At 43.1% G+C, this 144,179-nt stretch overlaps 2 protein-coding genes across 2 annotated transcripts; both read left to right on the top strand.

Moving 5' to 3' along the window:
* Window positions 1–20,641: 20,641 nt before the first annotated feature.
* LOC306697269 (gastrin-releasing peptide receptor-like) lies at window positions 20,642–26,111 on the top strand (the record flags this gene model as incomplete). The annotated part of the gene is made up of 4 exons (XM_079161083.1): window positions 20,642–20,949; window positions 22,804–23,146; window positions 25,399–25,512; window positions 25,968–26,111. The coding sequence occupies 4 exons, from the start codon at window positions 20,642–20,644 to the stop codon at window positions 26,109–26,111; spliced, it is 909 nt and encodes a 302-aa protein (XP_079017209.1).
* Window positions 26,112–60,730: 34,619 nt separating this feature from the next.
* akap13 (A-kinase anchoring protein 13) lies at window positions 60,731–140,444 on the top strand (the record flags this gene model as incomplete). Its single annotated transcript, XM_079186457.1, is given in 38 exon segments — window positions 60,731–60,763; window positions 67,449–67,614; window positions 70,935–71,098; window positions 71,615–71,786; window positions 78,001–78,184; window positions 79,666–79,849; window positions 80,124–82,083; window positions 83,412–83,497; window positions 92,742–92,796; window positions 99,949–100,094; window positions 102,830–103,185; window positions 104,810–104,857; window positions 107,438–107,615; window positions 108,079–108,181; window positions 111,466–111,508; window positions 111,776–111,887; window positions 114,732–114,891; window positions 117,043–117,110; window positions 117,230–117,296; window positions 117,835–117,982; window positions 118,225–118,337; window positions 118,784–118,930; window positions 119,428–119,684; window positions 120,489–120,614; window positions 121,067–121,184; window positions 125,577–125,825; window positions 125,910–125,986; window positions 127,622–127,803; window positions 128,634–128,817; window positions 128,820–129,033; window positions 130,470–130,616; window positions 131,180–131,253; window positions 132,116–132,154; window positions 133,539–133,589; window positions 133,737–134,018; window positions 135,259–135,438; window positions 136,040–136,337; window positions 137,539–140,444. Coding segments are annotated over 38 exon segments (7,224 nt in total). The 3' UTR covers window positions 137,592–140,444.
* Window positions 140,445–144,179: the final 3,735 nt, after the last annotated feature.

Raw genomic sequence — 144,179 nt, 5'->3', positions numbered from 1 at the left:
CTAGAGGCTCAGCTGAAAACCACTGAATGCTTTTTAAAAATGATCTCATAACCACATAATAAAATTTCTGTTCAATTCATGTCGCTCAAAAAAGATGGCAGTCCGATGAGTCTGTGCTCTGGAAAGGAAGGATTTTTAATCACATCTTACGTGTTATACACTTTCAATTCACAATGTTATTTACAAGCTCTAATTAATTTTTGGATTGATTTCTGAAGTTGTATGTATACAATTATGTGCAGAATCCTGATGAAAAGTAAAGATTATTCTAAAGAGATGTGTGCACAACAAGCGCACATGGTCCTGTGATGAATTTGAATAACAAGCGGTGCACATCTGAGGCGGGAAATCATCTCTGAATGTAAGGAAACTATTAAAGTCAATTGCACACGCTGCACGTTTTTGTGCTTATAATGTTTTGCGGGTCTGTATGATAAATAAAAAAAACTATAACCTTCTTAAAAAAGCAAACATCCAGTGGAGCATTTTCCTTCACACCTTGCACCAGTTCAGTACTATTTAACAAAACTTATTTGCACCACCAATTAAAAATGCCACAAACGTCTTAAAGGAGTTGAATGTATTATTGTAGCTTCTACAGAATATGATGTATAGTTGCTCTTTCAGAGAAGCAAATGGTAGTTACAGCGGTGGAGAAAGCACAGAGCTGATGAAAACTGTTCTATAGCTTCATCAAAGTGATGCCAGAGGTGGTATGAAAAGGCGCTTCAAGGTGATCAGAGTTAAATAAAATTACAAGTAAAAGTGAATATATTGAGCAAAAACACTTTCTGTCTTTCTGATTTATTTACTACTGGAAACATGGCACGGTCTCCATCACCACTGCAGCAGTTGGCGGCTAAGTCTTTTGTGGCTCTGAGCCTTGCCTTCAAAATAAAAGCAAAGTTTTAATGACAACCGTTAGCTACAAGTGGTCAGAGTGCTAGTTCGCTAGCTAGGCTTTTCTGGACCTGCCTGTGTAATATGGAGTCTACAGTTTTCAACACCCACACTAACTCCAGTGGCGGGCCGTGTATTTTATACCTGGGCCTTCAGTGCTACTACAGTTGAACCTCCTCCAAATAACCTCATTATGACGCCACGGCTACGGGTTATTATTTGTTTCGTATAAAAACCGCATATTCACATAAGACTGCAACATTTGACAAGTGAAATAAAATGTTACATGAAGCTCAACACCTACAAATACACTAACTTCAGAGTGCAGATACATGAATAGGTGCACAACGGGATGCTGCGTCATTAATGGACAATTCATAAAGTCAAAATCAACGTAATTAATACAATGACAAGAACAAACTCACAAGAACCAGTCACATATATTTATATGACAACAAAGCATGACAAATCAATCAAGCAAAACTGTGGCGCTAAAACACGCATTCCACCACACACTCAAGAGCACGGGCCATTCAAATATTATTATCAGAGGGAACAATATGAACCATATCATAAAAAAACGACTCAATAGAAAAATCAACACAGTAGCAACGCTACTGCAGATGTAAAAAACAAAAGCAGTTCACTTACCAAAGCTGCTGTTTACGGTTGCCATTGACGCCAGTGAAGACAGTCGAGCCTCCCCAGTTCTACTTCTTGAATATGTTTAAATGCGTTTGAGGGCTGAAAATGTCCGCTCCACAGAGGCAGCAGATATTGGGATTGTCACCGTCAAACATGCTAAAAATGTAATATTATGCAAAAACTTCATACATATCTTTAACTCTTACTCCTACACAGTTCTGCTAGCTAGTTTCACTACAGTCACACTAGCCCACTGACCAATCAAGCCGCACGTTAATGCTGACGTAGTTGTAGGCCAGCTAGAAGCTCTGGCACGTCAAAGAATACGGCCAACATGTCAAACTAAAAGTCTGATTGTTTGAAGACTATGGGAATCAACAATATTGTCCCATTTACTTAAACTGCAAAGGGATTCACTTGTAATTATGAAGGCCTTCGGGCAGATTTTGTTTTACTTAGAGACAGCATCAGGACGAAATCCGATTGGATAAAAGCTCTACTTAAAACAAGCTGCGCAGAAAGCAGCGCAACTGAGGAAGACAATAGCTATGCAATGAGATAAGCTAATGACAAAAATATTTAGAATACATGCAGTGTATTTATGAAAAATAAATAAATTATAAAATAGCTATCATTATGGGATTCTGTCAGTGTCTAGGCCAGCAGAGAAGGCTTTGCAGGCCCACCATGGAGTCTCTCAGCCCAAGCAGAGATACACCTGAAGACATCAGGAGCATTTTCTTTGACTTGGTAAAGCTCCTCCAGAGCCACAGAAGACATGATTGACTATTTTTCACAAGCAGAGTAGAACTTGAATATTTGTGGAGTGTCCCTTTAAAAAGGACTCTCGATACTTGAGCTGGCGGCTTGCAGCTAAAAATACCTTTAATGAAGCAAAATAACCTAAATCACAAGCAATTATTTATGCTTTTGCTATGATGTTGCCAAAAGAAAAAAAGTAAGTGTGCTCTTATATGTGGTATTGTTTTACATTGGTGAATATTCTGTTTGATGCTGTGATTATAACCGTGACATTTTGAGTGTACCTTCAGAGACGTATCTTAAATGTTTGCCGTCCCCAAAAGCACGACTTAGAGACAGAATACAAGTACACATTTACTTGTATACAGGCAGGGTCAAAACCGGGAGGTCAGTCAAACAAATCCAATAAGGGGCAGGCAAAATTCCAAGGTCAAAAAAACAGGTAGGCAGGCAGGCAGGGTCGGAGCAGGCAGTTCAGGAACAATACTTGGATAATGCTGCAGAGCTTGCCTGAGACACACAAGACAATCCGACAGAGAACAAGCGCAAGTGAGTGGACCTAAATAGTGAGTGACTAATGAATGAATGGGCTGCAGGTGAGATGGGCGTGGAAGACCAGGTGAGGGGAATACGTGATGATAGGGTGTGAATGGCAGGACCTGAAATGACAGGAGAGTTAATTAAACAGGCAGGCAGGATGAAAACAATCTAATATGAAGGGGAATTCGTGACAGGTGTGTATTTAGCGGTGACTCGTGTACACAGGGTGAAAAATTAACAGTGAATGTAAATGCATTTGTTAGAAATCCCATTTGTAATTTAGTATTGGTTTACGCAATGTGTCTTTATATTATTTGTAGTCGTGAGTGTTAACACAATTTGCATGCACTTCTCAAGGAAATTAAATTGATTGTCTTTATCTCAAAGATATTGCATCATGCATTTCTCTTTCCAGTGGAATCAATAAAAAATAAATTGTGTGCATTGTATCTCTTTCTCATTATATTGCATATTGCATGAAAGTTTGCGTCTTTGCACTTTGGTTATGTTTAGAGTGGTAATTCTGTTGATTGTGTATACAACACATAGTTTCTGCACCACTGTGTTCACTTGACATGATTATTCTGCACTGTCGCATGCTAGATTTACAGTCGCCATATTACACCACAATGTCCTAATTTGATCTTTCACGGAGGGAGAGGATTGTGGAGAATTAAAAGCATTATTTAGTAGAATTTATAGCACCCCTAGTGGTGAATAAAATTGTCACAATGATGAGAATGTAAATTATGTTAAGAGTCACAATATATTTACTTATGGAATGTAATATAGGTTTACAGGATGTTTACTTATAGAAGATATTATATGTTTGCAATAAGTTTACTTGTAGGAGTCTTTTAACATAATCATTGGAAGTGTTGAACCAAAGTACAGTCACATCGTTATGGGGGTTCTGAGCCATGAGGCAGAGACATCAAAGGGGACACAGAGGTGCTGGACAAATGGCCAAGGAAGGAGGAGGAGAACCGGAGACGACGGAGGGAAGCAGACGGTCATAAAACAGCAGAGAGCACTCCTGGGTAAGACCATGCGGTCCCAGGTCAGAGGTGATGTCAGAGGTGATGTCACAAGGGGGCTAGCCATTGAGATGAGCAGTGGATCGATGAAGGAGGCGTCAGAGCGATTGGAAGCCAATCACTGACCCCAGAAGACGGCCTTTGTGTTTTACGACAGATTCCGGACACTTTACGACCATCAAAGGACATAAAAGGACTGTTTGCGAGGACGTGCGCCGGGCCATGGTAGTTCGCTTTGCAGGATCCGACTTGGTCGGGCCTGTGAGGGGAGTTGCACGTGGTCTCTGCTCTCGAGATGCATACTATCGATAGTGTATTATAGATTGTAATTGTCATCATCAGTTTACAGTCGTCATTGTTTAATTAAATACTGTTTTGAATTTGGACCGGATCGAGTTACTTTATGATGCGCCTGCGCAGAAAGAAGTAAACACAGCAGCGGCCTTGCGCTTCCTCCACCAGTTTCAGCCTCAACAATTTGGCACCCCAGATGGGACCTCTCGACTGGACTCGTGGAAAGCTGGACGGGTCGTGAATCACGGACATTTTCGGAGTGGCCACGAAGAGGGTGTTCGTGGTTGGCGGCCCCAAAAGCTGGACACGTGGAGGAGAGGCTGCAGGAAGCAGGTAAATGACTATAAGTTACAGAGGAGCAGTTGCGGACCGAATGCAAATTGTTTGTGATGTTTAATTAGGTAGTCCAAACAAAGGTTGGATGAGTTGGTAGCTCTGAATTGTGAAATTTGAGCGAGTGTTAATTTGGTAGTCTAAATGAAGTTTGGATGAGTGTAATGTTAATTTGGTAGTTTGAACATGGTTTAGACGAGTGTAATATTGTTAGAGCATTTAGTGAGCTAAGGCGGACTGAGACGCAAACTGACGTATCTTGGGAGAAGGTCACGGCTCTTCTGGTTATTGCATTAGCGTCTTGGGTCTAGTAAACTAAAGGCTCAAATAAACGGGAAGGGTACAAATTGTATACGAGCTTAAGAAGCCGAAACGAACGGTTCGCCAGAGGGCTAGCTATCTGGATGGAGGCTAGCCGCTCGAAAGCGCTATAATAACGCGTTCTAGGGAATTAAAACGACCAGTTCGCTAAAGGATTTTGCACTTTGGATTGAGGCTTAATCGCTTAAAAAGCGCTATAATAACTGAGTTCTAGGGGATTAAGACGAACAGTTCGCCAGAGGGCTAGCTATCTGGACGGAGGCTAGCCGCTCGAAAGCGCAATAATAACTGAGTTCTAGGGAATTAAAACGACCAGTTCGCTAAAGGATTTTGCACTTTGGATTGAGGCTCAATCGCTTAAAAGCGCTATAATGACTGAGTTCAGGGGAATCTAATTTGGGGGTTGGTAATAGGTAATGAATGGGGCGAATTGTGCATTTTGTTTTGTAACAGCTGTATTTTGTGATAAATGTTGTAGTGTTGTTGAAAGTTGTGTTGTAAGAAAGGGTAACGTACGGTGTGAATGAATTGTTTGAAGCCTGGAGCTAAAGGCCTGCTCCGGTGCTTACTATAGATAGTTGGATAAACGAGGAGATTATAAAATAACCGGTGCATGTGGAGAAGTCAAAGCACGGTCTAGCAGAAATATAGTGTGTGAATTCGGCACGTTATTGAGTTCAAACTATGGTGCTTTGTGTAACGTTTTCGCCAGTTAGCTTAGCTTGTTTCGTTAGAAGACGAAGCGAGGTAGCTGCTAGCATTAGCTACAAGCTGTTTCCGGTAACATCCGGTTGAAAAACCATAGAAGAAGAAGAGAACTCTGCACAACTAGCGGTTTGGATGAGTAATTGCATGATGATTACAGAAAACTCCATTACCCAGAAAACCTAGAGATGAAATCTGTTTAGAACTGCAAAATAGTTAACTACAATACGCCACCCAGTAGATTGGTAGATCAATTACAAAAGTAAGTTTTTGATGACAAACTTGTAGCATTCATTGTTTTTGACTCTATAATCTTTTAACTTGCATAGTGACTTCAATTGTTGCTTAGTATCAACACAGCATTTTAGACTACCGTAGATAATTTTACATGTACTTGTTCGATTGGAAATTAGTTTCAATTCAATAATTTAACTTCAGATGGTACGTTTAGCTTTAATCCAATATTTTGACTTTCAGTTTTAATTCAATTTTATTCTACAATTGTTAACTTTGATTCAATATTTTAACTTGCATAGTTGATTTAGACTTTGATTCCAGCAGTTGTAATTTTTTATTTTATATTTTAATTCAGAATTTTAATTTTCATAATTTTTAATTGTAATGAAAAATACTTAATTTTTCACTCAGTCAGGGCTACAGTCGGAATAGAGATTCGAGGGTAGACGGAGTAGAGAGTTTATTGAACGCTCCTAGCCTGCATAATGTTTACATCAACTTCGGCGAGAGGCTCATTTTATAGCCAAGTTTGCCAAGATGACTTAGGAGTACCAAGGGGGGTGCTTAATTAATTTAAAGCCAGAAATCAGATTTCTTTGAGATACTGAAATTTGGAAAATTGACTCTGATAAAAAATTGTTTTGTTCATTTTTGGTTTTGTTTTATTTTATTTTGTTTGTTTTTGAGTCAAATTGGGATTTAAAAGTGCACTGAATTGGGACATAGAATATTTTTGGTAATATTCATAATGATGTTTCGATAATCAAATAATTGGAAGGATGGAGCAAATTGGGGTTCCTTGAAAAGGCAGTTTTTGCCTAAGGAAAATTGTGATCAACTTTGAGTGTGCTTGGAGCAGAGAAAAAGATGAAGCAAATAGAAATATATTGATGTCCAAGAGGGAAAGAAAGAAATGTAAACCGTTAAAGCAGACTGGAAAGCAGAGGTGGAGAGAGACGAATGCAGTGGTGAGACACACACACACACACACACACACACACACACACACACACACACACACACACACACACACACACACACACACACACACACACACACACACACACACACACACAGAGAGAAATCTAAGAATTGGATTGTCATTTTTAAATTTGATCTCAACATTGTAGCCAACTACAGATTAGTGAAGATGTATTCTAACTTTTACTGCTGAACTTTGGGTAGTTTTTGTTTTGTTTGTTTTTTAGTCGAGGTACATGGTCGAGTGAATCCTGATCTGGGATTCCACTTCGCTGCCGTATGCTCCTCACCCACAAACAACATGGACGACACCACTCAACATGCCGAGGATGAAGAAGATGAACGAGACTCATTCAAGATCTACAGTGTCAGCCCTGACCGAAGACTTTCCGCCATCCATGAGCCTGGAAAACATCACACAGGAGAATTGTGTGACATGGACAGAGAAGTTCCATCAGCACAGATGCAAGGATGCTCAGCTGATAAGGTATCAGGCCATGAGAGGAAGCTGAAAGGGGGGGCAGAGACTTTGAGACTTTGACACACCAACTGAAGCCTTTGGGTGCCATAAAAGTGGCAGCTTGAACATCAAAGAAGAGGCTGCTCATCCTCCATGAACAAGGAGTGGGTGAAGGGATCGACAATCAGCAATCAGACTGGGGGGGTGCAGCAGGCAAGCGGAGTGGACCCCTAGTGATGGTGATGCACACAATACAACAAAGAGGGTGAGTTAACTTTAGATTCTTTAGATGACAAACTCGTACATTTAATACACACATTAGAAACTAGACAAACACCACTCATATCAGATGTATTCGAATGAAATTGAAGGATTTGGAAAGTTAAAACAAGTCACGTTAACTATTAAGGTATAGATGTTAGGAATGTCACATGCAGGCTGATTCACTTCACTGCACAGCACATATGTTACGTGAACTAGATGAATGGTTAGAAGAAGTATGACTTAGAGAAGTGGAAAGGTTATGTTATAATGGTTAAAATTAGTGTATTGGACAAAAAGTACTGCTGTGTCTCTGTTTCTCTGTCTCCCACACAATCTGAGTTGTAAAAGGGGAGATTCAACAAGTGTTCTGTTACGAGGCCGAGGAATGCTGTGAACACTGACTTCAGATGCACAAAGGATCTTGATAAACAACAGTAATAAAGATGGAGATGCATAACAGATTTGTTTCTCTTGAACAGGAATTTCTGCAGCTGATGCCTGTAGAATTGTGCCTTAAGTGTGCCTGCAAAAATATTCCTTACGTGTGATATTCAATTATTATAAAATTGTGAATGAATAAGCCTAGACAATTGCCACATGATCGCTTCCATTGTTACGCTAAATTAGTTTACAGCAGAGATAGCGTGGCAAAGGGGGGTATGTAATGTCATTTTGGAATTTTGTCTGTAATTTTTAATTTTGTTGTAAAGATAGATCCACATTTTGTATTTGGTAACGTCATAAAAAATTGCAACCGTTGTAAAAGATACGACCAAAATCCAAGTCTTCTAATTCAGTCATAGGACTTTAGGAGATAGGACATGGAAGGAGATTGAATCTTATACTTTTATTATGGTAACTGTACTATACAGGTTATAATCTTGATGTATCACTAAATTGACACGAGTGAAAAGCAAATTCACCACCGTTGGATGACGATGAAACACCTGGAACTAAGTGGCCTTAGAGGCACAATGTGTTGTCTACTGTTTTTCAGCATGTAAATTGTAACACCTATTCTGCTTACACACATCATGACACCTGTGTAAAGAATGATCCTTTTCCCTACACAGCTTGTACTTATTTTAGAAATGCTACACGAGAACTGTTAGAAATGCTTTTGAATGTATTAGCCTCAAGAATTGTTAATGCAGATGTTCAAGTGGATTCCTGCAGAGATTGATCGACAATTAGTGAAACAGATATCCAGGGCAACCAGTTATGAGTAGATGATGCATTGATGGATACAACTGTTTAATATTCTCACTGTGAACAGTGAGAAAGGGGGGAATTGTGAGGGATTTAAGTTTTAAAGCGCTCCTAGCATTGATATTATATGTTACAGTGTGTTTACATGTAAGAGTTTAGACCAAGAAGTAATCTCATCATCAGAGGTAATTTCATGCTGTAAGAGGAAGGTGTGAGGAGTGTACTGGAAGCGGGGGTTTGGCGAATCAATCAAAGGAACTGGCCCCAAGAATGTAAGGAGGTGTCTGCCAGCGGGGGTTGGAACGAAGCTGGCTGATCTAGAATGGGAGCAAAGGGGGGGGGGGCTTCTTCTCCTCTGGGCTGCTTTTCAACATGCGGCCTACCACAGTTCTGAGAGGTTCTGAACCTAACAGGATCATGCCCAGGTGGTGATGAGTGGGTGTATAATTCAGTATGGATAGCGTTTGTTTAATTGTGGTGTAAGCGCCGTGCCAAATTTCTGTCCTGCATGGTCTCAACCATCTACTCAACATGTCATCTTTATAATCAGGCTAATTCTGTGGAAAGTCTAGAACCTAGTTAAGAATTAGTTATTGTATTTTTAATTCAAGGAATGAAAGAAACTCAAATCAAGACCAATAAAAGCACATTGGCACGTGTGTTTGAGATCCCACTGAAAAAGTCCGACAGGAATCCTTCAGAGAAACGCAAAGTTCACTTCACGATCCTTAAAAACTCCTGCAACTCTGCAAGTATAATCATGGATGTTTGTAATCAATCAAGTAAAGATCCAGACATATAAAACTACTCTGCTTTGAATGATAATTTGCATTTGATTAAAAAGTCTCAAGACCTTCTTTTGCCAAATTGTGCACATAGATCATACCTCACAGTGAAGATCAAACATCCAAGTGAAGGAGAGTGACTTCATAACATCTGTGATTAGTATCAGACAATATCTTTAGTTTCCTCTATCATTTCTGTATTTGAGATATATACCTCTAAGTCATAATTATGACTTTCTATCTCATAATTATGGCTTTCTATCTCATAATAGGAAGGACATTTCCGCCAGTAAATAAGATGAAAACTTATAATAGCATGATAATAAAAATGATCCCCATGTTAAGTCATAATTAACATATAGAAAGTCGAAATTATGAGATAAAAGGTCATAATTATGACATAGAAAGTCATAATCGAAGGTGTTGACCTCGAAGAGTGTAATGTCTCATGCATATTTCATTTTATGTTGTTTGTAATTTTGTAACATTTTAATATTATATAAGTGGAGGCTTCAAATAAGCCCAGTTGGCTTTTTGCCTCTGTTATGTTTGTTTATTTTTAAATTGTATTGTTTGAATCGTGCAAAATAAATAAATAAATAAAATAAAGGGTACTTGAGAAGGGTTTGATTTAATGTGCAAAGCAACAAGTAACTAAAGCTGCCAGACAAACGTCGTGGAGTAAAAAGTACAATATTTCCCTCTGAGATGTAGTGGAGTGGAAGTACAAAGTTGAATGAAATAGAAATACATTACATTACATTACAGTCATTTAGCAGACGCTTTTATCCAACGCTTTTATCTTATCTTACCCAGTGAGCATTTTTCCGTTGAAAAGACGTTCAAAAGACGTCTACGCCCACCGTTGAAAAGACGTTCAGAATTGGTTCAAAAGTGAAAGTTTTTTCGCCGACTATTCATAGACGGTGATTGAACGTTCACGCGTAGACCAGATTTCAACGGGATTTGCAATACTACAATTTTTCGTCCTCTACATTGTGCTAATAATAGTATATCCTCATTTTAGATGCTTACTAAGAAACCACATCCACATTTATCAGTTGAAAGCCAGTATCGCAAATCCCGTTGAAATCTGGTCTAAACCTAAACGTTTAAACAACGACTATATATAGTCGTCTAAAAAACGTTCACTTTTAACCGTGTTTTAAATGCCAAAATGCATACAGTACCCAGTGAGCACTAACCCGGATTTCAACGTTGATATTTGGTTTAAATCGCGGTGAAATCGGGTCTGAACGTCTTAGACCTATTTTCACCCTCATTTCAACCGGCTAAATTACGGTTACAATATCAACGTGTCACAAAACACCAATTTCTTTTAAAATATTGATGGTGTGTTCAGTTGTAGGTTGAAAGAGACGCGATTTTGGTTACTTTAAACTTATTTCTCCAAAATGATATCATGCTGGCCGTTGATATGTGGTCTATACGAAGACGCGATTTCAACGCATTTAATGTTTCATATAAAACGTCATAAATATGGAACTATAGACTCTGTGCTGTCAACAAGAAGCTCCCAGGACATCATCATCTGGTCCGTTAAATACATTACTTTTAAATCAGACAGTTTGCTTACAGCTGTAACGCGCATGCGCAAGTCCTCTACGCCACAGTCTGGAGCTTCGACTGCACCGCCAGAGACGAACAGCAGCAGACACGTTGCGGCTCCAGAGCATCGAGAAACGGGCTACTAAACCCAAGGCTTAACGCTCCACATACTTTGTAAGTACATTGACTATTTTAAACCTTAAATTATAACCATTTCTTTCACTTTATGCTGCCCACACGATACTGGATGGGCTGCTCGTTCTGGCATGCTAGCTTGTAACGTTAGCATGCCAACTTAGCACGTGCTGCTGCGACGATACAAATTAAACGTAAAAAGTAAACTTAAATAGTCTCACAGACTTTAATGTACAGTATGTGTATGTTTGGTGTTACTAATGCATTTGGCTTCGTGGACTGTCGTTACCTATAAAGTACTTTTAAAGCCCATTTCGCATCGGAAATACACTGCAGAACGCGAGAGGGGCTAATTACAGATTGGATGGGGGAGGAAGTAAACAAGGCCTGTTTTGCAACCAATACGGCCAAAACATTGTATGTTGCTGCATGCTAAACAGCAAAAAATGTACAGTATAATACAGTGTAATGCACAATGTTGAGAATGTTACTCTATAAATGTAATAGCTAGTAATATGTATCTTGTTAATAGTGTAATAAGTAAGCTGTATTTACTTTATTAATGACACGTTACTTATTACATGTGAGTACATTTTCATTATTTTTTGTACAACTTTTTTTAACTGGACAATAATGCTGAAAAGTTTTATTCACCATAAATAGGCAGTGTAAACCTCACAACACTGATCAACATTTAATACTATCCAACTTGTATTAAAGTTCTTCAATATAACTTGATTTAAAATTATAAAGGGCTACTATAATGATTGATCTTTTCTACATATATTCTAGCCTAAGCCTTTTAGCAAAAGCCAATTTGGGTGTAACCCCTTTGTAATCACCAACATTTTGATAAGAAACTGTTAGTTAATTGCATGTATTTTTCTCGGTAACTGTAACTGATTCCAATTATATTTATTTGGTAATATGATAATGTAATTCTACCTAACAATGTACTAATTGTAACAATATTTTTATTTACAGGCATCTTCCCTGTCAAACACACACATGGACAACATGGACAACGTAAGTTGTCTACATGAAATGTACTTGAATTTGTCAATTCTCCGCACAAGCTGAATCTAACACAACTACATTTTACATTACAGTAATTAAACGTCTGCTCAAACAATAATGGATCACAATTATTTGAAAGAATGGAGGGTACGAAAAGCCAAAATTGATGCTTTAGCTACTTCCAACACAACTGATGGTGGACAGGAGGGATCTTTTGCACACGTGGAATCCGACACATCTGTTAATGAGGGTTCCAACACGTCTCTACGAGAGGACTTGTCCATGTCTGCACTCGAGGGGTGTTCTACACACTCTGTCTTTCCCACACACAAGGGTTTTGCTGCTTCCGCAGAAGAGGCATCAAGTGACGATGAGGGAGATGGGGCTGATTTTGGATATACAGAGTATCCAGATTCCAGTGACTCTGAACCAGATCTTGTTGTTACAGAATCGGATTCTGAAGATGAAGTTCCAAATCTATTCAAAGACTTGGCAGATTGGGCTACAAACACAAAACAAACACACAGAAATGTAAACGAACTTCTCCATGTTCTCAGGAAACATGGTTCTCACCTTCCCGCAGATGCTCGGACACTACTTTCCACCCCACGTGCAGTTACTTGTGTTGACAAATGCAACGGACAGTATTTATATTATGGTCTAGAGACGGGCATTTTGCAACACTTAACACAGTGTCCAAATTATAGAGGAGACATTGAGTTAGTTTTTAATGTCGATGGTGTTCCTCTTTTCAAGTCATCCAAGTTGCAGTTTTGGCCTATATTGGCAGCATTCCAAAATGCCAAACCATTCCTGGTTGCACTATTTTGTGCTACAGAGAAGCCCACCCCAGTTGAGGACTATTTACAGGACTTGGTCGAGGAAATCAAGGCTCTACAGCAAAATGGTTTAGTTTATCAAGGCACCTTGCATAAGGTTAAAATTAAGGCCTTTGTCTGTGATGCCCCTGCAAGAGCATACTTAAAGTGCATTACTGGGCATAATGGATTACACGGGTGCGAGCGGTGTGTAGCAACTGCCGTTAGTGTCCAGAGAAGGGTCACCTACCCCTCGAAAGATACTTTTGAGTCCAGGTCAGATGTGGCATTTGATCAGGTGCACTATGCAGGCCATCAGAAAAAAGAATCACCTCTCAGCAGTGCAGGAGTCCTGTGTGTTAAGCAATTTGCCTTGGACTACATGCACCTCATTTGTCTTGGTGTCGTGAAAAGACTACTTATCTATCTGTTGCGTGGACCTGAGAATTGCAGGCTGGCACCAATACTCAGGGAGGAAATCTCACAACGCATGATGAGGCTGCAGGGAGCCATGCCAACGGAGTTTGCAAGGCAACCTCGTTCTCTGCGTGAAGTTGATCGCTGGAAGGCAACAGAGTTCCGCCAGTTCCTGTTGTACACAGGGCCTGTAGTTCTCCAGGACATCTTGTTGGACAACTTCTACGAACATTTTCTGTCCTTGACCGTGGGCATGTCAATCCTCCTTGAGTCTGATTCTCAGAAGAGAGAGGCATACCTTGATTATGCTGCCACCCTGCTGAAGCACTTCGTGGACAACAGTGAAGACTTGTATGGACCAACGTTCACTGTTTACAACGTCCACAGTGTGCAGCATTTGCATGAAGATGTAACACACTTCAAGTGTTCACTGAACGAGGTGTCGTCCTTTCCATTTGAGAATCACCTACAGGTACTCAAAAAAATGGTGAGGAACAGTAACAATCCAGTTGCTCAGGTGACGAAAAGACTGGCGGAGATGGAACACTACAAAAGGCCCACACTGCGGAAAAAACAGATTTGTCGCTATGTGTCTGCCAAAACACGTGACTGCTGCTTTCTCCTGAAGGATGACAGCTATGCGTTTGTGTTGGAGAAAAGAGCCGACGGTACTCTTGTTGCTGATGTCATTAGGCAGGATGACACACAAGACCTATTCGAGAGTCCCTGCAAGTCTAAGCTCCTTGACATAGTTTATGTCATTAGCCCCATGGAGAAAGCCAAAAGATGTCTGTTGCAGCACAAAGACTTGCACAGAAAAGCCGTGTGTCTTCCGTACGCAGAAGGGTTTGCGGTCTTTCCCCTTCTCCACGATATGGAATAAGTATACTTAGTGGTAACTATATTATTAGAATTTTATGGGTGCAAATTGACAGCAATATTGTTTCTTTATGAGATGCTTATTAACCATTTCTTTCTTTTCCCAGGAAATGGCTCTAAACCTTGTCGTTGACAAGAGAGTGAGAAGGCGTAGGGTTTTCCACGATTTTGTGCCAAGTGAGTTCATCTTGTGCAGTATCATTCAAATGACTTAGACCTGTGTGTTGTTGGAGTTATAGACCCAGATTATTAATACTATCTGAATGTTTTTGAAAGGCCTCTATACTCTTCTTAATGCCAGCGTATATTTTATAGACGTTTCACCTGTTGAGGACTCCACTACTTCAAAGGGAGCTCTTAAAAGCAAGCAAACAAAGGAAAAACAAAATCCTTCACGTGAGTAGTAAATCACTTAGATAACAGTTGTTATACCATTGTGGTAACCGGCCGTGTGTGTGTGTGTGTGTGTGTGTGTGTGTGTGTGTGTGTGTGTGTGTGTGTGTGTGTGTGTGTGTGTGTGTGTGTGTGTGTGTGTGTGTGTGTGGGTGGGTGGGTGGGTGGGTGGGTGTGGGTGTGTGGGTGTGTGTGGCGACCGTGGCTAATTTTGAGTTCTAGAGTGTAACAAACTGAAAACCGTTTATCCTATACAGAGTCAGGATCTCAGACAACTAAGCCAGTGCCACGGAACAAAATTAGAAGAGTTGCAAACAATACACCACCTACTCCCCCACGTGAGTAATAACATATATTGATGAACGTTTTCTTTCTGTTTTGATATGTTATGATTTAATTTTTGACATGCTCATCTATGTAACACTCTTGACTACCAAAAACTGCAACTCATTTTTTCTTCATAGAGTCCTCTTCTCAGAGATTCAATTTGCCAGTGCCGCCCCAAAAATTTAAAAAAAATAAAAACACTACACCACCCACTCCACCACGTGAGTAATAAGTGACATTGAGAAAAATGTACATCCCTATGGCATAAGTTTATTTGGATTTTTTTTTTTGGAATAATGATGTAGTAGCACTCTTGTGTACAACTAACTGAAGGTGTGATTTCAGATACAGCACACAGTCTTGATCCGTGGTCTGAGGACCTTTTCAACACTCCAAAAAGACGATACACAAAAGCCACCCAACTTTCACCCACTCCTTCACGTGAGTATTAGGACATTGTGGTGGTTCATCATAAGATAAATATATCAAACTTTACAAAAATATTTTCTTGTTTGCAGTCAGAATTGTTCCACATTGTTTGGTCATGCGATTTGTTGTCATTGTCGTTAAAGCTGTCATTGCATCTGTGGACACTACATGGATCCCAGATCAGTGCTCCACCCCTCGGACTCCCAATCCGGTCTCTGCGAGAAAAAGTAGGATCTTAAAAATAAATACTGCTCAAAACTTATTAAAAATGTATAGTTAAAATACACTAATACCAAACTGTTTGTGTCCCCCAAAGCCCTTGGAACCAGTCCCCGAAATGTCATGGCATTTTCAGCGACCCCCAGTCCATTAACAGGTACACATGCTCACTAAGAAAATTATCCATGTTGTGAACTTGTGTTGTGTAGGTAATGTTTCCAAAGTGGGTGGTGGATCAAGGCCTAAACAGAGACCTTTTTGAAATTGGTACTCTGTTGCTACAAACGGTTGTTCATTCTCAGTTCAAGTAAATCACTGGGATTAGGAAGAACTACAGAGTGCTACTCGCAGCTTTTGTAGCTGTGGTGCACAATTTTGATCCAAAAACCTACTTGTTATCGTTGCTTGTGTTGACTTATCAACAGTGAAAATGTAATCCTAAAATATGGGTGCAGATGATGTTAATGACAAGGAATTTATACAGAGTAGATTTCGAGATCTTTTGGCTGACTCCAGATATTCATCCGTAGAGAGGACAAAGGACTGCAGGGAGGATATGGCCCGGCGGGGACCATCCAGTCCCATGAATCCCTCTTATAGCCCGAGAACAGGTAACCTCACCCCACTAAATCAAATAACCAAAACTAAGATCCTTCCTCAGCATTTGCCCAATTTGTACTAAACATGTTATGGGGGCCTTTTGTACTGGGTGATAATTCATTGGCATTGGTTTTATTTCACAGATATGTGGCGTCATAGATTAGATAAACTGTCTATGATTAAAAAGAAAATGAGTCAAAGAAAAGGTTTGTACCCACACAGCCATATATTCAATGAATCTATCATATTACTGGAGTAATACAAATGAGCTCATCCAGCAATGTTTGCATTGAATTTTGACAAAACTGCTTTGTGGTTGTTTTTCTTTATACACAAAGAACACCACCAACAAAGACCAAGCCAGAGTCCAAGAGGAGGTATGTTGGTTAACATATATGGCTACATAAATATTTGGAGTAACATTTCATGATTTAATTTCCATAGGATCTGGTTACATTGATATGTAAACCACTCGTTGAACACAACAGGCAGAAATGTAATCTAGATAAAGTCCCAGTATTGGTACATTCTATACTTTTAAGTTGCCACTAAAACGCATAATTTGGAACCTTTTTTTCCCCTTACATCGTGTCCATGATGTGTGGTTGTTGATAAAGATGGAAGACCCTCACCCAGTCAAATGTGGAAAGGTAAGACTACACAATTGCATCACACATCAAGATGTCACCACTCCTTCAATCCTGTCACTGTCATAATGTTCAGTAAACAGCTATGAAGAAGCATGTTTGCAAAATGTGTTAATGCCCTGCTAAATTCTTTTCATTTTAAATGAAGCTACCAGGACGTCTCATAGAGAGATGTGGCACCGGAGTCACCACTCAACGAAAGGTATGAGAAGACACACAAACATTTCCCATTCTTTTTTTTCTGAAGTTAATAACATTTTTCGTTGACATTCCACACTGTTCATGCTAATGTATCATAATTTTACTCTTGTTAGGTTCTGTACGCACTCACCTAGAGGCCAGCACCATCAGCCCAGAACTGTCAGACCATGGGCACAGAAGTCCGCAGACACAAAGTCCGCAGACACAAACACAAAGGGGTGAGGCTTAACCACTAACAAAGTACTACATTCTGCCCTGTAATAAAGACCTGAAAGTATCTCCTAATTTCTTTGACTTTCAACTTCGTATGACTCAACAAAATACTTGACTGATATGTTCAACACAGTATCATAACGTTCCTTTTCCATCTGTCCATCAATTTCGCCAGGCAACAAGAAAAGTCGGTTTCCGATGTCCACAGCAAGTAAGTAATAGCTTTTAGTCTGAGGGATTTGTCTATAATACCTACATCAATGACCATGCAATGTTTTTTTTTAAAGAATTCCAGAGGGTGGTGCTGGGAAAATTGGTGGACCTCATTGAAGAGGTGAAAAGAATTGGGAGAGGGGTAGAGAACGAAGGACTTGAGAGACAGGTGCCAACGTTAAGAAACGACGAGGAGCTGGCTGAGCTGGAGGGCAAGCTGAAAAATTCTGAGCAGCGGGCATTGTTGGTAAAAAAATAAAAGATTTTTAAAGATAATTTCTTTTTAAGCTTTAAACATTTATGAAAAAACTGAAGTCGGTCTCTAAGAGCACAGAGCAATAGATTGTACGCCTTTATTTTTAAACAGGTTCATCTGCTAGCCAAAGTGGGGGGGAAGAACATCAAGGATGTCACCAATAAAATCATGGACAGGTATGAACGTCATACCAACACGGTAATATCTGACAACTAAAGAAGTGGAAATAAAATGTATATGGCATGGACATTATGGAGCCATTCTAAACAGGTGAGCATTACTGACAGTTGAAACAGCTTAAGTGACACTATGCGTTTTCTTATTCACAGACTCTTCACAAACGGATTAATGGCCACTTTCAATATGAAAGGAGGTGGCCATAAGCAAAAGAGGGCCTTCAGGGAAACTGAAGTTTACGCCGTTGTTAAAGGTAATATATGTTCTAATATGCAAAATACATTTAATGAATGGTTGTACAGTCAAAGTCTCTCATTTCATGATCTACTATATTCAATAATGCTATTCTCCTAATTTTATAGAGGCTGTCATACGGTCCGAGAAAAGTGCCACAGAGTCCGCAGTTGACAGAGCGATGGCAGACCATCTGAAACAGGCTCCTGGGAGGTCCGGTGGGGGTGGCTTTTGAAGCGGAAAAAAACGTTATGTTTACCCCACACTAGTTTTATTTCCATAGTTGTTCAGCTTTAATATGTTATTGTGCTTTTCTTGTTATTTTTATATGGTTCATTAATAGATCCAAATGTTAATATATTATGATTATTTAGCTTTATTTTTGTTATATTATTGTTCCATTTTATTGTGCTTTTATTTAATAAATGTAATTCATGTTATTTTTATATTGTTCCATTTCATTTTGCTTAAAAATACTTCGTGTTATATTGTTCATGCATTGTTTGTTAATAAATCTAAATGCATCAAAAGCATTGTGTTGTCCTTTTAAGTGAAAAATGTTAATGTATTATGAATAAGTATGTAACTTTTAATGTGCTGTGGGTTGTCTAGTTGTCATCCTATACCCAGAAGTAGCCTACTGTATGCATTTTGGCATTTAAAACACGGTTAAAAGTGAACGTTTTTTAGACGACTATATATAGTCGTTGTTTAAACGTTTAGGTTTAGACCAGATTTCAACTGGATTTGCGATACTGGCTTTCAACTGATAAATGTGGATGTGGTTTCTTAGTAAGCATCTAAAATGAGGATATACTATTATTAGCACAATGTAGAGGACGAAAAATTGTAGTATTGCAAATCCCGTTGAAATCTGGTCTACGCGTGAACGTTCAATCACCGTCTATGAATAGTCGGCGAAAAAACTTTCACTTTTGAACCAATTCTGAACGTCTTTTCAACGGTGGGCGTAGACGTCTTTTGAACGTCTTTTCAACGTAAAAATGCTCACTGGGTAGGCTACTTCTGGGTATAGGATGACAACTAGACAACCCACAGCACATTAAAAGTTACATACTTATTCATAATACATTAACATTTTTCACTTAAAAGGACAACGCAATGCTTTTGATGCATTTAGATTTATTAACAAACAATGCATGAACAATATAACACAAAGTATTTTTAAGCAAAATGAAATGGAACAATCTAAAAATAACATGAATTACATTTATTAAATAAAAGCACAATAAAATGGAACAATAATATAACAAAAATAAAGCTAAATAATCATAATATATTAACATTTGGATCTATTAATGAACCATATAAAAATAACAAGAAAAGCACAATAACATATTAAAGCTGAACAACTATGGAAATAAAACTAGTGTGGGGTAAACATAACGTTTTTTTCCGCTTCAAAAGCCACCCCCACCGGACCTCCCAGGAGCCTGTTTGAGATGGTCTGCCATGGCTCTGTCAACTGCTGACTCTGTGGCACTTTGGTCGGACCGTATGACAGCCTCTATAAAATTAGGAGAATAGCATTATTGAATATAGTAGATCATGAAATGAGAGACTTTGACTGTACAACCATTCATTAAATGTATTTTGCATATTAGAACATATATTACCTTTAACAACGGCGTAGACTTCAGTTTCCCTGAAGGCCCTCTTTTTCTTATGACCACCTCCTTTCATATTGAAAGTGGCCATTAATCTGTTTGTGAAGAATCTGTGAATAAGAAAACGCATAGTGTCACTTAAGCTGTTTCAACTGTTCAGTAATGCTCACCTGTTTAGAATGGCTCCATAATGTCCATGCCATATACATTTTATTTCCACTTCTTTAGTTGTTAGATATTACCGTGTTGGTATGACGTTCATACCTGTCCATGATTTTATTTGTGGCATCTTTGATATTCTTCCCCCCCACTTTGGCCAGCAGATGAACCTGTTTAAAAATAAAGGCGTACAATCTATTGCTCTGTGCTCTTAGAAACCGACTTCAGTTTTTTCATAAATGTTTAAAGCTTAAAAAGAAATTATCTTTAAAAAATCTTTTCTTTTTTTACCAACAATGCCCGCTGCTCAGCATTTTGCAGCATACAATTCTTGATTGATAAGCTTGTCTATTATGTGTTTCATGATTGTGTTTTCATACTTTATAAATGATGGATACCCCATTTAAATTAAGTATTTTATAAGTTACAAACCAATTATTAATGAGTTGTAGATAATTAATAAGATAATTTATAAAGTGTAAGTAACTTACACTCAGTTTTCATCTTCTTTTTTTTTATGACGTCAGTGCCCTTCCATAACGTCCATTGAATCGTTAAAGAAAAAAAAGGGAGAGGGCGAGTGAGAGATGTGAGAGCATCTGTCTCCAAAGCCTCACAACTCTCCAAGGTACGAACGATGTGGTTTACCGACTTTGTCATCACATCACTCTACGGCATGATCGGGGTTTATGGGCTTATCGGCAACTTCACGGTCATCAAGACGTTCTGCTCTGACAATTACCTCCGCAATGTGCCCAATATCTTCATGTCCAGTCTCGCGCTCGGGAATGTTTTACTGCTGGTGACCTACGCTCCGGTCGATGTCAGCCGCTACCTGTCAGAGGAGTGGTTGTTTGGGAGAGCGGGCTGTAAAGTCATCCCCTTCATTCAGCTCACCTCGGTCGGGGTGTCTGTGTTCACTCTCACTGCCCTCGCTGCTGACAGGTAGGCTATAGGTTTCTGTTCTAATCATGTTATTGACCTATAATCACTTTAAAATAGCCAGCCTAATTAACCAAACGTCCTATTGTTCCTCTCGTTATGAAGTGAATATGTACAATCTAAATTACCACAATGTAAAGCAACAATGCAACTGTTTATTGATCAGGGTGAGTATTACGCACGAGAGAGCTGTGCGCTTCTGTTCAAGGCTGCTGACAAGTGCGCGCTTGATAGAGGCAATAGATTTCTAATTTCAAAAGTGTGTTGTTATAAAGAAGACTTTTGCCTGTTTAGAGGATATCAATGTGTTTTAAATCATTGGCTGTGAGTGGAAAACTTGAATGGTGTAGTAGAATAATGTTTTAAAATGTGTTCCAGGATGCTTTCATATCACGGTTAGAATACGTGTTTCTGTTCTTCCTCATTATTTCCCATCTTTGACCGCTTGTTAAGTTTTTTTCTCCCGACTAATGTTTCAGGAACCCCTTATTGTCTCACATACAGTCAGACCTGTGTGCTGTTATAAAAGAAGATGAAAAGATGAAAAGAAAAATGTGAAAATGAGAATACTGGTGCGGTGTCCTGTGTATCTAATAACGTTTAATTAAAATTAATTATTTTTGGAGTCTCGAAATTAATTGTAATCCTGGCCACTATGCGCGTCTTTGTTATTTTAAGATTAAGATTATTTCAGCCGCCCTGCTTTCCAACAACACCCGTAGACAACCTGTGGCCTATAAAGTGAAATTAAAAAGTAAAATCGCTATATTTATTTTGTTCACAGTTTTTGTTCCTTTCATCAGAATCATTTTCTTCTGTGATTCAGATTCAGATTTCTTTTATTTTATTTTATTTTTTATTGCAAGACAAGAGACAATACATACACATAATAACAACGACAAGAACAGTGAGATACAAGCCATCATATCATCATATAGTCAGTGTATGGGAGAACGGTGTGTGTGTGTGTGTGTGTGTGTGTGTGTGTGTGTGTGTGTGTGTGTGTGTGTGTGTGTGTGTGTGTGTGTGTGTGTGTGTGTGTTTCTGAGCCTTTTGAGATGTAAGAAAAAAACATAAGAAATACATAAATGAGGGCAAATTACATACATTACTAAATAATAATTGTTAACGTAAACAAAGTCAGGGGCAGTATCGCCCCGTCCACTGGCAGCAAACCACGACCAGGACACCGTCAGGGAGCTCCAGAACAGGACAGTGGATCAGTCATGCCAGGTCAACCGGGTTAAATATTATTGAATTAATTTAGTTATTTTTGTTGTTGTTTTAATTATAATTGGTGTATTGATTGTGTTTTAATTTATTTAGTATGATCATATGTTTTTTTTAAAGACTGATCGGTCGCCCCCAGACCGTTTGAGGAGGGGGCTAGCCCAGTGCGGGTTTGAGCTCTTTTAAAAAAAGGAAACGGCTCCCAGACCCTGGGGGGGGCGGTTCTTTTGTGGGGGCTTATGTATATACATATATATACATATATATATATTATATATTCTCAACATCCAGGGCTGAGGGGTAGGCTACAATGTTCAGCCAGAGAAATGTTAAAAGCTGACATTGTGGTGTTGTGCAGTTCAGTTCTTGGAAACGTGTCTAAAAGCAGGCTGCTCAGGTCAGATCTTAATCAGGTTTTTTAAGGTAATGATATAATTTGAGCACTGGTCTTACACATTATCCTTAAATTGAGTTACCAGACATCATTCAGAAAAAACCTTTGGGTTGACCGGTTGCTAAAAGAATTGTGTCACTGCTCTCATCAGCGTAGTATCAACATGAAGAACACCAACACGTTGTGTTAACACCTTTATCTATCCATCCAACTTATATCTCCACATCCATCAGGTACAAGGCCATCGTGAAGACCCAGGACATCCAAACATCGAGCACTACCACCTGCATTGTCCTGCGGGCGGCACTCATCTGGCTCCTCTCCCTGGTCCTGGCTATCCCCGAGGCCGTCTTCTCTGACCTCCACACCGTCAACGTCACCTCCACTAATAAGAGCTTCGTCACTTGCGCCCATGTGGGGGAACTGCACCCCAAGATCCACTCCATGGCCTCTTTCCTCATTTTCTACCTCATTCCCCTGCTGGTCATATCCGTGTACTACACATTCATCATCAGGAGCCTGATGAGGAGCGCCTCAAACCTGCCTGTGGAGGGGACCTTGCATGCAAGACGAGAGGCCAGTGTTCAAACTACCATCCCTAGTGCCGTAGCTCGATCTTTGATGTACTGAGGTCATGAGTAAAAAGACAAAATACCATTTTAATCTACTGAAACCTAACCATTATGTGTTGATTGTTTTATAAAACTTGGCGTGGAATTCACTACGGTTATATCCCCCAAATACCCAGAAATAATACCAATGGCATAACCTCAGTGACCTTAATGGAAGCTAGAGCCCTGCTCATTACATGTTTGATTTGTTTTAATTAAAGGCGCACTGTGAATTATTAGAAGTGTGAATCTTCATGGCCCCATAATTCAATCCGATCACCATTACTGCACATGAATACTTTTTCATCAATTAATACAAGCACTCAGACAAATCTGAACTCACATTTTATTTACAAAGGGCTTTCAAAAATCTGACTATAACAGTCTTTGACATAAAAAGCTGCATCGTTTCAATACAATCTCTGTGAGGCAGTTCATACACATAACAAAAACATAAATCATTCTGCAGTGCATCACAGTCTGCTGACAGAGCACCGAGTGCCATTTTACACTGCATGAATTAGCCTAGCGGACTTAACTACTGAAATAGTCTACAAACTAACATCAGGGAAAGAACATTTCATTGGGCAACACTACACCTGTGGAATTTTGACGTTGCGCAAAAACTATCCAATCCAAGAGCAGACGTTTCATGAGCACACAGACGCAGCCCACGTGTGAGGAGAAGGGCCGAAGCTGGAGCCTGCAGGAAATCTGTATTCTCTCACATCTGAGTGCAGCACACAGTTTTAGCAGAAACTGCTTAGTCATGCTCTCAAATTGAAAGAACACATTCTTGAATAAAGATAACACAAAATTATAAATATAATGCAGAAGTGACGGTAGGTAACTATGTACATTAACTGAAATACTGTACTTAAGTACACTTTTGAGGTACTTGTACTTTAGTTGAGTATTAAGATTACATTTTTCAGAACAGGCCATATATTTATATGGTATAGATTAAGCAACCCAACAGTACATAAAGTATTTACTAGTAACTTAACCTCCACCAGCTACAACATGAAAATGCAGTTTACACAGTAATACATCAGTAATGATAATAACTGTAGTGGCCATTTGTCGAATAAATCAAAATAAAACAAACAATAATCAAAGGCCACTGATGCACCACCGTGGTTTGTTTCTTCATGCAGGCAGAAGAGAGTTTGAATGTCCAGACAGGATTCCGATTTTTCTTATTTATTTAAGTAAGCCAAACAAAACAAGCAAACAAACAAAAAGAACAAAGAAAACTCCTGTCTTACGCCGTCTCTCCTGTGCTGGTAAAAAACTATAGGCCCACCCCGGTGCATGCTGGTCCTACCTACCTCCTCCTATATAGAGCCACAGGTGCCCACAGTGTTACCCAAAGAACTAAACCAAACTAACTAACCCAAAACTAAGTATATTTAAACAACAAAAGATAATATAACGTAACAAATGACTATTAAAGAGAAAAAGCAATCTTAATATATCACACAAACATTCTAACCTATATAAACAAACATCTACCATAATTAAACAATACTACTTATTAATTAAATAACAAAATATCATCATCAAATATATAGCTCCTACAATAACAATTGATGAAGAAAACGTGTACTTCTTGTACGAATAAAAGAATAAAACCTGTTCAGGCCAAGTTGAACTGAGTTGCATATATGTTTTATTACAGTCCATAAATCAGAGAAGCCTTCAGTACAGAGAGCCCACAAGGGTACAGTCTCCACCAAAAACTTTAATAAAACCTTAATATGTCTCTATTTGTATCCTATACCCTTATATAATATATTATATGAGATATCTGAGTAGACCCGGTGTGTCTCTACCCACCAGATAGAACCAGTCTGTACACATATGATCCAAGGTTCTGCTATTCATGACCTCATATTTAATACTTACATAATCAATATCTCTACTACAATACGTTATTCTTTCTATCACACAAATAATCCAATATACAAAAAACTGACACTGAAAGAGGTAATTCTGCTTCGCACTGAGCCCTTTTACATTTGAGTACATTGAGTACAAAGTACATTTTGCTGGTGATACTTTTGCTTAAGTAGAATTTTGAATGCAGGACTATGTAAAAAGATCTAAACACCTCCTCCACCTATGGCAAAAATACACTTAAATGTTAAAACACTAATGTCTATCATATACCAGCATTGTTCTTTGGTTTTGACGGGTTTGTTCTTCACCCAACAGTTCGAATCAAAAAAGTGCTTCGCCAGGACAGTGCTGCTGTTTGTTGCTCTCTTTGCACTGTGCTGGCTTCCCCGTCACATCATCTACTTATACCGCCCCTATCACTACTCCCAGGTAGGCTGCACAAAACAAACACATGTTTATTCTATGTGTTCATATCCACTCGGTGTGTAACACACAGTTATTATCTGTATCTGTTTATTTCACAAAAATATTTGTATTTGTGTCTTTATTCTGATCTCTGTCTACTGGATCATCGTCTATACCATTTATTTTACTGCCATTTAAGTTTCACATAAGTTTAACTTGTAATATACTATTTTAACCATGTACTAATATGAATGTATCGTATTTTAGCTCCTAAAAATCACAAAGCTACTGACAAAACAGGCCGTACTCGCTCATTTAGACAAATGTTACTGCACAAATTCTGATTCTGGTCCAGAGCACATTCATATCCAACGGATCTATTTGTATTTGGTGACTTCCCTTGTACATGCACACCTCTATGTCTCTTCATCATTCAAACCAATTTTTCCCAACCCTCCCCCCTACTTCTCTACGACCAGGTGGACACTTCCATGGTTGACTTTGTGTGCAGCGTCCTCGCTCATATCCTCGCCTTCACCAACTCCTTCCTCTACCCGTTTGCCCTTTACCTCCTGAGCAGCGACACCTTCCAGGAGCACTTCAATCAGCACCTGTGCTGCTGATGTCATATGATCCTCAGCAGAACCCCACTCTTTTTCACACGCATGTGACATATGTCCGCAACACATCACTCCAGCCCGAGCATGATCAACCTGAAATGGGGTTGCATGTGAGGGATGTGTGTTTCTGTGTTTCTGCTTCTTTGCTTTTGAGTCAGTGATCCATTACCATTTTTACTGTATGTTTTCACAAAACAGTTTGATCATAAGAACCTTGCATGAAGATATGTCGTTGAGTTATTGTACCAAAAGGGATACTCCAGTGTTTGAATATTGCACTTTTAGACAGACAGACATTGTCATTATTATAATAATGGTCGTCAGAGCAGCAGAGCATATGGGTCAAACTTTAAAAATGCTTGATCCTACATATTCCAGCCCTGTCTCCAGAAAGTATATTTAAACGTATACTACAAATTGGATTTACCTATTACACCTTGCTGCCTGTATTATGTTCAAAGGCAACTGTTTTTCCAGTGCAGAAGGTTTGACATCTTTGTACCACACGGCTGTCATAAGGACACCCTTGACTCACACATACACATGTGTAGATTTAGGTAACAAAAGAACTTAAAGGTAGAAAAAGATGGATATTGCTGTTTAAAGTTAATTTCCAGTCATGTTACATGCTTCAAGCCACGGAGGAAGTGTTAAAACAACACCACAATCTTTCTCCTTAACTTACTGCTGTGAGCGTCTGAACATAGCCATAAAAATAATCTAGAGTCATGCTAGTAGCTAGGAGACAGGTTTGACCTTTCCCATAATGCAACGCAACATCATCTATGTGCTATACCCTGTGTACCTGGGAAATTACTATACCTTTCAATACAAACACCTCCTGTTTGTCGCAGGCTGTTATAAACGTTTTGTCTCTCCAGTGGCGGGCCGTATATTTTATACCTGGGCCTTCAGTGCTGTCCTACTACAGTTGGACCACCTCCCAATAACGTCATTATGACGCCACAGCTACAGGTTATTTTATTGTGTAAAAAACGCATATTCACATAACACGACAACATTTGACAAGTGAAACTAGTTGAAATAGCAGTAGTAGTAGTAGCATTAGTAGTAATAGCATTTGTAGTAGTAGTAGTTGTAGTTGTTGTAGTTTTAGCAGTAGTAGTAGTAGTAATAGCATTTGAAGTAGTAGTAGTAGTTGTAGTAGTTTTAGCAGTAGTAGTAATAGCATTTGTAGTAGTAGTAGTTGTAGTAGTTTTAGCAGTAGTAGTAATAGCATTTGTAGTAGTAGTAGTTGTAGTTGTTGTAGTTTTAGCAGTAGTAGTAGTAGTAATAGCATTTGTAGTAGTAGTAGTTGTAGTAGTTTTAGCAGTAGTAGTAATAGCATTTGTAGTAGTAGTAGTTGTAGTTGTTGTAGTTTTAGCAGTAGTAGTAGTAGTAGTAATAGCATTTGAAGTAGTAGTAGTAGTTGTAGTAGTTTTAGCAGTAGTAGTAATAGCATTTGTAGTAGTAGTAGTAGTAGTTACAGTAATAGTGGTAGTAACAGCAGTTGTAGTAGTAGTAGAAGTGGTACTATACATATTATTGGTAGTAAAAGTATTGATAGCATTAGAAGAAGTACAAGTAGTAGTAGTAGTAATATTGGTAGTAGCAGCAGTAGCAGCAGCAGTAGTAGTGTGATGACCCCTCCCTTCCACTTGTGGTCTGTGTCCTGTTTGCTGTCTGTTTGTCTTTCAGGATGTTAATCGGCCACTGATGAGCGACACCTGAGCCTGGTTTGGTCCCAGCTATAAAGGTTCCCCCTCTTCTTTGGCTGGTCTCTTCTTCTTAGCTGCCTCTTCTTGGCTGACACGGCTGCTGCTATGTTTTGATTGTTTGGTTATTTGTAATTTAAATAAATGTCTATTTAATACTTTCAACTCGTCTTGTCTCCCTTATGTTGCAGCCTTTGAGCCAGGTTGTGACAGTAGTCATGGTCGTAGTAATAGCTGTAGTAGTGGTCGTAGTAGTAGTTGAAATAACAGTATTAGTAGAAGTAGTAATAATAGCATTTGTGGAAGTATTAGTAGTAATAGCATTTGTGGTAGTATTAGTAGTAATAGCATTTGTTGTAGTGGTAGTAGAAGTATTAGTAGTAGTAGAAGTATTAGTAGCATTAGAAGTAGTAGTAGAAGTAATAGTTATGACTTACTATCTCATAATTATGAGATACTTACTTTCTCATATAGTATCTCTACCTCACATGCGCCAAAGCAACAGAAGCAAATGGATGAGACAAACCTTAGCAGATCCAAATGGATATCATCATTGAAGACTACTTTAGACGTGGATTCACAAATCGTGAAAATGTAGTCGTTTTGGAGGAATCACATGATATCAAACTCAGCCTCCGGACCCTAGAGAGAAAGCTACAAAAGAATCAACTTTGGTGGAGATGAAATAAGATAGATGAAGCTGAGGTAGCATCCTTCATTCACCAACAGCTACAAACGTCTGACAAACAGCACGGCTACAGATGGATGCACCAGAAATGTGGGAAGGCCGGGATAATTACCGACAGAGAAACTGTGCATCAATTGATGCAACTGATGGACGGGAATGGGGTAGACCTGCGTGCCGTTTAAGACGGCGTATGTATGTCAGCCGTGGGCCAAACTGGCATATAGATGGGTACGACAAATTAAAGCCTTATGGAATATGGCTGCATCAGTGGTTGCATAGATGGGTTCTCGAGAAAATGATATGGCTAGAAGCATACAAAACCAACAATGACCCTCTTATTATCTCAGGTTACTTCATAGATGCTGTGACAGAAAACAATTGATGTCCGCAAAAAATCAGGTTAGATCACGGTACTGAGAATAACCACCTTGCAATAATGCAAACGTTTCTGCACACCAGTGAGGATGAGAATGGTGAAAGCTGAAAGCAGATGGCTATTTTGTTGACAGCTTCATTGACAAATCTCTGATCCAGTTTTGCTTCCAAAATTCCATGCAGGTACAGTATCCTAAAAACCTATTGATCACAGTATCAACACAGATGTAGGGGAGACCGGGGATGATTGCAACACTTTTTATCCGAGCACCTATAAATCGCCGAATTCTTCTGTTCGAGTTCTCAAATTTTGACACAAAGAACCCTTATTTGTCTACTACAAATAGCAATATTTCTGACTTCTCCAAATATGTCACAAAATGAATTAATCACAACAACATTTACAACCTGCCCCACTACCGATGTAAGTTATAAAACACCCTGAGGTGAGTTGTAACAATACAAAGGTTGAATTAAAAAATTGAGATCACACCACAAAATATAGTTTATGGCGCATGTGTCAACACTTCACAATATCTTCCTGTGGTTCGCCAAGAACAAAAACAAATCGCCACTGACTTTTAAGTCACTTTAAGAATGACTGTACTCTTACTGTATACTTTTAAAACATTTGAAGAACTTTCTTCTGGAATGTATGCACTAAATAAAGCACAATGTCATTGTGTTTGTATTTGCATTTTACGGTGGTGTTGATACTTTTAAATTTAGAAGAGAACATCAGCTTTGTATGTAGTGAACAAAAAATATGTGTGTGCATGTGTGTAGTTGTCAATTCAGGGTTAATTAGATTAAAAGAGTGTTACATCCATCCCCGTCCCTGTCAGCCATGTATAGCTAGCTGTAGCAGCATAGTGGTTTGAAATAAGAATGGATGAAAAGTGTCACATTTTACCTTTAGTGATTATTCTCTAATCTTCAACAACTCCAACGTCAACAGTAGTACTAATCAAAATATGGATTTTATGTCCCGTCCAACAAATTACTGTCTTACCTGAAAATCAGTGTTTTGGCTGTAACATCTGCATACTTCTTCACACGTATGACATTTCAGATGCAAGGTCAAGAAAGAAGAAGTCATACATTAAATTGATCACATGCCTCCGAGGTCATCCCTTCTTGGTGAAAGTGGTGCTGTTAAAACCATCCCTTTAATACAATAATCCCTAGTCTCCCCTAACCATGAGAGATAATACGCATGAAACGCCAATTATTATATTCACTCTTTTTCTGTCCATTATATGGGAGGAGCTTGATGAAGTTGTAACTGCCTGGAATGACCATCGCATATACAACAAACAGTCCTCGGGCTCCTAACGGTCGTCCCTCCATAATATATGCGGTTCCCAACCTTTATGGGGCTCAGAATTTCTTGCAGCCAGCTGATCAAATGAAAATAGAAATATGCCGTTGTTTTAAGGACTATCCTTGTGATGAGGACGTCTTTCACTTGTGTGTGGAACTTATGGCAGAGCACAACCTGGCAATTTCTGATGATGTGTATGAAATTACAGACCTTTATCTAAGACTTTGTCAAATGATTACTGATGGAATGGGGAAATGAAGTATGTGCTATGAGAAACAGTGTCAGCTCGGCCTACTGTGTATATATATATATATATGTCCTGAGTTGTTTATTTTTAATGCCATCTGAAATACAGGCACGTGAAAATTAGATTTAAGTTATGTGCTGATGTTTTTGTTGCCCCATGTCTATATAGCCATAAAGCCGCTTCTTACACATACTGTGAAAGTGACACTAAAATCTGCTTTCAGCGGTCACAAGCTCTTGTCCTTACAAATGTATGTTGTTTGCCTAACTACACTTTTTTCAAATAGCTGAGCATCTCAAGCTCCCTGTACTAGTACAAATACATAACACAACTGGCACCCTGGAAAAAATGTAATTGTTTTTTTTCTAATAGGATTAAGCAGGGAAATTGGAGCTCCAGATTTCTTTTTTGTGACAATTTCACAAGCTTAACGTCTTAAGAGTTACAACTGTAATAAAATGTGTAATGTTGCTATGGCGTCAATATAACTATCATTTTCACTGTCTCTATTTGTGTTACAGTTTCAATGTCTATCTGTAGAATATATCACAGAAATGAAATGAAAACAAATATATAATTTATTTTAACTTAACGCTTCCTGTCTCCATTTCAAATGTGTCTGTGGATGAAATCCCTACATTTGTTAACAAAGCTTTTATTGATGGTCATCATCAAAGACAAACTCCACGTTCAAAGATAGGGCTGGCAGCTGTGTGAACAGCACACGCACGTGCGAGCCGCAGCAGTTCAGCGAGGTAGCCAACGCACAGGTAGAGGTATAGGCAGTGTGGCCCAGGCGCAATACTGTGGCGTCTATCAGCACCCTGGACAATACTACGGACAGTGTAGTGCATGCGGACGTGTACGCTGTTCAATTCATACTTTTTCCGGAATTCCGCACAAATGATTAATTGGGCAAAGAGCTCGCGCAGATTATGAAAATAATTGTCTTTCATTTTGAGCGTGCTCATGCACAAGTGGTATTACTCGTAACTTTATTACTCATGTAATTAATATTTTGCTGATGAAGCCATTTTGTAAAACAGATTATATATGTGAAGATGTAGCCTATAAGTGAATCCATGCGTCTCCTGGTGTGGTGAAGGAAAACGGATTAGTTGGTCGGAAGATGAGCGAGACGCAATGCATGAATGACGCACACGGAGGAGAACATTTTTTTTTCAACTTCTTTTCCAAACGTGATTTTGAAATTCTTGCAATGCTGACATGTAAAGAACAAATATCTAGGAAAATTAAGCCAAGGTGGATAATGTAAATTATAATTCATTTCTAGATGTGAGATGTGCCTGTCGGCAGTTCCATTGCACCAGCGAGCATTCTAAATGCACTTCAAGTGTCTCGTGCGCAGGCCGCTGTCCATGGTGCTGAAGGATTTACACCGCAAGCTCTTCCAAAGTTGTATTACCTCACCTGCCCTCTGTCCATGGTTTTGCCGATTGTGTAGACAGACGATGCATTCATAGCATTGGTCAGCGCTGTTCATGAGTGGAAGTGCTCTTGGCAAGCTGATATAGACATCCTATCATCCTATTATGTATTATTAATGAATAGATAGGCCTATAGTTAATTTTTTGGGCTGGTTAGTCACCATTATTGTGGGTGGTCAGCTGTTATAAATCTACATGTTAGTGTTAGTAGCATCCTGGTCTTAAATAGGTGACAACAATGTGAGGCTTTTTATCATTGTTGTACTCGGTCGTTATTTTGCACGGAGCGACGGATCCCCTTCCGCATGCTGTGTATGTCAATTTAACAGATTAAAGTAGACACAGCTTATACATTTCATCAAATCATTCCCGATTATTATTTTTCTTCTGTTGGGTTTGCATCTCCTGTGTGTCATTTGGGGTTTGTATGTGTTTAGTGTAGCTATGTAGGTGTGTGTGCTCGCGCACACAGAAATGACAGCGATGGGGAGCCAAGCAGACACACACCAGCGGCTGATGATTTTGTAACTTTTGATATATTCAACCAGATCAAAACGAAAGACCTGAGAACCAGTGCTGCCTCCTGCTTCTGAATTGTAAATGCCAAGACCACAACATCAACATCATAGGCATAGCAGGCAGCTACATATAGATGCAACTGTCAAAGTTGGCAGCTATACACTGTAACAGTACAGTACATTCTTTTAAAACTTTGACAATAAACAAGTGTACTGTATACACTAATGAGAACATGATGAGGATGCTGCTAGGTGTGGAACTGGATGTCTGACGATTTAGCCAATAGATTCCGAGACAAAATGGTTGTTTTGACTGACTAACCCTGAGAGTTGAACAGATAAGTGATTTTTGCCATTGTGCTCTTTTCATCAAAAATTACTTACATTCTCCCAGAGCAAGAGAACACTGAACAATTGTACTTTGTAATCATTGTAATTTTACTTTTGATACTAGATGTTTACACCACTTACTTTAGGCATGTATTCGGTCAGTCTGCCATATATGTCCTTCACAATGGGATTAAGCCTTAAACTTAAGTGACATTAACTAATGCCAGCCAAAATGTTACTTTTGTAGTGTTAACTTTACATAACAATTGCTTAGCTCAAAAACAAAACAAGAAAAGCTCAAAGCATTGTTTCCATAGACCTTGATACATTAAAGTGCCAACAAAAGTTACTTAAACGTACATATTTGTCCTCCTTGATCTCCACCAGCGTGATGCTATTATGTCCTATGGTGTTGCCCTTAACAAATGATCTAGGTAACAAACAGGACAGTTTGTCTTTAGAGTTATTTTTTTAACATCACAATCTTATGCAAGGTTCTACGAGAGGACGCTTGGTCACTAACATACACGGAAATAACAAGATTTTACATTGAATGTGTGTGAATACCATAAACACACACATACTCCCTGGACTAGATTAGATTATGTCCATTACCCACACATTAGACTCCAACACCGTGTTCATCTCAGAGCTGAAGTCAGGCTAGCTGTCATAATGGACTGACAGCTGCAGCACACAGCCACAAGTATGGGCCATGTATCTGACCCTCTGCAGAACCTGAGCAACAAACACAGATGCTGCGCATCAGCATTCCTCAAATATGTGGTTAGGTACTTCTGAATGTCCTTCTGGTGGACATTCATTGTCTCTGGGAAGGTGAGAGACTTCACCACCTTTCTTACAGTTGGTTGCAGGGTTTCGTATACAGTTGTGAGGTCCTGAAGGCTGTGCCCGGCGGTGCTGAGTATTGTTGCCCATTGTTTTGTTCAATGACGTCGGCAGGCTCTTGGTCAAGCCTTTTGTGGGCATGCTCCTGGAGGATTTCATTAATATTGCTGGCTGTTGGTATCCTTCTGCAGCTTTGGTTATCTAGGATCTCAATTAATTCTTCTTGGTCAACGCTGTTAAAATCTAATCTGATCTCCATGATTCAAACACTGTACGCTCAGACTCAGGCATGTAAATTCTCCACTACAGGGTTCTTCACATATCCAAAGGCATCTTGCTCTAATATGACAGGCGCGATCTTCATAAGGACAATATTTCTCCCTCGCCCAAAATGGCGACGCTTCGTACTGATGTCTTTGATGAACTTTATTTGCCGCATTGTCTCTCTCTCTCTCTGCACCTCAGACACCTCAGACACCGTGAAAACTACAAACAAAACATAAACATTTTTACATAAATTGCGAGCTCTTCCTGGAGTCTCTCAGGCAAATGTCCATTGCCAAACAGGCTAGCACATATTAGCACATTAATAATGACATAAACTACAATCTCAAAAAATGCAACACATGTAAACATAAATGCAGGTCAACAACAATACACACAAATATATGTACAAATGAACACTTTACCGTGTGCACCTCTTGTACCACGTGCAGAATCAGTTTAACCTGGGGTCGTTCACTCCTCTCTGCTTCTGTGCCAGCAAACAACCCACAATGCCACGGTCATATGCCCACGCCAACTCTGGGTGTGGCCCGTCACTTTACGACATTACATAACGAACTACGATACCTTGAGGCACCACAAACGGTACCATATAAACTCAATAAATTTCATTTACACATGTGTGGTGGCGTGGGCCTGGTTGGGCTCACCTGCAGAGGGGACTGAGTGTGGGTAGGGAGTGGTTCAGGGAACGGGGCCGGGGAGAGGACTAATCAGCCTCAGCTGGGGACAATTGGTAATTGTATCTGTCCCCTTTTAAACGAGCAGTAGGGACGGAGGCGGGAGACTGACACACAGGCGGGCCGAGCGACGCTGAGAGCGAGAAGTCTGACAAGGAGGATCGCTCAGAGCTGGGCGCTGGAACCCACGGCGGCAGAGCGCCCGGCCGAGACCAGCGTGAGCGGTGAAATAAATAAAAGAGATTACGATCCGCTTCCTGACTGTGTGGCGTCATTGTGCCTTAAGAACCCCATGGTAACAAGGACATGTTACAACATGTCTCTTTGACAGTTACAGTGGAGCTGTAGCAGCACTGAGAGAAGAAGTGGAGGACTGATTCTTAGAGCTCTCTTGTCTCTCCAAAGATGGAGCCAAACCCGCGCTGTGACTGTGTGGACTGTCAAATAAAACCTAACAAGAGGGAGTTTTGTGTCAGTGTACAATTGTCCAACTGTAAATACATTGTCAACTGTCACCTCTTGATAATTTGAGCTCTAACTCCAAATCTGTTTTTTTCTCCTGTCCTTTGAAACGTCAAATTGTCATGTTCCACTTCCTCGTCTGGCTCTCACTTGCTTGAAAGCCTCTTTTTCATTATCATAATGCATCCATTCTGTTTTTGTCATTGTCCTCAAAGCATATCTTTGCTGAGGTGGTTGTGAGTGCTCCCCTTGGTTTTTGCTGCAGCCTCCTTCATCACAAGGTTCAGGCACTCAAAAAGCTTGAAAGCCTCTTTTTCATTATCATAATGCATCCATTCTGTTTTTGTCATTGTCCTCAGAGCATATCTTTGCTGAGGTGGTTGTGAGTGCTCCCCTTGGTTTTTGCTGCAGCCTCCTTCATCACAAGGTTCAGGCACTCAAAAAGCTTGAAAGACTCTTTTTCATTATCATAATGCATCCATTCTGTTTTTGTCATTTGTAGCGTGAGCGGCTCCTGCCCCGTTTCTAGGCGGGGAAGTCTTCAGCACCTAACACGGTGGTCACTCCGTCGGCTGTCCCACCTTTTACGGCTAACGCCCTAGGCGCTCTCAATGGGATGCAACCCTAACACCCTGTATGTAATAGTTATGTACATCGTCTGTACTTTATTATTGCCTATTGTGAACATTCTCACACTTGGCAGTGTTTATGACTAACACTGCTAAGTCTTCACCCAGGGAACTCACCTTAAGCTCCGTATGGTAGCTTCAGTCGTCACATCTGGATCGCACGGTTAATGGACAGGGGAAGAGGGTTACATTGTTTTAAAGGACCAGAATACTGTGTTTGGTTTCAGACACTTACTAAATGTAAGGCTGTGTTTTTATTTCAGGTCTTCACACAAGATTCACATTCAACAAATTCAATTCAATGAAACAGTTACAGTGGCTAGAATTCTAACATTCCTCTTTTTTCAGCTTTCACTGATCTGAGGTATTCTCCAGTCACTCTCTGGCTATTCTCCCCCTCCTCTCGTCTGTCTGCTCTGCTCTGCTGTTTGTATTCTGCTCTCAGGCTGGAACCTCCTCTATGTTCACGTGTCACTCACACACGAGTCCTCTCTCTAGAGCTGACACAGAGTGTAACTGGTTGTAACTGATTTGATCCTGTTAGAACCAGAAGCACTGTTTAACACTCAAGCGTCTAACTCTAAACAGTTTATATGTTAAATCACATCTATCAAAAAATAAAACAAGTTACATTATGATGGTTATAAAAAGTGTGAACAAGCTATATGTTGTGATGGTTATACTATGAACTCAAAAAAGGTTACAGGTTATAATAGCTATACTTTTATGCTTTCATACATTTCTACGATCTTTCTACACATTGTCCTCAGAGCATATCTTTGCTGAGGTGGTTGTGAGTGCGCCCCTTGGTTTTTGCTGCAGCCTCCTACATCATAAGGTTTTCTTTCGGCCAATTTGTCTTTCAGGCACTCAAAAAGCTTTGATTTTCAAATGTTGTGGCTGTTTTCCTTCTGCTTACAAAATCCCAACACTGCTAGGCGATCACCATATGATGGCAAATAAGTCTTTCAACCTTCATCTGTCATCAGCTGTATGGTGCTGGCATCAATCTAAACATGGACAATGGAATTGTTTAAAAAACAGCAATCCTGATTAGATAACCTAATCATGTTTGATCATATTTAGATATCTACAGTTTGATGAAACAGCAAAACAAGTAAGCTCATGTTTATTTTCAGAAACAATCATTTACGTTTACATGTACGTTTTGTAATAACAGGTATTTCATTAGCTGTCATGTTCACACAATTGCTGTTGTTCCAAAAGCAATAAATAAATAAATACAAATAAAAGTATTATTTCAGTAAATTTCTTACTGAAGCTAACTTCAGAAGGAGTTATTTCATCACTTTGGTTCCACAATGCCTTCATTTAAATGTAATGTATTTTCATTTAACAAAACAAGTATTAGTCACATAACAGTCCAATCTTGTTACAATATTCTTTTAATTTAACATTGCAAACATTATTTTACTTACTCTATTCAAGTGCTCTTATTATTTACCAAAAGACAGCTTTTCATTGTCAACCATTCCATAAGCCTATTGATGGTTTACTTCCTGCTGTTGCAAGTTAAAGGAAATTGTAGTTAAAAAGAAAACATATTCAGTTTTTTATGCTGTGATTGTTTAAATATTTGAATAAATAATTCTGTTGATAAATGTGTGGACTTTGCATTTTACTCAGTTTTTACAAATAGTCAAAGTAAGGACAACGAAGTACTTTGTGTGTATTAGCTACAATTCTATTTGCATCCATCACAGGCTATAACATATACTATCATTTTGACAATTGCAATCAGAAGGCAAGTTTGCATTTTTGTCTTGGAATGAAACAGGAAACAAAAGAAAAGATTTTGTTAATATGAATGTGACAAAGGGCCAGAAAAGTTTTTGATCTCGATCTAGTTCATTGTTTATCAGATGTCTGAGTTCAATATATACAGGTTCACTGTTTCAAACACATCTTCTGTTAATTTCAGATTATACTCTGACATTAGCTCCACACAGATATGGAACACATCTTCATTCCATGGGAAGTCCTTGAACACACACTCTTCAAGGCAGACATGAACCTTCTCCAGGTCCACGTGGTGCAAGCAATCTCTGCCTGTGTACAGTCTCTAGGGACTGCATCCAATATGGAGGGACGTCCATGAGGTGATCGTGAGTTGTGGACTTGAAGGACTCTGTGTTCCAAGTCAATACAACCTCATTAAGTTCTTCCAAGGACGCACATACTATTTAGTCACAAAGAGTATACAGAAAACGTATAGTATTCCTGACCCATGCATTGGCGTAAGGTATTATGACGGGCCCTAGTGCGCACTAATTACTAGTTGTGAAAAATACACACACAACATTGTATGTTCTCCTCAAATGATCAAATAGAGACGTGACATTTTACAATATAAACATACTGTAAGAGCCATTTTGTTATTGTTTTGTACAACCTTCCACCACTTGGGGGTGTAGTGCTGCTGTCAATTAGACCACAGGTTAATATAATCAGGAGGGTCACTTGATTCATGTGTTGTTGAGTAGACAGGAGCAAACAGTTTTTGACAGTGTGATATTTAATGAATGTAAATGTTAAGATGTCTTGAGTCTATGTTGAGGAAATGGATTATGACAGAGAAAGTGGTTGTCCTTTGTTTATGTGAGAAATAAAATGTCTGTTGGAAACTGGACTTCGTTATTTATGGCACACATCTAAACAAGCAATAAGCAACCATGGTGGCCTTTGTTTGTTTTATTCTGGATTTGTCTCCTGGTTGTATGGTGGGATGGCACAATACAGTAATATTAATGCCTGCAAAATGTAATTTGCTGCAGTGCAACATATTTTGCAATACTATTGCACAGCTATCAAAATGTCTCTGAAGAACCTAAAAATGAAAAGAGTCTTTTACATCATTATGTCATGCCATTTATTACAGAATTCTCTGCACAGAACATAGGCAATGACTGTCTTACACATGGTCATTTGTGGCTCTTAAGAATAATATTGGGCAATCACCTGTATGTGTATGTGTCAATTACCTGTATTGTTTAAAGAAAGCAAAACTGGATCAAGGACTTGTCAAAGAAGTCATCATCTCTCAGTTTGTCAAATAGGGCCATCCACAACTGGACACACTCACTTTGCAAGATCAGCCACCATCGCTCAATCCACTGGTTTGCAGTGCTTGGACCAAAGGTTACACACAGTTAAACATAGTTTGGACCACAGCTGTGGGAAACACGCCTTCTCAGTCTGTTTCTTGACCTCAAATCAACACCTTCACCGTCCAATAACTGCAGTAATATTCAAACTGTTTCTCTGTCAGTCACAATTTCATGTAACCAACACTTTTGGTGCATCCATCTGTAACAATGACACTGACCAGATGTTTCCAGTTGCTGTTCAATGAAGGTTGCCACCTCAGCCACATCGGTTTTATTCTTTCTACACCAGAGTTGCTTCTTGCTTAAAATCCTTTCAAGGGTGCGTTCGTACAATCCTACGTGAAACAGCAAGCAATTGAAGTATTTCATGTGTTGTAAAGCCACGTTTAAAGTATTCTTCAATGTACTCACCATCCATTTCTATGTCAAATGTAGGGTAACCTATTCCAAAGGTGACTGTTGTGTTTAAGTATATTACAATTTCTACTTTCTAACTCATAATTATGAATTTCTATCTCAAAATCATAACTTTTGATCTCATAATTATGACTTTATCTCATTTTTTTTTGCTTGCGGAAATGGGCTTCCAAATAATTTCGACTCTCTATCTTTCTTTTTTTTTAGCTGTTGAAAATGGGCTTCCATACATTTGGCCTCCCTCGCGGCTGAAAATGTAGCCTACTTCCTGTAGTCTGAACTCCTCGAAGAAACCCAACGCAAATAGGGCTTATAACGGCCCCTCGTGCAGACTCCTCCCACCGAGTTGTCCTGGGAAACACTAACAACTGTTAGAAAGTGCACTCAAGCCTCCTGTGTCTGGACGGGGAAACTTTGGTGGGAGACCCGCACCGCCGCTCATCCATTTCAACCCACGGTACAAAACTTTTTTAAAAGGATAAGTTGGGCCCAGCTCCAAACACTCCGAGTCCGTCCATCAGGAGGAATATTATGCGTCCGAAAGCCGCTTCTTCTGCTTCTTCTTCTTCTTCTTCTTCTTCTTCTTCTTCTTCTTCTTCTTCTTCTTCTTCTTCTTCTTCTTCTTCTTCTTCACGCTGAGACTCATCTGCTCGAGGTAAGATGACTCATTTACAGAGGAGCCCGTCGTTAACTGTGTGACTGATGTGCATGTGACTCTGGCGTTACTTTGTATCTTTCTTCGGCGAAGTGGTTTAATGGCTGCTGTTTGTTTTTTAACTTGTTGCTTGGTAGCCATGATATCGTCATTCAGAGCCCCGGAGGGGTTCAATGGGGGAACTTCTCACGTTTCTGTGAACTCGACGACAACGAGGACGAACCCGGCTGTCCCACAGAAATGTTAAATGATACTAACGTTACACAAAAGTGGCGAAAGTACAATGTAGGCTACGAAATATTAAAACTACAGCAGTTAAAAGTGAAGTAAGCTAACGTTACTACAAACCCCCCTCGTTAGCACCAAATTCCATTAAGGAATATTGAAGATGTATATAAAAAAGCCCTTAGCCCTAGCATGATGAAATACGATATGAAAAGAAATAGTGTGAATATATGGAAAACGAATTGTAGACCAAATATTCATATTATATTTGGAAAAGTCACACGTGACGTTGAGTCACTCTGTGTGGTGATGAAGTCAAACTGGAAACGTAACTGGGACAAATTAGAGAAATTCGCCTTGCTTTGCATGATTAATCAGTACCAAATGACACAGCTCCAGAATGACATAACATGCCTTTCTATAACTGGACAAATGATAAATACTGACTAAAATGCCCAGCTTTAACTGTCCACATTGTAATGATCACATCTGCAATAAACATTCCATTGAGCACAATAAGATCATCATAAAGTCACAGTGTGACAGCACAGACACGCCTCATCTGGGACTATTTTACTCCTCGAGGAAGGTCAGTTGCACAAGCCCTGTGTTTTACGCTAGTGGGAGAGTCTGCACTCACGTAAAGAAGAAAAAAAACAGTAGCCTACTAATTAATTTACACGCATTAATAAAGCATTCAAAAGGACCGGGCGCGTAAACATGGCCGCCCCTCTGGTCTCCCATGTGGTAACACACCCATTGGGGGAAACACATCTTCACTTCCTGGATGCACTTGGACCTTGTTATCCCACTCCAGCTATAGCGAACTGCTCCAGCAAAGAAAGCCAGTGGAAACTGACGCACAAGTTGGAAACACAAGTTCTTACTGTAAGTCCTAAACAACAAAGATAGCTCAAAATTGACACTAATGTGACAAGTGATTGCTCACTATTACGCTGTCTTAATATTCTGTAATAATGATATTATGTTTTGTCTTAAATTATCCTCAGTTTTGTAAACAAATGGTGAGGAGGTGGTTTTATTACCTCCCACCTCACTAAAATGTGTCTTCACTTTCTGCCCGAGAGCATGTATTACATGGCCGGACACAGTTGTCGGGCCCTCCTCCAGTATTGGCCCTCGTCGTCACCGGTTTTGACCCCTCGGATATTTTGAGCATCTGTTCCTCTTGCTGCCATTGCGGAGGCTCTCTACAGTCAGTGTTGATGTATTATATCTCTCCCTCTGTAGTCAAGCGGGCGGTCAAGTCATCTGCCTTTTTCTTGTGTCTCCATGTGGAGGCTTTCCATGGTGGGACTGGCCTGTAAATGGGAGCGTCTGCCTTTTCAATGTCGGCCAAGTAGTCACAAAATAGTCACTTTGCTCATTTTGTAACTTTTATGCATTAAAGGGAATTTGCTCCAGCTTTACAGTGACACACTGGGAATCAGGAATTACCAGTGCAATATTCTACCGGTAGCTCCGCTGGGGGATTGTTGGCTTATTTTGTGCCTTGCTGATTAGCACGTTGTAGAGGGAAGAGCGTCCAGTGAGTCCTTGGATTTTAACCACCAACCACTCTGTTCATAAACCTTCCTTTTACCACCTTTGACTCAGCTCTTTTACAACCATTCTAATATGTGTGTTTGCGTAATCTGGGTGTGTGTTATGGCATTTATCAAGTGCATGTATGTTTATCAGCTGTTCAAATGAACGAAAGTCTCATCATTGTTAGCTCATGTGTTTTTTTACGGTACAATGATTTAAAGGAACGTGTGGAGGGTTTTCATTTTGAGATGCTAAATATGAAGTTATAGCAAATGCTGCTGTCTTCTTAAAGCAATCCATATAGTCTTAAATGTCTTGAATATCAGGGCCGCCGTGTTGTTTTTAATCAGTGGAAATGTAAGACAGTAATGACGATCTTTATATGCAAAGAAATACAAAAAGAAGAATGTAAACCACATAATGAGATATCGACACATTCCACTGATTGTAAGCATCAGGAAGCAGCAGACGAGGCTACAGTTGAGTTAGCATTTTTCCTCACAAGGCTATCAGCGGAAGACTACACAACGGTCCCTGCTAAACAAAGAAACGTATTAGTTTAGCCTCTTACGTGTCGCTTACAGCAAACTTTTAGGCTCAGTTCTGAGGCTGTCTCCAGTCAGGGGTAAGTATTCAGCTCCAGCACAACAGACGCATGAAAGAGGAGTTGGCCTTCCCATTGAGAGCACTGTAAATTACCAGGAGGATTCTGCCGGCTCCAGGCTGAATCCAGCCAATTTCTCATCCTCACAAACCCCCTAATTTAATGATGATGGAGGATATGCACGGTGTCAGCCTTGTAATTACACCGTATTTACTATAGAATGGAAGCATTAGAAGGAAGTCTTACAGGTACGAGGTGGCGACGCGGGCTGAATTCCCCCGCTGAGATCCACAATGAGGCCTTGACTTGCCATTTTTGTTGTTGTTAAGACTGGGATCCCTGGAATCCTCTCAGCACGCCGAACGGCAGCCGCACTCGTTCCCAAACAGGAGCCACCTCTGCAGCTCGTACACAGTTTGTGCCCCCGGGGTGGACTTATCAGGCAGACTTTGTTGTTAATTGCTACTGTGCCTGTGGTGTTTCTACATCTTTCTAAGAACTAAAAGCATTTGTCAACTTTGCCGGCCAGAAGTTTGTCTCAAAATAAAGTGAAAATGTGCAGCAGGGAAGGCAGGACGGTGGTTTGAGAGACCATCCTGTTACCAATCATACAGCAGTGCATCATGGCACCATTACACATTATTGTTTACATCTGCATTCTGGTTGATCAGATTGGGTCTTGTAAATATGCATAAAGTGTCATCTCATTTAGGTCTGATAATGGCAAAAAAGAAGTCCTCCAGAAGTGGTCAGACTTGCATTAATGACAATGTGTGGATGCTAGAAGTCTCCATGTGGACAGAAATAAACCTTAAGTGTGCCGATCCACCAGGAAGCAAACAAAAAACAAAAGGAAGACACAACAATGCAGTGATGCAAATAGATACTTGCAAAAAAACCAAACCAGATTGTCAGGTTGGATGGAGTCTAAACCAGCTGGTGTATTCACTGTTTGATTCAAAGCTATCTGGAAGAAAGTCTTCTCCTGTGTACACACTGCAGTCAGAGTTCAGTATGCATACAGGGGATGATTCCTACCTGTGAATGGAATCCGTCGTGGGCTGAAGTTTGATCCTTGTTGGAAGACTTACAAACACCTTATTGATGGTAATAAGTGAAGAGATAACAGGAGGACAACCGAATAGAAAAGAAGTCAGTTGTACTGGTGTAAAAGTATTTAGGCACATTAACATTAACAGGTACTCTTCTTAAGTACAGTTGTGAGGAATATTTTAATTTTATGCTACTTTATACTTCTATATACTTTATTACTTCTCCGCTAGATTTCTGAGGTATGTTTTCACTCTGCCAGATTCATACAGCAGCTATCGTTATTAGTTACTTTGCAGATTGAGATCGTACATGCAAGATGTATATTAATTTTATAGAATATGATTCGATGTGACAGATTAAGATACCCACTTTAAAAATAGCTGTTAAAATTAGCTCCACCTGCAACATGAAACTATGAGCACTTTAACCTTTGATCCTTTAAGTATCTCACGCGGCTACGGTATTTAAGGCTGCTACTAATGATCGTTTATGGTAATCAATTAATCTGCATATTTTATCAATTAATTAATCGATTAATAGTCTGTAAAACATTAGAAAACAGTAACAAGTGCTCTGGCGCTATTCCAGAAACAAACAATATTGAACATATCTCAGAGTTTCCCTATAAATAAATGGTTGAGGTTGAGCGGCTGTTTCATGGACACCGTCGTCATCCACAAGACCTCCTCTCTGTGTGTCCTCCTGACTCTCATTTCAGTGGATTATTTTGTCTGTTTGATTGATAAAGAGAGGGTAGAGGACCTCAACACTTTAATGTGCAGAAAACAGAGGCAGGATAGCTGTAGTCCCACCAGTGCCAGGTTGCACCTGACCTGTGGCCTGCAGGCTCCGCCTCTCCCGTCTGACATCAGCGCTTTGATCTGCCTACTGTCTGTGTTAGCACAAAGCCATATTTAGCTCGGTGTAATCAGTCCGGCGAGAGCTCGCATGTCCGCTACTCAGGGATGCCTGCCTAGTATAAACACACCTGCTCTCCCCGGTGGACTTCCAATGACTTTAATGTGCACCTGAAGGAGTCAGCTCGCAGCCTTCATCATCAAACAGGCCGAGGGTAAGGTTTCACTTTAAAAAAAAAAGTTACTCTGTAGTTTGAGGTGACAGTGCAGCAGGCGGTGTGTTGTAGGTGTGTGTGGTCATTTAAACAAAAGCATTATAATAGAGCTAGTGACACATCGATATACTCCCCAGGGCAAAGTTTGACTGTGATTCACCCACAGGGCCTAGAAACGTCTGCCTCGTGATAACGCCTAATGGTTTTGATAACGACATGTGTGACCGCCGTTACATTCAGCTGTGATTGGGCCTCTGCTCATGGGAAATTTTTATATCTGCGCACACAGTTCCTTGTTTGCTAAAACTATGAATTTAGCACTAATTGTATGCTATTAGAAAATACCTGCTGTATTTCTGTAAGGATGGAATATGGAGGCTTCCCTCATATAAAGTTGAAATTATTTCAATAACAAAAATATTGTGTTTTCGTTCAGTTCAACACGAAAGATGTGAGCCTCTGTTTTTTTTGCTTTGTTTGCTTCTCCACCTTAACTTAATTTCTGATCACATGGTGCATTCAAAGGCCGTGATTGGTCGCATGTAACAGGTTTGCTTTGTTTAAAATAAATGGACCTGAATTTAGAAACTGAATGTTGGCCTTTTTAAATATTGTCAAATTTTGTCAAAATGTAAAATGACGAGTAAACCAATCTACACGTGTAGAGTCAGTGGAGTGCCCCTTTAAAAAATACATGAAGCACGGGTCAGTAGTGCTTAAGTAATAAGACAGGATCTTCAATCCAACGTTTTTGCGGTTTAATACAATACCTAAGTTGATGTTCTTGAACAATCAGTGAGAAGTTAGAAGTCCATCCTTTTTATTAGTTTCCTGTTTGAGAAACCGAGCGTTCCTGTGGGCTGAGATGCCGCCTGTTACGTCGACAGGGAACCAGTGAGGGGAAGTGAGCGACTCGGTGTACAATCCAGTTCCCAAAACCACTGCGGCGGTTTTAGTTTCACACTTCTCTGGCTGTTTTCGAACAGTTTCTAAAGAACCAGAGAGTGGGTTGAAATGTGTCATCTGGTTGGAGTGTAGCATGTCGAAAAGACCCTGGAAAGGTCACCAGTGTATCGCAGGGGTAACACACACACACACACACACACACACACACACACACACACACACACACACACACACACACACACACACACATATTTGTGGGCAATTTTGAGTTTGTGATTGACCAAACTTGGAGCTGAGAGTCAAGCACAGAATCTTCTTTCACTGAGAAGAGGCCATTATGAGGCAAAGCTTAGGGGTCGTACATACTTTGTTGACTGGTTTGTTAATTGCAATGATGTAGCAACCGTTACTGCAGTGGGGGTGATGTTAATCTGATCAGGCCTGCTGTGAGACTGAGGTTCGCTTTGCTCGGGATTCTCCAGGCTAAACCTCTTACCTCTCCAACGAGACTAACATCCACTTTCCTTTTCTCTCCCCGTCTTTTTGTGTTTTCTTTGCCCCCATTTCGTTGTCTTTTCAACATCAGTTTGTCTTTCCACGCGCCGCGGTTGAAATGAGTAAGCTCAGTAGGTTGCAATAGGTTGAAATGTCATATTGGTCATTTTGAGAGATTTATGCACCAGCGTCTGCTCCTGTAAATGCGTTGAAATCCACCCAAAAGCTTACTCCAAAGCTCACCCAGCTGTCGGCCGTCAGGATCCTGTGAGAAATTGGATTGCCAAGTGCAGCTGAATTCAAGTGACAGAAATTGCCCTGTTGATTGCGTATTGTGTTGAACATTTACCGAACGTGCAAAGGTGAACAGCATTTTTGTCCTTATGCAGGTTTCAGGTCCTTTTATTGAATTTACCAGCGCAAACATTTCATCAGAAAGCCACAACACCCTTCAGACGTTCCTCTAAACGTTAACATATAGCAGCAGCACTGTTATTTGCTTAAAGTAAAAGTTGGACATTTTGGACAATTGGTTTATTTGCTTTCCTGCCGGGAGTTTGACAAGAAGATTGATATTACTCGCGCGTTTGTATGCTAAGTATGAAGCCACCGCCAACAGCCAGCTAGCTAGCTTTGCATAAAGCCTGAAAGTAGGGGGAAACAGCTAGCCTTGCTAACGCTTTATATCTCGCTACTTTTTAACGTCTTTACAAAACCCTAAAGTTTAAAAACAACATTTCCCTGTTGTGTGTTTGGTAATGTAACAGAGTTTTTCTTGGCTGAGACAACTAACTTCCTGGAGTCTCAGGTTACTTGGTAACTGGTCCTTGCCAGGAAATAGTCAATAGACAAATTGTCATTTACACTTCCAACATTTAAGTGAGCTTTAGAGGTGCTCTGGACAAAGCCAGGCTATCTATTTCCAGTCTTTATGCTAAGCTAAGCAAGCCGGCTGGTAGCTTCAAACATACCGCTCAGACGTGACAAAGGTATGAAAAAAAAATTCCCCAAATGTCCAACTATACCCTTTTAAAAGATGTCTACAGAGCGTCTGATGGCTGTGGAAACTGAGGGAAAAGGGGGGCATCCAACCTGGGAAGGAGGGCCGATCAAGGCCCGGGCCCTGATTACAGGCCGGCCCCTGGTGCGCCTCACAATAAGATAATGCTATCTGGGCCCACAGGTATTTGGTTTCAGTGGGGAGGGTAATAGCTGTACCAAACACTGAGGAGATCTTTCATCCCCCCGGCCTCGTGTTGTCGGCCAGCACTTGTGTGCAGTCCCGCTCACAGAGGCGGCTTTTGTGCGGTGGGGCGAGGTCACGTCACCACGACGGCCTCATATCTGTCCGCGGGGACAATAGCGAGGTTTGATTAAAATCAAACAGCCGTGACTATCTAAATGGCAGTCAACATCGTGCGTCCGAGTTACCGTGGCGTGCTTGTTGAGGAGGTGACGTAGGGCTGACTAATTTAGCGGTGCCCCAGAAGAGCAGGGGCTGATAGTGAACCGTAAAAAAAAAAGAAGAAAAGAAAGAAACACACAAAGGGGTTCAAAACAGAGGCGGACGCACTTTGGTCGCAGTGGTAGGTTAGTACCTAGTGGTTAACCCTGGGGGAGAAGGCATGAGAGGTTAAGCAAACGTCTGAGTTAAACATCAATCCCAACTGAGCCACGCAGAGCCGTAATCCCCCCCTCAGTGTGCTACATTGGAAAAGCTTCGATTCCAAACTATTTACTTTTACTAAAAAAAAAGGTACCAGGTAATTCCTCATTAATTTGAGTGACATGCTCGTCAAGAGTTTTAGAAGCCTTGGTGTTGCGAGTCAGACGTAGCTCATGTTTGCGATGAGACTTTAATCCGGACAGTCCTTCAGCAAATCTATTTTTTTTTAAAAATAGATTTGCTCCTGCACTTCCAGATCTAATTCAAAGTGTACGACATGGATAATACGAGACTAAAGGGAAGTTAAGAGGTGTTAGGAATAAACTCTCCCCAGGCTTAAATCAGCATGGAAGCTCTCCCTGGCACTCTTCATCTGCCATTTGGTGGAGGCTTTTATAGCCAAAGCTCCTTACTGTACCTTTACAGCTAGAGCAAGACACCCAAGCGGGTTCTTGAACCCCTAAACCTGGCAGCACTTGTCGAACCCGCCCAGTGTTGTTGCTCACAATTGAAAAAACAATTCCATGTGGATTTCATGTCTAGACAAAGATACCTTGTAATGTCTATATGCGTGTATCTGTGGAAAAACACACAAAAACAGGCAGAAAAGAGAAAGTATCCAGGCCAGGTTGTCCTGAGACTAGAGGGGGCAATTAGGGGTATTAATGATGAACCGTTAACCAACAATATAAGAACTTTGGCAGTTTAATGCTAATCATTTCAAAATAAATATTAAAAACGCTGAGCTGAACGGCTTTTCCCTTGAAGGAGAATAGCATGTCCACCTTAAAGGTCACAAAAGGTAACGAAAGTTACGAATGTAACTACGGTTCTATGAATCCTGGATGACCGCCAGAGGCAGTGTTTAACACTGGATATCTTCTGTCTCGCGCCTGCGCAGGTCGATTATTTATATCAACAAAGTCACCTGTGACCTCGGATGACCCCCCGTCGTCTATAAGTTCCGGTGTCATCCTGAGTTCAGTCCTACGGAATCTTCTCGCGAGTTCACGGGATTCCGAGTGACCAAGAACTCTGGCGGTCATCCAGGATTCATAGAACCGAAGTTACATTCGTAACTTTTGTTCTATTTCATACTTACTGACTGCCAGAGGCAGTGTTTAACACTGGATGACTTATATCAACAGAGTCATGAGGAATCACCATAACTACCTCGTATAGCTCCGGCAGAGAAATTGGCCAAAGAACCCTCCCCAGTGGGTGAGGGGTGGCAACCTTAAGTCTGTAGTGTTCGGTGAATGTGCTCGGTGATGCCCCTGAGGCCGCAGCACATAGATCCTCCACAGGCACACCTCTCAGTGTTGCCCCTGACATGGAGACACCTTTGGTAGAGTGGCCCTTCACCCCGGATGGCCGAGCACGGTCGCTCGCCTTGTATGTATAGGCAATGGCCTCCACTATCCAGTGGGATAGGCGCTGTTTTTCTTTTAGAAGGAGCACAGCCCTTCTTAGGCTCACCATAACTGACAAAGAGCTGCTCCGACCGCCGTATGCCGGCGGTGGCTTCCACATAAGCTCTGAGGGCCCGCACTGGGCACAGCAGCCTTGACCTCTCCCCTCCTGATGGGAGGGTCAAACTGCGTGAGCTGGATAGGCTGGTTGATATGTGAGCGTGTCAACACCCTTGGGAGAAAACGCTGCATTAGGCCACAAAGTGACACCCAAGCCATCTGAGTTCCACCTCAGACATGATTCTTTCACCGGAGAAAAAACATTTTGGCCGATAGCCATCTCGGCTCCGCCTGTGCCAGGGGTTCAAAAGGAGACAAACATAGGGTATTTAGTACCAAGGGTAGGTCCCATGCAGGGGCCTTCGGGGGACGCAATTGCAGAGCCCCTTAGGAAGAGGAACGCCAGTCTGTGGCTCTCTCCTGTGTCATTGTCGACCTTAGTATGCTGCCCCGAGATAGCGGCCACGTATACTCCAAGGGTAGAGGGAGACCGGCCCTTAACTAGAAGGGACTGTAGAAAACTCAGTACAGCAGGCACGGGGCACTGTACTGGGACCTTGTTCTGAGCCGCACACCAGTCAGAAAACAGCTTCCACCTGTTTTTGTACTGCAGATGGGTAGATCGCGCCCTGGCATTCAGAATAGTCAGTCTGACTGGTTCTATGCAGCCACTCATCTGGTCAGGCCAGACCCATAGTTTAAGGCGGCAGGGATTGGGATACCAAGTCCGACCTTCTAGTTGCGACAGGAGGTCCCTCCTGTCGGGGAAGAACTCTGAGAAGCATTGGCAAGATCAGAGGGTATGGTGGAAAGGCATAAAGAAGATCCTCTGGCCACGTGTGAGCCAGGGCATCTTGATCCAGAGGACTGGTCCTCTCCGTCAGAGAGAACCAGTGGGGGCAGTGGGTCGACATCACGTCTGGATGTAGCCGCCACTCTCCCGGTGGAGGCTTGTGACGGAACAGGAAAACCACAACCTGGTTCTGTTCTCCTGGTGGGTACATTGCCTGAAGGCTGGTCAGGCGAGGGGCCGCCCAAGTCAGAAGGGCACGGTGCACCTTGAGAGGCAGGTATCTGTTGTGACAATCTCCCGGCGGAATGGAACCGAGCCCATGGGGCCACCGTTTGCCAGATATGCACTCTCCCTCCATGGGGATAGAGTGAGTAGGCACTGTTTTGATACTATTATTGCCCTGTCTGTGCCACTTGGCATCCAAGTGAAGGCTGTTCAGCCATCAGCAAACCCAAGGGAACGACAGTCGAGACAGCTGTCAGTTTACCCAATAGGCGGTGAAAAGGATGTAGGGCAACCGTCTGCCCCCCAGAAGAGGTTGTGGGGGATCTGTGAGGGCTCAGGTAGCTCCTCCATGTTAACCTTGAAGCCCCACCAGGCCACGTGAGAGAAGGCGAGCAGTATCCTGAGGTGCCTGAAGCCGGGATGGCGCACAGGTCAGCCAGTCGTCTAAGTACAGCAGTACTTTCACGCCCTGTGATTGCAGGGGAAAAGGACAGCAGTAACACACCTTCTGAACACCCGTGGGAAGAAGGGAGAGTCCGAATGGAAGCACCCTGGACTGAAAGTGGCGGCCTCAAAAGGCGAAACAAAGAAGCTGCCTGTGGTGATGCACCATGGGAACATGGGAATAGGCGTCGACAGACGTGAACCACTCTCCCTTGGGAATCTGCTGCTGGGAGAAAAAAAACGACAGCCGGCCCGGAGACATAGTCTCCTGGCCCCCCTGCCTCTGGAGGTTATGGGGGTGACTGTTAGTCCCCAAGTTCGGAGATTGCCCGGCGGGGACTTAGGTAGGGTTGTATTGGTAGCTGGCCGGCCTCTCAGCGGGACGCTGAGGCCTGTGGCGGCTACTGGGGTAAGCTGGGGGCTGACAAAACGGCCTTGGGGAACCAAGTGGGACCCCTAGGTCTGCGGGGTGCAGGCATGTCCCTGTGAAGACAAGAGAACTGCTGCCTGGTCTGGCTAGCAGTTCGCTGAAGCGCCTGTATAGCAGCTGACCCGAACAGCTCACCAGGTTTGAACCTGGCGCAGAGTCTGGACCAGGGTGGACATCATACGTCCAAGTTCCCTCGACATGAGCGCAATCGCCTGCAATGAAGCCTCACTTAGGCTGGAGGCGAAAGCGTCGAAAGTAGCCTGCTGCAGAGAAGCTGCGAGGGCAAGCATGAGGTGGGAGAGGGAGTTGCCGATACAGTTCACAGTGCTGCTGTGTCATAAGCCCTGGATAGCAGGTCATCCTTGACCCAATGTTGGGATCGAGGGCACCTGGCATCGGGCCTCAGATTCTCCTCAGGGGAAAACTATGAGGGACGCAATAGTCAGCTAAATGGCTGGCATACATGCAAGGCCAAATTTTGCCAGCTCCTGCATGGCCGTCAGGTTCGGCCATCTGATGTAAGGCAGGAGAGAGCCCTGGTGTCTCTCCAGCATGCATGCAACTCCCTTAGATATTCCTCGGAGGGAGGAACAGAAAAGGTGGTGAGGGCGGGAAGGTGCCTGAAGAAGGCACTCGCAGGCGGAAGTTCCGGCTGCTGTGTATTCCACTGCAGGCATGCCAGCGCCATGCAAAATGATCAGGGTAGGTTGAGCTGGATTCAGCTGTCCTGACAGGGGGAGGTAAAACTCAAGCATCAGGTGTTCCATTTCGGCCAGCCTAGCAGACCTTACTGCTCAAGGCATGATGCCGCAGGTCCTGCCTGGGTTCTCCGAGAGGCCCTCCCTCAGATACTTGAGGCTAAGGCAAGAGGTCATGGCCGTCCTCAGGCTGAAGAGGAGCTATACAGGTCCTACAGCCGGGAGAGTTTAACATGGCCGCGATTCTGGGGGAACCGTGCGTTCACACCAAATGCGATGAACGCGATGAACGCGGCGCGATTACATACAAAGTCTATGTACAGACGCGATGGACGCGATGGCGCGGCGCGTTTGGCTTGTTTGGCACGGCGCGTTTGACGCGTCGAAACGCCGAAACGCTCCAAACGCAGAAGTTGAAATATTTGAACTTCTGCGAAAAAATCGCGTGACGCTCCAGCGCGATAGCCAATCAGCGTTGAGTTGCTCTCCCCGTCATCAGTGAAGTCCTGCCGTTGCTAAATCAGAAAATAAATGCTGTAGCCGCCATGTTCACCCAGAGCTCTACGATACCTCATATCAGTAGAGACCGGACCAAACTATGTGTAGACATGTGTATGTGTAAACCATATGGTACAAACAATGAATAGACGCTGCCGTATTTACGTCTCTATGACGTTATCGTGAGTGTTGATGGAGCTGCATACAGCTGTAGTAAACAGCCGACGTGTGGCTCGCTAGACACAGTGAGCTCGATGAAATCCACGGGGCTCCTCCGGACTATGTTATGAACCAGACATGACGCCTTTTAGTTCCCCGTGATATCTGGGACTTCCACAACACGTACTGAGCAGAAATAGAGGTTATTTTTCTACGGTTGATGGCGGACAGTTGAACAGCTTTCAGACCGATAAGCCACGCCCCCTTTTCGGCACGTCCAGCGCGATGGACGCGATGCACGCGAATGAACACAAATAGTCCCCGGCGATGCCGGCGGCGCGATGGACGCGATGAACGCGATTCGCGCCGCGTTCATCGCGTTTGGTGTGAACGCACCTTCAGATACTCGAGGCTAAGGCAAGAGGTCATGGCCGTCCTCAGGCTGAAGAGGAGCTATACAGGTCCTACAGCCGGGAGAGTTTAACATGGCCGCGATTCTGGGGGAACCCATGTCCCACTAGTTGATGCGGAATTCCAAGTTAGTCTGAGCGGGAGCGCTCTGCTGAATGTTGAGAGAACAGGCAGGGGGCAGTGAGAGGGGAGTGATCTCTTCGGACACTCTCTTCACTTGGACAGTCGCTGCAGATATTGGTGACCCACCAGTTAGCTTGAGCGAGAGCACTCTGCCACTGTGGAACAGACCAAAAAACAGTCCTTACAGTGAGAGGGGAGTGAGGACACTCTTCACTCGGACATTCGCTGCAGATATTGGTGTCGCACCAGTTAGCTTGAGCGAGAGCACTCTGCCACTGTGGAAACAGGCCAAAAAAACAGTCCTTACAGTGAGAGGGGAGCGAGGACACTCTCTTCACTAGGACATTTGCTGCAGATATTGGTGACCCACCAGTTAGCCTGAGCGAGAGCACTCTGCCACTGTGGAAACAGACCAAAAAACAGTCCTTACAGTGGGAGGGGAGCGAGGACACTCTCTTCACTACGACATTTGCTGCAGATATTGGTGACCCACCAGTTAGCCTGAGCGAGAGCACTCTGCCACTGTGGAAACAGACCAAAAAACAGTCCTTACAGTGGGAGGGGAGTGAGGACACTCTTCACTAGGACATTGGCTGCAGATATTGGTGTCGCAACAGTTAGCTTGAGCGAGAGCACTCAGCTAACTGTGATAGCCGTAATGTTACAAAATCAATGGACACAATCCCAGTATTAGCTTAGTCTAGTTAGTGTCCCACCAGTTAGCCTGAGTGAGGACACTGCCAACTGCGACGGCCGTAATGCATAAAAAGCATCAATGGACACAGCATCAGTGTTGATTTAGTATAACTAGCATCTCACCAAGTTAGCCTGAGCGAGGACACTCTGCTAACTGTGACAGCCGTAAGGTTACAAAGTCAATGGACACAGTCCCAGTACCAGCTTTATCTAGCTAGCATCTCACCAAGTTAGCCTGAGCGAGGACACTGCTAACTGTGAAATCTGTCAGATGTCAAATGAAATCCCAATGGACACAATGTCAATGTCGATCTAATGGAACTAGTCTCTCACCCAGTTTGCCTGAGCGGAAACACTCTGCTAACTGTGATAGCCATAATGTCACAAAATCAGTGTACACAATGCAAATGCCGATCTAGTAGAACTAGCATCTCATCAAGTTAGCCTGAGCGGAACCACTCGCTAACTGTGATAGCCGTAATGTTACAAAATCAGTGTACACAATGCTAATGCCGATCTAGTCGAACTAGCATCACATCAAGTTAGCCTGAGCGAGGACACTGCTAACAGTGATAGCCGTATCTGTGAAGGGCGGAATGACGGCGTATATTCTACGCTCTCGTCGGTATGCCACTCGATTAGCTAGAGCGGAAGCGCTCTGCCAACCGTGGAAAACGAACAACTGTTATAGAAAACAATGTTAATCGATCTCACCGATTGCTGTCTTCACGACTTCGGTGGCCCTTATCAGACTGGTGATGACCGATGATAGGGGCGTCCACCAGTCCGGGGCTCAATGGTCCGAACGGCGACAAAACGCCACTCCCTCCTAAGAGGGACAGCTTGTCGCAGCCTTTGGAGGGCGAGAACCGCAACTCCGACCGGTGGTCACAAGGCTACAGCGACAAGCTCCAATATGTTTTGATCGTAGACACATCTTTGTTTAAGCTTATGCTACCATGGTAGCCAACCTGCGTAGCGAGAAGATGAAAAAGGACTGAACTCAGGATGACACTGGAACTTATAGACGACGGGGGGTCATCCGAGGTCACAGGTGACTTTGTTGATATAAATAATCGACCTGCGCAGGCGCGAGACAGAAGACATCCAGTGTTAAACACTGCCTCTGGCGGTCAGTAAGGATGAAATAGAACTCCAGGGCTAACCCCCTTCAATTTAATCAGGTGATAAGCCAGACACAAGAACCTGGCCCGGGTCTTGAGGAGTTCTGGCATTTATTCACTGATTTAAAAAATATATGTGCATACCCTACAGCGGCCGATAAATAATGGATTTAACTCGTTTTGGTGCAGCGGTTCTTGCTGTAGCTGGGCGGCTTGTGAGGCTCGGTTCACGGTTAACGATCGGTTCACGAGGGTCCGCTGTCCGTGAGAATTTTTTATTAATTAGCATCCGTTATCTGCATTGACATTCTTCAAGTTAATTAATGGCCAATGGGAGGTTTTTGACCCCAAAAGACTGCAGCATGAAGCTTTGAGGCGATAAAACACTGATATGTGCATCGAGTTCAAACGATCCATGTGACCTCTTTTATTTCAAATAACTGCACTGGATTCTGAGCTACTGGCTTACATTTTTATTTTGGCCGATGTTAAGATTTAAAACTAGGAGTTGGTCTGTAAATCCCCATTATATGCATGGCTCAATGCCAGCTGTTGAGGAAACGCATTATTATTCATTTCATTGTCAAGGCAAGTGCAATAAGTACAATGACACGCATTGTTGGACGTTGCCTTTATGAACTTTATTTCCAAATATTGATTGCATTTTGTTGATTAGATTAGTCTGCCACAGGTACGATAATGACCCTATAAATGACTTAAAGGGCAACACTATGCCGCAAGTGGGCACGTAGATCGTGGTTGCAGGGTGGACTTAGGTTAGCACCTTTTTAAACCACGTGGCTTTTACTTCCCGAAGTGTTTTGCTTTTGAAAACACCCAATAGTCTCCGTGGCAACGGAAGAACCCCGACCTGCACCTAGCACATGCGTTTATTTTAGTGGATTAAAGAGATGTGGCCTTTGGACAAGAGGACTGGGATGTTCACAGAGGACGCCTCTGAGGGAGTGGCGCTGACGAGAAAAAGATTATGTTGACGCCGTCACGGGCCTCTAGCCACCACTGACCTGCCCACTGTTTACCCTTCTTACCGTCAATGCACTGCTCGCTGGCATGTTCTAATGTCGTCTATAGTAGATTCTCTTTGATCTGGAGGATTTAGAAAAAGTTCAAGAAGATTACATGCCTTTACAGGATGACGCTAGAGAAGGGCAGCACATAGTAGAAGTACAGGCATGGCAAAAGAAAACCACCTGATTATTGCATGATTTCTTTTGGATTCCAAGCATGAATGTATCAATGTGTGTGTCTGTTTAAAGCTTTAGTTCACTCGAACAATGGACACTTTGATGTAATTTACATTTTCAAAGCTGAAAATCACCATCTTAAAGGTTCCCCGGGGACGTTTTGACCTATAGTAATGCCATTTACTTTTGAGTATGTCCCTGTTTGTTTAGCTGTTTGTTTTGTGTGTGTGATGCAATACACATGTCATACACTGGTTTGACATTTTACCACCGAAATACATTTGGCAGTAACACACAAAGATATGCAGCAATGTGCTATCAAAGACGGGAAGGAAGAGGACTGCCCAAAAGAGAGACGAAGAGTGCTGACTCTTCGCTCATACGCTGCGGTGGTGGTCTGCCCCGCGGGCATGTGCATTGTATCGGGGGAATCGTCAGCTGTTGATTGGGGAGGGGCGTAGTCCAGATTAATGAGTTGTGAAGCTAATCCTGTTCATCCCCCCTCATTCACGCTGCAGTCACATGGCTATTACGGCTTATTTTGATAGCCGGGGCACCCGTGGAAGCCATAACGAGGGCCATTCACAAGTCTGACTCGGAGCATCAGCGCTCCTATCCCGGCACTGAGGGGCTTTTTGTCTCTTGATTTATTGGTTCATTTGTGACGGCCGCACACTTGAACGCGGCTGCCTCTCTTGTGGCCTTCCTGCCGTAAAAGAAGAGGATTCAGTTTTAACGGCGGTTCAAAGGCAGTTTGGGCCATAATGGAGACTGTTAAGGAGCTGAGCCGAAGGCTGGCTGCCCCCAGTGTTTTAGGTGGAGTTAATGGGTTGTGTAATCTCTATAAGCAGGTGTCGGGTGGCCGTAGGGTGAGCTTAGGGGGATGTCATTTCTCAAGGTTCTTCTGTTACCAGAGAAGGAAAAACAGAGTTTGGTTTGGATACGTGTTCTTTTTGCTGTATTACATGGCCGGCGCGCAGGTTTTTTTACTGACCCATCTCGTTTGAATAAAACAGATTGCAGATAAGAAGAATGTCTGACAGTGGAATTTGGTGCAGACTTTGAGTCAATTATTGTCTGAGGATAATACAAATGCCTTTGGCTTTTCGCAAGACTAAATTTGTAGGATTTTGTGGTTTTAAAAACAGGTTTCCAATGTCTTCTCCAGTTTGACCAACGCACTGTGCATTACCTGACGTGTTTACTGTAACTTCACCTATAAATCCAGCTATTATCCACATGCAGCATCAATACCTTGTTGCAGTAAATTGCCTGGAACGTGTGTCCCTCTGAGAAAATACTTTTTTGTGACACAGAAATCAGTGTCATTTCTGTTCTTTCCAGGAATTGTAGTCAGAAATGACTTCTATTTTAGAAATCCCCCGCCGTGTCCTTTCTGAATGACTGCTGCTGCCCAAAGAGGAACTGTTTGACCAGATTACACCCACCAAACTGTACCACAACCTAGTGCTGGGCGGTATGACCATAAATGTGTATCACGGTATTTTTTAAGATTCTGCCGGTTTCACGGTATATCACGGTATTTTTTTTCCCCTTTGACTGTGTTTTTATATAGGTTTATAGTGGCTTACTCTACTGTCAGAAGTACATAGAATATAAAAAAAACATTTTAATGTCATCGTGTATAAAGGCGTTGCTTTCTATAGGGTTTGCTGGTTTGTTCGTATAATGTTGGGATAGCAGTTTGGCTGAAGTATTTTCGCCCCTGTAAGACGTACCTTGAATCCAGTGTTTTAATCATTGCTCTGAACCCGACTTTCTCGACTGTCTGTAGCGGGACCATGTCCTTGAATAGCTGGATCATTATTGCGTTCTTAATGTCGCTCCACCGCTGGCTTTTCTTGTAATATGCTGCCTCGAGCAAATGCCTCTTCAAGCGATGTGTGACCCTTCGGCTTCACTTTCACTTGCGCTAACGTTACTGGTTGACGGCCTCGAATCCGACGGCCGTAATCGCACTATTGGTATTCCAACACACGTTTTCTGCTGAGGTGCTTGAGTAAGTTGCTTGTGTTACCACCAGCTGCAACAACAGTGGCTCGACAAACTTGCAAAAGGTCGTATTTTTTAAGCCAAAACACTTCCCAACAGCAGACACAGCTCCTCTCTTGGGCACAGCCTCTATCGGTGCATCTCCGGTCTGTCTTTGTTCATCCTGCATCGTTCTTTTCTGTTCTTTAATGTAACGTTACTGTAGCAACGGAGCCTCTCCCAGCTGTTAGCAGACTGTGGTCCTAGCGGGCTAGCGAGCTGTACCCAGCATGCAGTTCGGCGGTGAAATTTTATAAATGTACAATTATTAGTGTTACAAATTGTTTATTTGTCACAAACAGTTGTGTTGTGGTGTTTTTCCCTGTTAAAGAGCGTTAGTTGTGGGTTATTAATTGTTGTTATAAAGTTATAACCATGACTAGGGGTCCCTCTCAATACACTTAAGACAACTAGCTCAGACTGCAGTGCCCGTGTTTGAACCAGTATACCGCCCAGCACTACCACGACCCCAGAAAACTGATTCAAGGCAGCCTGGTGAACGGATATCACACCTGCATTGGGGCATATTTGTTATGTTTTCATTGTATCAAGCGACTCCTCATCTTGTGAAGGAGTCTCTTGTTGCAAAGAACACAAACGAATGACCCTGGCCTATATGCGGCTTTTAGTCTTTCTTTAATTAATTGTTTCAAAGTTGGTGGACATTGAAACAACAAGCTCAGAAGAGCCAAAAGCACGCTAGCTGTGTAGCACAAAACAGCGAAACAAGAGTCAAAAACGTATAACTTAAACTTAAAACTTAAATATTGAAAAAAACACATTAGCCTTAACTAGCATATTAGCTACATTAGCATGGTACAGGCTGCGTTTCTGTGAGTCTCTCTGCCTCCTAGTGGTGAGAAAGTGTAATGTATACACAAATAGTTTTGTGTTTAGATAAAGTATTTAGTGAATTGTCCACTAAGCGTTGGTAGTTCCCCCCAGAACTTAACTAAAAACACAACGGGACCCTTCCAACCATATGTTAGCTTGATTATACAGAGCCAAAGCCTCCTCCTCAGTTGGCAGGGCACATTTGCGACTTTATACCAGCTAACTAGCTTAACTTGACAGCTACACAAAAGGGAAAGTTTCGGATGTATGTGGTAATGTCACTCACAGGCCCCTCCATGAATCCAACGCAAGCAGTGGAGCAATTTACACCCTGTGATGATGCAGCATATTGAGTCAGCTTCCTTTTATGTGGATCTTTTTTTTATTGTGTGATCGATGAAGCTGAAATTGTAAATGTGATCATTTCTAATAGATACGTAAACAAAACAACAACGGTGCGGTGGCAGACTGAGCTGAACGAGGTGACGGGGGAAAACCTTCCCCTGGATCAATAGAAGTTATCAACTCTGTCCTCAGCATTGTGACGCAACACCCCTACTCCCTCGCAAATATGTTCCTTATTGTGCAATAAGATGTCACGTAAAACGAAAATGTCTGCCAACAGTGGAAGCACCCTCGTGTAAGACCTGTGGAGTGGTTAAAAAAAAGAGAGCGCCGACAGATGTCCAAAAATATGCAAATATAAAAGAGCCGGTGAGCCCGTTGGGGACATAATGCCAGAGTCTTATCAGTCGAAGTCATGCATGTGGTGAATAAGCTATTCCCTGGCCCACTGCACTTAAGGCAAGAGGATTAGACTCCAGAGTATTATTAGAGCCGCTGATTATCCCCTTACCTGATGCGCCTAATTCCAGCGCGAAAAAACGTTTTGGATCGGGTGGCGGGGAAAAGTGAATTGGCCTCGCCGCTCCTCAGCGCTTCGTCGAATTCGACTCTTTCTGGGTTTTTATTTTTCTCCTGCTGAACTCATTAGGTCCTGGCCTTTTGTCAGCGCCTCCCCCCGCCGCGGGGTTCCTGTGATTAATGCACTGCCGCTGACCACTGAGGCCGGCAGCAAGGACTCGATTTACTGCCAAGAAACGGCGGACAAAAGAGAATTGTCTCTCCGAATAACTGAGGAGAACGCGGTTCTCTCGAAAAGCCGAACCGGTCCCTCGACCCGTTTGATGAATGCAAGCTGGCCGATGTCTCTTCAAGAGAGGTTACCAAACCATTTGTTCTCAAGTCAATAGCTGTAATATGTTGTTTTTTTGGAATGTAATTACACACCCACTGCTTCTGACCTTGTGCCCAGAATACGGCTTTGAGGCCTGCGTCCCAGACTGGAAGTAGGGAATCAAACATGAACGTGAGCCGGTAAATCCCGCTAACTGATCTTCCCCGGCATGAACCCGTGTAGAGGAGGCAGAGTAGTGTGTTTTAGTCCCCGAAACCTCCTTTTTTAAATTTTGTTTGCTTGCGGAATAACTTACGGGTGATCAGAGGAGGCAGAAGCGCACAAACAGTTTGTCACCATTGCCGCAGCCTGTCTTTGAATAAACAAGCACAAATAGAGACTTGGCAGTTTTGGTTTGATGATGCGTGTGTGTGTGTGTTTGTTTGTTTGTTTGTTCCCACGTGTGATTCAGTGTGTGTCCTTTCAGTACTCATGCACTATTAACTTCCCACAGTGTTGGGAGGACTGCCAGGGTCGAGCTTACCCGTCACCTTGTCCGCAACGACGTTCTGACGCCGCTAGAGCTGATATACATGCAACCCCCCCACCCCCCAAAAAAGACCCCTGAGTGTTGTGTGTTATCGAAGGCAATTTGTTTGCAGGGTTTTTATTCCAGCTAAACACAATACTGGCTCACATATTTCACATTTGGCAGAGCTAGAAGGAGAGAGAGTATTGGACCCAGCGCTTGTTAGGAAGCCAGAAACACGGCTCCAAATAAATGTTGCTCCATGTCTGCTGCTACATGAGCATCTCACACTCATCGGCTTTATTACATTTTTATATGTTAACGTTGTTGACAGCTTGTTGTAATTCCCCAACACGTCACCTTGTTTGTGTGTACAGTATATTAGCAAAGCTGTAACCTGTGATTTCTTCTTGTCTTTACAGTGTCCAGGGACATGAAACTCAACCCACAGCAAGCTCCACTCTATGTAAGTATCTCTGTTCATTATGCACCCAATGCAATTTTCACGGCCGATTACGATTTTTTTTTTAAAGTACTATAATTGACACCAAAGCTCCAGATTAACTTTTTATTGAGTGTAAACAAATTATAAAATTCTAAATGTTATCCTTTTACTTTGTTGTGTGGTTGTTTGCATAAAAACACATGATTCAAATGTTTAGGAAATACATTTATATGTTTTTTATTTAAATATTTATTTTGATTAAAAAAAAGAATTTGGCATTAATAGTTGTAATTCTATTTTATAAGCTGCTAATAGCTAGTGTTAGGCATGTCATAATTCCCTCTTTACTATCGATTATATATTGCTTTCTCACCAAAAACCTTTAAACTTTTCCAAGATTACGTTTGCACACATCATGATAGCGTTATAACCCACCATTGCTCAATACTCATTTTCATTGAGTGGTGCTTGGACGCATCATAATCAGTGCAGCCTCCGTTGACGCAGATCCCTGCGATTACTCTGAGCAGCATGCATGGGAATGAATCATAATAGAAAAAGTGAATAATTTGGTTGTTTTAAATGTTTTAAGGTTTTTCCTCCACGGTTTATTTTGGACTTAGCGAGGTTTATGTCCTCGTCACTCACGCTGAAGAACTTCCGCACCGAAGACGGAAATATGAGACTGACCTGGTTTCGATCGGCAGCCGATAGATCGTTTCATCTCTACTGTTCCCACTAGAACTGTTTTATAAGATATTTCTTTTTGTCTCTGAATGCCTCAACACACCGCCAGTCCGCTCATACAGCTGTTTCCACACAGCTGTTTCCACACAGCTCCACCGGACCTCTTCTCAGGACCGTGTGCTGTAGGTGTGCTCCTCAAGGTCCGTTTACAGCACCTGTCCTGTTGGGGTGGTACGAGTTACGCCTTTATCATCCTTATTAGTGCTTTATTACGGAGGTAGATGACCTTGTGTAATTCCTGGATTAGCTCCGCCAACCCGAGAACAGGTCTAACTAACTGGAATAACTGAAAACAAGGGCCAGATAACTGAGAACACTGCATCAGACTGCATGCAAATCAACTGGCTATTAAATGTATTGGTTGCTGACTGCTGTGTGATGTGTCATCATATTTTACATGTTATCAGTTGAATGAAATAGGAACCACTTGGTGGACTGTTGACATTACAAAAATAGAACAAGATAATGTATTAGGAAGTGACTAAAAACAAGACTGCTGATCTTTTTATCCAAAGCACTTGTTCTTTTTTGGTGGTTCCAGTTCTCTATTTTTCCAACTCTCAAAGTGTCGGTGTGTTGCACCACCCAGTCATGTCATTTTCTTACCCACCAAACTAAAAAGAACAACTACGTCAAAGCTACGCCAGCTTTTGACGCGGCTCAGATGTTGGATTAAATAGCAGTCATCACAGTTTCAATCTTAAGAACAGATCCTTATCCTCTTAAATAAGTACTCCGAAAAGGACAAATTGAGGCCCAGTTTAGCTGGACATGTGCCATCTGTCCAAATCAATAGGTGAGCAGGTAATTACAGCTAAGAGCTTTCCGCCAAAGAGGATGCGTGACCTCTTGATTGCTGGATGTTCTTATTAATTGATAATTTAAATGTTCTGAATATGCAGACTCTCTGCGTGCGAGTGTAAAATAACATGTACTCTGAAGTTTCTTTTGTCCAGGAACCAGGGTCTTTGTCAGGTCTTGACAAAGACGTGAAAGGTCATGCGAAAGTTCTTTTTGTTCTGTTTCTAACCTTTTTTGATTTACCATCTAGCGTTTTGTCAGTCCATCCGTGTTGGAAGCACTTAGCTGGATCTGGGATGAAAGCATGTCTTAGCAGATTGAGTTGTCCTGTCTTGTTACTATAGGTGAGGGTCAACTCATAAACTGAAGTATTAATACCCGCTGCTCCCAACAAGCGGTCAATCTCATGATCCCTCTGACCCTAAATTATGAATAAAGCCCCAAGATGCCTGATTTCCTGTTCAGTTGGACAGAACAAGCTACTTGTTTTATTTCCAGTAATAAACAAGGCCTCAGGCAATTTCTTGTTTTCCTTGTAACACCCAATAATATAATAATGTCCTGAATTTTTTTTAAATCAAATTTGCTCTTAACCTGATCCAAAATGTAACCCAATAATGTAATAACTCGACCAATAATGTCATAAAATGTCCTTACTCAGGCGCGTCATTTTTTATTTCAAAATCATAAACGTAATGCAAATGTTTAATGCTTACTAAAGTACTTTTTTCTTCCCTTCAAGTCATTTGTAATTGCAGAAATTCCATAAGATCAGACGAGGCAAAAGAGACACTTTATCTAATCGGAATCACCAGATGAAAAAGAACATTTAATGGCTGTTGAATCAACTGTCCTGCCTTCATCGCTCGTTGGAGTAGAGTCAGCCATCTCCTGCAGCGTTTAAGTGAAGTGAAACAATAGAGTGTGCACACTAGACAATGCTCCCATGAACATATGTTTAATCACATTCACCACCAGTGATGTTTTGGTGGGTCAAGCTCGATCCACTTGTTGCACAGTGACCAATCAGCATGGGTATGGGTGGGCTCATTTCCCATTGATGAGGATTTTTGTTAAATGCATCTTTGCCTGAACAATTGTCAACAAATGTTAATATCAGTGAGGACATTTACATTATTACAGGTTAGGCTGGGATCAGGTTGGTGCAAATTTCATTACATTTGCAGGAAATATACCATTATAGGGTGCAACAGTCCTTTTCCTTATGATGACTGTTTATAAGTAATTTGTGCATATCGGACATGCACTGATTGCAGTTACATCCGCGGGGCGCTGCGGTTAATCTGTAGATTAGGCGGGTCGGGGTCATACAAATGTAACACCCTGATTAATGGCAAATGGGTTGCCGGTGGGTGAAATAATGCATCATTCATGAGTGAAAATAATAATTACAGTCTCTACAATGTAAACACAGCAGAGAGCAGAGCCCAGCGACCGAGGCGCAAAGTTCGTTTAGCTTTGCTGCTTAAATAGTCCCACAGTAAAAAATCAGTTTACCCGTAGAGTGTGTGTGTGTGTGTGTGTGTGCGTGCGTGCGTGCGTGCGAGCGTGCGAGCGTGCGTGCGTGCGAGCGTGCGTGTAAGCGGGAGACATTTCGCTACCACTGACAGGTGAGGAAGGCTCACAGGAAATGAGATAAGCCAGAGAGGTGTGTGTGTGTGTGTTTGCGTCTCTACAGGCAAGAGTGGCTCACACACATTAACCACCCGGACAACCGTATCTGTGATTTACACCCAGAGCGTTCGGTGGAACCGGGCGGGTGGCCGGACCTCATTAGACATCAGGTCTTCGACACTTATCACCGCCGTTCCCAGTAAGATAGCTCATAGGGGTTAAGTAGTCGCTCTGTAATTGCAGCTCTTTAAGAAACACCATCCAGAGGGACTAATAACGACAGCCCCAGTTTGTAGATAGAAACAACCGCTAGTAAAGAGGTCAAGAGGTGCTCTTGCGACATTGCTTTGACCAAAAAAGAATTGCTTTTAACGAGGAAGGGTTTGGCAAAGTAATGAGTTTTTTTTCGAGAGCAGTGCGAGGAAGTAGAGAGGGTTAAATGATGTGTTGGGCGGCCCGAGGATTAGTTTTCTGTCAGTTACGGAGAGCGAGTCCTACCTGCTGCTCTCATTTACATTCTTGGCGTTTGGACAGTGTGTTTTCCTGAGTGGCTGTTACGAGTAGATGAGCGGGTCGGGTCTCTAAACACAGGACGCGTGGCTGTGGAAGCCGTGGTGCTGATGGAACCTGTGTCCTCGCCGCTACCTGTTGGTCTGTAGCTGCAGTGGAAGGGTGCTGTAGATGTGTGTGTGTAGCTTGACCAGTAAATGCTCTGGACCTGATTTAATGTGCCGTCTCATGAAACTTGCCGACCAGCGAGTAAGATTTCCATAAATTATCTCCTGAATTGTCCAGCAGCAGCAGCCACTTTTTGATAGGTTAACAGGTTGTTTTAAATCACGGCAGCTCTTTACAGAACATCAAATGTGTAGTGATGTCCATCTATATATATATTATTTTTTGAATTGTTATGGTTCCATGCAACGGGACTGACTCAAAGCTAGAAAGGTAGGTCTGTTGCATGAACAGTAATTCATGATGCGATAAAAATCTTCGAGGTGCCATGGGACGTCTTCACAATTAGTTTGAGTGCTGAAGTGGAGCAAAACTCCCAAATTGTGCTGCTCACAGTCAGAAATCCAGCCAGGGGGATGAACATGAATTTAGACTGCATAATTACTTCTTTTAAAAATGAATCATTAAAAGCTTCGGTGAGAATTCATACGGGGGCCTTAAAATCCAAAGCTGCTTTTACCTAGAGAGTTGATGCCAGCATACGGCTGCAGGACTCACATGTGCATCTTTAAGAAGTGTGTGTGTGTGTGTGTGGGGGGGGGGGGGGGGGCGCCTCCAGCTGTTCTTTTGATGTTGCTTAATAGTGGCCTGTTCCCCAGCTGAAGCGCCGTGCTTAGCAGGTCAATACCCCAGCAGGTCACTTTGTTAAGTACCTATTACCAGCAGAGAGCAGCAGTCACACGGTGCGGCTGAGAGGCATCCATTGGTGCACGTCAACCGGCTTTAAAGGTGCTAGTTTGCTTTTTTTCTGATTTTAAAGCCGGACACACGAGAGAATTGTTTTGCATTTTAATTATTGTTATTGTGAGATTTATTGTCAGTAGCTTTACTTTCCGTTTGTGTGTGTTTTTATATTTATTTTGCTGTGTGCAGCTGTGCTTCCTGCAGACACCAGCAGATGTTTCACATCTCTGTTGCTCCACCTCTGACCCCCGCCGACACATTTGCCTCCAAAAGGACTGACAATGATCTTATTCAGCTGATACTAAGACAAATTTTGATGAAATGAGATGCTGCGGCGGTGCCATCAAAAATCTATTTCCCTGCTAATGCGCCAAATGCAGCAGGTTGATTAAAGGGATTCTCCACCAGCGTTGGGGGAAAAAACAATTCTCCCTTTGCTTTTCTTTTGTCCGTATAGCGAGAAAGCTGGACTTCCTTTCGCATCGGAAACGTTTTCATTGACACACGGAGCGCAAACTCACAAATCCACCGAGGTGCCGCTCCGCTCCCTTTTTTCCCGATCTGGGCCGGGGATAAACGATGAGGTTTTAATGGAGAGAGTGTCACGCCTACTGGCTTCTCGCCCATCTACAACTCACTCATGCCAGCGCCCCCCTGCTCTGCTTGTTATAGCCGAGGTTCTCTGCATCCCTACTGCTGCAAGTCAATGTATTTAGTCCCAGCTCTCCAAAGGTCACTGCAGGCGGTTTCTCCTCCTGTGGCCTCTGGCTATTGAACACATTTCCCCCCCCCCCCCTCACATTGCTCAACAGCAGCGGCAGCTTGCCAAACAGAGACTTGCCAATCCCAAGGCTGCTGCTGGTCCCCCCCCCCCCCGTATGGAACAAGGCCCCGGGGCCACCTCTTCACAAGAGAAGGAGGAAGCATGCTTAACTCTCCGTGACACCGTTCTGCTCGCGTTGGACCAGGCTGGTGAAAAGACAAAGATTAAGGTGGGAAGAACTGTCCCATTGTCTCTCCTCTGTGTCAACAAGCTGCAGTCCCCCAGTGGAAAAACCACTCATTCTGAACAATATGCCTATTTTTATTGTTGCTTCTTCTCGTCCTCCTCCTCCTCGGCCCACAGCAATCCAGCCACAACAAGCCAGTTGTCACTTTGGACAGTTGGCTTGTTGTGGCAGACTGCACTTTGGACACATAATGCTATCTAGCAGACACAATATTTAGTAGACACAAAACAGCTGAGATAAGGTGTTGATTTTAACTCGTATTTTTGGACTTGTTTGCAAAGCCCCGCCCCCTTAGTTGCTATACCTGAATCTCTATATGTGGCTCCCTCTCGTGCTCTGGTTTGGGCCTTCGCACCAAACCCGGACCATACGGCTGTGGAAAGTGAACTGCTAGACTCAATAACAGCTGTTGAGTTGCCAGTGAACATATCTCGTCACTCCCAGTGTGAAGTAGAGCTCTGGAAAAGAGCGCTGACCTTGATTTATGTGCCAAGGATGCACAAGGGTGAAAAAGCTGGATGAGTTGATAAACAGCGCTAATACAGAAGCTGTAAATCATGTCGCCTCCTCCATTTGTAAAACAGTTTCATCCTCCTCCTCCTCTGCAGTCTGAAGCCGACAGTGCTCGCTCACCGAGTCGGCAGAAAGTCAAGCTGCTCCTCCTTGTTCCAGCGCCGTCTGCCACCTCCCCGTTTTGTTAATGATGTGATGAGTAGCGCTTTAAATCAATAAATCATTACCATATTAGCTTTTGAGGCATTTGTGTAATTGTTGTAAACAAGTGTGCTGCTGAGAAAACTGGCAGCGTCCACGCAGAGCTTTTACGCCGCAGCCCTGTGAAGATTTGGCATCCAGATATCCGACCTGTAGCTGTGGTGAAAGATTGCGGTTCACATCCGGCATCGGCATTTGTCTCCTATGCATCTAAATCACTTCGATGGGATCATTAGCTTCTTTTACATATAGTTCAACTTATAGTCACAAAAAAATACTGCATAATAGCAAATCAATAGATGAAAAGTTGAAATTGTGAAAAGCCTGCAGACTTACTTAGACTTGTTCCTCTTTTCTCTTCTCCCTCTCCCTCTCTGCAGGGGCAGTGTGTACTCACGGTGCAGCTCGCTGATGAAGAGCTGGCTGCTGTGGAGGAGGAGGAGGAGGAGGGAGTCGACTACTTCCTGCTGTTTGCTGGCAGCACACAGAGGCACCTAACCAGCACCCTAAGGAGCAGTCATGACACCTTGCAGGCGCTGTGTCCCGGTAAGCCGCCCCGCCCCACAATGCCTTGCGGCGTCCCTGTTCCCTCTAATGGACCCGTGTGGGGAGGCAGCTCCACCTACAGTATTTGATACATGTTAACCCTATTGTCTGAGTAAACTGATAGCATAGGACCTTGTTGCAGATACCCTTTAGATTATGTTGGTAAATAACAGCAAATTGAAGGGACGGTTCTGTGAAAGTTGCGTCATGGCCGACTTATTTGTTTCAGGCCACTAACATACAGTCAAAGTCCTCAAAAATAATTGAAATAAAATACAAATATTATCATAATCACCATCAGTGAAAACAGTCAATCTCTGTCTAGTCTCTGCAGCCATCATGTGCTATAGCCAAAAAGAACATAAAGGGGTGCTAAAGCATGCCAAAATGTTTGGTAACGAAGGGGATGGTATTATTCTCCCCTCACATCACACACAGAAAGCATAAGGCAGTCAAGAGTTATTATAGCCGTGGAAGATATTCGAAGTAATGCATGATTAATCATCCACCCCAACTGTCCTCGTTTTTAACTAATGCTGCATGTTGGAGAGGGAGAAATCACCTCATTTGACTTTTTCTAGAGCCTGGCTCATTCATCACTCCTCCTGGAGCACATTCCATTTACTGCACTTGCAGAATTAAACGTATGTAACGAAGCTGTAGTCAGGGATAACTTCCTGTGAGGCGGAGCAACGACAGGGGATCGCGTAAATCAAGGGTCAAAGGTCACTGTACACAGAAAATGGGTAATGGACATGAATGTTGGGAAAGACCTCAAATATGAGCCCAAGGGACAAATATGAAAGATATGGTGGAACTTGTTGTTTTCCTCAAGTGTCTGCGTTCCAGACAGGGAGAAACACGATAAACTGCATTATCCTGTTAAGAGCTCGGCTAAAATTGGACCCATCTGAAGGGGCAGGAGGAGGTGTTACTCTCTACTGAGAGATTAGCGCTGCATCACTGCTCCCTCCATCAGTACACACAGAGCTCCGAAGGACCCGTCCTCTGACCAAGCATTAGGACGGGGGATCGAATTCCCAAGTCGCCTGGGAAAATAGCTGCCGATACACTGAATCGCTGCTTTGGCTTGGATCGAGGTGTCCCTGAGCAAGGCATTTGAACCTTAATGTTCAAGTGGCGCTGCCAAGTGACCAACAATGTTTGTAGCAACGAATAACGTTGACACAGAGTAAACTAGAAAAATGCGCTCAGTAGAGTGCAGATCTCAGCCAGGCTCTGGCTCTGCTCCACAGACTCTCATGCAATCGTTTCAGATTGTCTTCATTTTCAGGCTGATTTTGTGGATTTGGAGCTACTAATGGTGAAATGTTGTGTAATAGTGATACTCGTTACCTGGAGATGTTGGAAGGAGATATTAGTTTCTAAAACATTAGATTTTTAGAGTAGACTAGTGACGAGTCGGCAGTCGAATACGGTATAAAATAGTCAGTAAAATATGTTGCCAATAAAATATGTCCTCTCAAATTGTGAATCACTGCAACCACGAGAGATCATTGAGCATACAGTAAGATAAGAGCACAACAAATAATAAGCTGATTTGTCAAGCGGTATGCGAAATGAGCTGTGGACAGACAGATATAGAGATGCACACGCACAAAAACACACACACATACTGCCGAGCACATGATCTCCTGGCGGAGATAACGAAAGACGGTGCTGTGTTGGATATCTGGGTCTTAAATGGTAGGTCTAGATACTGAGGATGGATCAAGGGGTTAGCTCATGTTAATTTGACTTTAGAGAGAAGAATGACAAGGAGTCCTGCATCCACTGCATATGACTTGGCATTTGTGGAGGAAGTAAATTGATGCAGAAGGCCGTGCTCTGCATAAATTAGAGGCAGGGATGTCAGCGCTGCATGTAAGGCATCAATCAGAGCCTTTATTCCCCGTTAGTTGTGTTTTGACACCCGTATGTGGACTACAGTCTTCTTTGTTCATTCTGTTTGTGATGACAACTGAAAACTCATTTGCATTCATTTTCATTTAACTGATAACATGTTGTGTTGGTCTTGGAGTTTGATTTGTGACTGCTGAATACGTATTAGTGTGGTAAATTGAAACACATTTCATTAGGTAAATAATATTCAGATTTATTGGTATCAATTAGGGTATGAATAGATGATTGAAGTCAGCGGTGCATTAGTACTGCCTCTGCCTGATAAAGCTGGCTGAAATAGATTCATGCAAACAAGTTTGGTCTCTGAACCGAACGGATCATTCATGATAGTTAGCAGAAAATTACTCGCAATCTAGTTTTACTCGCGGATGTGGTTAATGCAGAGTGGGAAAGTTTTCCCACTTTTTTTTTTTTTTTTTTGTAATTAACCATTACATTACATGACAGTCATTTAGCAGATGCTTGTATCCAAAGCGACTTACAATTCAGATTCTATCACAATTCTACACCGTAGGCACAGCCACAGGAGCAATTTTTGGAGTTAAGTGTCTTGCTCAAGGACACATTGACATGCGATTAGGAGCCGGGGATTGAACTGCCGAACCACTGACACAGTCGCCCTCCATCATTTGATACAAGTAGCATTTACAACATATGGCTACTTAACTGTACAATTACACTGAATTTGATGTTGCACACATTTAATATTGTTGTTGCTATACTCTATATGACTTACTGTGTTGTTGCTTTGCCGCTAAAGTCACCTAGCTTGCCGCAACTAGCTAAAGCTGCATTCAAGCCAAAACTTAATGGGGTTTGCTCCAGCCAAGGCCATATTCAGCCATTGTTAGCAACAGTTGATAACGCATTACGTCTTAAGATTGAACAATACTGTGTGTATGTCTGATTTAATGAGACACTTAAGTAAGACAGAAGTGCTAATAAACAGCAAATTGCTACAGCTTTTTTACTGTTGAAGCACTGAGCAGCCATCTTGGATTTGAGGTTGGGGTTAATGGGGCGACTTTGCAAGTTGGAAATCCGACTTCAGGCGGCACTCCAGTTGAGACTCCCGACCGGGAACTTCTAAATTCCGACCTCCCGGTTCAAATGGAACGCAGCATAACATCTGCTAATGCTCATACGACACATGGACAAAGCAAATTGCTGACGTCCAAAACATACCCAACTTTGTAAAAGGCACAATTTTAAACACACAGAGGATTTAGCCAAATACACATGAGACTGTTAATATAGAATTAAACCAATTTATTTTCAAGAATGTTTGAAAAGCTAGAGATTATTCCACTTATTCTCTGTCCTCTGTCACCCCCTCCTCCTCTTTCTCCTGTCTTCTCATCCTGCCCCTCTGCTTCCCTCCTTGTGTTGTCTTGTAGCTCATGACTGTTGCGAGGTGGTGTCGGTCACCTTGTGTTCAGCCAGCCGAGGCGTCCCCGAGTCCCCCGAGGACCTAAAGCCCTGTCTGGGTCGCGTGGCTCCATTGGCCGAGCATCGATTCAGCTTTGTCCAGGATTTGGCTTTTGACATGGCCCAGTTCCTGGTGAGCATTTCCAAGTGAGCAGTAACATAAGCACGCAGACTGAGGCTTGTCACGGAGCGAGAGGAAAGTAGTCTCCATTGGCGACGAGTGATACAGCAATGTGGGCAAAGTGACAGTAAGACAAAAGACTGCCACTTTATTGTTTCTTCCCTGACAGTGCTTGATGTCCCACAGTCCTTGCCATTCAATTAATGAATTCTTTTCAGCGCAATTTATCATCCCATAGAAGAATAATACACAATTTGCTTTGCCAAGGAGGAGGACAAGATAATGCAACTGTCTCGCGCACTCAAAATCTCCTTTTTGTTTAATCTGAATCTGGTTTGTTTTTGTCTGCACAGCTCAGCCCCAAATTGAGCGCAGCACTGATAAATGCACGTGTACGTGTCTTCCTGCATTTAGGCATGTGGATTAATGCTCTTAGGCTGAGCGTCTTAAAGCGAGTGCCGCCAGTGGACAAAGCTTCTTCCTCTGTAAAAAAATCTTGACTCATCTCTGTAATCGCCCTCCACGCAGGTGAGCACGGCGGGCCGGGCCGACGGCCTGGACGGGGCGCTGCTGCTGGATGAGTGTCAGATTCCCCTGCAGGAGTGCGAACGTCTGGACGAGAGCCTGGCGCTGGCCCTCCACCACCTCGCGCTGCCTCCCGGATGGAGCTTACTGGGGAACAAGCTAACCAACAGCACTGGTGAGGCCGAAAGGGTGTGGAACATATTATTTCCTCACAAATAAAACATCAGACAGCGTGTCTCTGCACTGATGCACAAACATGCTGACAAATTATAGCCGTACAGCACATAATGACACACATAGCACCCAGAGATGGGCAAAAATACATCAAAATGTCTTTTGATTCCAAATTCCCCTGAAATAAATGTATTCAAATAAAATACAAATACTGGTGCCAGAAAATGTAACAAAATACAATACATGTATTTTGTATTTAAAATATAGGAAACTTTTTTCTGGATTTTCCTTTTTCTCACAATTTGGTATAGCAGAGCATTCAGGTTTGGGCTATATAATGTACACAAAGCTCTGGTGAACCCCACAAAAAGGAAGAACAGTCACAGAACTAAGCAAAGCTATTAAAAGACAACAACTTGATTGATTATGTATATATATATATTTTTATTAATGGGACTTAACAGCCCATAAACTTTGGCTTTGTATCAACAAGAAAATATTCATCACATATAAATAGCATCACACATTAGGCCTATGTATACTATAAAAGCAAAATATAGAATTAAAACCAGTTGTACACAGGTAAAGAGCCTAAATAAATTACTGTACATCAAGTTCTGCACAGAAAAATGAATACAAATAAAAGGTAATTAGTAAATCAATACAAAAGTGAACAGGTAACAAGTGAGTAGCCTACTTACTTCTCTTTTACTGTACCTTGGCCAGTGGCATGGTAGCCTACTTATTTGGCCACCTTGGCCGACTGTACTATATATATATATAATACTTTCATAATATGCCTTTTAAATAAAATAAATTGGATATTTAATGGTTTTTTTTAACAAATAGACATATACTGTCATAGCCTGGCTAACTGTGAACTATATTATCTGCCAGTAATCGATATGGCATTATGACATTCACATTGAGAAGATACAGCATAGCTTGTAATACAGTGCAAGATTAGATGGTCTCTTGATAAGGTTATCATGAACATACAAGCTCCCAATCTCCCTCTTCCTATAGCTAGCTACTCGACTGATAAGTTAACTTGCTAAACACTGGCTATGCACTAGCTTAGACAGCATGCTAGCGTCATTAGCATGTTAGCATCGATCGCTAGCTTGCTATTATAACCATCACCATGTATATACAATAGGCTATGTAGCCAGACCCAGACATAAGTTATACATCGAGCTAGTTGACATCTGTCACACTCAGATACAATATTTAACTTGACAGACAATCCGTTGAACTTGAAGATCTGAAGACTGAACTCGTGAACTGTTTTTTGATTCGTGGAGAAACTATTTTGAGTATTTTAAATACAAAATTACTCCACTCTAAAGTATTTTGTTACAAATGACGTTAGATTTTTTTATCGGCCCTATCAAATACAAATTACAAAATACTCAAAAGTAACTAATTGAAATACGTATTTCAAATACAAGTAATAGAAATACTGCCCATCTCTGATAGCACCTCTGTTTGTGTGTGTGTGCGTGTGGGTCACATGCAACATATTTCTCAGTGCTGACCAGGTACCAATGAAACACAGATTGATCACTCTGCATTATATTGCTGCATTTTTCAAATCAGTGCTACTTGGCAACATTCAGTTTGCTGTTCTTGTGTGTGTGTGTGTGTCACTGCTAATTATCAGAAGTGCCTCCTGTCTAGCTTCTACCTTTTATAGACTAATCTGGCAGCTGATTTATGTGACGTGCTCTCAAGCAGGTGAACACATTTTACGCTGACGTTGAGGCACCGCTTCTGTCTGACCTCCACAGTGCTGGAAGTGAAAGTGCCATGTGGAGAAGGCTAGCCAACGGAAACCCCGCAGGAATTAGCTGCTAGTTTAGGATTCAAATCCTTAAACTCCACAATTTCCTGCGTTGTAATCTGCAGAAATGCATCATTTGATAGCAAACGTTAGCTAACGTATTACCAAGATAGCAAGAGATGCGGTGGGAGGGGCTCAGCATTGGGCCCTAGTTGGTGCTCTGTTCGCAAGCTGCTTAAAATGCGATGGAAACATGAGGATTTGTTAAATATTTATGAAAGATATATTGATTTAGGGGGCTTAAAGTCTCAGTTTGTTGTTGGAGCAGCTGATAACAGCCCAGCCCAGAAGACAACATCTAGCCGTCTGCTTAGACTGGACTATATTTCTACGAAATTTTTTACATTTTCTTGATTCTCACCTTTTTGTTTAATTGACATTTGATGACCATATGTTCAACATGTAACCAGCCCTATAAAATGTCCAGGACAAATCTCTTGGCAAAGGCCATTTAAGAGGAAATGTTTTACACACATTATAATGTTATAAGCGGGTTTACAAGTGAGGTGCCCCCGCAGTAATGACGGCTTTGGTACTCTTTTTTTATTTTTTGTCTCCACAGTATTTTAATGAGCAATTATTTACTGATTGAGGCGATTGCACTGCAGTAGTCACCTTGTCAGTACTGGGAAATAGATTTTACCTGGATGTGCTGTAACTCCGGTTGTAAAAGTGCAATTATAATTGACGAATATTGTGGTCTTTATGTCCGAGACAGATTTATGAATCAAAACCTAGCTTTAGTTGGAGCAGTAGCCAGAAAGCAAACCTTTCACATAGCGTCTGTGAAGCTGTAACCAGCACATCTTGGTCTTTTTTTTACCTGATAAATGAGTGATACATATTCCCTTGTAATCTTTTATGAAGCACTGCTTGACACTCTAACGGAGGGCAAACACACCTCTCTTCCAAATAGACGGCTGCTGTGTCAATGTGGTGTTAGCTGGCAGCTTATATTAACAGACAGACTGCGGTATTAGTGTGATCAAACGGAGCCGGGCATCTGTGAAACGGCTATGCCGGTGCAAACAAATGTGCGTTTTTATTCAAATTAAAGTGGCAATTTTCTAACAGCCATTGACTCCGACGACTTCAGTCAGTTAACGGAAGCCAGGCGAGCTGATGCGGATGATAAACTCTGCGAGGTAATGGCTCTCTGTGAAGCAACACCAACAAGACTTTTGTTAAGATAATACCTCATGGTTTTAAACTTGGACTTGGATGTTGGATCGAAACCAGCAGAACCAGCAGGATTTCTGACAAAAAAAAGATGGCGACTCAGCAAGTGTGTAGTGGAGATTAAAAGCCTGCACACTCTTAAAAAAAAAAGTTGTATTCATTGTTTGTTTGAGGCCTGAAAAAGAAAAGTCATCAAATCGAATCTTCAGTAATAACCTCCCTGCCGATTCAGTAAGATCTGCTTGTTACTGCTGTGAGAGATGGACACACACACACACACACACACGCTGGTGCACCTTTGCATTGAAGTCAGTTGTATGTTGTTGATGTGGAAGGCGGCTGCCTGCTGCGGTGAGTGATGTGCGCTCTAATGGGCACCGCTTCGCAATGTGTCACCACTTCAATACGAGACGCTCGGCCGCGGTGAACTGCGGGTAGTGGTGAGAGGAGTCTAGCTCTCCATTTATCCGACCTGTCAGGTGATGGATAGCAGCGGACTACAGGTGGAGGTGGTTTATCTCCGCGGTGCTTCACACCATGGACACGCGGAAGTCACTGATCTCTCCGTAGCCAGCCGTTTATTGTCCTCTTGGGGACACAAAAAAAAATCACTTTACCTGGAAAGAACCGTGCTGTTCCATGAAAACGGTGGATAACACCCAGCTACTTTTACGTTCAGTGTCAAATCATCTGTAGCCTGCAGTTTGTCAATCAATACCTTTCCAGTAAACGACTTAGTGATCCGCAGTCTCAACAAATACAAACAGTAGAATCCACTCCACCTATTCATCTTCATTTTTTGCAATATCGAGTGGACTCAGATTTTAAAGGGGCAGTTAAAAAATAATCGATTTTTCCTCTCACCTGTAGTGCTATTTATCAATCCAGATGGTTTTGGTGTGAGTTGCTTAGTTTTGGAGATATCGTCAGAAGAAATCACAGTAGGACTTGAAATATAGAACTGCTTGTCTGTGTCCAACTGAAGAACAACACAAATTGTCCCTGTTGGCTCGAATAAATATCAGTTTTGTTGTGTATAGACTCTGGAGGAAGAAAATCCTCTGTGCAGTGCAGTGACAAATGAAAGATAAAGACTAGAATGCAATCTTTCTCATAACAGAAGAAATCTGGACTCGGCAACGGTACTGTGGATGTTTTATCTCTCTCATTCCTGCTCGTTCTGCTGTTATACATAACCACAGACCAGCTGTGTTCCGTTTGCGGTGTACTGAGTCTGCAATACAAGACATCTGGGCACTGTGGTGGAGATTTTTCACACCATTTTGAGTCTTCCAGTCTCCTACCTTACCAGTTTTAACGAAAGATGGAGGTCTGTGTGTGTGTGTGTCCATGAATATCCATTATTGTCTTTGTGGATGTGATGTAAAGGCAGTGGCGGGCCGTGGATTTTATACCTGGGCCTTCAGTGCTGTTCTACACTTCTAACCACCACACGAGCACGAGCCATTCAAATATTATTAATAAAAACGCCACGATAGACAAATGAACAGTAGAGGTAAACAAACGAACTTCACTTACCAAATGCTGTCTATCCTCCTTTCTTTGTTGACAAAGAGTTTAATCCCAGTACATCAGTTCCAGTAAGAAGTCCTTCTCCATTCATCGTCGGTTGTCCGTCTTCCGCGGCAGTTCGGTCGTCGTCTTCGACCCCGGTTCGGTGGTCTCTTCAGCTGTGGACCGGTGAAGGGCGGGCCGCGGTTGTGGAGCTGTTTCCATGCGAACGTGGTCGTTGAGTTGTAGATCCACTCGAGTCTCTCCAAAAGTACCGACGCTCAGTTAAAATGAAACACATTCCCAGCCATAACATGTGCAACGCTTATCCGACGCTGCAGACAAATCCTTTTCCTGGCTGGTCAGGGCTGCTAGCTGTGGGGTCGTTTCTTACTGTGTCCAGTTTGTTCAGAAATATCCTTCTTGAGAAAAGCGTTCCCAGTAACTCCGCCACTAAATCCGTTTCTCCTCCTTCCGCCATTTCATATTAAAAAAACAAAGCTAGGTAAAATGTCTTTCAAATATTTCCACTTGAACTCTGTCTGCTACAACCAAAGCTCTGCTAGCAAGCATTATGTTTCGTGGGGACATAGTCACGTGCCCGCCCACTGACCAATCACAGCACACTCTGCACACTGCAGCAGAGAGGCATCTGGACTCAGTAATGCTGACGTAACTTGGCCTGCAAACCGCTCTGGTGCGTCCATGAATCTCAAACTAAAGATCTGATTGGTTGAATCAACAATATCGTCCCCATTCAACTTAAACTGCACATGGCAGCACTGGGTGAGTCTGCAGGCCTGGGCCTCTCTTCTACCTAGAGACACAGAGGTGAAATCTGATTGGATAAAAGCTCTACTTAAAACAAGCTGCACTGGAAGCAGAGCAACTGAGGAACACAGTAGCTGTGCAATGAGAAAATAAGATAATGTGAAAAATATTTTTATAAATTATAATAGATTTAAATGTATTTAAGAAAAAATATTAAATTATAAAATAGCTATAACTTTGTGATTCTGTTTAGGCCAGCAGAGAAGGCTTTGCAGGCCCTGACGGCCCACCACTGTGTAAAGGGAAAGGGTCTCAGTGTTTGATGGCATTAATAAGAGTTAAATTGATACATGGGCCCATTAATAGACTTGTATTAAAAATGGGAGCGTGATGAACTTAGTGTTGCTCACCTCTGCCAGCATGAACTGCTTTGATTTAGTCACATGCATAATTATTGTTTTTGGCTGCTGGGATAATTTTATTATCACATATTAGATGCCGCTTCGGAGGCTTTTCCCATACTGACTGCAGTACAAATGCCTTATTACGGAAGCACAAAAGATCAAAGGTCAATTGGCCTGTTGGCTATAATCCACAAATTGCAGTGTCGGCTTCCAAATCTGCGCGTTGATCTACTGTTTGAGACGGAAAGGGACGGGCTCTGGTTTTATCAGTCTGTCAATGTGTAAAAGTCTGTTGTTTGCTGGGTCACCGTGGACCCTGTACTGGTTTAATTAGATGACCACGAGGTGTTGCCAAGCTGCAGCGAGTGCTGGTATGTCAGCGACTGCGCCACAAATTTGCTGCCTGGACTGACGCCCTCTTCTGTTTCCTTCTCTTTTGTTTGCTTGTTTGATTACCTCCGAACTTTTCTATTAATTAATTTCTTGTCCTCCGTCTCTTCCTTCAGACCTGAATCCTCAGGAGACTCTGCTGCACTTCTCAGCGCGTCGAGGTCTCCTTCGGGTGACGCGCTTCTTGCTGCAGCAGGCCGGAGCAGGGGAAGCACTGCGATTGGCCAACAGACAAGGCCACACCCCCTCCGCCGTCGCAGCCCTGCGAGGACACGAACGCCTGCACAAGCTCCTCGCGCAGTAAGCACTCTTTGTTTTATGGCAGTCAAAGGCGAAAGGTAAATAGTGCTTTCCAGTGTCAGCATTCAAAGTCAGTAAAAGTGGAGGAGAACACTGTGATACTAGATCTTAGTCTCCCTGTACAAACAGTCTCATGTTAATATATCACAGGGCAGATGGCGATGTTCCTCCAGGCCCTTTAGACGAACCGTGTTTGTCTGTTGCATCACAGAGAAAAAAAAGTGTCCAAAGAGCATCACCACAACGCCCACTGCAGCCCAGCTTAGCACTCTCAGCTGCAGCCACATAGTTGAGGGCAAAACTGAAAGGTTGTGGGCTGCCAGTATTGTTCCTGGAGAATAGAGAGGGATTGGAAAGTATTTGGCTCGAAATTCTATCGACTAATCGATCAGTTGTTTATTAATCAAGAGATCTGTAAAACTGAAAGAATCGCACAAAAGCAACACTTACAGAAAGAAATCTCACTTGACTAAGACCAAAACAAGGCGGCAGCCCTAGAAACTATTCTGCAACGCAAAAGCATTGATGGTAGCAACTCTCCACAGCATCGCACTCTTTGTAGCTTTCCTTTAATCCACACACACATGGCAGTGTGAGAGGATGTGTTTTGTTTGCAGTTGCCAGGTGTTATCCCCAATCATGCCTTTTTTTTGTGTGACTTGTGAGGTCAAATTCCTCTCATCCCTTTCTAGTGAAACATTAAACTGCTGGGGGAAAAAAACAAACAGCTTCATGGTAAATGGACTGAGACACGGCTTAAAGTGGAAATGGATCCCTTTAAAAAAATAAAAAGTCTTTAAAGCACTCTACTTATCTGCTGCAAAATAGTATTCACTTAAGTCAGAATGAAGACGCCACAAGCTGAAAGACGTCTACCACTTAGCGAGCTCTGCTCATTGTGCCCGGGCGTGCATTGGAGTTGCTTTACAGCGTGCAGTTCCCTCTTTATGTGTTGGTGATTACATTTCCCCTCATGAGAAGTGAAGTCACCGGCAGCCCGGCTGGTGACCTCAGCCGCCAGGGCCTCGCAGCTACAGCAATCCACCCAGGATTACGCAAACAGATCTGCCTGACTGGGAAGTGTCTCCCCTTTACAGCACGTTCTTTATGAACAAAAAAAAACTAAAACACTGCACATACTTTCACCTTTAGACTGTCGGAGCAAATGCAGCAGGGGGAGTGGGGTATGGAGTAGGAGTGGTCTTCACGTCGGGTATTGCGGGGCGTATTTTACTACAGGGAAGGAAAGTAACAGTTTTGTTTGACTGGCCTCAGAGTCTGGAACCTTTTTAACTCGTACCAGTTTCTATAGTTTGATTGATCACCTGCCAGAGTAGACTTAACACAACAACCACGGAGTTTGACCGATGGACTTTCCCGTTCTGGAGAAAAAAAGGCTAGCAGCAATGCCCGTGGAGTATCCAAAGAGAGCGGGGAGGTTGACATCACTCGGGATGATCTAAGTGTTTATTTCGCGGCAGGGCCAAGACGGACAAAAGGACCGAGACTGTCCAGCTGGTGTCCACGGACACCCGGGTCGTCTGCCACCTCCCCGGGCTGAACACGCACACTCTGACGCTGAGCAACCGCCCCGGCCACGACCCCCCGACCCTCCGGAGGAGCGTGGAGCAGCTGCTGCACTTGATACGCCGTCTCCATGCAGAGGTGAGTCACGCCGCGCTGCCCTTCTTAGCGCGCTATCTCTACTGGCGTCGGCTTCATCCAGGAGCTCTGCTGAGCTGCTGAACACTGTCGGATTGTTTGTCTTTTCACTGCCCTCATTTTTTTCTAACCTTCAAGCTTGGTTTGTATAACCGGTGGAACACCTTGTGCAATCACAAAGTTGGCGATTGATAAGAAACTAGAGAGCAGCTCTGTTGGTTGCTCTGAGGGGAAAAGCTAACGTTTATCCTCCTCTTCCTTTTTCTGTATTCCGCAGGGAGTCTCTGCACTGGAGCTGAAGTTTGAGTCCCTGCACACAGCTGCCGAATGTTGTGATGGCGCAGAAACAGAGATAACTTGTCTGGAGCGACTACAGCTGCCCGCCGTGGCGTCAGAGTGCCTGGTGGAGAACTGCTCCGTGGAAAGCCGCAGCGCTGTTGATTGTGGACATGGTGGGACTGGCAAGACAGAGAGGGACTGGAGTTTGTCTGTGAGCGCTCTAGCGTCAGAAGTGCGGCCCAGGGAGCATGGTCTCGGCCCCCCGGCGGACTGGGTGTGTCTCGGCTCAAACACTGGGAGAGATTGCTGCCAGACGGAGCAGCAGGGAAGGGAGCAGCCCGTGGTTTCCACACAGAGTTTGAGTTTGTGTGACAGGAGTGAAGGAGCGCAGAGCGGGGAAGAAGGGGCGAGCCTCACCGTGGGAATCCCACCGCCGGCGAGCAGTGATAAGCGGGCAGAGGAAACTGATAGAGGAGAGGCCGTGATCTGGGAAGGACAAGAGGCCAGGAAGGGAGAGGACAAATCAGAGCAGGAAGCAGAGGACAGCACAGCTCCAAGGAGGGAGGAGGCGACCAACTCGGAGTCAACAGAGGCGTCGGTCATGGGCCAGTCGCCGTCATCAGAGGGCTCAAGGGTATCCGACACCTCCGATTCTGAAATGAAGGAGTGCTCTCAGGAAGGCGGGACTAGTGGGAGACTTAGCCAAGAGCCCTGCGTCGGACTCTCTTTCCAGGAGGAGAAGGCAGAGCGTGAGGGGTTAACAGACCCCGTGTCAAACCCAGAGGGCCTCCACTACCCTCCTCCGATAGACTGCGGTGATGTAATTAGGGAGCCTGAATCCGCTGTTCCACGTCTCCTGATAGAAGGCCTCCACGAGGGGGAACCTCCGCCAGACATAAACAGCCTGGAACAAAACCAGGAAACAGCTGGCAGGGATTACGCCACAGAGCAGCCGGGAGGCTCGGCTCCAAAAACTGGGAACTGCACTGGAACAGCGAGCGGTGAAGAGCTAGATGGTGAAGACGCAGCCGAACCTGGACCCGGATACAGTATCGAAAGCACCTGTTTGCCCATGGAGGAACCTGACACTACAGCTGATAGCTGGACTGCTGGTAACTCCACGGAGGAGCCGTCACCTGGGATGACGCCCGGCTCCGGCGATAGCCCCGCCGATCACGATTCAGGGATGACCCGCGGCCTCTCCAGCGACGACGATGGCAGTTTTCGGTCAGTCGGAAGTTCCACGACAGATATATTCCACAACACTAGTATGGAAGATCAGGACGTGCTTCAAACCACGACAGCAGATCTGTCGTCGACAGGATTCACCTTGGAGGAACCACACGATTCATACCAGAGGGAAGGCGACGAATGCGCACAAATGAGCGTGGACGCGGAGCTCCCCACTGCCGGTGCACCGACAGTGACAGACCGCAGCCAGGCCGGCACTGAGCCTGAGTCACAACTGTCTGTGGGCCTCAACACAATGGAGGCTTTAAATCTTGATGGGACGGTAGAGAAACTCTACCCAGAACTTCCCAAAGGGGATCTGTCGCTAGGTCCGGCGTTGTCAGAGAGCGGGGACGCCGGCGACTCTAAGCTGAACACAGGGACTGAGCATTCGGCGTCAGAGGTCACCAGTAGCGTTTTATCTGAACCCGATCAGTCTGTCGCAGAAGGAAGTGAAGGAGGCCAACAGTCAACAGAGACCTGTGACGAATCTGCAGTGGCCTCAGCTGAAAAGAGTGGAGACGCGCAACCCGAGCAGGATAATTCCGAGATGACAACGGATGAGAGGTCACCCGATGAGGATCGGATCATTGTGTCACCATCGCAAGGTGCCAACACCTTGGAAGGAGAGCCAGCTTCTCCTCGCCCTGAGAACGAGATGACAGAAAACCCAAAGAGTCCCGACGCTGTGGACGGAGCATCGCGAGACCGCACCGCTGCAGTTCAAGGTGAGCGACCACTGATTTATTTCAGTCGCCGTTCAGGTTTACTCTAGTTGCACCCGCTCGCATTCATCACGCGGCCAATATGTTTGTCAAAGTCCTATTCCTAAACAAATACGCTAAATCAAATCCAGTCCTCCTCTGGTGATTAATGGCGATTGCTCTGCGAAGCTAAATGCAATGTAGCTCACCATAATAGAGCTTTTTGTTTGACATCCTGTTGTGATATATTGCTGTTGTGAATGCATGCTTTGCTGAGGCTTTCTGCAGTTTTGCAGCTGATTGTCTTTCTAATGAGGATTTAGCTGAGTAATACTTATACTAATAGTTTTTGTCTCATGCACACAACAGCACACACAGTATGTCAGTAAACACAGTCACATTACCGAGGCATGTGACCGAGTCTCGGACGCACAGCCAGCAGGCCGGCTTCTCTTTTAAAACAAACATACACGAGCCGGCTGATGTGAGTGTGTGGAGCAGGAAGTGAGGCCGGCGAGAGTTTCTCTCCCTTCTCTCAGTGAACTTCCAGCACTCCTCCGTCTGCAATTTTCACTCATCAGGGGTAATTGTGCCGGAGTCCAACAAGGTCCAATAAAGGGAGGTCAAGGGCAAGGTTGTTGCCGTGCGTCACGCAGAGACCGGGGGTGTCATTATGAACGGGGGGATATGTGTACAGCCCGACAGCGGCCTAGCATCAGGTCACAGCATAGGCCATTCCAGGCGAGCTTTCCGCTGTGTCATTGTTTGGGAATAAAGACGTGAATGTTCAATCCGGATTCCAGTGGATGCTTAAAAACACAAGAAAGGAGAGTTGTTGCTGAGGCTTTTCCTCCACTTCCTCTCGCATTCATCAAGTCGTGTTGGCTTACACAAGCCTTCCAAATAGATTCCTTTAATCCGTCACAGGTATTTATACAGTACCATCAATGGGCTATTCGGTTTCTGTTTTTATAATCAAAGAATGATGAATTAATTTACATGGGAATGGTTATCGTCCCCTTTGGCAAAAGTTACTCTCTGGAAATAACAAAACCAACTTTATTTATAGTTATTCCTTTTACAAACACATATTCCCTTCCGCACACCTAAATACAATACCTTAAATAGATAAATACATTAAATAAATAAAATAACAATAATAAATACAAAATGTAAGTGCTAATTACATAATAATAAAAGTTTAAATAGTGCATAAAACCTATAGACAACTCCTCAGTGTATCTGCAGTGAGGATGTCTCACTTCCTTTCACTCTGAACTCTAGCTATTGATTCCTGTGTTTGGAGGCTTCGCCGTTGGACTGATTGCATTGTGTCGTGTGCATTTCTCCAGAGGTGGAAGTCATCATGTCTGCAGAAACAGTAATTGGTGCAGCGGAGGAAGAAAATGGCCCCCCAGAGGACAGAGACGTCTCCATGGTAAGTCTCTACTGTTGTTGTCTGCTATCTTTGCTTTGCCACTTCTGCTTGGACGTAGGTTTGATTAAGATGAGTCATTGTTTGCCGAACTCTTTGAAACACCCTAAGTAACCTTTGGAACTCAGCTCGGTTTGTTCACAACATCTTCGTGCCAAAGTTAATACGTGACCAGGGGTAAAGTGTGTGTGTGTGTGTGTGTGTGTGTGTGTGTGTGTGTGTGTGTGTGTATACTGTGTATACCATTTTTCTATATGTCCATATTTAAAAGAAATAATACAAATAAGATGATAGAGTGATAGTAAATGATCCATAGATCCATCTAGTTAAATTCTTAATATTAACGTGCATGCAGTGAGTATGAGCTTGTTACAGGACAAGTTCATAGTAAGAGTCTGAACACGACTCATTGATAACTGTACCTCTGTAGATTTAAGGCAAAGTCCAACTTGCACTTTTCATCTGCAGAATCAAATGACAAATATGTACGAAAATGAACATCCATACATTCCTCTCTACAGTGTGCTCAGGTCATTGTTGCAGAACAATTGCAACGTTTTTCTGTTTGCCTGAACAGTAACATTAAGCATTACGTTAAAGAATGAACTCTTCTCATAAATATTTGGCAGGAATAGCCAGGAACTGCGTCATATCTCCGAAAGCACGCAAACAATTTTGGGGGGGAGAGGGAAAGGCGGAACTTGCTTACGAGCCGCTCGATGTGCCAGCAAGAGATCAGCTGAGAGTTCAGTAGCGAAGATGTCTGGAACGTTTCCCTGCTGAGTGAAAAATGTGAGACTTACAGCCTGTTTTTTTGGTTCGTGCCATCATTCAACCAGAAATATATCACCTGTTCCAGTGTCCTTAAGCTCAACAGGACCTCCCTACCTCATTCTGCAGGAGCCATGTTATGCAGCTCGCTTAGCGCCTCTGCCCAGCCACTGAGCGCACGGATGCGATGTTCAGTGCACGAGGCTTTACTCCGACATGTTGCTGACTGATGGATTCCTCAGCAGCCATAGACTGGAGTGGCTCTGCTTATTCCTGGGCTGCGGTCTGGGTCAGCGGCTTGTTTTGAATGCCAGATGTTTGACTGCAGGAGGATAGAGACAGCCAGTCTGCAGGACGCGGGGGTCGTCAGCAGAGGGCAATGTAGCCTCAATGGTGTCGTTGGGAGTTTTTTTGTTTTTTTCCCTCTTGAACAGGGAGACAGTTTAACGGCCTGCCATTTGATTCCTGTTGAAATCTCTCTGTCGTTTCTATGATGAGCAGGCAGTTTGGAGTCTGGCTGGTGTTGAACCAACTGCAGTTACGGTGAAGTGGCCAGTTCAGTCACTTGAGATGTATCCTCAGAACATACAGGACTGTCTCAGAAAATTAGAATATTGTGATAAAGTTCTTTATTTTGTGTAATGCAATTAAAAAAACAAAAATGTCATGCATTCTGGATTCATTACAAATCAACTGAAATATTGCAAGCCTTTTATTCTTTTAATATTGCTGATTATGGCTTACAGCTTAAGAAAACTCAAATATCCTATCTCTAAATATTAGAATATCATGAAAAAGTATACTAGTAGGGTATTCAACTAATCACTTGAATCGTCTAATTAACTCGAAACACCTGCAAGGGTTTCCTGAGCCTTGAAAAATACTCAGCTTGGTTCAGTAAACTAAATCACACGTATGGGGATTATCACAATATTCTAATTTTCTGAGACAGTCCTGTATATCATATATATAAGTGTATATAGAGAGAGAGAGGATTCTAAAACAACAGCAGAGAGTACAAGGGACTGGATAACAGAATCTAAAATGACAGCGACAACAACACAAAAGGAGATGTAAGGGTAATGAAGTGATTCAAATCGCAAAGAGCGCGTCAAGTGTTTTTGACAAGTCGTAAGCTGTTTAGACGGCGGATAATTTAGCGCTGGTTAATTCAGCCTGTGAGACATGTTCTGCATTTCATATTGTAGAACCGCAGGTACCTGTAGTCAGCAAGCCGGCGTGGCACCACTCGACATTCACGGTGCTCTCATAGCACGGCCTCCGTCAGCAGCTGGGAGTCCTGTCTTCAAGACAAAAAGCACGAGATGAATTTGATTGGTAGAGTGGTTGATATAGGTGTATGCACCCACGGAAGTCACAGCAACACCTGCTGTCAGAGACGAAAGCAACAGATGAACCGCATCATACAGCACCTCCGTATTTCTTCCGTATTACTCGCCATAAAGGCCGACTCTTGTCAGAAAGACATTTGCTCAATTAAAAAAAACAAAAAAACACCCCGACGTCAATAAGATTTGTGTGTTTGCTTTCCTCACTTGCTCCCCTCAGTTCCGTTGCTCCTCTCAGTGAAGATAGATGGGATGCAAATGTGGAGAATTGATGGCGAAACATTTTGTGAATAGTCCTGGTCAGGAGTTGTTTCAAAGCAGCACCAGTTACAGATGTGAAAAACCCCACCCCGCCTGTCTTATTGCTTGCGGTTGACAATTGACCCTCTGGTTGTTGAGGACAGGGGAAGAGTGGGAAAAAAGTATTGTTTTCTACAGCTTTCTTTTAGCAGTGTTATAATGCCGTCATATATAGTGATATAGCGTAATATCTTCAGCATAAATGTATTCTTGTATGCTGTTTCCCCCTCTTCATAGTGTTTTCAAATCAACCGTCGGTTTGTATTCAAAGTTGATATTTCCTGTGCAAACGCTGTGGTTCATTTGGTCCAACGGGTAGATTGTCTCCCTGAACTCCCAGACTCCTCGTGCTCCGTGGAGGTCGACCGTTTGCTTCAGGGGTCGAGTTTGATTTGTTTGCGGCTGCCGGGATTCACCTCTTCTGTGCAAGGTTCACATGGGTCGTAATATCACCCAGGAGGTGCTCAACCACGGTCTCTAAAATAATTGATTTTGGAGGTGGTGGGGGCGCACATTTGTTATTCTTTTTGGAATATATCCTATATGTTATTTGTGTCATAATTTATCATAATGACAAGGGAAGAATAGTATCACTTTTTAGATTTTTTTGTACAGCTGTCTGCCGTCCCCACCCCCCCTCTCTCCGTATTTGAATACATCAGCCTTAGACAAATCTGTACGGACGATTGCAGAACAACACAACACAACACGTGGTGGTGGGAAAAAAAAAACTGAAGCGCAATCTGAGCTGGTGAGTAACTGACCCATTCTGGCTCTGGCCCCTTGTGTAGGAATATGCAAGCAATGCCATATCTATCATCTGAGAGAGGTGCAAATCACACCCAGAGGGCCGCCTCATGGGGCCGGCCTCATGCACGTCCACCTCCAGCTCGCGGGGGGGGGGTCTAATCTCAACAGCGTGAAATCTGATCGCATTAAGTGATAAGTAATAATGCCCCATTGTCATCTGTCACACTCTTAACAATGTACTGCTTCGGCTGGCTGGTTTACAGGATGAGAGAGAGAGAGCGAGAGCGAAGGCGTGAGTCAGGAGAGAAGTTGAGAGGCGACAGAGGGAATGAAAAGGGAGGGAGGAGGAGGAGGAGGAAGAGGGAGTGGAGTAGAGCTGGAGTCTGGTGGAGAGCTGCTACTGTGGCCAGATGTGAAGCTTCACAGCAGACGGCTTCGGCTCTCCTCAACACAGAGCTCCTGCTGGATATTTTTTTCTTCTGCTGTTCGGTTCAGTCTGCTCTGGATATTTCAGGGAAAAATGTACGAGCGACACAAGCGGAGGTACAGCCTCCGTGCCAAAGGGGAGAGAGCCGTAGACGTGGTTTTGATAAAGGTAGGCCACCTATCCGCACTTCCAAAAAGTTGCTCGGTACGATAATACCGCTAACTGCTACAGTAATAACAGCCACTTGAGCAGAGACTTTGAAAAACACAGTTGTTAAGTGCTTGAAACAGATAAAAATGCTGATGGGGAACCAATAAAAGCAGGACTGAAACCGTAAAAGTAACTCATAAAAAGAGAGGTCAGCGGTAATTAACGACACTGTTGCATGAAATTAAGTCCGTTAAAGAGAGATCCATGAAATGGTTCAGCAGATCAAGCTCCTCAAGACTGTTTTTGAGACTGTGTTTAAATTCCTGATCTCAATTATTCTTAAAAGCCGCCCAGAGAAAAAAAGTCATGTCTGAAATAAAACGCGATCACATCTCTCACAAAGTGCCCCAACATGTTTGTTTTTTTTTGCGAACCTGAACTCGTCTGCCAGAGATGTTGTGACGGCGTTCGGCTGTGTTGCACCCTGGGAGATGATTACATGGTTGTTGATAGCGGCCCTCCAGACACAGAGTGCTTCGGGGTGGAGTGCGGTTCTCTGGATGTGCGGCGCGTGGGTATACGCTGTAAGAACCAAGACAGATGCCTGCGCTCTGTCCGTCTCTGTGGAATCACTGTATGAAACTCAATGAGGCTCGGACAGTTTAAGGTCTCTTTCCGCAGGGTACTTGGTCAGGATAGGGGGTACTTGACGCACTAGTGCAGAAAAACTATAAAGCTAATGCAGAACAGAAAGCCCACTGATGTCCTGTCACACTGCAGAGTTGGGACATTTCTCTCTCTCTCTCTCTCTCTCTCTCTCTCTCTCTCTCTCTCTCTCTCTCTCTCTCTCTCTCTCTCTCTCTCTCTCTCTCTCTCTCTCTCTCTCTCTCTCTCTCTCTCTCTCTCTCTCAAAGGTCCTGTTACTGTACCACAAAGGTTGTGTGTCAAACCAGTTGAACTGGATGTTCTTTGTAATCTTTGGAAATAGGATATTTAGGGCACCTATTACACCCTTTCTTTAACTGAGATTCTTGGTGTTGGCAGTAGTAAAGGAAATACAATTTTTTTTTTTTCTAAAATACAAGTATTAACTGAACTGAAGAGTGAAAGAGAGGCATTACTGTTGTTTTTCTAACGTTCACAGAACGCTCTGCAAACCGCTTTATTGCAACAGTTAAGCTAACATTGCCTGAAGGGTAGAGTTAACGTCTGGTGCAGCTTTCAGTTCTATGATGCTGGAGAGTTTAATGAATAATAATGCATCATACTTTAACAGTTTTATTTTGTCAGGTAAATGTAGTGCTACAGTTTTTTCCCCTGAAGTAGAAGTACAAAGTGAGAAGTAGGCTGTACAGATGTGTTACATATTTTTTGCTGTTTTGGAGCTTTTTGTTTGTTGCTTCAGGGTGTAACAAGTTAGAATAGTAACATAAAAACATGTTTCATATCTAAACATCTGAAAAAATCCATAGCTGTTAAGGGCCCTTTCAGTTGGGAGCTCCAGGTTGCTTACCAAGTCTACCGGTAAAGTCTGGTGTTTTTTCCGTGAAGGCCTATTCCACGCTGGTTCTGACCGCGAGTATTCAGGCTCAGGACAGCCCATTGGTCAGGGTATAGGACCCAATCAAATCAGGTTACCGGTACCTCAGCGACCCTGGACGCCTGACCAATCCTTGAACGCCACACAGGGTGGGACTTGCCAAAAAAAGCAGTGGGATTCATATGAGCTATCGTCTTGGCGGCACTCTGAAGCCGCTTGACTTCCTCCTGGGTCCACATTCGGTCCAAAACGTGTTTGTTCTGAACGGGCCGCCGACTGCTTGGCCTCCGGTTTTTGCTGCTTGCTGCTTTCTCGGGGAAACCGCTCTTCCAAATAACTTCACGCTCCACACTGCGCTTCCTTGGGTCCAACGATACACACAGCAATACACCTGTCATGACATAGCTGCGTACTCTAGCAGTGGTAGAGTACGTGCGAGTCATTTGGCTGCAAAAGCTCAGACAAACATCGATGGAGAGTGATGTGTACCCAGCAGTCAATAGGGGTCCCCACTCAATACGCAACACAGTGTGTTCATAACGCACCACTAAAAGATATTTCCCGTAGATCTCAAGAGCTCGCACTCGACACTGCACTTCCTTGGGTCCTCAGCATCACACCCACTAAGTGTGAAGTAGATCGGACTGAGGTGGTTGAGAAATTCAAAAGAACAGACAGAGACTCCTTCCCTTTAAGTCGGATTCAAACGAAGCTAACGACTCAAAACGGAGCTACTTCCTATTGCTTGATGAGTATTAAACTAATAACCACTGGACACGTCCTACAGTACGTCACATGGACCGCCATGATGTCTGCTGGTTGTGACATCCACAAGCAGAGCCGAGCAGAGCGGGAGGCACTGAGAGGAAAATATCTCTGAAGTGGATTGCTCTGGTGTGTGTAACACCCCTCTTTAGTCCATTGTCACGTTCTAAACTTGTACCTGATGTCAGCTCTTCTTTTCACCGGAGGGGCGAAACGGCAAGGACAAGTGTGTGTGTGTGTGTGTGTCTGTGTGTGTGTGTGTGTGTGTGTGAGTGTGTGTGAGTGTGAGTGTGAGTGTGAGAGAGAGAGAGAGAGAGAGAGAGAGAGAGAGAGAGAGATACGATGGTGGGAAGAAAGTCAGCGGCGGGCTAACAGTTTCCTCTGGCCTCAGATGGAAACAGGCATCTGGCCAAATGACTTCATTCCAACCAGCGTTTCACATCGCAGCATCTCTGCTGGCCTTTAGTCACAGAACACATCATCTGTACTGTAGTAACTGTGAATAGGCCTTTATACGAACTAACATGGTACATACAATATTTCTAGCATTCTAGATGATGTTATGAGAGCAGGAATAGTTGTTCCCGACCCGTTTGCTTGTATTATTGGTGAGCCACTATGTGAAGATTATTCTCCTGTTGATCTCAAAGGAAATTATCGAGTGTTGAAAAGTCCTCCACCATGCTGAAAACCCCGTCCCCATCAGCTGTCCTGTAGCCGACCCTGACCTCTGACCTCTCTGTGAAGGGAGGTTAGACAATAGGATTTCAATTGGTCTTAGAATATTCATTTAAAACCCCGAAGCAAATTCTGTGTAGCAGATGGGTTTATTATCTGACAGGTGGTGGCTTTGCTTTTCTCCTCTTTTGGTGAGTTGAATTCCGTGCAGTCCCAAGGTGCAACAGAGAAGAGCCTTGCCGAGCCGGGCCGTCCCCGGGGGATCAAGCTGTGCGTACATAAGCGGGCTGGAAACAGTCACTCAGTCAGCCGAGGCATCCTTCAGTGCTGCAGAACCTCTCTGGCCGCCTGCCTGTTTAGAAACAAGGCAGTGGTCCAAGTCCTGCCCGCCCCGGCATACATAGACCAGTGAGCCTTTTCTTTTTTTCTCATATTTTTAAACCAGATGTGTTTTCACTGGGTACAGTTTCAATTCCCCCGACGCTACAAATATGCCAGACTCCGGACCGGGGTCGGTTCTTCACCCTGCCTGGTTTGCAGGCCTGCTAGCTGGCTGGAACACTTGTTTGGTGAATGTGCGTTTGGCTGACTAGTTAAATGGCGGGCTGCCCGACTCGCCGTCACCTCGGGCCTCTCGGTTCGCACCGGACAAAAACGTGCTTTCGTCCTCACCTCTACTGATGTGCAACCCCAGGTCCTCATCCATAGTGCTGCCTTCAAGAACATAGTAGATTCTGACCTTTTTACCAACTAATATGAGCCGCAACACCCTTTCAAAATAAAGGAAACATGTCGATTAAATATGTAGCTTGCGTTAGGAGCACGTCCACTCCCTCGGAGAAGCATCCACTTCATATCCCATCATTGCCTCAGAGTTCAGTTCTTTCTATAATCAGTGCCAAAGTACACTGAAGCAGTTCTGCTGGCTCACTGTGCGTAAACAGTCTATTAAAACACTTAAAGCTGCTGTTTCCTTTACTTTGGCTTTAATCTCTGTTTTTATTCAGGACCCTTTGTTTCGACTTGAAGTTCTGCTGCCGCTGCTCTGCTGTGAGGTCAAGCCATGTAGCCTTTTGTAATTTGTCACAATCACTGGCAATCATTTCACATCTGAGCGAAACCTGTGCGTACGTTTCTGTCTGTGTGTGTGTGTGTGTGTGTGTGTGTGTGTGTGTGTGTGTGTGTGTGTGTGTGTGTGTGTGTGTGTGTGTGTGTGTGTGTGTGTGTGTGTGTGTGTGTGTGTGTGATTTAATTATGTGCGTGTGAGACTTAACGACTGAAACAAAAGTAGCCTGAGTGTTTGTAATAAGTGTCCATGCATGCACCACTATTGGCTGATGGAGGTGCAAGTAGACGATGCCAGTTGTATGTAAGTGCCTGTCACTGTGTTTGTAGGAATGTAAAAGCATAATGGTCACAGTGGGTACTTTAAGACACAGACACACACACACACACACACACTTGCCACTCCCAGGCCTGGACAACAGAGCTCAGTGTTTCTGTTGGTCCCAGCAGGTGTTCTCTGGGACAGTTAAGGGTTAGTTGTTTAGAAATTGAGCTCAGCCCCCAAGTTTAAAGGGCCACGCTAAAGCCTGTTGATCTGAGCCAGGCTTAACCTGGGTTAACTGGGGTTGGGAGTTAAATGGGAAGAATTAAGGAGGGGAGGACACAAGCTACAGTAGGAGGAAAGGAAGGAACAAACCATTGAAGGAGGACAGGCCATAAACATCTTTATGGCCTAAAAAAGCGATATGTTTTCAGGGTCTCCGCTGAAGAGCTTAGGTCTTGGAAATCCGTCTTGTTAACGGATCATGCATCTGATTTGACTTCCCTCTGCTTGTGCAACTTGTCTCGGACTGCGGATCTCTCTCTTATCACACACATTCAAAATCAAAGCTCGTCAACTTAATCTACTTGTCGTTGACGGAGTTCTTAAAACACAGCAAGCTTTCTCTGAGCCTCGGTTAGCTTCACACCCAGAGCTGCCAGTCAGATCTGCACAGCTCCGTCCAAACTGTCGAAGCTTTTGTGTTGCCTGCGAGGAGGGGGGGGGGGGTTGCCTGTGGCTTTTTTCGCAGCTAAAACCATCTCTCTCTCTCTCTCTCTCTCTCTCTCTCTCTCTCTCTCTCTCTCTCTCTCTCTCTCTCTCAGAGGAAGCAGATCCCCAGCGGTGGGTGTTTACAGCCAACCGCACATCTCTGACAGGCGGTGTGTGTGAGTGTGCGTGTGTGTGTGTGTGTGTTTTTAAGTTTCTGTCAGTGTAACTGTGAGCTCCGTAGGCATGAAAACAGACCGGATTCAGATTTTCCCCAAAACGGTTCCACCAGGCGCAGCTACTAAAAAATCCGATGAATACTCTGAAGTCCGCTGTTCTAAAGAGCGCCTTATGATCGCCTCCCATCCTGTGTGCGCCGAGCAACACTTCCTGACCGCCACGCTGGTCTGCATCATTATTTCTTTGCAAGGGTGACGGTCACATGTTGCTGAGGCTGATTCAGTCTTCCTGTTTCTCTGTAGATCCACCGAGACAGAGAGGCGTCATTCCATCAGCCCTGCAACACTCAGCACTCAGGTAAGGGTTGAATTTTGTGCATATTGCTGTGCTTTATTTTCTTTTCATATTGCTGTAAGTTACAGTGCAAGGTTGGCTTTCTTACCAGTGACAAATGTGTTGAAGTGGGTCATTTGTGTCTTTATGTTTTAGCTGGAAGATGCTGTGTCCTTTGCTCTCCTGTGAGGCCAGTTTGTTTGAAGTAATTGCTAAAAAACTGACACAAAGCAAAGACACTTGCTTCGTTTGAGCCTCAGCATTTGGCAACAGCTTTTTTTTTGTCTTTGGGGATTCAAAAAAACAGCTGTCTGCCATTTTTTTTCTATTCAAAAGAGGAAATTGAGACCGTGCGAAATCATCACGTTAGTATGAAACGGCAAGTCAAGACTTTGAGTGATTTGCAGCCGCATGCTGGTATTTTTGTGAAGCCTCACAGTCTCTGATAGCATTTTTTGTGTGGATATTATAAATACATGACTGGACAGCTCGAGTGTTGTGATCGTAATCAAAACCTTGGAGAGGCTGTTTAAAAAAAAAAGAAGGTACTTCCTCTTTTAAAAGAACGTCCACAGGACAAGGAAATTGTATGAGTAAATGACTAAAAGGTTCTGTGTGGGGTTTCTGGCCTTTACCGGACCTGTAGAGCAGCGTTCTGATGAGCGGGACACAGTTTTTGTATCTCATGCTCTAACAGCATGTACACAAGCACGCCACAAGATGATGTGTTACGTGTCTCTGCCAACTCCGCAGGGTGGTAACAGTTACTCCTCTTGACCCGTATTGTATTCCAGTTGACCTCATCGCGTCTTTGGAAGTGACCCAGCACTTGTGACGGAGCTAATTAATGTTAGTGCCAGCGGTGTGTCAGAGAAACAGCAGGATGGACTGCAGGAACCTGGTGGTCAGAGATGTGATGTTAGTAACAGGAGGTTACTCATGGTTCATCGTGTCGAGACAAGCAATCTGTCTTCACCCCAGTTTAATTTAAGATTCACTTCATTATGATTTGTTTTTGTCTTTTTTTTTTTTTTAAATGTATTTTTGTGTTTAACAAGGCGAAGACTCTACAATCAAGCTAGCAGCTCTTTAGCGGCCTTTACACATCAGGGGGCATTCATAGAATTATTTTCTAACAGTTGTTTTTATCTTTCGGGCCGAACAGAACAAGCTAGATTTGCAGAGCTTTCGCACCGCAAATAATGGCGTCGACCTTCATGTTATGCATAAAGCTCATATCAAAACGTACACTATAGTGTAGAACAACACGCGGACTCCGTGGTCTGATCCAAGACGCAAACTTATTGATTACCTTTCAACCCTGCCAGATCCACTCCTTCCTTTCTTTCCTTTCACAATAAAAGCCCTAGACATATATACTGCTTAATTGTTTTCCAGAGGGAACTACAATTCCGCTCAGAGCATTTCACTATAAGGAAACGTAATAAAACAGCTTATCGTAGTTTAGGCTATAATACAGTCGACCTCAGACAGACTACCAGACGCCGCTCTGGGTCAATAGGATGCTGGTAGTTGGTCCTCTGCTTGTGCAAATCTGTTCCTACCGTTTATTGGAAACGTGCTGCAACTGTTGCAAATTTGCATCTCTGCCGGTATAAATAGTTTTGATGCAAAATATTTGCAGGTGAGTATTTGTGTTGTTTATTTGTCACGCCCCCGGTATGTAAAGACCTTAAAAAGGTTGTAAAGTGGTGCTACATGCTAATTTTAGCATGATAACATGATTACAATGACAATGTTAACATGCAGGTTATATTTATATATATATTTGAAATTGTATACGCCTTTACGTGCTACCCTCTTGGTCCGACTAAGCCTGCACAGATGTTTATTTTTTTAAATACACTACCGTTCAAAAGTTTGGGGTCACTTAGAAATGTCCTTATTTCTCAAAGAAAAGCACTGTTTCTTTCAATGAAGATAACATTAAATTAATCAGAAATACACTCTATACATTGTTAATGTGGTTAATGACTATTCTAGGTGGAAACGTCTGGTTTTAATGAAATATCTACACAGGAGTATCTGGAGCATCACATTTGTGGGTTGGATTATACTCTCAACATGGCCAGAAAAAGAGAACTTTCATGTGAAACTCGCCAGTCTATTCTTGTTCTTAGAAATGAAGCTATTCCATGCGAGAAATTGCGAAGAAACTGAAAATTGACACGAAATTGCCTGGGTGACCACAAACTTTTGAACGGTTGTGTATATCTGCTGTCCTTTTTTAAATCCCTAAATATTAATAAATCACATCAACCCTCTGTGCCATCCCTAAAGCCACGCTGCTAGTGTAGCTAAAAACAGCATTAGCTCGCTCGTCACCAAAGCAAATGGATGATTGTTGCAGCTGTGAATATTTTTCAGTCAGTATATGGGGAATGACCAAAAGAAATGTGAATAAATAAGAGGTTGACATGTACGTATGTATGGGCAACAGCCACAGAAAGATAGGAACACAGGATCCCGTGACCGCTGTTGAATGAGTCTGTCTGCGGTGAGACCAGTCTCAATAAAACACGACCTACAGATCGATGGCAACAAACTGCCTTTTATCTGTGGTGGAAAACAGATGAAACATCATTCTGTCAGATAGAGGAAGAGAGAGAGAAAAGGTTTTAATGGATGAGGGGAAGCGATCTAGAGGAAAAGACAGAAAACACAAAGATGGAAAGAGAATGACAAAGAAAGAAACAAAACAGGAGTGTCAAACGGAAATAAAATAGAAGGGTGGGTGAGGGTGGGATTTCCTCTGCAGCAGCTGGGAGAAGCTGACATCACTTCCCTTTGGGTGGAAAAATCTCTAAAGTGATCCAACTCCTTCAGCCTCTGTCTCTCTCTTTGCTTTATTTAGTCAGGTAAGCAACACCAGGTCTGAAACGGATTGACTGGCTGTTAAATGTCTAATCCGCCATTCACTCATATCAGCATGTATAAAATACAATAATTAATGCCCATAAGAGAGAGAATATTGTGGTCACATTGTCACATTTGAGTACCCTGTTAGGTTTTTAGCCTCTAGGCTTGGCAGTGGCGGTCGACCAGGCAGGCTATCAGTCCACCACTTTCATCCGGACGGGAACATCTAGATGGCTGTTGGATGGTTTCCCTTTGAAATTTTGGAAAGATATTCATGATCTCCAGAGCTGCTGCCATTAGCATTTAGCATTTAGCTAAGCTCTAAGGACAGCCTCACAGAGCTGCTAGCATGGCTGTAGACTCCAGGCCAAGGTCAGGAGTAGTATATTGTACTGTCAGGTTTGAGACCTCGCTGACATTCTGCTTTGCTTCAGAGTGTTTCACCATATTGGGTGGTCAATTCCTTCTTGCATGTTTTCTCTTGATGTTGACATAACATGTGTACTCGTCTGCATAGAATATTAAGTGATATATTGTACAAAGTTTTGCTTTTACAAAGCAGTATAGAGGGGACCCAGGAGCACTTGATTTACAAGCTTATGCAAAGCCTCGGCCTCGGAGCATGCTGGGTACTGTCTGTGGTGTGTGATGGAGCTGGATCTGCATCCCATAATATAGCTGGTTAATGTGTTTTTGGAAGGCCACAGTTTGGTCGTGCGCCCGGCCGCCTGTGGTTCGCTGGCCTCTGTTGCTGCTGCTTTAAAGTGTTGTTTGTAATGCTGCGTGATATTGCACTTATCATGGGCGAAGCCGTGTCCTGTTCAGCTCCACTCGGTAACCCTTATTTATATAGGAGGAGACGTGCTGGGTGTGCCTTCTGATTCAAGGCAGAAATAATACATTGAAAAGAGACAACAAAGGTATGGGAGCAAATGGTAGGTTTGAGTGAATCACGGTGAAGGCTTTAATTACAGTTTGGTTTAGTAGTGTTCTCAGTAAAACGGGTGCAAGGAAGGTAGCAGAGGACGGATTCAATGAAAAAATGTTTTTTTAAGAATAGTACAGACTAATCTATATTATTGGTTGTAATAGAATAGTTTAATTCTGTGAGTGTGTGTTGCTCAAACCAGAACGGCAGATGGTTGATGGCTGATTATGAGCGGATTCATTTTGACCTAATTACAACAAATAACCAATCAGGCTGCTCTACTTCTACTTCTCGCTTCAACACTGCTCAGACATCAAAGTGCATCCAGTGTGGTCGGCCCCCCCCCAGTCGTTTCTCAGCTTTGGAGAATAAAGACAAACACCCTCAAACACTTTGTGCTAAAAGTCTTCACAGTTGCACACATTAAACAAGTCATGTCCTTAGAAAATACAGAACTAGGAAGTATAAGGGGATAAGGAAAAAATAAATAAGCTGCTGATAAAATCTTTTGCACTTTGGGAAACACTTAAGGTAGCCTCAGTGGCGACTTATCTCCACTAATAGTACAGAAATGTGCAGAGAAGAGTGTTTTTGAGGCAGTGAGGCCCGATGGATACTTTATCTTGTCGGTTTTTTTCTTACCGCGTTCATTACTTCCAGACTGGATGATTTGTTTGGATCATATCTCCCTCCGCATTTTTTTCCCTTCTACCGCATTTATCTAACAACACACATTTTTCAGCCTGGCTTTCTTTTTCTTGTGGTTTTTTTTTTTTTACTGCATTGAAAACCCCAACAACAGCAGCTGTTTGGATTGCGAGCAATATTTTATTTCTTGATTTGAAGAAAATATGTTGCAAATTACTCAGAGTAATCCACAGGCGCGTGATCTGATCGCATCCAACCAACAACCTCAACCACCCACTGACTCATCAGAGGGCCTTACACCTGTTCTCTGGGCCTCTCTTCTGTGTGTGTGTGTGTATGTGTGTGTGTGTCTGTTCGAAACAGTGGGAGGAAGACAGCTGTCAAAGCTCACAGTCCCCTGCTAGTTCTTGTGGACAGGTGCGAGGGGGTGGAGTCCGAGAAAAAACTCCCATCATCCACTTCTGTCACCGCCGCTTACCATTTCGCATTACATCTTTGAATTCTCCGGTTCATGGTGGGCTTGTGGTGTTAGAAAATATGAAGAACAAAGGGTAAAATGATTTGCATCAACTCCCGAAACCGCCTCTGTCAAGGCTGAGCTCTGCCACAGCACAGGGTCGAAGGTCAGTGTAGTTTTTACGTTTGGATTGTTGCCATGTCCACTTTGTTCGAGCGGACACACGCTTTTGATGAGGTCATGAAACGGCCGTACGTACGACATCACCCTGTGCACAGCTGCTGTTCAGGGATTTGCTCTGGTATTTTTGACGGGTACGACTGTCGTTATTCCACAGAAATAGAGAGGTAAACAGGTATAACCCCGTGCCAGCTCCCTCTGCCGCTGAACTCAAACAGCCCGACAGCGTCTGATGCAAACATTAACAGACATTAATTCCCTGAATAAGCTCTAAACCGCTGACGCCTCTGATTCATACATTCAGATTCAGACATGAATAATAGTCAGTTCCGCAGCTCTTTCAAGCCCCCTAATTAAAAACGATTGATATTTTATAGCGCCAGTTCTGGGATCTGTGAAACACATTTTCATTTTTAATCAAATGATTGCTGATTAGTTCATCCTCCCAGCTTAAGAGTGTGCTAATGAGTGAAATCAAACGCTCAACATCTGAGCAAATGTGTGGAAATTTGCAGAACTCACAGACACTTGAGAGCTGCTGATTGAAATACTGTTATCGTGTGTTTTTGTGTAACTTTAGTGCGAGTGCCGTGCTCCCGTAGTGGCCGATACTGAGATCCTGATTACCTCGATCCGTCCTGACTCTTTGGGCTCAGCGGTCCTTGATTCAGTGAGTAGGCCTCCTATTAGGAGGACCTGGCTGGATCGGCCCACCTACGTTTGCATGTATTGTATGTCTTTAGTGGTCAGCAGGGAGGTCTGTGGCTGTGCCCCCAGTCGCTTGTTTGTTATTGCAGTGGAACAGATTCCTGCTAAAACAAAGGGCCACTCCCAGCGCGATCATTTGTCCCATCTCCCGACCCCCCCCCGACGACACCGTCCTCCGAGCAGCCGAGTGCTCGGCCTCGGGATCCCTATGGTGCCCGCTGCAGCCGTTGGTGCAGACTTTTATTCTGCAACTCACACTGGGAACTTCCTCTTTCTCATATGCTCATTTGCTCTCATATGAGCAAAAATGTTCCTGAGGGACAAAGAATAACTTCCGCTTTTTTCTTGCAGAAAATAGACATCAGGAGTGACGCCAAAATAACAAACTCAGCGAATGATTTCATCCAGTTGTTCTTGGCATCTGGCTAAAGTAAGCTACATCTGTAGCTGTGTGCGATCTTCCTCTTTTAGCTTGGCCTGGGACATTATCAGTACATGTCCTTACATGCACAAAAAAAGCAGTGCCGCTGCATATGAACGTGGTACGGTGTGCAGACTTCTGGGTGGATTGCTTGTTATTCAAAGAGGGGGCTTAAAAAAAAAAAGGAAGACATCTGTGTGTTTTAATAGTGTGTTCAAACCCCAAAATGGCTCGTGGTGGGTTGCAATTGAATACATTTATGGTTAAGGAGCACTGGGACTTTAAGAGAAGTGCTGGGATCTTAGGCCATGGGTTTACAGTGAGTGCAATGGTTGTTTTTTGTGGAAGATATTGAATGTGTTTGAATCAGGTGGGGGAGTGGGGACTCACTCGAGCACACACACATCAGTTTGGCGGATGTTTGCACACACTGGGCTTGAATCTGTCTGCGCGCTGATCTCTGATCAAACACCTGGTAACTGAAGTGAAAAAAGAGCTTCTAACTTTAAGGCTTATACAGAATGCTGCAGAAGGTCTTTGTAAATATCAGTGTCCAGTTGGGCTCCAGGGGACTAATGCTCTGCTGTGAAAGCTGTTTTATTTTGCGGTGCATCAATAGCATTTTCCAGATTTTGACTTCAGCTCTGCTCCCAGACCTTTTTAAACGCACAAACAGCGGCTGTAGTCGGCTGACAGTCGGCCATTGATCCGCCAGGCCTTTTCACACCTTCTCAGATTCCCAGAAGTCTTTTCACTGATGTCTAACAGACCTGCTTATGTCTCAGAGGAGGGAATGAAAACACATTATTTCACAGCTGAAACGCTCTCGTTGAGAGAATTTCCAGATTTCTAAAATGTCAAGATTTCTCCTGGTACCTTCATGTTTCCATTAGTTAAACCGTTTTAAGATGAAGATGTACTTCAGTGTTAACGCACCGTTGTTATGTCTTCCAGGACCCTCACGGCCTCCAGCGTTCCACAGTTTGCCCAGCAGAACCAGCAGTGCCACCAGCTGTCCCTCCGCAGCTAACAGAGACTCTGGAAGCGACCTAGACAGCCTCCTGAACGCAGAGCCAGGATATGACAGCGTCTTCAGAAAGGTCAGACTCGCCGTTTTTCTGTTTGTATCTGGGGGGTTCGGTAGGAAAGCTTCACCTCCAGGACGGACAAACTAGACCACGACTGGAGGTTTGCTGGTTCTATCGCCTATACCAGCGGTGAAAATCCCTTAATCCACAATGCAATGAAATTATAACAATGTTTGTTGAGGGGTTGTTTAAATCCCTGTTTCAGGTGGGAATTTTTGGGGTGCATAAATGAGCTAGAACAAAAGAAATCAACGAAAAACTCTCTTATTTGTGTTTCTGTATGCGTGTTAACCGGCTGCTAACCAATCAATAAATAAATGTTAAAATAAGAGTCGATGAACTATGATTTAGCCGGCTCGTGAATACAGGGTTCAATAACTTTTATCAAATCCTGGAGTTCGCCCACACTGAACAGCCCCTCCAACTAGCCCTATGGGGATTATATGTAGCTGTTTTGTCCGTCTGCGCTTGGCTTTTCATCCATCAGCGCCCCGAGGCTGAGATGCCAAACATCTACTACGCATCTTTTTTTATAAGCCGGCAGCTCTACACCGCTACTGGGGAAGTGCACGCCGTGGTCCCTGCTGTCACTCGACTGCCGTTGAAAGTCTGTTTGAAGCCATGCGGCCCTTTGGTTCACGTTGAAATACTTGTGTATCTCAGTTTTTCTGAAACATGCTGATGGTAATGTGAACCGAATGTCCCTTTTGTTGTAGACAACAATGCGGGGGGGGGGGGGGGGGGGGGGGGTAAATCAGCGCAGAGAACATCGGCTGCCTGGTAGTTTGATGCTGAGGGTTAGGACCTCAGCAGCTTAATCCAGCTTCAGTGAGAGAGGATTAATGTCCTCTCTGCACTCTGAAGGGAAATTCTCTTACTTTTGCAAGACACAATGCCTGTTTCACAACCCTAAGGATCTCTATCGATCCCGGTAACATGTCAGCTGAGCATCCGTCACGTCCACGTGCCCTTGAGCAAGACAGCGTATCTTTTCCATGCTCACAAACTGTAAGGATACGAGCATCATCTATGAGCCTAAAACATGAAATAAAGTTTGAATCTTTTTTTTAAACTCTAGAGCTGTGAGACATGTGACTCACAATTATACGCTGCAGTCACATGCCCCTGAATGTACACACAGTCACACACACACACACACACACACACACACACACACACACACACACACACACACACACACACACACACACGCCCTCTCGCTCCCACAGGAAGTCGTGTCCCCAGCATGAAGCGGATCTTTCATTCCCAGCTCTCCAACAGAAGCGGCTCTATGCTCTGCTCGCTCGCTGCAGCTGGCAGCACAATAGGCCCAGTTAAAGCTCACACCTACAAATTAGCTCTTAAATGGACCATCCCATACCTGTGTGTGTGTGTGTGTGTGTGTGTGTGTGTGTGTGTGTGTGTGTGTGTGTGTGTGTGTGTGTTTTCACGCAGGAGCTCTTTCCCATCAGACCCAGGCCGAAGAGTTATAAGAGTATACCATTTCTTTTCACGCCATTTCTTATATTACAGTCACATAGTTAATTGTCTTACCTAAGAAGAAAAATACATAAATAAATATATATATTTATATATATATATATACATATTCTCCCTGTGGAAGGTATGTTTTCACAAGGTTTCCGTCATTTATTGGTGTTTGTTTTAATGTCAGTGTTGCTATAAAGTGGCTCTGGCTCATTATCCCTAAGCTTTGCCATTTGGTTCTCATTACACTCCATTCCTGTGGAGTAACGAGCTCTCCAGCTTTTTCTCAGTGTATCACATGCTTCAGTGAAGACATGCTGATAGATATACAAAGTGACCTGCTCGCTAATTGCTGTTCTACCGTATTTTATGCTGCTCTATTCTGTTCCACTCTGTTCTATTCTACTATATTCCATTCTGTTCTGTTCTATTGTATTCTGTTCTATTCTGCTATATTCCATTCTGTTCTGTTCTATTGTATTCTGTTCTATTCTACTATATTCCATTCTGTTCTGTTCTATTGTATTCTGTTCTATTCTACTATATTCCATTCTGTTCTGTTCTATTGTATTCTGTTCTATTCTGCTATATTCCTTCGTGTTCAGATCTGTTTTATTCTGTTCTGTGCCACTGCATTCTATTTGTTATATTTCACCCCTTTCTGTTCTGTTTCATTCTATCCTATTTTTAAAATGATTTTCTATTCTATTCTTTTCACTTCTATTGTGTTCTATTCTAGTCAGTTCTGTGCATTCCATCCCATTTCATTCTGTCTTGTTGGTTCTGTTCTGCTCTACTATTTTCTGTTCTGTTCTATTCTATGCATTCCATTATAAAGCATTCTATTCTGTTTGGTTCTGTCCACATGATGTTCTTCATCTATGCGGCTGGTAAAATAGTGAAATCAGCTCGATGTCTTTTATTTTGTTCCTCAGTTACTGTAGCTAGATGACAAAAAAGTCCCCGTGTTTCAGGGTTAAGGGTTCCACTTCCTGTGTGGCTCTGAGCGCTGCCGATCGGAGTGCTCTTATATGTGGAAGTGAAGTGAAAGCAGCTACTTTTACACGCGTCCGCTTCCTGAAATAATAAATCAATCAATGTTTCATTTAGTTCGCTCATTTTCTAATTTGATGAATTAATTCCTGTGTCTCAGGTGATGCTTCTTTTACTTTGGCAGTTCCCCGTCAGCACATGATGCTGGGCAATTAAGCTTTTCAATGATAATAATATGTATTTTGATATTTCTTGAATGCCTGCAGAACGATGAACCAGTGACCGGAGGAGACAGCGCCAGCGAGGTCTCCGTCTCCTGTTCGTCCACAGACGACGCCGCCAGCGTCGGCCCGTCCAGCTCCAGTCCCGAGGGCAGCCAGGGCCTGGAATGCAGCTGGAGCCCAGAGGAGGCTCGGGCTCCGATCGCTGCAGGACTGGACAGTGGTGGTGGTGGTGTTGGAGGAGCTGGGGAAGCTGAAGAAGAAGCCAAAGACAGAGTGACGGAGGTGCCGCGGCGCTCCAGTATCCTCCGGAACAGCATCCGCTCCCTGTCGCCCCTTCGCCGCCACAGCTGGGGTCCCGGAAAGAACAACGGAGGAGACGCAGACATGAACCAGAGGAGGTGAGACGGGGAAAGCGGGCCCGATTACATTTGATTCTTCAACCTGGAGTTGAACTGATGTCGAGACAGGAATGTTACTCCCTTGTCCTCGAACACGGTCTGCCGGTATTAGCCTGGTGTTAACCAGTAGATGTCAGTAGACCTGATGTGTGCACATGTCAGTGTCATAAGGGCTGGTCGGTGTCACTCCCTCTAGTGCCATGTTGAGTGTTTCCTCCTCCTGCTGTGAGCAGCTGTGTTGCCATTTGTCTGGTGTTGTGGGCACGCAAGATGCATATACACAAAGACTCAGAGACACACACACACTCGCAGCAACATGTACAGATGTAAACCCTTGACACATACGACTTCACACTCGAAGAACACTTGTCGAGAACTCATTAACATCGGGACCTTTCTGTCTTCGGTGCTAGAGCGGCAGCCTGTCATGGGCTGTGTACAGACAGAGTAGTCGCCAGGCTATAAAAGGCCTGTGCCGCGATGTTGGAGTGAAAACAGTGAGAACAACTGCTTTAGAATTTTATCAGTTGCTATTTTTACAATACCCAGGCTGGGCACAAAGCAGCCGCTACCACCAAGCGTTCTGTATTCTTTCTTTACGGTGTAACTAATGACAGAAAGAACCGTATTTTTTTAAACTGCAGGTGTCCTTTATAGATAAGCACGGGGTACCTGGAGCACATTGTTAGGCATGTTAACTGTTAGAGAAAGGCTCTTACTGCGGCTAAACGTGCATGCTGCACAAGGTCTGTACTGACATTTCTGTGACTCTAAAAATACACCGTAACTCAGCAATTAGTTAAAGTAACACATGTTAGAACCACTTCCTGCTTGATTTTCCCACTTCTACCCTTTTAGTCACATTGTAAAGGAATAGTTTGACATTTTGGAAATACTTGCCAATGGTGTCTGTATGATAAATATGAAGCAACAGCTAACAGCTTACGTTAGCATAAGGAGTGGAAACACAGGGAAACAGCTATCTGGGGTATGTAAAGATCAGAAAATCTACCTACTAGCACCTCAAAAGCTCACTAGAAAATATGTTCTAGCTTGTTGTTTCTCGTGAAGTCGTACAAAAAGTGTAAAAATGACAATTCTTTTATTTATGTTTTTTTTTACTGGGGTTTTTAATGGGGTTATGTTTCTTGGCCGCTTGCTCCCGGCCAAGGAATAGTTTGGCACATAAACCCCCCCGTAAAACAGCTATGTGTCCGTTTTAAACTTTATTTCCTTTTATGAGCGACCTTTAGATGTGCTGTTGGGTAGATTTTTGTAGCTTAAGGACAGAGCCAGATTCGCTGTTTCCCCTTTGTGTTTCCAGTTTTTGTGCTAAGCTAAGCTAACCCTATCCTGGTCATATTTCATGGACAGATATTATTAGTATTCCTTTGAGGTCATTTATTCTAAAGAAATGCCTCACTCCTCCAACATGGTGGCCTGTGCCTCAGACTTTTATACACACACGATAGCGCCCATAGATATCCAACCTACTAAAAAGATGACGGTTCCATCAGCAAGTAGTTCATTCATCCATTCATTATGTTCTTTTTGACCTGCCATCCCGCCATCTCACCCATGATGCACCACTCCCCCGTCTCTCTTTCTCATCCATCACCTCCAGCTCCGTCCGTAGCCCTGGCGAGAGGAAGCCGACCTTTCACAGGAGAAGGTACTAATAAATCCCATTCGTCAGCTCATGTGATGTTAAGATTGACTTGTTTCTAGGTGACACGCATTGACAAATTTATGTAGGATCGCCCCCACTTTTTTTAATGTATGCCGGCTGAACTACTGCTGCATTGTGCTCCATCGCCGCAGGCAACTGAGCTGAACAATTTTGCTTTCTTTTCACCCGTCGGAATGTGCAAGAAATGCTGTAGCAGATAGGAGGTTGAGACAGACTGGTGTTTTGTGTCGCAGTGGTAGTAACACGCAGCTACACAGAAAGAGGGGAGTTTAGGTCTGGAGGCTCAGAGGGCTGTACTGGTGAGGGATTGAGAACATGTTTTTTTTTTGTGTTGAATAAGTTCCTGTAGGCCACAGCAGTAAAAATAGGAGTTGTACTTGTTTTGTGCAGAATGGCTTTGTTGCCATTGAGGCAGGAGGAGTCAGATGTGAAGAATTGCACATCGTTCACCATCAAGTGATCATTTTATGATCCCGAGTGTAGATTAAAAACCCTCATCCTGGACTTACCATGGAGGCTGTAGAGGCGTCTTCAGTTAGGGTTGATGATAGAGGCCATGAGTGTAATGCAGATTGTTGGGATGGGACTTTAGGGTTTCTGCGGAGCTTTTTTTCCCCTTCCTGTCTATATATTCAGGAGATATTTGAGAGCATGACTCATTGATTTCACGTTCAGATTATGTAATGCTTCCCCTCAAAAACCCTGTTCTCGCACTGCTTCTGAAACGTCTGCACTTAGAGTCCTCCTCTGCGCATGGATTTTTCGTCACCATTCCACAACCAATAGAATGCCGGGGGACGTTTCGACCAATGAAGTGATACAAATTGAAATGCGCTGTAATTGAAAGACATTGCTCTTGAGTAATGATGGGGGAAGAAAAGCTTGATAGGTTTCAGGAGTTTCTGGCAGGACTTTACTGAAGTTCGAGACCAGTAGGACTATTATAGTATAAACGGCATTGATGTTGTCACTGTAATCTATGCCAGTGGTTCTATAATGAGCCAATGGGAGGGAGTAGAGCAGTAGATGGACATTAAGGCCATTAAGTCATTCCTGTGATATTATTGTCAGTGCTCTGTGGTGGAGAGACAGTTTCTAAATGGCCTAAAACATTCTGTATCGTTGCATTTATTTGTTGCAAAGTCTTGTGTATATGCAGATACAGCTATATCTTTGATTAGTTGATAATAGCCAATAATGTCAACCCGCCACCTCTGTATCTGTAAGGCTGTAATTTAGACAGGCTCTTATGGTCAGACACCACCGCTTTAACCTTCGGTCCACATCTTCCACACCGGAGAAAGCAGTGGCTGCCACTGCAGTGGTTTCAATAGCGTTAATAGTAACTAGGCTGACAGTATTGCAGTTCTGGGAAACGGCTTAGGTTCAAGTTTATTTCCCGTCTGCTAAATATGTTACCACAACGCTGCCGCAGGAAATAAACGTGATTCCTTTTTACAGTGTTTATACTTGCCAATGTGAAGTCATACTTGGAGCAGTAGTTCACGTCGGTCCCAAAACATCATCTGCCATACTTGTTTCCCATCACTCCTCTTGATTATCCTAACTAACCCCTCCACCTCACACTCACACCTCAACCGGTGCCCTCCTGATGCCCCCCACAGCCACGGCGTGGCAGTAGTTAGTTCCCTCAGGTACAGTGTGTTTGTGTGCGAGTGTTACCTTTCTTTTTATTTATTTTTTATCCCACATGCCCTTCTTTGAATAGGGTGTGTTTACATGCTGCTCTATTTGCATTTGCCGTTTTTTGTGGGCGTGTGTGCATGTGGTTTTGTGAGTGTTTAAATGCCCTGCCCAGTCAGTAGCTTCCTACAGCGGAGAGCTGCAGAAGCTGCTGCTCTTATTCATGTTCCAGTACCGAGGACCTCGCGGCTCTGTAGGTTAGTGTGTGATGATACTGGCAGGATATGTAGTATAATATAGTCATTTACTTTCACAGCCCTGAAGATTAGGTGAGTGCAGCCGATAATCACTGAGTCATGATTCTTTTGGTCCAGTTTAGGTTAGAGATGTCTGAATGTGTTGGACTGATGATTAGCTGGATAATGGAGTGCCTCACAGACCCAAGAAAAGAGATTTACCGCTGGAGCCTTAACCATCACAGAGTCGGTCCTGAAGCGGATAGAGCCGTGTACAGTCGCATATAGCTCAACCTGAAATGTAGCTGTAGTTTTCCTCTCCATAATCATTGTATTGGATTCGTTTCAAGGCCTCTCATTTCCACTCGTAGATCGATGTAATTGGGTTTGTAAATCCCAACTGCAGAGCTCTCTATGCCGACGCCGATGTCGGGAGACATTTTCCCGCCGCTTCGGCTGTAAATCGTCTCCGGGGCCCGGTGATAACTCAGCGGGCTAAACACTGTGCAGGACCGGCTCTGCGTGTGTCTGTCAACAGGTGCATGTGTGCACATCCGTGTGTGTTTGTTGCGGCAGTAGCTGAGCGTAATCAGAAAAGCGAGACTAGCGAAATATGCGTGTGTACGGTACAGTCGTCCCTCTTTCTCTGAGGTCACCTCCGCTTTCTCTTTTGTCCATACAGCTACAGCCTGGAGGGCCTCAGCGGGGCCCAGGAAGAGCCGAGGAGCCCCACCGCTCAGGGGCCCCGAATCCTGGAGCCTTCAAGGATGCCCCGGCATGACAGAGATGACAGGGGCTCCCTGGTGTCTCTGACAGAGGAGCGGGAGGAGCTGGGGCAGCATGGCAGACTGCATGACCTGGTCAGCTAACACACACACACACACACACACACACACACACACACACACACACACACACACACACACTTCATCACGTTTGTCCTTTAGATGTCATCTTCATACTGTCACGCAGTCAGCCCCAAAGGGATCCTCAAAAACATCCTCAGGCTACTACACATGAGAGGAAAAATTTGCAAAAAGCTTGCACATAAACAGACTGGGAAACTTTGGCAGTTTGGGGATTAGCGAGAATTAATGAACATTGCTTTCCTCGGGGGCCGTCTCCTCGCTCTCATTGCTGAATTTAAAACAAATTGTGAACACAACTTCGCAAACCATTTGTGTGGTTCCCCCTTTTAGCTTATCGTTCCTGTTTCCAGTTCAGTGACGTTATCTCTGCCTGGTTTAGTGTTCTTTGTTATTATGTCTCTTATTTACATCGTCATGCACTGTGTTTCACTCAAGCTTGTGTCTCTCGCCTCAGAAATCAAGGCGGTATCGGCCTCTGCGAAACAGCTGTCCTCCCATGACCCTGCCCCTCACCAAGTCTGTATCCATGCTCGCCATCAGCCAGAGAGACATTGATGGTGAGTGACAAGTCGTGAGGCTGCTTATCTGTTTTTTACCCTCAGCGATCACATCACGATTACAGATCCAGATAACGGCCAGTACTTCCACCTCTTTACCAAGAAATCCCCGTTCTATTCTACTGCATTAACTCATGATATATTAAAAGTGGGGCATGCTAAATGAGTCAATAAAGTGGTGAATATCTAAGAGTCTGGATTTCAAAGTGAACCTCATATGCTTGTATTTCTAAGTGCAGAAGGCCCAGTGTGCAGAAGGAGCACAGCTTTTTTTATGGTGAAATGAGAAATATGAAAAATAACACAAAATGTAGATTTCATCATGTTTTCATTCTTGAATCAATGACGGAGAAAAAGCTAGATGAGTAGATGGAAATCATCAAGGTAGGCGAGGAGAGGAAGTTCAGGAGTTTGCTGGATAAACACAATTAAAAGGTAGTTAAATACAGAGCCATTGTCTCAATTATTTGAACGCCCGACACACCCATGTTCCCGCCTACGCAGCTTTTGTTGCACCTGTTCGGGTGGGAGAGGTTACACCTTTATCATTCTTATTGGTGATGCAACTGTGGCACAGCTCCTCCCACCTTCAAACTGAGCCGAGCTCCAATTAGTCAGACTAAGTGGAAGCACCTCTGTGAGCGCTGCAGGGATGACGTATTTCTGTTGTTCAACCCAAAAGCTAGCATCGCACTGGTTCCCTCGACATTTTTGCATTGGATTTTAGATTATTGCAGAAGATAATCTCCGTTGCAGAGTTTATGATTCTAACAATATTTTGTTCAGCAAGATAATCTCCACAAATGAACACCACTTTTATGATTTCTGAAGCGCAAATGCAGTCACCAGCAGTAGAAAGCTAACGTTAAGCTATAAACAAACCGTCACCACCTCTGAGCTAACTGCTGACCTGATGACGTTTTGTAGTCTCATTTAGCCACTTGTTAGCAATCCTCTTTTTTAAGACACGTAAGAGCTTCAAAATTCTAAAAGCGTAATTTATGTCATAGAATAAAATGTTAAAATCTATTTTTCTGTGTTAACCACAGACCTTATTTCTGGCAGCTAACCAAAAACCCCAATGACTTAAAGACGAGGGAACATGCTGACTCATTTCTGGGTTTTAGGACTCATTCCTGCAGTTTCTCTTTATCTTGACATTACTACCTCCTATCCCCCATCCTCTGTAATTATGGAGTTTTAATTCATAAATTGTTAATAAGTTCCTGCTGTGGTTCTTTCCTTCCTGCCCCCCCCCCCAGCAGTGGGACACCTAAGACGTAAGAGGCGAATTTCCTTCTCTTTCAGCCTTTCCCCCATCCTCACCAAATCTAAGTCTCAGTACCTTTATGGGGACTCCTCATCTAGCGATGATGAGGATAACTTGAGTAAGTAATGCGCTGTAAACTTAGCTGCACTAGAAAGTAGCTGTGATGTCAGAAACAGTAGTTGTTGCTGTTAGAGCCCTGGATCTCCCTCAAAGGACTCTAACCCAGAGTCAAGAGTGCCATTACAACAACAAGTTGTGTTTTGATCAAGGAATACATCAACAATCTTAGTACACTGAGATCTTTTTGTCCCCTCTCTCAGGTCGTCAAAAAGCTTTCTGAAAGCATTTAATTGGTGTAGACAAGGTCTGATCACACAAAAAACTCATTTATAATACTTAATTACAAGATGCAGTTACAAAGAAATGCACTTAACCCTCAGCGCAACTTAAAAGGGCCCCAAAGGAAGGAGGAACCTACTACTTACTGTTGCCATTAGGCCGTTTGCAGTGTGAATATGCAATTAGAATAAAAATAATAATACCTGTTGTTGAAATCGGCCCAGGATTTAGCTGATCTTTACTTAGATTAGTCCTTGTTTTGTCTCTTTGTAAAGAACGAAACGCAATCACCAGAGAAAGAGGACAAGTAGTAATCACAAACACTGCAGGTGAAGTGCCCTCCAGATAAATGTGTGCCTGTCAACTTTAGTTAAAAGACACCGAGCCTTCCCTTTTTCTTATCTGTGAGGTTTTCCCATTAGTGTTCTCTGTCTCCTTCAGGACAAAACTTTGCCCTCATCATCCTGCTTTATGTTTGACTTTTCTGATGCAGAGCATGCAAGCAATGCTTTGCATACTTGCATGCTCTTCAGAATATTGGGGGAGAAATGATTGTCAGGAAGGAAGCAATGTTGGTCCCCTAGAAGAGATGCACGCCTACGTTGAACTCACAGCAGATAAGTAGAGACTCTGTGGTGATTACTTAGCAAAGACTGTGTGTGCGGAATATGCTTTAATTGCATTATTTATGCCTCCGGGCCGACGATAGCCGTGGCCGTTGAGTCGATTTTCATGACGATGTGTCAGTAATTAATGTGCGGTGATTCTATGTGCTATCAGATAAGAAATCAGTCCGGAAATCCACGTTTGACAGATAGAGGAGCCTGGGTGCTGTTTGGGTAAAACAAGCTAGCTACAACCATCATAGCTTTGTGTGATGTAAGGCACAGACAAAACTCAATTTGATCAGATATTGGGGCCATCATTTCTTGCGGGAAAAGAAAAAGATTTTGTATTTTGAGAGTTCATGGTTTAAAAGAAAATGTGGAGCCAGTGTCTAGCAGCCATTAATGGCCCTGGATCAAAAGGCAGCACTTCAGCTTCAGCTCCTGGCCTCAGCGCTGGCTCCCTTCATCCGTGCCAGAGTTCATTTGTTTTCTGGCTTTCTCTCAGTTTCCAACGAAGTAGCTTACATTTTAAATACCTTGCTCAAGGACATTAAAGGTAGCTGCTGAGGGACAGGGGGTGGTGTGGATTATTCAATAAATCTCTGCCCAATCCCTGCAGCCAGGACTGGAACTAACAACCCTCTGGCGTGGTGTGAGCAGCAGGTTAACAGGGCAGCAGCAGCCTCAGTGCTCTGTGTGTGTGTGTGTGTGTCACAGGATGCGTTCAGGAACAGTAATGAGTTGTGGGTCACCCGCGTTTTGTCAACACTTAGAGCCCAATACACAATCACTGAAGTCACGTGTTTAAAACAGAACAGAAGAAGATAATAGACGTGAACGTCTCTGGTTGAGCCAGGCTGAGAGAATAACAACATATCGGTAGACATATTGGTTTGGGAGCCATACCGTGAGGTCAGTGAGTTTATTCACCAGCGGTTAGCGTGGTCAAACCCTAAACAGAGATAGAGGGAGGAAGGAGAATTTCCACCTGAGACGAATCCAGCAAACAAAGAGAACCTCCTGATTCTTTGTCCTACCACTGACTTCCTCTCTGTTTTTTCTTCTAGGTATGAGGTCGTTTTCCAGCGCCTCTGGGTCACTAGCGTACAGGTGAGTCCAACTCTGCACATACACATTACCAGAAAATAGTTCCTAAGGCTTTTAAAGCTTTACAGTGCTTTGAAGAACCATGTTTGGAATGTGTTAACAGGTACGCCTTGTAAATGCAGCTCTTTGAGGATAATGTGTGTGTGTGTGTGTGTGTGTGTGTGTGTGTGTGTGTGTGTGTGTGTGTGTGTGTGTGTGTGTGTGTGTGTGTGTGTGTGTGTGTGTGTGTGTGTGTGTGTGTGTGTGTGTGTGTGTGTGTGTGTGTAACAGTATATCAGAGGAGGAGCCGGGCCCTCTGCGGAGCGACACCGAAGGAAAGAGCGTGACGAAAGTCAGCCGGACTTTCAGCTACCTCAAGAACAAGATGTACAAAAAGACCAGGGTGAGGGAACATGGTGGTTCAACTCTGCTGTTCAGCCTCCCTTCACAGGCTTCTCCTCCTTCTTTAAACGTGTATTCCTTCAAGCGAGGATGACTGAGCAGCACGCTGCTTTTCAGCCTCACGCCGCTCACACTCACACTGGGAGCTGTGCATCTCCTTCTGCTGGCCTGTGAACAGCTCCAATCCAACAGTTGGTGTTTTTTCCGTGTGTTGCTTCAGGGCAAGTCGGTGTCTGTTTTCAGATTCCTCCCAGAACATTTTGTATCTTAGCCCGCAACATTTTCTTTGTCCCAGACGTGAATCTCTGGTGTCAAAGATGTGGTCAAAGTCATCTCTTTATTCCTGCGCTGAGCAAGTTATTTAACGGCCAAAGATCTTCTTCCAGTGAGAACATTTCTTATTTCATTTTGAGCAATGAAAATCCTGATACAAATAGGTAAAATACTTTTAGAGACAGAACACCTCCTCCTCTCTACATCACTTGGAAGTCATAGTCGTGCAACTCAGAAATCATGAAACTCAAAGTCACACAAAAGCAAAGCACAAAATCGCAGGTGTGACATACTGTATTTTGACATCCACTATTTAAGTTTGCAAATAGAATAGTCAATATTTAAAAAAAAAAACTATTTAGAGTAACTTCAGCTTTTGTTTGCAGTCTGTCATTGTGCGGCCCTTGCAGAGAGACACAGAGGGGTGAACAGGAAGTAAAACAGGAAGACGGGGCTGGCTGAGGTTGTATAATCTCATCTCTAACCTCAGTCCCCGCTTTGCTTTTAAAGGGACAGGACTCTGAAGGAGGTCATCGCCAGAGCTTGTCAACGGTCGAAATTCTTGGCCGTGGTTTTTGGAGACTCCAAGACTGTTAGCGAAGCTTTGATGCTCAAATTGGCACCCGGTCATTGGATTGCATCTGTGAAATGCTTTATGTTTAATGTCTGTGACAACCGAAAACCGGGGACCTGTCGCGCACCACATTAAAACTTCAAATGTCGTCATTTAATTCTACTGGATGAGGCTTTTTAAGTTCGTGATTCAAAAATAAATTATCCGTTAATAAATTACCATTTTAAAAATGCCTCAAAAATATCTGAATGTCCAAAATATTTAGGTACGTGTTGCACTTCACACAGTTCCTGTACAACAACCAAAGTGTGAATGTTCTGCAAGGGGGATGTAGTAAGTGGCGTTTTGACGTAGCGTCTGTACCAGATGTAAGGGTCGTTGCAGAAATAGCACCTCCTGTAGCGAGCCGGTCACTTCCTCATTGCAGCTTTCCCTGATGAAGCCTCAGTGCTGCCAGTAGCTTCAGCCGCAGCCAGTGATGTTATGCAGGAGATTCACGGGGAGCCATGGCTTCTCAAGGAGATGGAAAGGTTGGCTGGAGGTAGGCTAAGAGAGTGCTCTTCTTTTCTTCTTTTTTCTTTCCCCCCCAGTCCAAATTGTAGTGAGAGAGGCTGTCACAGTATCATGTGAAAAGAAAGTGTTCCCTTCTGGAGCTGATGTCTTTTTCCAGTGAAGTCATTGCCCGTTACAGTATGTTTCACTCACACGTCTTTTTGTTTGAATCTGTGGTTTAGAAGTCATCACTTCTCCTGTTGTGAACGCTTGCAACCAAAAGAACTTTGCTTAAAACTTTAACTTAGCTGTGTTTTTCCAATAAGTTGAACTGTTTTTGAATTTTTTCTTTTTTTAAAAAAAAAGATATCAAGTGTCATGCTTTAAAAAAGAGATTCTTAGAAAAGTTACTGTGGTGCGTAATGTTCTTCAGACGTTTGTCTATGTGTTTCACTGCGGTTAGACAGCTGTTGCAGGAAGTGACAATGAACGCAGTGTTGTAATACAACATGCAGGCGTGTGTGTTCCAGTCAGCCGTACGCCGTCTCGAAGAAAAAAAACTGCTCCAGTGTGTCGGAGCTTTGTGGTCCCCTCGAACCGAGAGGCCCGGCGCCCGGCCGTTAAAACGAGCTGGAAACTCATTTTTTCCCCCCATTTCCTCTGGGTTTGGGTGGAGGCTCTGTGATGCAAGTCCAAGAGAATAAGAGCTCTGTTCTTCTCGCCATCGCTTTATGGGGATTGTGATTCAGCTCAGTATACAGAGATGACCAAAAGCCGAGGATGACCTCGTCCATTAGCGCGGCGGCAGTAGGGAGACCGCCCTGTTATGGAAAGGTCAAAGGTTTGATTCCCAGACAGCGTGTCTCCGTCAGCAGTCACGCATCTCGCAGGATTTCAGCACACTAAAGTCCTCCCTGCTGGTTTGAATAAGAGCTTCACAGTAGCTGAGTAAACAACACAATATGGAGTATTATTATATTAAAAACATATCTGTAGCTGGTAACTGTTTATCACAGTCGCTATGTACTGCTTAGCATCATCTCCCATATTATAAACCCCTACTAGTAATCCTTCTGAAAAACATCAAATTATGGGTTTTTAACATACAATTGTTTTCATTTAAAAAAAGCAAAGACTCCCTGAAACAAAGACACACTGTATTTAACATAGTATCCTAATGAGACAATTTGTTGTCAGCATAAATAATGCATCACTTAATATGCAAAGCCCCCCTGCTGTGTCGTACATCAGGGTAATAATGTAGCTCTGCTGGATTCAGATTGGAATTTAACACGAGCAACTGGCCAAACGTGAGACATTCTGTCAGTGTCGTTTGTCACTCTACAGGTAACTCAGCACAGTCTTTGTTGTTGTTGTTGTTGTTGTTGTTGTTGTTGTTGTTGTTGTTTTTTCTCAACATCTAATCAGCTGGAATAAAAGGTAAAGTAATAACTGTCCTCTCCTGGTGTGGTTGTCTTCTAAACCACGATGCTTCCACCTGTGCAGGAAAAAGACCGCGATAAAAGGGAGAAGGACAAGGAGGTCAAGGAGAAGGACAAGAAGGCGATCAACGGTCATCTATTCACATCAGTCAGCTCGGGCCAGGCAGCCCAGTGCTTCCAGTGCAATAAGGCTTTCAACGGCAAGGAGGCGTTCCAGTGCACGCGTAAGTCCCTTTGTCTGTGTGTTTCTTTTTTTTTCCAGTGTTCTGTCGTCCCAGTTTGTGTTCTTTCATCATCTATGACGGATCAGGACTCCTGCTGCTTTAAGTCTAATTAAAGCCCCTAAAGGGTTATGATCCATAATTAGAAGGATTTATCTGGTTGTAGATTCATTTTCGAATTTGGAAACATAGGATCTAAGCTCTCTGCACTGCTGAGAACACACAACACTGAATATACTGTAAGGAGGAAAAAAAGCTCCCTGTGCAGTGCACCCTGCACATACATCATCAAGCATGAATCGTGCTACGCGGCAGGTCACATCAATTTACTGTAAAAGCTTAGTCAGTAAAGCCGTAAACTGTCTGCAGATAAGTGAAGTGTAAAGGACATTGCATCAACATCGTTGATTAAAAAGCCTCTCTGCTGCAGGAACAGAACACATTTTTGTTAATTGATCATAATTAGGTTTGCTTCCTATTTTGCTGATGTTAATAAAGTTTTAAAAGTATCTGAACACAAATACAGCAAAACTGAAAGTCTGAATCACTCTGACTTGGCTGAGCCAGCTTCATGACTTGTTTGAAGAAGTGAACCTCTCTAGAGGGCTACTTCTAATGTCACCCAGTTTGGATTTCAGTACAGACATTGTTTTCCACTGAAACAGCAGCAGCAGCCCTAAAGAGGATGTAGTTTATTGCACAAGCCTTTGGCTCAACCCTTAAAAAACAGAAAAGGCCTCAAAAGGAGAAACCCGCTCTGCGATGGATCACAGCGATCCTCTCAATGGTCACAATCTGCCTCAGATACTTCAGACGGGCAAAAACAGCTCTTGTTGTATTCAGTTGGTCTGGTTCGGATTGTTGGAGCCACAGACGGTTCTGAGGGTGTTTTCGGGAGGTTTTGTATTCGCAGATGTCTGGCTGGTGTCCATTCAACAGACAGTTATCCTTTGTCTGAGATTAGCTGGAATTGGTTAAGACGTCCACAAAAAGCAGTAAAATACCCAATAAAAGCATTTAAGAGGAGAAACACACGGCAGGAATTTAAGCTGGTTTTACCGTGCGGGTCATAATTAGATATTTATCACTTAATCTACTAGGCAGATACTTTTAGACACATGTCTTTTACAGGAACACAAGTGCATACACTTCTCAGGTGATAGGTGGAAGTAAACCTGAAAGGGTTGCTTACTTTCTTTTCTTGTTGACTTAGCACCTAACTTGCAGCCTCTGCTGTTCTAATAGATAAAATAACAAACACACACTATCAAGGGGGGTATAGGAGCACGCGGTCAGTCATTTTGATTGGGACAGACACAGTTGCAGCCGACACACACACTTCCTCAAGTGTTCAGTCTATTTTTGTTTTGTACAATATGTAAATCAACTCTTACTTTGCTAAAACTTTGCTGTTTTTTTCCTTGAGATGACATTAGCCACATGACTAATAATGCTTAAGAAGAAATAAGTTCATATTTGTTGCTGTGATGGTTGTTTCTTACAGTAGTTCATTCAGTCGGTTGTCCTCTATTGTTGAACATGTTGGCAGGATGAAGGTTAAACCACTTTGGTCTGTTGGAAACACCAACACATGAAAGTTAGTGGAAACTAGTTTTGAAGCTAGATTTTGACACAACCAGAGGTGGTAGTTCCTCCCTCTGTTCTTGATCGATCTCTGTTTCCAAATGAGCTCGTAAGATATGGTTTCAAAGTATGGAATTTAAAAAGAAAGTATGGTACTGGGGAATTAAAGTCTTTCATTGACTCAAGGGGATCAAATTACAGAGAAGATCTTATTTCAGCGATCTGACGTGATGACCTTTGTTTCTAATTGGTGATTTGGGAATGTTTATACAATTGACATTTTCCCATGCAATGTTAATGTGTGTGTGTGTGTGTGTGTGTCATTCCTCAGCCGATCTCTCCCCCTTTTTGTTCTTTTTTTCTCTCCTTCGGCCATGTGCAGTATTACCCCTCAATTGCATCACATGCTCTGCTCCAGTCTGGCTTTCATTAGTGGGCTGGTGGAGTTTCCTGGCCGGCTATGAAAAACCAGTCAGAATTTCTAGCCCCCACCTTTTCCACATACCCTCGACACCCCCACCACCGTGCTCATAGCATTCATTGAGCGTTCTGATGCTTCTTTCTTTCCAGACTGTAATGCCTCCGTCCACAAGAGCTGCAGGGACAGCCTGCCTGTTTGTGCCAAGGTGAAGATGAAGGTAAAAGTTCCCTGAAGTAACTCCACCACAGATTCCGTAGTATTCTGCTGTCCTGCAGCCAATATTGATTTGAACTCCTCGCTTATGCTTTTGTTCTTTGTTTTTTTTCCCCGAACCAGTTACCCAAACAGCAGTTTGCAGTACCAGATTCAAGCACTTTTCCTACAGTCACGATGAGGAACAAATGTGAGTGTCGAACCAAACTCTTTCATATCTTCATCTCCAGTTCTCATCTGCAGATTTGATCCCAAAATTCATTAAAGATGTTTTTACATTACGTGTTGTTTTGGCAATCATTTAACTAAACCAAGTTTCTGCACTCCATTTCTACCTCTTGTTCACTCACAACAAGTTTAAGGGCTGCTGTAACGTCAAGGGAATCAAAGTGAACAGGAGATACATCTAGAACCATTGCCACTGTCATGCAACACCACCAGTATCTCCAGATTTAGTATATGTCTTCATGTTTTAGATCACTTTAATTATTACTAGATCCTCAAAGGCCCAAACCAATTATCTGAAGGCTAACTACAGCTCATTTCCTCAAAGAATTCTAAACAATCTGAGTTATTTTTGCAACCAGAGGAGTCGTCCCCTGCTGGCCATTAGAGAGAATGCAGGTTCAAGGCACTTGTGCATAGACTTAACTTTCATGGTCGCCCGGTATAGTGCACAGTGATGAGTACAATAGTAATCTCCTGTAATGTATCTGTCTCTGGTCCAGCTGGTGGGACAAGGGAGCGCCCCTGGTCTGCCATCTTGTCCCCCGAAGACCATTCTTCCCTGATGATGCCATCACGGAGACACACCAGCATCATGCCTTTCCATGGCAACAACCTCTCCAAGAGTCTCTCCATAAGCAACATCGCTGGGTGAGTTGCTGTGTGTGTTTGTCGGTGTATGTAATGATGCGAGGGCTCTCGGATAATCACACTTCTATTTAAATGAAACAAAACGTTTCTGTCAGCCATTTTGTGGTTGGCCTTTTTGGATTTGTTGATATTTTATTTGACCACTGCATCTGAAGTGCACCACGTGTGTTTAATCAGCTCGTTGGGTGTTTGTGGTTGTAATTTTGTGTTTGTTTTTTCATTATTATTATCTCTATATTCAGTCCGGTGTTTGACGACATGCCCATTAAAGGCCTGCGGTATCTCTCCCAGTCTACTGACTCCCTCAACAGAACCAACCAGGTCACAGAGTCCATGGAATCGCTCACTGATGAAGGTTAATACACACACACACACACACACACCATTGATCTGACTACCCAACACAGCTGTTGGGATCGATGAATCTTTAAGTGAGTGAATAACTAACAAAGTTTAAACAAAATCTGATTATTAAAGATAATTCATTTTCCTATTGTGTTCATACTACAGTAACAGTAATTCAACTCTTTCTAATGTGAAGGAATGAAATAATCAGAACACTGTATTGTCAGCGTGTGTGAATAGTAAAAATAAATAAAAGAAAACGAATGCAGTCCATATAGGAACGGGATATAGCAAGTGTTCACGAAGGAGCTTTACTTACCAGATTCTGTCAAGAAATACTTTAAACAGGAAAAAAAAAAGAACATAGTTATAATTTTCAAGAAATAATTCAAAAATTCATAAAATGTTACAGAAAATATAACTTGAGCTGCAAGTTAAGTTGTGTTGTTGGCACAGGGACGGAGATGATGGACGGACAGCTGATGGGGGAGTTTGAGGCAGAGGCCAAGGAGCTGGAAGCTGACTCATGGAGCTTATGTGCGGAGCAGCAGTACCGGCAGCAGCTGGACAAAGAGTTGGTGAAGAGACAGGACGTCATCTATGGTACATTTCATTTACCACAATACGCTTTTAAAATAGATCTTAAGAAATTCATGGGAAATAAAGGAAAATGTTAAAAAAGTGCAGCTGTTAAGTGTTTCTGCAATTTAGTCTCTACTGCTGCTATTTTTTAATCAAAATGAAAGGAAATGACTTCTGTATATGGCATCACTGAACTAGTTAACTAAGTATAGGAATAGCTTGAGTATATACAGACTATAGCTAGTTGCATCTACAAGTCTCAGTGATCTATTGAGACTACAGAGTTCTAAATATTCATTGATTTACTTACTGTTTGAGACGTCTCGAGCTTTTGATTAGAATCTATTTGAGGATTCTGAAAAGCATATTTCTATATGTACACAAGGTATTCAGTGACACGCACATTCATGCCACGAAACTGCCTGAAGACCTCCGAGGTAGAATCATGCAGAGGCACAGATCTGTGGACCGGTATATAGAGTGCTGCTTACGTAATTCTTTCCCTCTGTGTCCTTCAGAGCTGATGCAGACGGAGATGCACCACATCCGGACGTTGCGCATCATGTCCGAGGTCTACAGCAAAGGCCTGCAGAAGGAGGTGCAGCTGGAGCTGCAGACGGTGGAGAAGCTGTTCCCCGCTCTGGACGAGCTCCTGGAGCTCCACACGCAGCACCTCCTCCGCCTCCTGGAGAGGAAGAGGGAGAGCCAGCTGGAGGGGGGGAGCTCGGAGGGAGGCTTCATCATTGACAGGATAGGGGACATCCTGGTCAGCCAGGTTAGAGGAGGGAGGGGCTGGTGTGACGAGGGTTCAGGTCCCCAAATTGTAATACCGCATCATGAATTTACTTATTTTCTCTTGTTGAGGCATTTGTGCCAGAAGCATTGGAACTGCAAATATTCATTATTTTATATGAAACGAGAATTAAAAACACATCCCATAAACCATTCCATGTCAGTGTGTTGGTAGGTTGGTTCACTACTTTGGTCCAGACTGAAATATCTCAACTATTGGATGGATTGTCGTGACGTTTTGTACAGACAATCATGGTCCCCAGAGGATGAATCCTCTGGACTTGATCCCTTAACTTTTCCTTCCGGTCGACATTTCAGTTTTTCCAATATTTTGGTTTATGACCAAATACCTGCAAAACAAACAACATTCCCATCAGCCTCAGCTGTGCATGATCATTTTGGGCATTCAGCTCAAAGCACCTCTGTTCCTACATCCAGCCTCACACAGCTTGGCTGTACACTCCTGTTTGCAGGTTTCAGCACCGTTGAAAAGGGTAGCAGTCCTTAGCTCTGGGAAAAATAATATCAATGGGTTGAATCCTTAGCTAATGCCCATGTTTTAGTATGCAGCATGCATACATACACCTCTAATGTAAAGTTACACGTTCTTTAAATATTGTTCTCCCAGCTTACCTTTAAAGTTTTGAAACTAAACAACTGAGTTTGAACTTGGACTAGAAGTTAGAGCCCTACTACTTACAGTGTTGGCTTTCTGGCTTAGCCTTTTTTTTGCTCTGCTCTACCAATATTCATTTCGTGTATTCATGCCTGTGAAATTCTGCTCCAGTTCTCAGGGTGCAACGGCGAAAGCATGAAGAGGGTTTACGGAAGATTCTGCAGCCGCCACAATGAAGCCGTGAACTTCTACAAGGACCTCCTGACCAAAGACAAGCGCTTCAAGGCCTTTATCAAAGTAAGACTCTTTCAGCCAGTATATCCTACAAAAGTGTTACTTTTATGGAGAAGTTGCCTTTATTTTTTGGAGTAGATGTCTGGTTTTTGCTGAATAGATGTCTCAGTTCTATAGAGTGACACTTATTGTGTTAACCTGAAAAGCTTGTTCTTGTTCTGTCTCACTTTTCTTTTGTTTTTTAGTCTTTTGCGTTTCAATCAGTGCCGTAACCGTAAGCATTTGTATTAAAGCCACGAAACCCTTGAGACTGTTTTGTGTTTTTCAGAGGCCTTAGTTCTTCCATTGTCTTCTATGGTTGTGTAACTGTCAAATCCATAATCACAGCAAACACCTTCTTCAGTAATATTACTGTATTGTTCTACAGCATATTACTTCTAAGTTTCTGTTGATTGTTTAGAGCCACCTGTTGCGTGGGCTTGTTTCACTAAAGCACTTGTTGTTTGTTTTTCCAGAAAAAGATGAGTAGCAGCATTGTGCGGAGGCTTGGTATCCCAGAATGCATCTTGCTGGTGACCCAGAGGATAACAAAGTACCCGGTGCTAATTCAGAGAATGCTGCAGCACACTAAAGGTTAGCTTCCTGCCGGCCTTTACTGTTTACATGACAATATGGATTGGGGAAAGTGGAAGGAGGAAGTTGGTTTTAATTGGGACGAAGCAGATTATAATACAAACAAAGCAGTTGTGTCAGTAGATGGGTAAAATGTATTGTGATACTAGATCAAGATTCTAACCCTCCATCTAAAGCAAAAGAGGGATTTGAATGTCTTAGATTTGAAAGCGGTAAAGGAGTTTTTCTCTAACTTGAAACTCTGTGCTCATGGGCTGCGTTAGTTATACTTGGATCTGAAGGATTTCCCCATAAACAAGTGGTGGCAGAAAGCAAGACAGAATAAGGCCAATCACAGCATGAGTACCAAGAAAAATGTTGCTGGCTCATAGATCGTCAGAGAACCAAATCAAACCACATCTAAACATTTAGGCAGGATGCTTCTCTTTTGAGAAAGTGAAGCCTCAAGACTTGTTGAGAAGCATATTTTTGCACAGCCCAGAATATGTGTCTATGGAATCCATAAAAAAGTGTAAAGGCCAAGATAATGGGAAGCATTGTCTTGATTTAAATCACTTGTTGTATTAATGATTTATATAATATATATAAAAATACATTGCATGAAGAAATGCAAAAGCTAAATCAAATACAGTTTCCACATTCACACTATTCTGAAGAAGGTATTTCATATTTGTCACATTATGTTGATCTTGAGAACAGACACATTTAGCTCAACATTTTTTTTAAAATTCAGTACGGTTAAATTTCACTTCTTCCCATACAGTTCAGCCTACTTCAGTCGTAGTACTGGGAAACAACCAACGCCAAAGTGTCACTTGTTCTAGGAAAGTTCCTGAAAATCTGAATTTCTCACACAAATATTATTGAGAAAAATGAGACCGATGTTGGATGGGTGTTTTTTAGGATAATAGATCAAACATATACTTTGAGGAGCTGGAATATTTCACACGCTATTTATATCTGATTTAAAGTGTCTCTCGTCGGCTGGCCTCCCACTGTGTACATTCAGTCTAATCCCTCCCAAAAGCCTGTTTATAGTTCTATGTGGGACGGGGGAGCTCTGCCTTAATCCCCAAGGTGCTTTAAGAGGACTGTCTCCTGCCAACGCTGATATATACTGAGTGGAAATAACACGGCACGCTCACATTTACTGATAGTATTTTGGTGCTCAGGAGCACTGAGGTACTAACAACCACAGGAGGGAAATATTCCACTTCGGGGGAAAAATGTAACATAGTAATGTCTGGAACCCAAGTGCACAATATAAACAAGACATGTGTATCAGAGGCGTATTGACTCTTGGGCTTTGGTCAGAGTGCAGACCTACAGACTACTGGTGACTTTAATCCTAAATGAATTCATGTAAAAAGTTCCTCTTCGAAAACTCCAAGGTTACTGATGTGTACCTGACTCTGACCTCTGACCTCCTTTTTATTACTCTCGCTCAATTGTGGAAAAAATTCCCGGTATATTTATTTTGAGTAAAGGGAAACTTCGGTATTTTTCTAATCTTATCTTTGAAATTGGTCCAGTATTGACACAAAACTAGCTGTGAGGGCGATTGGGCTGAGTCAATGTGACTTTACGTTCACTAAAAGAGCTTGTGTTTGCCACTGACAGGTTCAGTTTGTTATTTAAGTGCCTGATGACATTATGGAAACACCTACAGAGAAATAAAATGCTTTTCTTAGCCTTTCGCTTGATCCGGTCTGTTTGTAGTGTCCAAGTCTTGCTCAAGGAGAAGTCTCCTTGTGAAATCTGAATATCGCTGTACCCACAAGAACACCACCAGTCTCCCGAACTCCGCGGCCTTGCAGATGCTGGTTCACCCTTCTCTGCCAGTTGCTCTCTCTCTCCCCCTCTCTCGCTCTCTCCCTCTCCCTTTCCCTCTCTCTCCGTTTCCTTTTCAATTTGTAGGAGCTCTTCATCCGTATACTCTGCCTCAATTAAAATATGGGCAGCCATCGAATTCAAAGACCTTGTCAACGTTGTCCAAATCATCTAAATATCCAGCCACATTGAACATTGAAAATCTTTTAGATAACAGATTTGCTTTCTGTACAACAACAACGTGACCTTGCGAGATTTCGTAATGACGCCTCTCCTTGATCAAGACTCTTTCCACAATGTTGTCAGACACTTTGAATAACAATCGGATCCTGTTGGTGGCAAAAACAAGCACTTTTAGTGGACTTTAATTGACGATGCCAAATTGCTCCGATATGATTACATTGCAGCTCATGAGTGGCTGCTGTCCACAGCAGTATTGAATAATGCTGAAGTTACCCTTAAACACGAGTCAACCTCCTATCCAGTTAATAAAAGCTTTCAAATGTACAGTTTATTTGGGATAACCAGGTGAGCTACAGCGAGCAGCGGTGTGGCTCACCAACACCTCCATAAATGTAAACCACACTGATTCAAGTTTAAAGGAAGAGCTCCACATTTAGGAAAACACACTTATTGCTTTCTTGCTGAGAGTTAGACATGAGAGTGACATTGATCTTCTCATCTAAATTTAAAGTTACAGCCAGCAGTTGGTTAGCTTAGCTTAGTTTAGCACCAAGACTGGAAACGGGGGAAACAGCTACTCTGTGGTTTTTTTACTTAGTTTTTTTGTATGCATTAAACAAACAAGATATAACTATATCGCTGTTTCCCCCATTTCCAGTCTTTGAGCTAAGCTAAGCTAGCTGCCTGCTAGTGTTAGCTTAGGTGTACTGTCTACAAGAGTGGTATCAGACAGAAAAACACATTTCCCAAAATGTTGGTCAACTTCTCTAAAGACTCTGAAAACATATTTTCTCAATCAGCTTCTTACAATGAATAAATTAAGCATGCAGTTTTAACAGTTTTGATTATTTCAGATGAGAGAGTTGCCGTCTGTGCAGTTTTCCCGCATATTGGAAGTAGACGGGGCTCGGTTTGACAAATGCGATGTATTTCTGTGCACCAATCACAGTTAAGCAACATTTGTTTGCCAGTGGTGTCCATCAATACTGCTCAAACCACACCCACACAGCCTGATGAAGCAGATTAGCTGCACTCAAGGCAATCAGGGGAAAATGCCAGAACCTGAAATCTACTCTCTACATCTTAAAAACCCACCAAGGTATGTTGAATGGACCCTTTCAGAAAAAAAAGCGGAAAAGTAATTTTTGTTCAATTGTGGAAAAGATATATTTAGAATGGCTGCTGTAATTAAACTTAACTGTCCGGTGAGACGGTGTAGCCAATGTTGCGGACAAATGATGTGGCAGGAAAATGGGCAGCACAGTGTATAGCCTTAATTTGAGATACAGTCATCATGCCAGAGGCAACAAGCATGCGAGGAGGTGTTGTCGGATGTGGATGTGGCAATAAAAATCTTGGAACAGCTCATTCTGAATAGCGTAATATGGTGTGCATTTCAAATTATGCAGGTGAGTCAAAATGAAAGAGGCAAAGATCAACACACACCCACATAAGTTATGGGGACTTAGAGGTTTATGCGTCCAACTCAACCATCTCGAACAATAAAAAGGTTTTCATGTTCTCTGCAGTGACATCTGCAATAAGAGCTTTCTCAGAAAGTAGAAATGCAGGCACGGTTCAGTACAATTATTTCACTGCACCTTCTGCTGTGCATAAACACCTTCTCAGTTTAGCCACTCCACACATCTGGTTCAAGTGTGTTAGTTCGGAGCCATGAAATTACCAAATGGACTTGCCCAACAGTAATGGCTTTTGCCTGCATTTTTTGCTTCTGCTGGTTTTGCACCAGCAAGAAAATACAACCTTTTTTTAAAAATCGTAACTCCTCGCATTAAAACAATGAAACGTATCAAGAGTGGGTGTCAAGTTCCTCGATGTTTTTTGTTCCAACTCTTGCCTAACTTGAAACGGCCTGATACATAACCCCCAAAGGACGCACGGGACAACTCTTTCCAGTCTGACAGTCAAACTTTATTTAGTTTTTCCTTTCGGATCTTGACTGGTCGCTTCAGCTGGTTGCATTAGCAATAGGTTGAAAACCTTCAAAACACAAAAAGCAAAAGTTAAACAAAAAATGTAGATAAACTTCAAACAATCATCACCACAAAAATCATATTACAGTACCAGTGGCTTCTTTGGTTGCACCCTTGGTTGGAATTCCTCTTGCCTGGCTCTCTCTGTTGAAATGCTTTCTGGTTTTCTGAGAGCAGGTGTTCCAACTTTCAGTAACGAGCAGCCTGCACTGGCCTGCTGGCGGTGCCTTCTGGGACTTGCAGTCTTCTTGGCAAGTTCCACTATTTTGTCTCAACAGTGGGCTTTGGTTACTGCCCCACTGGTTATCAGGTGTTGTAATCGAACCCGAGACATTTGTTGAAGTCGCCTGTCTGACCTTTCTCTCTCGTCGCGTGTCGAACGCAGAAGGCGAGAAAGACCACCAGGACCTGACGGACGCTGTCCGGCTGGTGAAGGAGGTGATTGCCGCGGTCGATAGCAAGGTGAACGAGCACGAGAAGAGACGCCGCCTGAAGGACTTCCACGGCCGCATGGACAGCAAGTCCATCATGATGACGAAGAGTGGCCAGATCTTTGCCAGGGAGGATCTGCTGAGGAGGAGACTGATCCACGATGGAGTGCTTCAGCTGAAGAACTGCCAGGGGAGACTGAAGGGTGAGGGGACCGCAAATTCTCTCTGTAAATATGTTTTCTAGCTTTTTCACTTATCCAACCACTATTCTCCTGGCTGTTCTCCAGATGTCCATGCTCTGCTCCTGTCGGACGTCTTCGTCTTCCTCCAAGAGAAAGACCAGAAATATGTCTTCGCCATGCTGGTAGGATCCCCGCTGTCATATCTCTCTTTATGCCTTCCTCTTCTCTCTCTCCTTCCTTCTTCTTTTTCCCACCTTTTTCCCTCCATCTCTCCGGTAATAAAGATCACCGCCAAAGATGTTGGTTTCATATTTTCCTATCCCACTGTTGTTGCTGTTAGTGTGAGATAAATGGATTTGTGGACTAACTAATGTTATATTTTAAGGTGTGTTATAGTTCAAACGGCCAGCAGGTGTCGCCATCTCACCACTAGGGGGTTGTCTGCGCATGGTTTTCTGGTCCTTTTTGTAAAGAAGCGGTGAAGAAGAACAGCAAGAAGCGTGTACCGTAGCATAGCGAACAGGCGCGAATAAAACATTTTGTTAAAAACGCTATTCAAGGTGTCTGCTACCGTTCTTTGGTGCGCCCGTCATCAGACACTGACGGGTGGGCAACATTAGCATTAGCTGGCCCGCTTAGCGTACCCATTGTGTAATATTTGCTGCCTCTGGCTAGCGAGCTATCCGCACCTAATAAAGCTGCTCTGGCTCTCGGCATCTAACCCAACTGTGATGAATCATACAGGTTGGAGTTGTTTTTTGCCATGTTTACAGTACTCACAGCTTAATGGCACACACACACACACACAGTAGGGGTAATAAAAACAGAGGCAGGCCTGTGGCATAATAATCACATCCTTCATTATAAAAAAGCTTGGAATGTTTGAGTTGAGGCCGTCGACATTGAAAAGAGGACTAACGTGTGGTTTTGAATGGATGGCGGCCATGTGAACCAGGTTCACAAGCTTCAGGTCTGAGGATCACCAACAATGCAAAGCTGCTTGTAACAACCAGGTCAACGGTCACCTGGACAGAATATAGAACGTATTTGTGTGAAACTGATGTGAGACTCCGGGAGTCGGAGCTAGACGAATCAAGTGGGTTTCATCCAGAGACGGTCTTCTTAGTATGAATTCTTTCCTTTGTTGAGGTGCAGTTGAAGGTTAGTCAAACAAAGATGGGAATTTGACTAAAGATGCACACTCGATTTCCCTTGATTTGAACTTTAAATTAATCTCTGCACAGAGCGAGAGCTGTGGATTCTGTTCCCATTATTCCACAACACAGTTACAGTTTAAAGAACCCATCCTTAAACTTATGACGAGATTGCTGGTAAAACTTTGGGATGTGGTTTACAACGTCGGAGTTTTACTGGATAGAGCAGAAATTAAACAGCTGGTTGTGGTGTTAGCTTATTTAACTGTGCTTTCTCTGTTTTGCAGCCTTAAGGATGCAAAGACCGCTGATCAGCTGTCTCCCATGTGGATGATAACATTAACCAGAATCTCATTTTCTCTTCTTCCCTCCCCTTTCCCCCTGAAATCATACTTTTTATTTTAAATATATCTATCCCTCCATCTTCACTGCACTTGTTTTTGGCATGCTTTTATTCCCCCGATTTCCTTTTCCCATCCTCCTCCTCCCATAATTATCCCTCTCCCCCTCCTTTTCACTCCCCCCTGCTTCAACCCACTCTAATTCCTGCCTTCCCCACCCTCCCACTGTCATCTTTTCTCTTTTTTTTTTTTTCATTCTCCTCCTCCCTCGTTGCCTCCATCAATCCCCTCCCCTTCTTTTCTGACCCTTCCCTCCCCGTAGGACCAGCGCTCCACGGTCATCTCCCTCCAGAAGCTGATCGTGAGGGAGGTGGCCAATGAAGAGCGCGGCCTCTTCCTCATCACGGCGGGCATCGAGAAGCCGGAGATGATGGAGGTCCTGGCCAGCTCCAAGGACGAACGCAACACCTGGATGCAGCTCATCCAGGAGGCCATGCAGTCCATGTAAGTGGGATTTATTTATGTGCTTAGGTGTTTTTACTTACAAGACCATTCAGGGCATTTCGCTAATACTTCACTGAATGCTTTTTACCTCAGAATACACTGGCCCCATTTTCTTCAACCCATTACCTCAACTGCACAAATCGTGCTTCACACTCACTATTGGCCTCTTAGGGTTCATCCACGGCATATCTGTGTTGTAACCCAGGAGATAGACCCAGCCCAGTTCTCCAGATAGTAATAAACGGTAAGCTGCGACAGAGCACTTTGCTGTCAGGAGGATTAGCACCACTCTACCTGGGGATGGGATGTACTCAGGGACAGTCTAATGCTGGATTGGCTTCAAGGGCAGCTCACTATAAGCAGAGGATTATTCCACTGCAGCCAGCGGGAAGGAGAGAGATTTACCTCTCTGTCTCTCTCTCTCTCTATTTTCCTCTTCCAGTCTGACTTCTGTCAAAATACAAAATCGAGATCAGGCTACTGGCAGGAATGGAGGAGATAAAAACAAAGATTTCTTTTCAACCAAAAAACATCATATACATCAGATTTTTGACTCTCTCAATCTTGTTGTGTCGGTGTTATACACACTGAAGTGCTGAAGTGAATGACTATTCCAGTAATCCTTCTTAAAAGAACTGGTTAGTCTGTAAATCTGAAATAATAGCAGAATTTTCATTATTCAGTTTTAATAATCTTTGTCCATTAATTTCTGACTTAAATTGTTTTTATCCCTTCTTGTAGATTCAGACATAGATATTGTAAGTGATTTAGAAAGATGTAGATGATTATTTAACAGATGTCTAATAGTTTTCTCTTCCTTGGTTGGACAGGGAGAAGGATGAAGACGAAGGGATTCCCAGTGAGACGGAAGATGACAAGAGACAACTGGAGACGAAGGCCAAGGAGATGCGAGGTGAGGGAAACACTTTTACAGCGTTCATTGGAAAGAAAAAGGGGAAACTTTTGCCACAATTGCCACAAAAATGCTCTCCTTACCATCATTCTCTTTGTCTTTTCTTCCCGTCTGTCTCTGCTGGTCAGATCTGTTGAGGCAGAAGGACACAGAGATCATGTCTCTGCTGGAGGAGAAGGTGCAGCTCTTCAGGGGGATGTGGGAGCCTCTGAACCCAGGCGAGGAGGTCTACCGGCATGTCCAGCCTTTCTTCAGGTCGGCCTGCAGCCTGGAGCCACCCAGGGGGGCATCCATCATGTCGGATGCCCTGCAGGAAGGTAAGACCGTGTGTAGAATGTATGTACTGATCTGTGTTCTGAACAATAACGCAGAATGATTATACTGACTAGAAATGCAGACCTCGTCTCATTTTCCACCCATTGTATTCATAGAAATTGATTAGAGCTGAAAACGTCCTTAAGTCGCACAAGCGCATGAGGCTCTCATCACTTAATAAGCACACAATGTCATTTCTGTCAACTACGACAAATGTCCAATCATATTTGCCAAAACCTTTTAGACATACTCCCGTGTGAGGGAAACATTAAAGGAGTCAGAGTGTGTTTTAGGATTGTATTCCTGCGCCCTGTTCATCAAATGTGTATGAGAGGGAAGCAGCATGAGCCCAGAAGTGAACGGAGCATATTTTGACAAAGAGAAAATGAAATGTGGAGAAAAGTTGACGTTAAATTTAAACAATCGGGTCTGGAAATGTTTGGCTGACTGAAAAATGAAGCTGCTGAAAAAACATTCAGATCATGATTCACTAGACACTCAACTTAGTAGAAAACAAAAATATGTTTTCTACTGGTCTCTTTAAAAAAATGTAGGAAAACATATTATTGACTGAAAAAGATGTGTAATTCATATAAAGCACTATATATAATAATAATGGATGTACCGTATTAGCGTTCTAAATACTACGCACTCACTGAATAAGAACATTGTGTTCTTGGTGCTCAAAAACTGAGAAACGCACAGATGCAGCGAGCCCTTAATGGATTTCAAGTTACTGCTGCAGACAACGAGTGTTCCACGAAAAAGTTGTGAGTAGCTGATCAACTAAGGGTTGTTTTTAGCTCTAATGCACGGAAGTATGACCTATGTAGGAGCACTTCGATAATGGTCTCCACTTTTGAAACTAGCAGTGAAGGTTTAGCTACACCTCCCTCTAACGCCGGGGGCAGTAGTTGTCCTTGTTTGATATGTGAATTGGCAGCAGGGATGTAATTTCTTCTGAGGTTATCGTGTTTTACTGCACGTTCACATCCACCAGCAACCTTTCTTTCTCCTTATTTTCCCTGCAGAGGTCACAGAGCTGCCTGGTCTTTATACATATACACTGTCAGAGATTAATAATTTCAGATGGTTAAGATGTTTTAACTTTCAGTAAAAGAGCTCTGTGGTTCAAACAGCTTGTCAATAGTTGCTATGCAACAGGAGCCAGTAGCAGGTTGAAAGCAGAAGTGCCTCGAAGGATTCATCAGTGCAGAGCTGAACTGTAACATAGTTAACCGGGATAATTCACTTACAGACATTGATGTTTGTCCCCCCTCCCTCTCTCTTGCTGACATTGATGTTTGTCCTCTCTCTCTCTCTCTCTCTCTCTCTCTCTCTCTCTCTCTCTCTCTCTCTCTCTCTCTCTCTCTCTCTCTCTCTCTCTCTCTCTCTCTCTCTCTCTCTCTCTCTCTCTCTCTGTGTGTGTGTGTGACAGTGGAGACGCTGCAGGGGCTGGTGAACGGCAGCCTGGGCGGGGCGATAGCCAGCGTCCAGGAGGGAGGGGTAGCGGGGCCGGTATGTTTGCCCCGTCGGGCCGAGACCTTCGGAGGCTTCGACAGCCACCAGATGCACAGCAGCAGGAGTGAGTCCGCCGCTGCATACTTGTTATTTGGTTGAGATTCTGCAGACGAGAGCGCCGCTGAGTTTTATCGCAGCAGGGCACCACACCCAGCACTTTTCCCACAATGCCCCTGTTCAGTGCAGTTTTAGACGGGGACTTGGGCAGCAGTGCCAGTGCCTGGGGCGATCCCTCTGAACTGGTGGCTTGAGGGCTCAGAGTGGGACTCTACTGGCACTGTGGCAGATATTGAGCCATTAGAGCTCCAGACTTTTACATCAGTAGCAGCACCTGCAGAACTACAGAACGTTTTCATCAGTGTGATGCTTTTAAAACACAGTTTACCCTCTATTTAGAAAACAGAATATTAACATTATGTCAATCGATACGTTATATAAACTAGAGGAGACAGGAAATGACAAACAGAGTATTAGTATTAGAACAATTATTTATTAATGAATATAAAAACATGAGATCTTTATATTTTGTTTTATAATATTGTTCTATTGCTGTGCTTCAGTAGACCTGAACGTGGATCAATCTGCCGCCCGGTTCATCTTCTCTCCTGTGGTTTCCCTTTCTGCCAGGTGGAGACGGCGACGAGAGCGAGGATACGGCGGGAGATCTGCGCAGGACGGAGTCCGACAGCGTTTTAAAGAAGGTCGGCATCTCAGCTGCCAATTACTCTTGACTCCGAAAGCCGCTACACCCCCGCGCCTCAATGAGAACCCCGCAGGCCGTGTGTGGGGGTGCATTTGTCCTCCAACATTAACAACGCCATTAAGTCAAATTTAGCCAGTTCCCTCCCTCCAGTGAATTAGCCTCTTGACTCTTCCTGCAAAGGGCCCATTGCTACTGACGGCCATCAGTTGCATGAGAATTTAATAGTGGATGAAAACGAATGGGCGGCCTTTGGGTGCTGCTGTTGCTGTTCTTCACTGGCTGCTAGCCTCTGTAGTCATTTATCCTGCAGATATCCAGCAGCTGGACTGCACATGATTGTGTCTTTAATGTTTTAGTGGAGCCAGGCTACTGTACTGCCATTCCCTGTTCATTCTGCTGTCCGAACAAAAGAGCAGTGCTTGATTTTTATTTACATTTCGTCCTGGGCATGGAGCCAAGTCTCAAGTCTCAATGATCATTAAAGAGAAGGCAGAGTTCATCTAAGCAGTCCGCTTTCGATTCTATTCACAGTAGTTCCTGGGTTTCTATTGAAAACGGAGTAAGTGTAAGACTGCCGTGTCGTGCATTATCATACCCAGATACAATTCTATTTTTACAGCATACCCACATGCGCTGTAATCACATTCAGTCCTATACACTGAACAGTATGCACTGTACTCGTCTCGTAATGTACACACACTGTGAGATGCACTAGATGGCGAGTGTGTGTGTGTGCGCGCGCGCGCGCGTGTGTGTGTGTGTGTGTGTGTGTGTGTGTGTGTGTGTGTGTGTGTACATGTGAGTGCATCGCTGTGTTCTAGCAGCGCAGTACTTAAGTGTGTGTTTGTGCTTGTGTGCAGGGAGGAAACGCCAACCTGCTGCTGAAGAGGAACAGTGAGGTAACACCGACTTCCTGTCTCTAACTTAATTAGAGCTGCTGCTTACATGGGAGCCGAGTTTCTATCATAATGAATGTATCAACTGAGATCGTAGTAATAGGAGCAGTGCTGGTAGTTGTTGCTCTGTAGATGTTTGTATTATTAGTGGTATTAGTTGGTAGAACCATAGATACATAATAAAGAAAAACAAAAAATGGCAAAGTAAACTGTAAAAGGAAGACGTTATTTAATAAACAGCAGTCTTTAAGAAGAATTTTCAAATGAAAAATATAATTAGAGAGAATTAGTCATGAGAATAAAGCAAGCATGCTAACCAGCGCAAGTACAGTAGCAGCAGAATTTACCGAGATGGAAAAATTAATTAATTAAAAAATCACATCAGTGCCACAGCCATGCTAGCAGCTGTGTGAAGCTGTACTTATGCACAGCCGTGGTTTGAGCTAAACGCTAACTTTAGCATGCTAACATGGCCACAATTATTATTATTATTCAGCCTCTGGGAACCACGAATGTGTGTACAAAACTTGATGCCAATCCATCCAGTAGATGTAAAGATATTTCAATAATTAAGAGAAAAGGCGTTGACCTCCTGGTGTGCTCGAGGAAACCACCGAGGTCATTAAGATTCATCGAATGTTACACAGGGATGAGATTTCTTGGCAATCCATCCGAAAGCTGTGCAGATATTTCTCTTACGGTCCGCATTTATAAATGCTTGGTTTTCATTCTGTTCCAAAAGTAGAAAAGACGATAATGTGAAAAAGGTCTCCATTTAACACAAACACTATTTCTATAAACGATGTAGAAGTTCTGAAAAGCTGCAGTATTGATTGAAATACTAAACAGGCCAAGGACAGTTCCAATAAACTATTCCAACAGAAAATACAAAGTGTATTTTCTTTTAACCTGCAAAGGATGCTCCTCCTGTACATTCTGACCACTTATCCATCCTGTACTTACACAGACCGCTATGGAGGCCATGCTGCATTTATACTTCATGCAACAAAGCTTTCTGCAGATGTTCCTCGTTTTAAATGCTGCTCTCTGCGGTTCCCAGGGAACGCTAATTGGAGTGCTTTGTGTCCGAGTAAACATCGGTGGCAGCTGAATGCTCGGTAGACCTTGTCTCTTTGTCGTGCGTTTGAATGGAGAAAAGGTCACGTCACTTCAGCACATCAACTCGGGTTTATTAATGGCTTTGTCTCAGAGGCCACCGGGTGAACTCACATTGCATGAAATCCTCCGCCGGAGCTTTTTGAACGTTACTGAATGAAGCTCTGGTACCGTGCATTTTAACAAGCAAAGTCAAGTGCACTGATAAGCACAACCACATCAAATAGATGTTTTGAGTTTAGTATGCTCAGTGATTTCTCTTCTCCAACAGCAGGTCCTCCACCGTGTCTCCAATCTGCATCTCCTGCTCAGCACCCTGCAGGTAAGACGGCCACCGCGAAAAACAACCATTCTTCTGTGATTACAAAATATATCTGGTGCAATGTGAACATAAAAGTATATGTTTAAGACAATAAAACAGGAGTGATGTATGTGTGACCTGATCTTCCTCCGGTTGTGGCTGTCCCAGGCGGTGGTGGTCCAGCAGGACAGCTTCATCGAGGACCAGCGGCAGGCCCTGAGCGAGCGCTCCTCCTCCTCCTCCTGCGCGTCGTCGTCGTTGCGGCCGTCGTCGCGGCCCAGCTCGCTGATCGAGCAGGAGAAGCAGCGCAGCCTGGAGAAGCAGCGGCAGGAGCTGGCGTCGCTGCAGAGGCAGCAGGCGGCTCACGCCGAGGAGAAGAGGAAGCGGGAGAAGGAGTGGGAGACGAGGGAGCAGCAGCTGACGGAAAGGGAGGGGCAGGTGCACGTACAGGTGACTATGGCTTCTGTGTTTTATTAGTTAGGTTTCTGGGTTGCTTTGGTTCTTAATGTAACCAGGTTTGTAACAGTGGCATGGTTTCATACTGTAGTCTTTCACTTTGTACTGTAGTTTACCTGATGAATCACTAGGTGGTGTTTGTGCAAGACATGCAGGGTTTCCTGCCGTGATGGTAGGCTGCCTTCAAACACATCTTTGACTGAAAAACCATGAAAAAAAATCCCTCAGCTGTCTTTTTGAAATACAAACTGAGGCAGATGACAAAACATTGCAGCAGCGGTAGGAAGGTTCATCCTAATGGCTTGAGATGAGCTTGAAGCTAGCATGCTATGACAGATGACTCACAAGCTTAGTTTTAGACTTGTCAATGGCTAAACAGCAACAGGTAGAGGCTTCCTCGGCTGCACCCTCAAAATGTTTAGTTTCTTAACCGTTTTCAGATAAATAACTGCAAACTGTGTTTGCCGCGCTCACGAGCCTCCTGCAGTATTTTATAATTGCCTTGGCTCAGTTTTAATGCTGAGAGCTGAACTGACTCGCTACACTACAACAGCGCTTTCTTTCCTTTTGATTACTTTTAAAACGTTGACAGTAATCAAACATTTGCAGTATTGTGGTTCAGTGGAGCTTTCTCTTTTTACAGAAAAAGTAAGCTGATGCAGGGAATACAATCACAATCATATTTTGCTTTGTATAAATTAGTGTAAAGCCAGATTTGAGACTTTTTACATTTGATTGATACATAACAATAACACAGATCAGTCATTCTCACTCTACATCCTTCCTGAGTCACTGACTCATTGCTGTTTGTATCGTGTTGAGGAGACGGTTACTGGTCGACGGCATTAATTGAGATTGAAATGCAACTGATTCAGATTCATTCAACGCACACGATGTAAGTTTAGCATATTGAAAGAGAAATTGAGGCAAAGCAATTCAAAAGAATGCATTTCTTGGTGACGTGGACAGGTGGAGACGGGATTTAACCTGAGCTTGAATGGGCATCAATAATTAATCAGCTGACAGTTTATTTAGCTTATTTAGTTTATTCAACATGAAACAGAAATTTCAGGTAGAAAAGGAATATTACTTTAAAAGAAAGGGTTTTTAGATACACTTCCCATTCAGTCAATCTCATATAATGGAGCTCAGCACTAGTCTGATACGGTGTGCTCTACGATTTAAGTTGTACCATTTCAATAAATCCGTCAACGCACTTTTCCAACCACTGCAGGAGGAGGAGGTCCTGAAGCGGCAAAAGGAGCTGGAGGAGGAGAAGCAGGGCCTGCAGGGTAGAAAGGAGGAGTACCAGAAAGACCTGGAGCGGCTGAGGGACGCCCAGAGGAAGCTGGAGAGGGACCGAGAGGCCGTGCAGCGGCAGCTCGACAACATGGAGGAGCTCCGCCTGTCTGAGGTGAGCGGGGACTCTTTTAAAAGCGCTAACGGGACGCGTGCCTCTCCGTTTGCCCCTCGGCCATGGGCCGACACTCGGTGAGCTGTGTGGGATGCTGGGTTTCCATCAATGACGCTTCAGCAGGGTGGCTGATGACGGGTGTTTGCGTTGGAGGCGTGAAGCTCGGCCCTCTTGGAAAACGATTTCAAAAAAGCTCTCTGCGTCGTATTGACGAGTAAACAGTGCTGAATGGCAATCTGAACAGAAGTTATATTCCCAGGCTTTTATGCCAAAATGTGTTTTTGGTAACACTTTCTGTAAATCATTCTAAACATACTCACAATGCATGAAAATCAGCTTTCAGCCATGTCAAATTATAAGCAATGCGTGTTTTTAAGTTACTAATTAATAACTAATTACAATGCATTCAAAGTATGTTAATGTATTATAGACATGGGCGCCATAGAAAGTCTTTCCCTTTTTTAAAATCCACCATTAAACCCTTTTCATGCTCATGTTGTATTCACAATAAGCTTTGAAAAACATTGAAACATGCACCTTTCATAGTATGCGCTCACAGATGTCGATAACAGCTGTGCATCTTTCGTACCTTTACCTCCAGAGGACTTCCTCTACGACGTCAGATGAATCCCAGTTCCCCAGCAGCTCCCAGTGTCTGGAGCTGGACCCACCGGAGCTCTCCTCCTCCTCCTCCCTGCTGAGGCTGCAGCCCCAGCGGTCTAAGCCCAAAGGGAAAGGCCTCAATCCCTTCACCTCGTCCTCCACCAACCTCAAAGGCGGCGAAGCCAACAACCAGATGTCAAAAAGCCTGCTGCAGCTGGCCAAGAACAAGAGCAAAGAGGGGAAGGAGAAGGAGAAGAAGAAGAAGAAAGGCAAAGGGGGGAGCACGCCGGAAGCAGGTAGAGAATGGTGAATATGAGGAAGTGGATGGATTTACATTCAGTTTAATTATTAAGCGTCTCACAGTGGAAGTTAAGTGTTACTGTTGTCAACGACAAGAATAGCCGTGTCAAGTCTTCTGTTTTTTTTCCTGTACGAGAAACAGAACCCATGTTTGAGCGCAACATTTCAAGGTTTGTCTTTGTGCTTGATGTTGCAGTGCATGCTGGGAAGATTACTCCACTGTAGACATAGGATCAGGTGTGACCACTGACGTGTAGAGAAACATCTTTAGGCCAGGGGAGTTCCCAGTGAAAATATTTCAAATTAACCAGCCCAAAAAAAAAAGGATGTTTGCTTTCCAATTTGACTTTGTTGTTATGAAGATATTGCCTATAAAAGTGAGGAAACGGTCTGTGTATCCCATTTACTTTTAAAGAGCAGTAGCTCATACTGTATATGTTCAATAATTCTACTTGTAGACATGTAAAGACCTAGCACACACACTGAATAATACATTTCCCCATGTTATATTTCTGAATAACTGCCAATGACAAAACCTATAAAATCAGTAGAACATTATCAATAAACTGTCTGTATTAAATTCCCACGAGACACAGTGGTAGCTTGTGAAATCTATATAGACATTTGTTACCCAATAAAACTGACCCTCATCTTTAACAATTCCATAAAAAGTACTCAGCAGTGCCTGTTCAGCCTGTCATGGCTGTACAGTCTGGTGATGCATTTTTAAAGAAATGTAGCTTTTAAGTGTCAGCCTGCATCAGGCTTCCTCTTTATCTTCTGCTGCTCCTTTAACTTGCAGTGAGTGCAGCAGACGCAGTCCACTGTTCGTACTCTCACCATTTCCCCCAGGTCACCGTGATGCCGTCTGTGCTGGGTCCTAGCACCAGCTGTGTTTACGTCCTAATCTCTATACTCTATAGTGTGCTGTTCGATCAAAGTACTTAATGTACAATGTGCTTGGATCTATACAAAACAAGAGCAGGCAGACGTCAATCAAACTGCAATTTTTGAAATGTCATTGCCATCAAAACCGGCTCATCATAGGAAATGATGGCTGCATGTCAAAGACGGCGAAGCAGGCTGATGCTGCTCACTCACTAACTCTCCCTGTAGAACAATGGGGGACAACAGGCGGGCCGTCAGAATCCTCTCTTGTGATGGCGACACTGACTCCTCTCTTCTCCTCCCTTTCAGACCCCTCGCACCTCCCGCAGCCTCCTCTGGATGGAGAGATCTTCTTCTGCTGAGACGTGGCTCTCTTCCTCCTCCTCAACCAGTCACAGCCATTCAGGAGGAATGTGTTATTGCCAAGTAGTAATACATTCATCTCCATGCGTAATACTGCAGTGTACTACCTTTAACATCACCTTGAAAATACTTTTATTCTCCGAAATATGAGGTTGAGCAATTTAACATTACATGCAACAAAAAGACAGAAAAATAGATTATATTTTTTGTATCGTAAAATCCACTGCTTTTAGTCTCTGGAAAGTCAAATGTTTTAGGGATTCTGTGCGCGGGTAGGCATGCATACTTGCAGTACATGAAAAACTGGCAACGTGGAATAGCTGCACATTTCGGATTATTCGGTTTCCTTTTCCAAAGACACCACGGTTACGTGATTCATTTCTTCATTTGGAGGAAATATGAATGTGTGAGCATCAAATCGAAAGCGTTTCACATCAGGCCGCCCTCACAAGCTCTGCCAAGTGCGTCTCAGGCTCCACTTCCAGTTTTTCCGGTGTTTGCTACGGCCCCCGGCCTTTCAGCGGTCCGTCCTGGTGTAAAGTTGCACACCAACACACACAGCCGATACCCAAAAGGCCAAAATTGGAAATAGAAATGAATGCCAACAAGCTCCAGGTGGCACTGGAAGCTCATCATTCCTGATCATCTATTCTTGACAATTAATCAGAAGACTGAAGCCACGGAGGAAAATCTGCCGAAACCAGGTGTCCTGGCAACATGTCTCAATCAAAAGAAAGAAATGCTACTGTATGAAAACATTCCTTTACTCACTGCTTGAAAGGCAGGTTTGGTCCACTTTGCCTCCTGTTAGTACTTAAAGTGGAATTGAAATACCTTCGGTAATCTTCTATAAAGACTTTATGCCATCAATCGTGTTCCCTGGCTCTGTGTTAATTTATTTGAATAATGAGCATCTCCATTTTGGAGTGAAACTCTTCAGATGCGTGCGTCTCCTTTTCCAGACTCAACAGTGATGAAAGGACAGAGACATCTTCAGGCGTCTAATGGATCAATTCATATCCTTTAGTGTGTTTCAGAGCCGTGGATGGATATTAGCCTGATCCTTGCTTTATCTCCCTGTCAATGGGCTTTTACGCGGCCCTCATCTCTCATCCCAGCACCGACGAGTGGAGCTTTCCTTCCTTTTTTTATTTTTTTTTATTGTGTGTAACTCTGCAAGTAGCATACTAATGGCTCCTGTGTGTTGGAGAGTGCAGCGGTTCTGATAATAGACCCTGTGAATGCACGCGGCTCATGCTTTCAGAATAAAGGAGGCTGTTCATCAAGGGACAAAGAGGCTGGTTAGAGGAAATAAACACACCATATGACACTCTGTTCAGAGGCCTAATCAGGAAAACCGGCTCAGTGTCTGATCATTTCAAATCAACCGACACTCATTGGTGTTGTGAAGCACTTCGGTCCAAATATGTTCATGCAATTATTTATTTTTTAATCGGTGTGAGGTATCAATCAAGGAGATTTGTGTATTCTGTATTTTCTTTGTAAATCGGGGGATTTGATGCTCACGAAAAGCAACGATGATCCAAAGCCAGATAACGTGTTGAAGTACATAAAAGACTTTGCGTTTTGTTGAAACGGGGGACGGTAGCTTTTATGTAATGTTCCCACGGTGACTTGTCTGACCTGTCTTATTTTTTTAAGCCTGTGTTTTATCCCCACCAAACCCAGATTGTGGGCCACACACACACACACACACACACACACACACACACACACACACACACACACACACACACACACACACACACACACACGCTACCCGCTGGACAGGTAGGAAGTCAAAAACAGAAGAAGTAAAGGACCGTTTTCCGGTGAATTACAGAGCAGCGCCACTGAACTGCTTTCCGGCTGCCTCTTTTGTCTCGTGTTTAAGTGCTTGTCTGTTAACTGTGTTGAGGATTTGACTTTGTGTCCGGGCCTGGTTTTATTATAGTGTGTCTTCTAAGGGGCTTACGAGGCCAGCCAATTAGTTGCTTCGTGTCTTTTGTTTATGGCTTTTTGGAGTAATCCTGTCGAAGAACCAGAGAGGAATGGGCTTCTTGTTTTCTATCTCGGTTGCTTTAGGTGTGTTTTTGACCACTAGGGAGCACTGCACCTGTGACTAAATGTGTTCCCTCCCTCACACAACAACAACTAGAAAGTATGAAACTATGTTTTTCTTTTTTTTCCTTCATATTCTTCCTGCTGTGAGAAATTGACCTATTTTTCTCAGCAGGTTGTCTCCGTACAGAGATAATGTGATGAGAGTGGGCTCTCACGCTCTGTGATATTTCCCCCACTGCGTTTGTAATTGACTGCCGACACACAAATAAGTTGTCAGAGATTGTAATTGGTTATTTTCGGTGGAACCAGTGGAAAAAACAAAAAGAACGAAGGAGGCAGCGACCGGCCAGAACCACACACCTCTCTCTGTAAAGGACAATCAGCAGACATGAGTCAGGAAACTCCCTCTCTGATGATGATGATGATGATGATAGGGCTGTCCATGAGACGTTGTGTCCATCAGGTGAACCCTGCGTAGCCTTAAATCTTAAACGATAAAATGCACTAGAGTAGAGCCGAGCATCTTCTCAGGAGAGAGAGGAGATCATTTATACCTCTGCTTTGAAACAAAGGAAGAGATTTGTTTCATTCCCAACAATGTAAAAAAGGGCAAAGACAACTATGTAAATATGATTTATGTATAAAACAAATCAAATGTACAAAAAAAGAAGAAGTTTCATTTGTGATCTATTGCAACATTTTGTAAGAATGTTTTATTTATGTTTTATTCTCTCCCATGGGGTGATGTAAAGTCACATTTCTCTCATAATAAAGAAAAAAAATCATAATGGACATTTCGAGTGTTTGTTGTCTTTCAATTGCTTTTATCATTTGTCTCGAACAAATTGCTAAAATGAAATGAAACACTGAAGTGCAACAGGCTTTATACTCATCCTATTTTCTTTTTTATGGAAACTTTTTTTTTTCCTCACATCTTAGAGACCAGATGGCTGATTCAAAAAAGGATCAGCAGACTAATCAGTATTGATCTTTTTTGAAGCTTTGCACATCTGGATATCTGCAGTCTTCTTTATAAAACCACTCCAGCTCTGTCAGTGAGTCAAGTGCTGCCACACATTATCTATCGGATTGAGATCTGGACTCAGCCACTATTGACTGGGCTTTTTAAGGAACATTTTTACCACACAGGCACAAAACCAACTGACATAAAAACGGTCAAACTAAAGTCAAAAACGCTAGTCTCCCCTTCAAGATCAGGTAACAAAGCGGGACCCGTGAGTAATGTTGCACGGTGTATCGATACTAAAAAGGTACCGTATGGGGTCAGATCAGTCTCAATAATTGCAAATGCACACAGAAAGACTCACAAATGCAAACAGAAAGATTCACAAATGCAAACAGAAAGATTCACAAATGCAAACAGAAAGATTCACAAATGCATGCAGAACAATTCACAAATACATTCCAATGCACAAATAAATAAATTACGATTTATATAAATGTAAAAAAAAATCACAAATATATTTATGCATTTGTATGTATTTATTTGTGGATCGCACTGCATTTATTTGTAAATCGCTTCACATTTATTTGTGGGTTTTTGAGACTCATCTCACGTCGCTGGATTCACAAATGCGTTTTTTTCAACATAGACCTATCTGTAGCCAATCAGATGTCAGCCTCATTTTCAACCAATCACATGAGCGCAGCTCCCCCCTCCCCTCCCCACGAGACTGTCAGCTTTGTTGAATCAGGAAATAAATATTGTAGCCGTCTGTGTTTACCCAGAGCTCTACGATACCTCATATCAGTAGAGACCGGACCAAACTATGTGCGCACTCACTGTCCCGCTCCCTGTCATGCTGCCGGCATGCATTGACTGCAAGGGGGCGGGGCTGCCCAGCGCTCACACACGCAACAGGCAGCGCTTACTCGCAGCAAGTCATTGCAGGGGAGACATGGCATCAAGTGCAGGAGCTTTTGCAGACCGTCCTCGGCTTGTTGGAAAAAAAGATGCCAGAAGTGAAATCTGGAAGTACTTTGGCTACATTGCAGACAGTGGAGGAAAGCCCACTGACACACAGAGACCCGTCTGCAAAACTTGTTTCAAAGCCACACAGACCAAGAGAGGCAAAACGTCAAACATGGCAACGCACCTTTCAGACAGACACCCCGAACTGTTCAAAGAGTTCAAAGAATGACAGGTAGTTTTCATTAATATCTTGCTGTAGGCTAATACTAATATTAATGCCATTTGTTAAGTGTGTAGATAAATATACCAGTATCGTATCGTATTTGTGGTATTGTATCGAATTCTGGTATCGTCTCATAAGTATCGGGTATCATGATATTTATGGCAGGTATCGTATCGAAGTCATAATTTTGGTATTGTGACAACCCTACCCGTGAGAAGGCCTTCAACATGACAATTACCACGGACCCACTGCCACACAGTGAGGTTTACGTTGGCCCCTTGAGGGTCCAGGGCCCCGAGGCATTGGATCGGTGCAATTTTGTGTTGCTCTTCTTTCCTCTGTTCTGATCTGTGATCCCGTTCTAACTACAGCAAATTAACCTTTTAACCTCTAAGCCTATTTTGAGGCCTCTGCTCAAAAATGTCATACCCATACTTAAAGGGGCTTATCTCTCTAACTACAAGGTCTATTTGAATAATTTCAATGGGATTATAACACTAACACTTGTGATAGTTTGTTAATATGTGTACATATCAGTGTATATGTTACTGGTAAATGCTGAATGAAGATGGCACACAGCTCAAATTGAAAATGTTCAGGTTCGCCTGGAAAGAAAAGCACTTTTGTCTTTGAAATAATGCAGCAGTAAGCCTGAAACTCTCCACAATCATAGCACAACATGTCAGCAGTCCTTTTTAAAAAAGAATTGGCTTTGATAAAGTGAAGCAGGCCAAGTTGATAGAGGTTGGAGTACAGAAAGTTCATGCCAGGTCAAGCCAAAATTCTGAATTTTCCGAATTTTGGAACCAGGTTTCCAGCTGTTCTATTCTAATTTTATATACTATATAACTATATATTTCACTTGTTTTATCACTAACAGGGTTCAATCTATCTAATACAGCAGTGTGGCATCATTCTGAACCATTTTTGACCTCTCAGGGGCCTGATTTATGTGTTTTATGTGATTTATTCGTCGCTCCATGTGTGTGTATTGGCAGTTTTTGAAGCCTATGATTGGTCGATTTGCACATGTGATACGTCTAAGAATACGGAAATGAGTTTAGAATTCAGTGGGCCGGTCAGTCAGGTGATTGACAGACTTTTTAGCCACTAAAACTCCAAAAGAATTGCGCAACAGACCGAGCGTCGAAATGATTCGCTGAAAAGTAAAAGGAGGACTATCTATGCATAAATGCCTTGATTAACTCTATTTTACTCCCAAAAGGAAGAGAGGGACCAGCGCATATGTAGCAAAAGGATTTAAGTGGATTTACAGAGTTTTTCGCCCAGAAAACCAGTTCAAGGTACGGTGCGTTTCAAATGTTTTGCTCTGTGGTTGGTTGATCTTGTGTGTGTTCCACGGTGTAACGTTTGAACGGTTTGAAGGAGAGAAATATGGAAGATATCTGCGGATTCAGGGTGGAATTCTCATGCTTATTAAGCTATTGTTCTGCCATGATGGTCTCTTTTTTTGTGATGAATTCTGCTTTCAGAGTGCGTAGCTCGCTGTAGCTCGCTGAAAAATATGTGGTATTGTGCTGGAACTTGGTAGTTTATATATTACTTTGTGTATAATTGTGTTTTGAGTGAGTGAAATGACTTTTCTTTTTAATTTTTCTGAGAATCTCGTCATTAAGTAGGTATATAGCATGTGGGTAAAATTCAGTGATTAATATGACGCTCTTCTTCTCTCTCGCGATGCCCAGTTCGGGATTAACAGGTTAAACACCTTTTCATTCAGTGTGTCTGTTTGGTTTTGGACACTTTGATAACAATTCCGCTCATTAATCCATTTTTTTTTAGTTTCAGAAGCAATTCAAATGGCCATCACTAAATCCTGTTAATGGTTTGATTTCCTGTTTCCATTAGTCGTGGCACTGCTGTTTGAGCAAAGCTGACAGCCATCTTGATGGATTGACAGCAGTGCAGGCACAGCGGCGTCCCTCCCTCCTGATAAATACAGCACCAGCTGCTTTCATCTCTCCATGCCGCAGACAGCGGTTTGCCTCTGGAAACCTCGACTGTGAAGAGTTCTCTACTTTTCTTAAATGTACGCGAGTCCCACCCCCCCATTTATCCCAGGGCTCTACAAGTTATCGATCGAACCATGTGATCTCTTCACAGCCACACAACACTATCGAAGAATCAAAGTTGTGCAGCAGCAAGCTACAATGGCAGAAAATAGACGGTCTCATCGGCTTCTGGTTGTCATGGTGATGGGGATGGGGATGGAGAGGATTTGCTGTCGAGAAGGGAAGTCTGAGAGACGGAGTCAAATAAAATCACGACTACACAATTGTTCCGAATTATAACTCCCATCATGTCCGAGAAGAATAAAACACTTGCAAATAAGTCTGTGTAGCTTGA

The sequence above is a fragment of the Pholis gunnellus genome, assembly GCF_910591455.1.
Source record: "Pholis gunnellus genome assembly, chromosome: 1".
Taxonomy (NCBI): Eukaryota; Metazoa; Chordata; class Actinopteri; order Perciformes; family Pholidae; genus Pholis; species Pholis gunnellus.
Note: the sequence above shows the minus strand (reverse complement) of the source record. Positions and strands in the feature narration are given on the sequence as shown.